Here is a 144,179-nt window from a genome sequence, read left to right on the forward strand (position 1 = left end):
TTCAACACATGTTTATAAGGCTAATAAGTTGAAAAGAATAAAAACGAAACTGTGAATATCAATTTCTGATTTCTTGTAATAAGACACTTATTGAATGGCTTGCCGGTCATTAGTCAATACTATAAGCCATCGGTCAGAGAATTTTTTTAAATTTAATTTAGTCTTAAGTCAACAATTAGCAGCAAAACAATAATGAAAATGTCAAAGAACAGTTTAGAAGCAACACATTTGTTTTTCTAAAGCCGTCATTCGAATTTGCTAAGAACAATTGACTCATTACAGTATTTTTGCATGTTCTTAGAAATCATTGTTTAATTACTTTACAGCAAATCGATTTGTGTATTTTTTGCTTTGGAGTTCTGACTTAGCCTGGGAATTAATTTTTTATATCTTTCCCAACAAGTATCCTTGTGTTAACCTAAAATGTGAGAAAATTACGCATGTTCTCAACGATATTCATTGTGGCAATCAGCATACCATATGCTGTCAAATTAGACAATCACTTATTTTTCAAGCAAGTGCTGAAATTTTGCCGACCCTTTAACGAAAAAGGTAAGTGATGTCGGTGTGATTATGTTAACAATTATATTCCATCAGTGTATCGATATTTTATAGAATATGTGTAAGCGAGTTATTATGTGTCTTGCACTTGTAATATATACGTTATGTTTTATGCATGTTGTAATTTACACTCTGGTCTAATTTGCTAACGTTCAATATGCAGGATGATTATTGTGTATAATATATTCATGGTTAGATGCTTGCATGTGGTAATTCAGGTGCGGACATTTTCAATTACAAAAGGAAAGAATGATTACAACGAATTATTTGCCAAAAACTCGATCGAAATAGTAACCTCTACAACGGAAATTATTCCTTATTTGAGAATAACAACGTGGTGAACAGATGACATACTGGAGCAACAAGATGCCTGGAAAGATCATCATGCAGTAATTAATTCACATATTTATAAACTGTTTTACAAGCATTAGGTAAGAATGTGACTTGGCGTTGCCTTGAAACAAGCCATACTGTGAACATGGCTTTCAAAACATGTCTGTTCTTTGTCTTATATAATGGTTAGCTTGTAGAGAATAAATAAAATTGTTTGAAGTTGTTGGAGCAGCAGAAATAGCCGTATGCAAAGAACTACGAACTAAATAACAATACAGCTGTAACATACACAAAATGTTTTCCATTCCGACCTCAGCAGGAAGTTGTGGTACAAACATTTAACACACATTTTTCTCCTGCTGATACGTTGTCTTGATTGGAGAAATTGTTAACTATGCTAGTGATCATGTATATTCAATTGAACTGAATTTAATGTTTTTTTCATATGCTTTTAATATATGAGTATAAAGCGCCTTAGGATTTCTGGCAAATCAATGAATCACCCTTGCAATTCTTGCATGATATGCATAAAGTTCAAATGTGGCTTATACCGGTATAAATGCACGCGAAATATCACCAAGTCCTTACATTTATATTAAAATAGCTAATTGAAAAAAATATGAGTGTTCCTTTCAATAAATATAAAATATTCACAGCGTAAATCTTTTTCTGTCGGTCTTTACAGTTTTAGCTATCAGAAATACTCTTACATTTTGATCTCCAATTTTTAAAGATTGCTTTTTTGAATGACACCATTTTGTGAACGATGTCAGATTGCACGTCCAATTTGCGGAAGGGCTGCTTTTGTTTGTTTTCAGAAAAAAAGTTATTTTCTTTATAGTGAATGTAAATATATCAGATTTAAACCCTAGTATGAACAATTGGTAACATCAAATTATCCACACGGAACATGTTATTCATAACTGGTGGCAGCCCGGATCTTCCACAACCATGAAAACCTGGAAAGTTTCCATATAACCTAAACTTGTGTTTCATAAAGGGTTTATTTTTGTTATGATTTCAAAATTGCAAACCAAATGCTTCCTTTAGTTTAGGTTATGTGTGTTATGTGTGTATAATATGGTCCATATCTGCTTACTAAAGAGCAACTTGAATGTGTGGTTCTGTTCATCACATTAAGCTCGTGTTATAATATTTTAGCGGTACAATAACAATAACGCAAAGGAAAATCTTCCTTTTTTTGCTATTTGCCGTGTCTCTAAATGCTTATCTAAAGGAAACATGATGACATTTTATCCCTTACACTGCTAAATTTCTTGAATGAACTTGTCCGTCTTTCAATTTGGACAATACCATTAACTGTTCAAAGTGGTGCATTCCAAAAAGATATTGACTGAATTGCGAACAGTGCAAAAAATATTCTCCAAGGCCATAAAAACATTTAGGGTCGGGCCAAAAATTTAGGGTAGGTCGGGATACCGGAAACAAACACATTTTTTACACCTTATATAATATTGCAACATATATGTCTTACTTATCATGTTATCGTATAAGTTAAAGTTATCGTAACAATTAATACCTAAGCTTTTGTTACTGATTGTTATAGTTCTGCAACCAGTAAAACTTCATTCTTGGTGATGATTGAACACCACTAAATCCGGCTGATTTATATTTCATGTAAAATCCATTTAAGGTATTGGACCCCTAATAGTAATGTTTAAAAAATGGCATTTGCTTGGTATATTCTTAAAGTTGACCATGTTTCGCACTGTGTTGCAAATTTTAAACAACTTTTACCGTGCCGCTTTTTGTAAATTTTGTATAATTTATGGCATTTCCTCAAGCTCAAGTAGAGACAAATTTCAATGTGATGGCCACTATCTAAAATGTTTGCAGAGAATTCATTACAGTATTAATTGTGATAAAAGAAACATCAAACTATTGTTAAACAATTATAAAACACAAAATAAAACTGTAAATATCATTTTATTCAAGGGTGCCTCAAGTAAACAGATTTAATGAGACAGAATTCTAACTCTAACATTGAAAAATTAAGGTCGAATCCTGTGGGTCTGTTATGAATTTTTCTCACTTGATTCAAAAATAACCTTGGGGCAGAAGTAAAACCTACCTGCATTTCTTCCACAATATGTAATCTAAAGCATGAAGGCAAAATAGAGAACTTTTACCGCATGTAACTTAGTATTTTAAAGATGTCTAACTCTACCCCTCCTGATTCAGAGGTAAATTCACTTTGAACAGCTAGGAAACGCTTATAAAATGAAAATTTTCCACTTTTGTACAATACGTCCATAATAAGTCATGAAATAAGTAAAAACTTACTAGTAAAAAAGGATAATATGGAAAAAAAATGTTTGGTCCCAGTGGGCCTTGAACCTACGCCCCCATGAAAATTGCAGTCAAAGTAGGTTTATGGTAGGAATTGAATACTCTTCAAAAAGGAGGTACTCTATTACGGGTCCAATACCTTAATTAACGTTATTTCGACATTTTTTAGAATACCAGAATTTCAGAGACAAAGAACTATTTCGCGTCGAGGGACATGTCGATTTCGACAGAATGCTACACATACATACTGATACGCAGTAGAGTAAAAGAAAATCCGATGGTATTAAGAAAGGGCACGAGGACAAGAAGAAAGATTATGACTATTTATATTTGGACTACATGACCTGCGTAGGCTTTCATTTGATATGGTAGTGAATAGCCTGATATCCATCTCAACGAGATAAAGAGATAAGAGAAGCAATTTCTCCTGCAAAGCAAGGGGGCTACTGGTCTTTCGTATGTCACAGACAGAGGACTGAGAGCGAACCAGCGACCCCCAGTGCCCTGTCATGAAGCTACCGAACCAACTGTAATATATATCGTCATTGTAGTATATATGTCTTGATCTACTGAGATGGCTTATTGACACACAAACAGAATAAGACCCGAAGGATGATTTAGATATTTAATATGTGTGTTGCATCCAAAGTATAAACTCACTCTCTCTGTAGAAATATGTATATCTTACATACTGCAACAATAATGAAATATGATATTATAGGCGGAGCTTAATCTATCTTGTAGACTTGCTTACTCAACGGCTTCCAGCGCTCTGTCACGAGGCTACCGAACCAACAACCTCACAATATTCGGAGTGGGTGCTTTACTACTAGGTTACTGATGCGTAAAACATTAAAGATTTCATTTTTTCGTTACTAAATTTGGACTAACATGTTCATAACCCTGTGCCGTAAACAACCCTGTGCATACGATAATGGAATTTCTGTAAGATAGAGTACTACGCGTCTTAACAGTTCGATCCTTTATTCAATTCTGCATAAACAACTCAACAACATGACGTCAATATCTGACGTCCGACGTATACATAAATTGGCGGCAACGTTAACGTTATCACGACATCCTGGGGGCCGCTAAATGATATATTTTGCAAAACACCATGACATAATGATATCTCTAGTGTCTTTTCATAAAATGAATGCTCAGATAAAGGAAATATCTAAAAATTTACAAAAAAAAGTCACATTTAATATCCTGCAGAATGCACCAGTCACGGTTTCGTATTAAGGAATAGTACAACTCTAAACATGCTTGAATTAAAATAAACTTCAAATTAGCGTGTCTTTTTAACTGTCACAGTATATTCGCGAATTTATGAAAATGAACCACTTCGCAATAATAACTAACTATGATTAATGAATCTGACATCTCTTCACATTACACTCGTAATGTTTAAGTGTTTCTATAGTTCACACATTCTAGTGGGTATATTTCACTATTGGTCTGGTTGTAGTTCCGTTCGCAGTTCTAATTGTAGCAGCTCGGGTACGATCGTCTCTTCCGGTAATTAACTGCTCAACAACGCCTAGTTTCCATTGGTTCCGTGGACATTCATCGTGGATTTGTACTACGTCACCCACGGCTATCATCTGTTCATTCGTTCCTGATTTACGGTGAGATTCACGTAATGCTGTTAAGTACTCCATTCTCCACCGTTTCCAGAAATGGTCAAGGAGCTTTGATTGTAATTTGCCTGTTTTGTAACCGCAGAATGTTCGTCAAATTTGGATGAATTTTCAAAGTCTAAGGTAGTTGTGTTATACGGAAGTGACGTCAGTCTCCGGCCGTAGAGAAGGTGTGACGGTGTTAGTGGGTCCATGTCATCGACACTTGATGACATCTGAGTTAACGGTCTGTCGTTCAGCATGGCTTCGATCTCCGTAACTACCGTTTGAAGTGTTTCCATGGTAACAAGGGAGCATCCTACAACTTTCTTCAGCGCTATTTTTGTGAGACCTATTAGTCGCTCCCACCATCCTCCATACCATGGTGCTCGTTTGGGAATGAATTTCCATTCTGTGCCTTTTCTGCTTAATGTTTCTCTGACTTGAGTTGACTGGAAAATATGTTTCAAGCTTTCTGAAGCACTTGTAAACGTTGTAGCATTGTCTGACATCATGACCCTCGGAACTGATCTCCGGCTTACGAAACGCCTAAAAGCTAGTAGGAATGACTCTTTGGACAGGTCTGGTACAACCTCTAAATGTAAGGCTCGAGAATTGGCACATGTGAATAAACATATATATACTTTTATTACGCTTCCGGAATGGTCTCTTACGTATAACGCACCTGTGTAATCAACTCCAGTCACAGTGAAAGGTGGAGACTCTTCTACTCTTACTTTTGGTAATGGTGGTGGATCTGGCGCTCTATACGGCTTTCCTTGTACTCGTCTGCATATTGTACATTTCCTGAGGATAGATTTTACGCACTGCCTGGTAGCTGGGATCCAGTACTTCTGCCTTAACTGGGTAGCAGTAGCGTTCGTTCCTGCATGTAACTGGTTCTCATGTGTGTCTAGTACAATCAGGCGTGTAAGTGGATGTCTCTTCGTAACAAATAGGGGAATTTGGTGACGTCGGATAATGGCGCGTTATGTATACGTCCTTCACAACGAATAATACCGCTTTTATCTACGAATAAACGCAATTGTTTGACAAGTGGTAATCTTTTGGTGGTATTGGACTTCAAACTGGACATCTCATCTGGGTAAGTACTTTCTTGGCAACATTTTAGCCACCTTATCTCTGCTCTTTCGATTTCTGCTGTCGTTAATTCATCGGTAAGTTTTGTCTGTGTATTTCGGCAATTGCTTATGAATCGTAATAAGTAGGCAGTTACACGTAACAGTTTGAAGTATTTTGCTGTATTTCTCTATGTTGATTACTTGATGGATGCCTTCATTTGTGCTACACTTTATACTGCATACTACGCTCATCTTTGTGGCATCGGAGGGCAACGAGATATCCGAAACTGTCGTCTGCGTTTTTGTTGTCGTCTGCATTTCATTCTCTGTTGGTTTCCAAACAGGCCAGTTGGACTGGTTTTGTATCCATGACGGCCCCACTGTTCCATAGGTCGTTCTGTAAGAGCTGGTCAGCAGAATACCACGAGTTAGAAGGTCTGAAGGATTATCATATGTTGGACAATAGTGCCATGGGTAATTTTTAGTAAGTGTTTGTATTTCTATCACTCTGTTCTGCACGAACCGTTTTCAGTGGTTTAGATGTTGATAACCAATGAAGCACAATCTGGCTATCGGACCAGCAGATGACGTCGGAAATGTTCAAGGATTCTTGTACGTGTTGAACTAATCTGGCGCCGACTACTGCGGCCATAAGTTCGAGCTGTGGTAATGTCATGGGTTTCACGGGAGCTACCCGATTTTTCGCGATCACCAATCTAGATCCATCTGCGTTCACTATGTATACTGCTGCTCCATATGATTTGAGACTGGAATCGACAAATACATGGAGAGTACTTTTTGTTCTTGAATTATTTATGGTCTGTTTATGCTTTGACTGCCGTATGTACTGTCTGGAAAACTCTGTATCTGTAACTGTGTTCAGATCTTCAGCCAGCTTGTTCCATTTATCTTGCACCTCTAGTGGTAACGGTACATCCCAATCAAACTTATCTTTCCATAATTGCTGAAGAAGTAATTTTGCCCTTACTGTTACCGGGCTTAACAGACCTAGTGGATCATAAATTCGTGATGAATATCTTAGAATGTCCCTCTTGGTTACAGAGTCTAACTTTGGTATCTTGTGATGTCTGTATGCCATGGAATCTGTTTCCGGTTTCCAGCACATACCTAGTACCTTGTTACTTCATCTCTATCTATGACTCCTTCTCGTGTGGCGATAGCTTTTAGTTCGGAGTTGTTAGAAGACCACGATCTTAAGTTCATACTGGCACATTTCATCAGATCACGTGCATCACGGAAATAGGTGAGTAGATCTCTTTTTTCTTCAAAACTAGAGAGTATATTGTCAACATATAAATCTCTCTTTATAATCTCGGCTGCTTTGTTTGTTTTGTTCAATTCCAGGTGTTTGAGAATAGTGGCGTTAAGAATGAACGGTGAGCACGTCGCGCCGAACAACACTGCTTTGAATCGGTATGTGCAAAGTTGAGATTTAGGATCACTAGGATCAGTGAGCCACAAAAACCGGGTAACATCCCTGTCTTTTTCTTGTAGTCCCACATGTAGGAAAGCTTTTTCTATGTCAGTGGTTACAGCGTACTTTTTCAATCGAAATCGCATCAATATAGACGTTAATTCATTCAGCACAGGTGCTGTAGACTCCAGGCAGTCGTTCAGGCTAGGTTGACTAGATGACTGTTTACAACTACAGTCATACACGATACGAATAGGAGTGGTAGATGATTCCTTTCGCACAGGGTGGTGGGGAATATAGTGGACTGCATTTGAAGTTTGTGCAACATCGTTAATCTTTTCTATAAATCCCCGTCTCTCTTGCTCTGATATAATTTCACCATATTTCTTTAGCATATCAGGTTCCTGGCTAAGTCTGCGAATCGTGCTCTCAGTTCTTTTCTTTGTGATGTTGTAATTTGTTGGAAGTGGGTCGTGGTCTAATTTCCATGGAAGGGCTGCAGTGTACTTATCGTCTGTAAATTCAATTGACGTCTGCTGATACTGCACCAAGTAATCCGTCTTCTCATGCTCGTCTTTGCACGGAGTGATACCTATGCTCTCGAGCGACCAGAAACGTTCTATAGCGTTTTCATCTCGTGCACGTGTGGTCATAACGTTAAATATGTGGTTCATCTTACTAGTAGTATTGTTGCAGTATGCATTCACAGGTCCCGACAAAAGATATCCGATCTTGGACTTCACTGCAGTTGGTCCACATCCGCGTATAATATGATCTTCAATGACGTCCCAGTAATGGTCAGCTCCTATCAGCAGAGAAATTGTAAATACCTCATCGCCGCTAACCGGATGTGCCAGGTTCAGTCCTCTCAGGTAAGGTAAATGGGACGCTGTGTTGTGTAGACTGGTACTAATAGGTACTGATATAGTAGGCACTATTAATACATTGATCGGTATTCTCTTTTTCTGGTTTGTAATGAGGTACACCGTTGCGGAATCAACATGTTTTAGTTGTTGTTCTTGGTTACCAAACGTTGCTAAGTGTAAGGTTTCTGTACCGGATGTGGATAGTTGCAATTCTTGTGCTAGCGTCTCGGTGATAAATGACTTCTGTGCTCCTTCGTCAAACAGGATATGAGTATCCCTTGTTATGTTACCGGAAGTCACCTTGCTAATGGCTGTTTTCAGTAAAACACCATGGGAAGTTTCTTGGGTAGATGAATGTAGAACTGCCGTTTCCGGTTTTTGATGGCTGTACATCCGGAACATTCCCGCCACTGTTGTGTTCTTTACTCTTGTTGTTACATATGCTAGTATGATGTTTCTTTTTACAGACCAGACATCTTCTTTGTGACGTGCAGTTTATGACCCGGTGTTTTCTTAAACAATTAAAGCACAATTGTTTTTCTTTCACTTTCTGCATTCTTAACAGCGTATCAGGAAACCTTGTACAGTCAATAGATTTATGTGATTCTTCACAGAATGCACAAATGATATCATTTGATTTATTTTTTTCTGTTTGTATTGAAATCTATCTCTGTTTTGTCTTTATTTTGCTTTCTTCTTTGCTTTGATAACGCTCCAGTGTAAAAAGACGATGTCGGTATGAAATCGTTTATTTCCGGTGTATAGCTTTGAATTCCGACTTCAAGTATCCGGACTTCTTTCCTCAGGGCACTCCTAAGTTCTTCTAACTTCCAGTCATTGTCGCCGTGTTCTCGTGCAAGATTTTTTCTGACCTCTTGTGGCATTTTGTCTAAAATTATTGGCACTAACAGGCTTCCGTACTTTCTTGATTCTGCCCCATTGATTCTAACCCTCGAATGTACGTTTCCATTTTGTCATGGAACGCTTGTAAACTGCTAAGCGTGTTCAATGGCGCCGGTAGTTGTATCAAGGCCTGCATGGTGGTATGTACAATCTTATGCTGTTGTCCGAACCTCTCTCTAAGTAAACTAATGGCTCTCAAATAATTGGAATTTGTTAAGGCAAAACCGTCTATAGTACGTGCTGCAACGCCCTCTAGCTGAGACTGTAAATATGTAAACTTCTGTACGTCTGTGAGATTGGTATTCAGGTGAATGGTTGATTCAAAGGAATCCCAGAAACCTTGCCATTTAAGAATATCACCGTTAAATTTTGGTAGAGACAACTTTGGCAGTCTATGAAATTGAAATGAATTGTTACTTACATTCTGACTGACGAAAGGATGTGCATTTACATTCAACTGTGCTTGTTGAAAACCGGAAGTGCTCTGTGACGATCTGTCAGTTGTGGACTGCGAAAATTCAGAGGAAAATGTCTGCTGCGACTCCACATGAAGAGTTGACTGACCATCAGTGGGGAAAAACTGCGGTTGTTGTACATCTGTACGAATCTGTTTATCTCTAAAGTCACTAAGGTGTCTCATTTTAAGGTCTAAGTCCAACATATACTTTTCGGTTTGTATAATTTCTTCGTTAATTTCTTCGCTGTCCGTAAGATTTGCAATCTTCTCGTTCATTTCTTCCATTTGTTTCACTTTTAACGCGAGTTTTTCAAATATTCCGTTGAAATCGATCAGTGAAATGTTCTCGGCGCTTTTGGCGTCTTCTATTCTCGCTAAATAATAGTCTATAACATTCTTCTGAGCATTTCTCTGTGCTATATGTTTCTGTAAATTCATCTTTGTTGTTTGGTCACGGCACCAGAAAAATGTGCATACGATAATGGAATTTCTGTAAGATAGAGTACTACGCGTCTTAACAGTTCGATCCTTTATTCAATTCTGCATAAACAACTCAACAACATGACGTCAATATCTGACGTCCGACGTATACATAAATTGGCGGCAACGTTAACGTTATCACGACAAACCCCTTATCATTATGCACTGTGATACGCACACGTAATGTACATGTATGTAAATACCTTGAATACATTTCAGCTGATAACTGCTGCGGAGTACATTTTGAACATATATCTATTTGAACACATGTCAACTGAATAATGTAGAGAAAGCATCACGAGAAACATAAATTTACATAAAATAATGGAGTACTGCAACAATGTTCGTACGGCAACGCCGGACGACAAGCAAGCTGTGTTACAAATGCTTGACGGGTTGGATTATCTATTTGAATATTATGATTATTTTCAAAACAGCGAGAATGTGACGCCATATGTCTATACGGAAAATGGAAAAATTGTAAGTACTGTTTTGTTAGAGAAATTTATGTAACATGTATAAAATAACAAATATATTTTAATTTGTGACACCGGCTTCAGCTTTGAACATTCATTAAAAAGCACACTTTCCATCAGAAACAATACATTTTATAGGCATTACGGTACAAATGTGGTATCTAGTCTTAATTGAGGAATCACATTCAAGCGCATCTTAAGCATAGCAAATGTATTTCATACAGAGAAAGACATAGTCTTAGCAGCAAATAACGTCTTACGAGGTGAGATTGATTTGAGAAGACAGCTATTAATAAATAATGTTATATTATCACCTGAAATAAAATACATTGTGTCCTCCACCTCTGATTCATGTGGGGAAGTTGGCAGTTACTTGCGGAGCACAGGTCTGTACTGGTACAGAATCCAGGAACACTGGTTAGGTTATCTGCCCGCCGTTACATAATTGAAATACTGTTGGAAAACGGCGTTAAGCTTAAAACAAACAAACATATACTTTCATCATGACAGGATAGGGTAAATAAAAATGATCTCCACAGTATGACTGTTGAAATAGAGGGTTTAAATGCTACCAGTTGACAAATGTTCACTACTGAAATACATGTTAATATACATAGGTATATTGGATCCAAATTTCAGATTTGAAAATATGAACAAGTACTTCATATTTTATGTGTAAAAACGAGTTTATGTATATTGACAGTTCTATGCATTAAATACTGTATACATGTATAGATATACATGTGTTGTATCTATATTGGCTGTTTTTCAACAATCAACCATTACTGCATGACATTTTATAATGACTGTAATTCCATATGTAAATTTAATTTATATATTCAGTAAAATAGAAAACATTTAATGAAGATTTTATGTATTTGAAGTAAATATGAAAAGATAAATATTTTCGTCGGAAAGCTGGTCATTGTGTATCTTTTAAATATCATATTTATTAGTCTGTTTTATGTCTTTGAACTATCAAAATAATTTATCATGGTTTACTACATTAGTTTTTATATTAAGATAAAGGCTAAACAAAAAAGTCTTGTAAAAACAGAAAAAAAAATGAAATTCATTTACTGTCTAAATTAGGATAGTGCAACATATTATAATTCTTTTAATCAAGTTCCACTATCTGATAGAACACATTATTAGCTGTACTTTCAACTAAAGTTTATTTACTACTTCTTTTGTTAATTTATATATTTTCAGGGGTTAATAAAACTAGGTATTTTCAATACTAAAAATACGTCAAAATTTAAAGAAAAATGACAGCATCTTTCATTTGTTCAATGTTCTAATATATTAACCCTGATCAAGCTGAACACGACTGATTCTGCCTTAGCGACAAGTCAAATCATGATGTGCACTGTTCGCCATTCAGTCAGTATCCTTTTGGTAAACACCTCTATTAAGAATTAATGGTACTGTCCAAATTTAAAGATGGACAAGTTTATTTAGAAATTTAGCAGAGTAAGGGCTAAGAAAGCATGATGCTTTCGACATCTATCATAAAATAGTGTTTGCCTCATGTATTGACTTTTGGACGGTTGTCGAAGACAAATCGGCCAGTGCAACCACACTCCCCCCTCTCTCACCCCCCACACCTTTCCACCCCTGCACAAAAATTTACATAGACGATATTTTCCCTTAATCCATTTTTTAATCACTTCAAGATCTAGTAAAACTCCGTTGAAATAAAATAGTTCCCTTCATGAGTCGCCTTGAAAAAATGCGAGTCTGCAAAATTAGATCTATTATCAAGAGTGATAGAGAGCTACCAAAATATTGTAACAAAAACAGTCGTATTAAAAGTTGTCCCTTTATTTATTGAACCCGTTGAAATAAACAAGTTCTATACTTTAACAGTATTATGTTTGTTTGAATCGGAGTCAATAGACGCTTGCAGTTTACGCCAATTACGGATGATTATAGCGACCCGCTTATTCTTTTGAACTGAGAATAACAATGTAAATGAGTGTCTGATAATTCAAAAAACAGTGCCCGATATACTTACACAAAGAGCTATAAAATAATTTATTTTATATTTCTTTGATTTATCTTTATTTTCAACGTATGCTGTCGGAACTGAAATCAGTTATGTATAGATATATACATATTTATTCACTGTCATAATCCTGCAGGGCTGTAGCTTGGTGGTAGCGCGCTCGCTTTACACACCAAAGGGTTGAAGATCGAACCCGATTGAAAACATATTATTATTTTTTTTAATTTCACCAGTTTTTTTTTCCTAATGAATTTAACATGAATTTTGCAAATATTGTCACAATAATTTTGTTTCGAAAACGGTTTTGTTTTGGTGTTTGATTTCAATGTGGATCAACTTCATACATACAGTAGTCTGAATAGAATCTTCATTAAACTATAAAAAGAGGGGTTCCAAATTATCAGGCGTGAACTGTTTGAAAAGCATTTGTTGCTACGCTGTCCATTCACATATATTGTATCCGCAATTTATTTGAAATCACTGACCAGTGTTTTAGATCTACATTTAGGAAAAAAAATGTTGCTGTACAAACGAGAACTTATATTCCACTCCTACTCTAAAGAATTGATAAGTATAAACCTTTAAAAAACCATAGATCTAGACTGTTAGCAGTTTGGAACACTAAACATAGGGTTTCGAGAATTTCTATGTGTAGTGTTTTTTTTCTGTGTAAATCTCTGCATGATTAATAACTTTTTAAAAAGTTCTTGTTTTGAATTTCTTTTCAGACAGAATTTTGATTTTCTTCACAGGAGTATCTAGCTCTAGTTAGCAAAGTTGGTCAGGCGTTATTTCTATTGTTTGATGGTCGCATTTGATAACTTTAGCGAGATCCGTATCCGAACATAAACTCTCTAAAGCTGAAATTGTATTGTTCTTGCACTGTATGTCTAAAAGGTGTTTGTTTGTCTTGGTTTTAACGCCGTTTTTCAGCCGTATTTCAGTTATGTGTCGACAGACAGTTAACCTAACCTAAGAATAAACCAGTTTTCATGGAATCTGTATTAGTACAAATTGTTCTCTGAATGTAACTGTCCACTTTCCCACATGAATAAGAGGCGGAGGACGAATGATTTCAGATGCAATGTCTTTCATCAAATCGTCACGGAGAACATACGTCCCGCCCGAGGATCGAACACTCCGTAGATCTCCGCTATCCCAGTGCAAGTACTAAACAAAAATGTGCGCATTATACAGGTTATATAACAGCAAACTTACACAAAAATACGTCATCTTGAATATTGTGCAAGTTTTTGGTCCAAGTTTCAGCTACAATTTATCTGTATTAAACTTAAAAGGCACTAAATACTATTACATTTGGAATTTTCACGTCTTTACACGAGATCGATGATGGATCTATCATGTTCACCAGATTAGTCAACGATAGCTTGCAACATATTTTCTAGTTTTATTATGTTCTTTTGGATTACTTTTAGATTTCAACAATATTTCGGCTATTTTCACAGAAAGACGGTTTACCGAAACATCATACATGGGAAAGACCAGTGCTCATCTCCAATCCTCCGTCTGTCAAAGATGTTATTGTATAGTTAAAAATCAGTGACCTTAAAAATGCAAAATGTAGGTTTTACTCGTTGTCCGGCCCTTTTACGAAAAAATATATGTTACGCTTTAGACATGCGCGGTTCCAATCTATTTTGTCAGAGGGGTCCTACTGCCACCTTACTATGAGCAGGAAGGTCTAATACGTATCTGTCGTTACAGCTAGTAAACTAAGAATAACGACCGAATTTCATAGTTCAATAGAATTAAGTTCATCGAACGTTAACCTGGGTTCAGGGGCATGAACTATAATGGTTTACGCCCTTTATCTTATCTTTTCGTTCGAAAATATAGGTTAGTATTCGAAAAACCTGGTTTTATGTTCGAAAAACCTAGTTTACCGATTGTTAATCCTAGTTGTTCGACCGTGAACCTGGTTCACGTTATTATTGGACAATTGGCGTGCCATATACGTATTTCTTGCACACCGGACTGGCGTTTCCGGTGATTTTACCGGCAAAACCCATCTGGCACCCCCATGCCAGATGACTCTCGTGCTGTTAATGACACCTAGTGGATCATGCACTGATAATATATTGTTTATGTAAAAATACGAAAAAAGCAGGTACCTTGATAGTTTCTCTCCATTCCTTATAATATATTTCTCGATTCAAAATACGTTAGTTTACCATAAGAACATAACGTTACGCTACAAACGATAAAACTTAAGTGAAACTTTGTTATTGTGCGTAACGCAAAACATCATGACGTCACTTCTGCTTACGGACGTTAATTTCCCGCGCTCTACTATAAGAAAGAGTGCTACAAAGAAAATATTTCTACCTGTTATTTGTAAAATACGGTATGCAAGAAAAATAATCTGCCAAAATAAAATGCTAACATGTAGACGATATGCAAGAAATAATATCAGTTATGTGTTTACGAATCGGATGGAAATATCCGTCCCTCGGCCACCTGCGCATGGGCGGTAATTCGGCAAGCCTCATTACCGCCCAATGCGCAGGTGCCCTCGGGACGAATATTTCTATCCGATTCGTAAACACATGACAGATATCATTAGCCTTGCGAGATTGCAAAAAAATGTGTTTGGTGTCCTAACGATATACAATTATTAGCTTTCCGTTTTGAGAAAAAAAAATCAAACAACACCCCCCCCCCCCCCCCCCCCAAAAAAAAATCATAGGAAGAAAGAGTTGTTTCAACTAAAAATTGAACAGCTTGTAAAACATGTATATTACTCTACTAAACAGGTGTCATGTGATTAAAGTTTCTCTCAATTGAAAGGAAACAAAGTTAGGAAAACAATTAATTAAAACACAAAGATGCTTTAAGAATGTTAGCCCAGATGTGTAGTGCATAAAACTATTTTTTGTAAATGATTTCATACTGAAAATCCTATTTTATTTTAGAGCACTTTAAACTAGTCTAACATTGTTTTATTACTAAATTAAAGTTTATAGAATGTACAATGTCCTTTCTTTTCTCTTATAACCACGTTTGAAACGAGTCTTTACCTTAACCTTCTTTGTGGCAATGGTGTCTAGTGATGAAGCCTGTATCTGTCACTTTTGCCCCACTAGGAACAATAGAAACCTAGGCCTCCTACTGTTATATATCTAATTGTTAAAGTGAACTCTAGTGTGACTTTTGAGCATTATCATGTATAACGACAATGTTCATTTTGGTTTGCCACTTTCCAGGACAACCGTCCTTCAGTGCTTTCAGCGCTTTGATTTCTAATTGTTGCAGCTGTAGTGTAAGCGTTAATAAACTGCTTTTGTGTTCAAGTTCATCTTCATCAAATTTAAGTTATTGTACTGAACAGGTATTCTAAACTAGGACTATAACTGACACCTTTACCCTGCTACATTTCTAAAATTTCTAAAATGGATGGTCCATCATACACTTTGGGCAGTACCTTATGTACATTAAAGGGGTGTTCACTGAAAATTTACTGACAGAATAGCGAACAGTGCAGACCGTGATCAGCTTGCTCGGATGTTTTCTAATACTTATAAATGTACAGTTTTATCATAATATGTGTATCTTTTGTTTTGTACCTTAAGCCATCGTGATGACCTGTTTTAGTAGTTGTTTTACACATCTTTGTACTCAAGTGAATTGTTTGTTTGTTTGTTTTTGGGTTTAACGCCGTTTTTTCAACAGTATTTCAGTTATGTAACGGCGAGCGGTTAACCTAACCAGTGTTCCTGGATTATGTACCAGAACAAACCTGTTCAAGTTACTGCCAACTTCCCCACATGAATCTGACGTCAAGTCTGTCCTCCGCAAGTAACTGTCAACTTCCCCACATGAATCTGATGTCAAGTCTGTTCTCCACAAGTAACTGCCAACTTCCCCACATGAATCTGACGTCAAGTCTGTTCTCCGCAAGTAACTGTCAACTTCCTCACATGAATCAGAGGTGGAAGACAAATGACTTCAGACACCATGTCTTCTATCAAATCGTCATGTAGAACATACGCTCTGCCCGGAGATAGAACTCACGACCCTGCGATCCGTAGATCTGCGCTCTCCCTATGGAGCTAAGAAGGGTGAGCGGTTTTTATAAAATATATGTATATGTTCTGTAAAACGTTTTTCAGTTTGCATATGTAGCTTGTTATCGTGTGGATAATGGAGAGACCGCTGTAATAATGGGAGGTCGAGTTTGTCCAGGTCATCAAGGCAAACATGTATTTAAACGTTTACTGAATGCGGTAGATGAAATTCAAAAAAGTGACAGTGTTACTCAACGTTATGCACAGTTTAGAGATCATGTGCAGGTGCCATCAGAGAATTTCTTGAGGACCTATAAGCAGATTACATCGAAGGTATGTATATGAGCCGTGCCATGGGAAAACCAACATAGTGGGTATGCGACCAGCAAGGATCCAGACCAGCCTGCGCATCTGCGCAGTCTGGTCAGGATCCATGCTGTTCGTTAACGGTTTCTCTAATTGTAATAGGCTTTGAAAGCGAACAGCATGGATCCTGACCAGACTGCGCGGATGCGCAGGCTGGTCTGGATCCTTGCTGGTCGCAAACCCACTATGTTGGTTTTCCCATGGCATGGCTCATATATTTTTCTTGTTTTTCTGTTTAAAGGTCCATTACTAAGGGAAAGTGAGTTGGCAATTTTTTTCATAGCCAGTGCATAGACTTCTGCAAGACACTAAATAATGAAGATTGGCAGGTCAAAATTTACAGAAGGTCTTTGGATCTCAAAGAAATGTATGTGTATTATGTTGAAATTTCAATGAATCGACAGAATGACCCCCCAGGTCTTTTTAACTTTATTCATACTTCATAGAAAAATAATTGTACATATACTGCTATATATTTTAAATTTCTACATACCAACTTTCATTTTCCAATAAAATGAAATAGTTTCTGTGCTTTTTAAAAGAAATTAAAATGTTCACTTTCCTTAGTATTGGACCTTTAATTACAATTGGATAACATTTTATTTACAACTATAGCACAGTCTATTTACGGAATATATGATTATCAAAGTATTGTTCATTTATGTGCAATAATCTGTATGTTTATCGTGCATGAAAAAAAACATGATAACATTTGATATAAGCTAGAAATAATTAGGTACTGTTTAATAATAGACTAGGTTCCGATGCGCCAAAACAGACTCAAACACCAGAGCTTAGATACTAAATATGACGTGATAATTTAATGATATGTAATGTGCAACTGCATTTTGACCTTGAATAAACGTAGTAATCCATTGCAAGATATATATAAGTTGAAATTTAATGTATATTCCTTCTTTCACGTTTTTGAATAAGAGTTGTCAAATACTGATAATGTGTCTTCATTATTACTGGAATGTAATCACATGGCTACGTAATATGCACACGGAGAAGTTAGCAATAAAACTTGAAAAATTGTTTTCACTATTTCAGCCATTACAGAAGTTCAGGTATAAGAGAAGCAACATTTCAAGTGAATTAACGTTGAAAACATCTGATTGTAAAGTAAAAGTAATAGACACTATTCCATCCGAATTCCTGTATTCTCCATACAGTAATTATTTATTTCCGGAAGGACGTGTTATTATGGACTGGGTACCATTTCGTTTTCAATAAACAAATATCCCATTATTCAATGGAAGGAACACAGTCTTCGTTTCAGATGTCATGCTTAATAAAACGGATACAAGACAGGAAACTGATAAAAAGGCAAAACATCAAGAAAATGATTCAAATCTTCCACAAAATGCATCTGAAGTACAAGGTCTTTTGTCTGGAAGTATCATTTATAAAGAACGAAATGAAATAGACCTGTCATGTGTGTTAGACATTTTCGGAAACGACATTCACTCTTTAAGAAATCATATCATCTGGCATTTGCAAAGGATTGAAACTACAGGCCTAGAAGATATCATTGTAACAGTAGTTACAACAAAGGGTGTGTTTGAACAGCCTTTACTAGAGAAAGCTCTGGACACGCTTGGAATAGATGTGAAGAATGGACCAATAAGAGGACAGTTTAAAGAGCCAACTGTTTATGAAACTGAGAGCATCCAACAATAAAGTGGTATTTACATATATGCAACAAAGCGATCTCTATCTGACATTAACTATCATGCAACAAAGTAAGAAAGATATTGCTTATCTAATTAGCGTACATGTTGGTATGGAGACAGTTTTACATATTAAGGTTTTTCAACGGGACTCTTACCTGTCCTTTTTGTATTTGTCAAGTATAATTTTGTCAAGTATGACAATTACAAAAAATATTTCTACGGATTTCTGCATAATATCTATTCTTTGTCGCTAATTAATGTCGTATATGATGTCATTTACCGTGTCATTATCGAATGTAAAGATATGAACAGTTCCAAGTAGTTCTCAAATCTCACAGTGATTGAGTTGTTAAGATATTTGGCTGCGTCATGGCTTTAATGGTATTTTTCTTGATATCCCGTCTTAGCAAAGGCATTGAGTACAAGCGTTTATAGTTTTTCTTTCAATTTGCAGGACCATTTTACATTTGATGCCGTCTGCTGCCAAGGAATTCACTTACTGACCTTCCAGTGACTTTGGTACATTTGTGGGATTACCTTACCATAACAGGTGGTGATCTTGCTACTGACCGTTGCAAGACTGCGCATCACCGTGTTCCATTTCATAGTTGTGTGTATGTTTTGCTCTGACTGCGTTTTTGTGTGTGCGTGTTTTGGTTGTGTTGCGTTTCTATGCGTGCATTGCTGTGGGTTGCAGTTGGAGAGGCTTGATTTTGGACCATAGCATTTCTAGTTGGATATTTATTTTTGTTTTAGATAAATTGTAATGTGACGTATGATAATTACTTGTTAGCTTTCTGCATTGGTCTTTCTTTCTTCTCTACTTTTATTTTCAAACTAGGCCTTTGTATTATTCATTGATATCTCAAATGAATGTAACCAACCCAATGGGAACTTTGTCGTATGTTTTGTTTAAGCTTATTGTTATTGTCCAACATAATTATCCCATTAAAACATTATTTTTAATATTTGTGTATTTTATTTAATGTTTTGCAGATTGCATATTTGTCTATTGTAGTGGGACTGTTTTAAAAAGGACAAGTAGTGTTTTCTACGGAAGCGCTGGCGGGACATTATGAATTAACATTTAGTAGTTACTATTTAGTACTTATTACTTAACACTTAAAACTTATCACTTAGAACTACAGTACTTATTTCGCAGTATTGCACCAGAAGAAAATATCAACCAAGATGGATGGCAACAGAAAATGAAAGACAGAATTTATCATTTTATTTGTATCAGACATAGAGTACATGTATATTTATTCATTTTGCTAGTCCTTCCCTCCCTCATCCTTCCTTCTTCTTGTGACTTTGCAGTTCCATTTCAAACACTCTAAACATGCCCGTCTAGAAATAGGCCTAAGTATTATATGTTTCAAGTCCCGCTGTGGTTGCGAGCAACGCCATTATCGTTAGGACACCAGTTACATTTTTGTACCATGAAGTGGTCTGGAAAGTGAATCAATAAGCATCATATCTTGTCGGAATTAAACTAACTGAACTCTATTTTGTAATGTTCAGACACAAGGAGAAAACGACAAAAGTAATACATCAGTTGTCTATGGAAGCCCTGGAGGGACAATTGATTTCTGTACTTCCCACTTCTGACTTCTAACTTTTGCACTTCTCACTTCCAACTTCTTGACTTCCTACTTCCTACTTCTAACTTCTGCACTTCTGGCTTCTAACTTCCACACTTCTGACTTCCAACTTCCTGATTTTCGACTTCTGATTTCCAACTTCCACACTTCTTACTTCCGACTTCTTGACTTCTTACTTCCTTCTTCTTACTTCTGCACTTCTGACTTCTAACTTCCGCACTTCTGACTTCCAACTTCCTGACTTCTTACTTCCGACTTCCAACTTCCACACTTCTTACTTCCGACTTCCAAAGAGGGAAAGTTGGTAAAGTCGGAAGTGCGAAGTTCGGAAGTCGGAAGTCAGGAAGTTAGAAGTCAGAAGTGTGGAAGTTAGAAGTCAGAAGTGCGGAAGTTAGAAGAGGGAAGTAAGAAGTCAAGAAGTCGGAAGTAAGAAGTGTGGAAGTTGGAAATCAGAAGTCGAAAGTCAGGAAGTTAGAAGTCAGAAGTGCGGAAGTTATAAGAGGGAAGTAAGAAGTCAGGAAGTCGGAAGTAAGAAGTGTGGAAGTTGGAAATCAGAAGTCGGAAGTCAGAAAGTTGGAAGTTAGAAGTGCGGAAGTTAGAAGTCAGAAGTGCGGAAGTTAGAAGTAAGAAGTCAAGAAGTCGGAAGTAAGAAGTGTGGAAGTTGGAAATCAGAAGTCGAAAGTCAGGAAGTTGGAAGTCAGAAGTGTGGAAGTTAGAAGTCAGAAGTGCGGAAGTTAGAAGTAGGAAGTAGGAAGTCAAGAAGTTGGAAGTGAGAAGTGTGGAAGTTAGAAGACAGAAGTGCGGAAGTTAGAAGAGGGAAGTAAGAAGTCAAGAAGTCGGAAGTATGAAGTGTGGAAGTTGGAAATCAGAAGTCGAAAGTCAGGATGTTAGAAGTCAGAAGTGCGGAAGTTAGAAGAGGGAAGTAAGAAGTCAAGAAGTCGGAGGTAAGAAGTGTGGAAGTTGGAAATCAGAGGTCGAAAGTCAGAAAGTTGGAAGTTAGAAGTGCGGAAGTTAGAAGTCAAAAGTGCGGAAGTTAGAAGAAGGAAGTAAGAAGTCAAGAAGTCGGAAGTAAGAAGTGTGGAAGTCGGAAATCAGAAGTCGAAAGTCAGGAAGTTGGAAGTCATATGTGTGGAAGTTAGAAGTCAGAAGTGCAGAAGTTAGAAGTAGGAAGTAGGAAGTCAAGAAGTTGGAAGTGAGAAGTGCAAAAGTTAGAAGTCAGAAGTGGGAAGTACGGAAATCAATTGTCCCTCCAGGGCTTCCATAGTTGTCTATTATGCGGACCTTTTTTGACTATAGGGAATGTGCATTTCTCTGTTACAAATGGGGTGGTTCCTACAGATATGCCTGTATCTGAAACAAGACTTGAGAGACTAAAACTAGACTGGCTCCCGTCCCTATGTTTGTTCTTATTTACACATGTATAAGTTTATTCATTAAGAGGGAAGTAACTCCAGCAGGTTGTTTCTACATTGACATGTTTTATTGCCCCTGACTCCGAACATATGGTTCAGCCATCAGATAAAATGTGCTATTTAAGAGGCTTAAGATTTTCTTATTTTGCTTGCAGTATTTATATAAAAAATAACCATGCAGCCAGGGAGCCAGGCTAGACTAAACAAATGCTGGTGTATTTCGAGCACGGGAAGAATTTTTTTTGCATGCTGCTTGTGCGACATAAAATTCTTCAATGTGTAAGACAACTGAAAAGAATACTGAAGAATAACGGTTTACATCGACGACATGTTGACGAGGTTATTGCCTTTGTGAACAGTTAATTTGTAGACAGTGAAGTGCAAACAAGTGGCCGGTTATTTGGATACAGAGCAGTTTGGCGTTGCCTGGTCAAAGACTATGAATTGCATGTGAAGCAAATGCAAATACTATGCAGTCTTGCCCATATGCTATGTTAAATAAAGCTTTTCTCTTTACTTTATTATACTAAAGTTTGATTAGAACCCTTTAATATGACCACTCATTGCTCAGTGAGAAAGAAATGGTGGATGTTTATTGGGCAATATAACAACGAAACATGTATACATCTTTTATTCAGAACATTTTGACATGCGTTGACAAAATCATGAAAATAATTATATAGAACATAGAATACACTGTACTTAAGTCTTTTATATACTACTTGTATACATCAAAAATTAGGTTATTAAAAATGCATAAAAAAAAGCTAACTGTGTAAAACCTGAAACAAAAAACTAAAACTGAAAAATCTAACTTACTCATTTTAGAAGATTTATCAGTTAATTGAAAGGACTTTTCAGTTTATTTTAACTGCAAGGTGCAAACAAATTCTTTGTCTTTATCTTCACCCGTTAATTCCTTCAGAAGGTTTACACGTCTTGATCGCGTTAGTTTAATTATGAAAAGAAACTGGGAAAAATGTGATCCTTCTTACTATTAAATATTCGATTTTTTATAACGCGTAGAAGACAGAGGTACAAGTCAATCTAAATCCTCCTGTAGGATGTATAACTGTTTTTTTTTCTTGTCATGAGGTAAAATGCTTTCTTTTTTGGCATGTGGATTTTACTTTGATCAGAAGATGACACTTCGCATGCCCGTCATTCATTCGTGTAAACAATAACATAATAGACCTATGTCATATGAATCATAATTCATATATCTGGTTGCGTTCTAAGTATAAAGTTTCATCTAGGGACTCAGTTATATATAGAGGATGAATTCGAAAAAAGTCTAAGTGCTACTATATTTATTCATATGCACTTAGACCTCTTTCGCATTCACTCCTCTATACCTGGTCTAAAAGTCCGTCTTACTATAAAGGCATCTTATTTGCTCACCTTTGTAATTATGTGGATGGATTTTACTAATGCCTTTGATGAAAATTAGATATAAGACTGTTACAGTAAATTTACAATAGTGCAACATAGCTTTTGTTAATTATTTACAGTCGACTGAACTATTTTTCAAGAAATAAAGTAAATTTTGAAAACAGAATTTAGATTTAATTCATTTTATCACACGTTTGTCGTCGTACGAGTGTAATAGCCATTACCTAAATTTGAAAAAAAAACTCTAGTGCAATAAAGCTTTGACGTTGACGTCGTTTATTTAAGAAATAATTTATAGTAAAAGAGCGCTTTAACACTATTTATGCACGATGGGTGGTAATACGTCGGGCGTAATAATTTCACGAGGGCGCATTACCGCCCGAGTGTATAAATAGTGATAAAACACGGTTTTGCAATAAATTATTTCAGTTCTAATATGCCTTTAATCCAAAACAGTAGCGCTCTTTCTTGGTCGCGACAAAAACTTCGACGTCACCGCACGTTAACGTGACGTCATTCTAGCGTAAGCGTGTTTTTACAGAGACAAGCATATTAGAATTATATTTATGCTCTATGAAACAATTGATTAAATTCTCGGCAACTCATTTAATGAACTCAGTATGAAAGGACACTCGTGTAATATCCTCTATAACAATGAACATATGTGCAGATAAACGTATTTGTTAATGATTTTAGAAAACAATTTACTTGTGTAACGCTAAGATGCAATGTAAAATAACAATGTTATTTCCAGAAAAATCATTTAATATTCATGACACAATACATCTTATAATGGCAATATTTTTGACTTAGAGCGCTCAGTATATTTTCCCCTTTGTTACCTTTTCTAGTAAAAGTGATAAAAACGAAACTTTGGCTGTACGATTATTTGCGTTTATGTGTAATATGTCTATGAACGAATAAAAGAAGTTTGTTGACATTTGGCAACAATATTGTCTCAGACGAACTGTCCTCTAGACATGTTGTCTGTTGATGATTCTGCAAGTTGTTGTCAATAGAAATGCAACGTTAGGGTCATGTTCGAGAAATTTACGAAGTGTTAACCTTCGCTAAATTGTGTAATAAAACTCTTGGCCGACACATAGTTCAACAGTACATGTTACATAACATGTAGTTGATAGACGTCTGCATATACATCATCACATATATACAGCAAAAGCAGCTGTACGAACTGCGTTATCTCAACGGACAACTGATTACTTTACCTCTTTAAAAGTTAATCCTTATAATGCTGGACATGACTTATTCTGCCTTTGCGACAAGTGCCAGATCATGATCAGCCTGCACAGAAGTGCAGTCTGATCATGATATGCACTGTTCGCCATTCAGTCAATATCTTTTTGGTATATGCACCCCTTTTAACAAGATCATAATAGAAAGCTATTAGCAAGATAATGACAGATGATATATTTCCAAGAAGTGTTCGTTTCACACTGTGGGTGTGGGACTGATTCTCGACAGAGGCGCTATTTTTTTAAGTACTTTATTCTATAGCGTTGCGTAAATCTATATATTCTCATGGGAGATTTAGATAAAATGAAAAACTATGGATGTATGTTGTGTATTGAAATAACGCTTTCTTTAAATAAGTATGCAATATTATGTAGAATACACAATCAATATCTCCTATACGTGTTTAAATGAAATAAGCTATATAACTGCATTAAATCTTGGATAAAAAATATTAATATGGACTCTGGCTCTAGAAATCCACTGACACACCGGACATAACTTACCTCTGATGAAGCATTATGAATGATATTTAGCATTTAAATGAAATTTACATGTACATTAAAATAATAATGAAACAAGAGGCCAAAATAGGCCTATGTCGCTCAACTGAAAAGGACCTTGACCATCTGACCTTGCTTCTAACCAGGTTTCGCAAAAAGCAGTTCATTCAAAATTATTTAAACTTTTTTTTCTATATTTTACTATAATGCCCAAAAAGTTCTTGCGTCCTGTAAAAGGGACCAGGGCAGAACAACGACATTGATACTACAGACCAAGTTTGATGAAGATCCATCAAGCGCTTCATGAAAGGGTCATTTAAAGTTTCTTTTTTTTTTTTTTTAGCTACAGCCGTCTATCATAGAGGCCAAGTGCCCCCATTTTAACAAACTTGGGAAAAGACCTTAGAATGATGCTACAGGCCAAGTCTGATTAAGATCAAGCCAGCAGTTCATCAGAAGAAGTAATTTAAAGGCTATTTTCTATTTTAACTCTAGCGACCTCTAAAGTGCCAAACAGCAATTGAATTTGGAGAGTACAATACAAGAATGCTACAAACCAAGTTTGATGAAGATCCAATGAAAATTACCTCTAGCGGCCCATAAAAGGAGCCAAGAGCCCCCTTTTGAACAAAATTGAGAGAAAACCTAATAACTATGCTACACACTAAGTTGATGCAGATCCATCAAGCGATTCATGAGCAGTTGTTGCTTAACGTTTTGTTTTTAAAAAAACTCGGCCCATAAAAGGGGTGAAACTATTTGAATCGATAGAGGTCCATGCCAGGATGCGACTGGCATCTGACCAGCAGATTCAGAGGAGAAGATGTTTAAGTAAAAATATTGACGCAGGACGACGGACGATGGAAACTAGACCATCCACTTATACTTATAGCTCATCCCGAACAAAGTTCGGGTGAGCTAAAATACAAAATTAAAAAATAATAACATTAAAATTACGATATTATACGATTATAACTAGACTTTAAAATTCATACTGGAAAGATTTTCACGTCAGGGTATTGAACCCTAGTCGCCTATGTGGCAATTCGCATTTGTTGCTGTTTTGGTGTATGTCTGCTTTCAGATCTCAACTACACTTCCCAAAGTTGCAATCTGGTTTGCAAACAGTTCTACCTTAATCTAACAAATAACAATTGTCCCTCTTGCATAGATAAAGTTGACATAAAAATATAACATGACATATAAATCGCCGGTCCGCAGTTTGTGCTATATGAGCGATCGATATTCAATAAAATCTGGAAAGTAGATCCCTGGGAAGCACCGAGAACAAGGCAAACAGTGAAAATTGCAGACTCGGTTTGATTGAGTCTGTTCATGAGCAGTAATGGAAAATGCAACGCTGCCCACGCCACCTAGCACCGGCTTAAGCAGTATTCAATCTTCAAATCTATCAGGCTAATAAGTAAAACAGAATGAAAATAAAACTGTGAAGATCAATTTCTGATTTCCTGTCATAAGACACTTATTGAATGGCTTGCCGGTCATTAGTCAATACTATAAGCCATCGGTCAGAGATAAAATTTAAATTTAACTTTGTCTAAGACAAAAATAAGCAAAACAATATTTAATCAAAATGTCAAAGGGCAGCTTAGATACAACATTTTTTTTTCTAAAGCCGTCATTCGAATTTGCTAAGAACAATTGACTCATTACAGTGTTTTTGTATGTTCTTAAAATAATTGTTTAATTACTTTACAGCAAATCTATTTGGATATTTTTTGCAAACTGACTAAGCCTAGGAATTTACTTTTTATATCTTTCCCAACAAATGTCCTTGCGTTAAAATGTGAGAAAATTGCGCATGTTCTCGACGATATTCATTGTGGCAATCAAAATACCATATGCAATCACTTATTTTTCAAGCAAGAGCTTTTATTTTTCCGTACCTCTAACAAACAAGAGGGTCATATGACCCTGGATCGCTCACCAGAGTAATATGAGCTACATGTTTCAAATGTCAAACTGATGATTTTTAAAATTTTTTTGGAAGATTTTCCGATGTACAATCAAGTAACCCCTGGGGCGGGGCCAAATTTACCCCGGGGGTCATGATTTGAACAAATTTTGTAGAAGTCTACTAGGCAATGCTACATGTCAAATATCTAAGATCTAGGCCTTCTGGTTTAGTTTTAGAAACATTTTGAAGATTTTCCTATGTAAAATCAAGTGACCCCTGGGGCTGGGTCAATTTTGACCCCGGGGGTCATGATTTGAACAAAGTTCCACTAGGTAATGCAATATGTGAAATATCTAAGCTCTAGGCCTTCTGGTTTATTTTTAGATTTTTTTGAAGATTTTCCTATGTAAAATCAAGTGACCCCTGGGGCGGGGTCAATTTTGACCCCGGGGGTCATGATTTGAACAAAGGTCCACTAGGCAATGCTATAGGTCAAATATCTAAGCTCTAGGCCTTCTGGTTTATTTTTAGAAATTTTTTGAAGATTTTCCTATGTAAAATCAAGTGACCCCTGGGGCGGGGTCAATTTTGACCCCGGGGGTCATGATTCGAACAAATTTTGTAGAGGTTCATTAGGCAATGCTACATGTGAAATATCTAAGCTCTAGGCCTTCTGGTTTATTTTTAGAAAATTTTTGAAGATTTTCCGATGTACAATCAAGTAACCCCATGGGGCGGGGTCAATTTGACCCCAGGGGTCATGATTTGAACAAATTTTGTAGAAGTCTACTAGGCAATGCTACATGTGAAATATCTAAGATATAGGCCTTCTGGTTTATTTTCAGAAAATTTTTGAAGATTTTCCTATGTAAAATCAAGTGACCCCTGGGGCGGGGTCAATTTTGACCCCGGGGGTCATGATTTGAATAAATTTTGTAGAGGTCCATTAGGCAATGCTACATGTGAAATATCTAAGCTGTAGGCCTTCTGGTTTATTTTTTAGAAAATTTTTGAAGATTTTCCTATGTAAAATCAAGTGACCCCTGGGGCAGAGTCAATTTTGACCCAGGGGTCATGATTTGAACAACTTTAGTAGAGGTCCATTAGGCAATGCTACATGTGAAATATCTAAGTTTTAGGGCTTCTGGTTTTTGAGAAGAAGATTTTTTAAGATTTTCATATGTAAAATCAAGTGACCCCTGGGGCGGGGTCAATTTTGACCCCGGGGTCATGATTTGAACAAACTTGGTAGAGGTCCACTAGGCAATGCTTCACACCAAATATCTAAGCTCTAGGGCTTCTGGTTTTTGAGAAGAAGATTTTTAAAGTTTTTCCTTTCGGTTGCCATGGCAACCAGAGTTCTGCATGGAATTCAATTCTTTGAACAATTTTTGTAGAGCTTTACCCAAGGAACATTCCTGTGAAGTTTGGATGAAATTGGCTTAGTGGTTTATGAGGAGATGTTGTTTAAAGGAAAGTGTGGACGGACGGACGGACGCCGGACGGTGAGCGATCACAATAGCTCACCCCGAGCACTTTGTGCTCAGGTGAGCTAAAAAGGTAAGTGGCGTAGGTGTGATTATGTTAACAATTATATCCCATCATTGTATTGATTTTCTAATAGACTAATGAGTATGCAAATAAGTTATTATATGTGTCTTACACTTATGATATGTATATTATGTTTAGTACATATTGTAATTTACATTGTGATCTAAAATGCTTATGTTTAATATGCCGGGTGTTTTAATTGTGTATGATATATTAATGGAGATGGAGAGGACTTCAATAAGCCTACTGGCTTCCAGTCCAATCCAGAATTTATGTATGTAAATAATTATTTGAAAGGTACATATTGGGAAATAAAATATGTTTAAACCAATATATTAATGGTTAGAATATTACATGTGTCATTGATGTGAACATTTTCAGTAAATCAACTGTCTTTATCAATTAATATTTGCGATATGAATATTTGGTCAATGTTAATCCATTCAGGTTACGGTCCAACTGCGTAGGATGATGTATCAGTGATCTCCTACAAACAGAACCGTTCTAATAAAATATGTAAAAAGATCCTTTGGAAGCATAGAATGCAACTAAGCAGAATAATAGCAGACTCGGTTTGATTGAGTCTGTTCATGATAGGTAATGAAATGTGCAACACCCCTCACGCCCCCTAGCACCGGCTTAAGCGGGACTCTATTATACATCTTTTGAATGGACTCCACGATCCCAAAGGACCAGAAAATATAGCAACACTGAATCCAAGTATGGGGAGACAGTTTACTGCCGCTAAACGGCACTTAAATATTGATGTTGTGATAGTTAATAAAATGTGTAAAAAAGAGATCTTTTAGGAGCATAGAATGCAACCAAGCAGAATAATAGCAGACCCGGTTCACGCCCCCTAGCACCGGTTTAAGGGAACTCTTTTTTTAAAAATCTATTAAATGGACTCTATGTTACTAAATGACCAGATATTATAACAGCACTGAATTCAAGCACGGGTCTAAATCATCTTTCTCCACAAAATGAACAGAAATTCAAAGTAACGATGTTTTGATCAAATAAAGTCTTAAAGAATTATTTTTCAGTTAACGGACATTTCTTTGTGATATTCTGGCTTAAATTATCAAATTACGGCTTTTGCTTTGTTCTGAAGTTTTAAATTTAAAAGTGATATTCTGGCTTTGATATTCAAACAAATACAAGATAAATGTGCTTTGGGGGTTATGATATCAATCAGTGAAAGAGGACATGCAAACCAACTTATTTCGCACGTAAAATCCACGGCTCAGTAACTTTCTATCTAATCATTATTTGTGTGTAAAACATTTATTTTTGGCAGATGGTTGATAGTAAAATGATATGATTGGATATACTGCTCATAAGAAATTCGATATATTAAAATGTCTTGTCGGAAAAAAGTCAACAAATATATGTGTAGATTAAACTTATTATCAAAAGAAAATGTTCATCTCATCCTGATGATTGATAGCATTGACAGAAATTGGAAAAGTTATACGCGGGTTATTTGTGCTGTTCTTTACTAATGCCCAACTTCAAAATGGATTCAGTACCACAGTGACTAAAGTCTTTGGTGTTCAGGTCTCACATTACATCTTTGCATCGTTTGTTTTGATATAAGTTTTAAAAAGAGATTTCGTTGAAAATTTCATGAACAGTGATATTAAAGAGAAAAAAACTGAATAAAACGTCATTTTTCTTAAAATTTCGTCGCCAACCTAAATGTCATCCTTACGATAGTTAAGACAGAGCTCTCTCATAAACTTCTAGTTTAACATAATCTTCTAGACGCTGCCCCTCCGTAAGTTTCTTAATTCCAAACTGGCCAAGTGTGTAATCAACTACTGAACTGTCGCAGCCTTTGGAAGAAAATATTATAAAATTCACCTGTTGCGGAGTTGACTCGCTCAGGCGCTTTAGATGACATGCTACATGGCTGTTGAAGTTGCTTAGGTCTCTTCCGAACACATCCAATATCAAAACCATTTCTGTAAAGTCTCTCGTACAATATGCAGAGCTTGCCGTTAAGATACCTTTAACTTGAGGGTTATCCAAAAGTGTCAGTTTGTTGCATTCACTCGGGTTAATATGAACATCAGATACAAAGACAGTGCTTCCTCTTGATAAAAGTTTGAGATTACTTTCGATGAGGCGCATTGGTACTAAATCGACTATGATCCGACCTTCAGGAAATAAATAATTTGAATATGGCTCCGACAAATACGCCGCTGGAATACCTTCTAATTTCTGCAAGATTTCATCGATTCCTGTTATATCGCTTATGTATGTTTCCAGATGTTGTTTTTCTGCAATCTCGAAAACCTCCGCTTCCTAAAAAGCATAGGTTAAAAATAATGTAACATAGTTATGATTCATATCTGACCAGTCAGGTACAAATATCAAAATATAGAGACCAAGAGATTGTTTCGTGCGAGTCGTATGTTAAAAATATGGCTTACGACCATGGACTTGGTCGGTTTCATCAGAAGAACAAGTTCTTATATCTACCTAATGATGTCATTTTCTTTATTAAACGTCTTTGAAAAAGAGATTTGAAAAAACCTGCTTTATTAGGATATAAGTTCGTACCTAAAACGTCTCGTTCTCCGTAACGTTTTACTAAGGTAGCTAATGATACTGAACACTTTTAAACATTTAAATGGCACTAGTGAAATTAGTATGATAATTATAAGAACTTTGTTACAATTTAATTTATTACCTTTCTAGCAACAGACATGTATTTTTGTAAATGCGTAATTGCAGGTGGCCTAGTCTTCACTAAAGCATATCGCCGGGAGGTCCTTTTTTCTTTCTGAACCGCCTCGATTTCCATCAACATCTGTCTATACACACCTTTTCCCTGAAAATCCGATCTTATACGTGATGCAAGAGTAAGAATAGTTTCCCCATTATCAACACGGTGGCAGACAACAAAACCAACCTAGATAAATGGCATAATGGCTGTAGAGTATAAATATAATCCTTTTATTCTACTTGAATTCTTTATTGAGATAGAACTACATTTTTTGTATTATTAAAAATGAATAAAAATAAAATGCATGACAAACTGCATGTAAAAAGCAAGATAGGGGTGAGCAGTATACATAGACAGCTAACTAAAACACACAAGGTACACGTGTAATATATTTATTTCACTTAAATTCTTCATTGCATCTTATTGAGAGATAGAAATGTCATCAAAAATGAATTAGTATAAAAACAATTAAACTCTGCATGTAACACGCGAGATAATGGTAGGAAGTATCCGTAGACAGTTTGCTAAAACATTTAAAAGTACAACTGCAGGGCAGTTCGACTAATTTTTGATGCGATCCTAGGAAATATTGAGTTATTTTTCTTATTTCATATATGTCTTATATCTCTACTCGCGTGAAACACTCGAAAGACCAAAATAGTGGTAGAAATTTCCGATGAAATTGTCATCGCTGCCGATTTGGGTTTAAATTTTGATTTTGTTGTGAATATGAGATAAATTCAAATAAAACTTACATGTATAAAAAAGGATTCAATTCCATATTGATTTATCATGTAAAATTACGAATTTTCTTGTGATTTAAACCTATACCTGTACTGTACACGATTAACGTTTACCGCGTCTACACGGCAATATGCGCAAGCGATAAAAATCAATAACTACGTGATTGTGTACTGTTATTTTTGTACGGTTAGATTGCCCGTCACAAATATAAAAATCTGACCGTTAAATTGTATGGTACAGCTCTGTTCAGAATGTCTGTCTGGTATGATCCCAATAATCGTTTGGAAGTTATGGAGGACTATGTATTTAGCAAACCAAATAGAGTATTAAGGTAAATATCACCAAAATGTCACAACACTTCGAAACTCTGTACACATCGTGGGCTGATCATGAGACTTGTGTAACTATATAAATCAAGAGCAAGAGAGACTTGTTGTTTCGCGCTCAGCCCTCGACATGGCCAAGTTCTTTCATCTTTCGTATTAGTAATAATATGTGTTAAAGTTCATTTACTCATGATATCGTGTTGGTTTAATACTTAATTTGTGATGACCTTCTTATTGTTCCACAGGTATTGAAAGTACTTAATAGCAGTTACAATATTACTATATGTCATACGACGACCGACTTTTTTTAAAACGAAATTTTCTTAAATTGCTTGTTAAAAATACATGAGGAATTAAAGATATTTCCAAGACGGTTTCGATTTAAATCATCCTTATTTTTCTTTTGAAGGAAAACATTGTTCACTTTAGATAATGGAATTTTATTTTATGCTAACTGATGAAATACTGTATTCTATCAGTGAGATATAACCCATATCACTCACTGCATATCATTCACTGCATATCACTCACTGTAATTGATATAGCTTTGCCGATCTACTTGTACATTGTGTATAAATTTTAAATCATTTACTTAAAAAAGGCTGAAAATTGTAGTCGCACTTTGTTCTTTATAGTATATTTCTCGATTCAAATTATTTCATTTAATGAAAATTTCATAACGTTATGCAGCAAGAAATAAAATAAAATGGAACTTTATGTCGTGTGCGTCTTTCTAACGTCACAACACGTCTGACGTCATGTTCGTTTACGCGCGTCTGTTTCCCGCGTTGAGATTAAAATTTGTTGCAAAATGCATATCTCAACGTAATTAAGCATTAGATAAAAAGAAAATTTGTCTGTTTTTCGTGAATATAAAATATCTCACCTCAAAGAGAGAAAATTTTCACATTTTCACTCGCGCTACGCGCTCATGAAAATATTTGAAATGTTCTCACTTCTCAGTGAGATATATTTCATATTCACTCAACACAAACAAATATCAATGTATTTCATTATTCTGAAAATAATTACTTTAAACTTTATCGTCCTTTGTTGGACGTTACACTAACTACATACACAGAAAATGATTTTCTTCCATTTGCAATCATCATATAGAAAGACACACTTTTTATAAAACAGAATGCTACATATTCTAGCAATACTTTCAATTTCGATACCTAAATTTGATAAATGTTATTCGAAAGCATCAAGGATCCACAATTGATTAAATAAACAACAACTGATTTACAAAGCTGTTTGTTATCAAACTGTCCTAAACGGCGCTGCCGGGGACCAAACTCGCGATCCCTTGATTCATGGCATTTCGAGGATTATTTGATAAATACGTAGACTTTCTCTACAACTTTTCCCCTATTATGCGTGCAATTTAGTAATATGAATTTGATCCACTTATTGCCATATCATGATCAACTGAAATTAACTATCAAACTCATTTTATACAGACGCAGCATCAATTTTACATATAAATTTGATCGAACTACATAACATGAATAAACGGATACCGAGTGGAATTTTGAGTGGCTAAATTGACAATGATTTTCCCCCAAAAAAAGTTCCGTTTAGGTCAGAGAAACTACTCGGTATTGCGGGTTGCGTAAACTTGCATTCGAGTCTCATGCATTATTACTCCCGAATCCGCGATTACTCGTGCTTTCTCGTATACTGAATAAATATATAGATATTTTAACACTATGAAAACATAAATGTATATTTCATCCACATTAACGGTAAAGTTAATCATGAGTTTCGACAAACAACTCTGAAGTCTACAGTATACGATAGTATACAATAGCGAACTCCCACCCAGCTGGCTTACGGATGGTCGGCGGTTCTACCCAGGTGCCTGTTCGTAATGAAATAATGCACGGAGGGGCACCTGGGGTCTTCCTCTACCATCAAAGCTGGGAAGTCGCCATATGTCCTATATTTGTACCGGTGCGACGTCCTCCCCACAAGAAAAATAGTGAACCTATCCTAATTTAGCCAATTTGTTAAACGCAGTTTTTCCTGTCATACGATAAAGATGATAAAATTGCAAGTTTGTACTCACTATTTGGTTTCTTGTCTCACACACATACGAACAGATGTTCGGACAATTCTGGAAAAATTCGAAGTATTCATGTAAATAATCCAGTCCATCAATAAATTCAAAAAGGTTAAAAATATCATCTTTGTCATCAAATGTTGCCTCACGTACGTTTAATTCCGACATATTTACACTTGTATACACCAAGTATGTATATTAATGAACATTCTAACACGATCCGCAGCAGTTGCTATATAACATATAGTGAAATCGCCTATACATGAATCTACGATAAAATATAGCTCTTCCATTCCACCCTACGATTGCAAAATGACTGTAAGATTCCACTCTGCTTTCGTTATATGCCGACTAAATACTCGACTTTTTCAGTGCTATGTAGTAGTAATAAAAAGTACATCAAATTTTCTGAAACAAACAATTTCTAACTGATGAATTTATTTGTTTATATATTTACCGTAAGAAAATGTTTCAGCCCAGTAAGTTTCAACTTCAACATCTGGTCGTGTGTGGTTTTTACAATTTCTGCGTTGTAGGCACCACAAATGTCAAATAGATTCTACTTTGACAGTAAATAAATTATAATTCATGTTCCAATCTTCCAGACTTGTTTATATGCCGCCGCAATGTTCTGACGTGTATGTTTCAGTGCCATCATGTAGGTGACGTGTACTATTTTTAGAGACTGCATATATAAACTTTGAATGAAGTATTGACTTCTGATTTCTATATCCGACCTTAGATGTTATTGAAAATAACATTTTCACAGCAGTAACTACTTCATACTTTAATTAAAATTTACTGAATATCGGAAAATTCCATTTTATGCAACGCTTTCCATTCGTGGGGAGGTTTTTATAATAGCATATGGCCAGCTGAATGACATATCGAGCTAAAATGTAGTGCTGTAAAATGCGAAGAATTTGCGTTGTTAGAATCGAAATAATAAATAAGTTCGAATAATTTTATCAGTTAATAAAAATGGGCAGTCGTTCGGACGCGAATATTAAATCACTTGTGCTACACACTCGTGATTTAATTATTACGCATCCGAACTCACTGATAAAATATAGGCACATATTTATTATTTCTTAACTAAAATGTATGTAGTTAAAAGTAAAATGTTACGCTACAGTCAATGTACTAAATAATCATATCTTTTTTAAATGTGACATAAAATCTATCGTCTAAAGCTTTTTACTCAAAAAGGAAAATGACACACTTGATATGAATGAATATATAAAACCTTGGGAAGATTTATAGTTATACGATACACGTATAACATTGATTCATAACCCGTTTCATCAAACTATGTAAAAGCGGTTTCAATTAAGCTTAAAGACTTGGTTTATTGACCACAATAATGTAAAGTCATACTGTTAAGATTTTCAAAAACATACAAACTATCGTAACGTGTTGTGGAATTATAAATAAATAATGTTATCATATTATCAGGTTAACCAGCCTGTCAGTTGGTAAAATTCTTTACACCATATTGTGTTCAGACCTTTTACAGTTTGATGCTTCAATATACTTCAATACCTCAAAAATAGACAACTTGGGCTAACTGTGATATTTCTCTTTTGCCTGTTTAGTCGAGCCCTTTGAGGTGTTGATATTATGGTCATGCTGTTTGTAAAGACATTGGTGGTAATGCTGTTTGTAAAGACATTGATGGTAATGTTGTTTGTAAAGACATTGATGGTCATGTTGTTTGTAAAGACCTTGATGGGCATGCTGTTTGTAAAGACATTGGTGGTAATGCTGTTTGTAAAGACATTGATGGTAATGTTGTTTGTAAAGACATTGATGGTCATGCTGTTTGTAAAGGCATTGATTGTAATACTGTTTGTAAAGACATTGATGGTCATGCTGTTTGTAAAGACATGATAGTCATGCTGTTTGTAAAGACATTGATGGTCATGCTGTTTGTAAAGACATTGATTGCAGGAATATATTATGGTTTGTGATTTACATATAATGCCTTTTGTTTCATTTACATGTGGTACAGTTCAACAGGCGGGGAAAACTTTTATTGATAATTTTTATTGGTGTGTTAGTGAATTCGTGGAGCTAGAGCTCACAGCACAAATAATTCTAGCCAAATATGAAATGCAATTATAATATATTTTATTTAAACATGTATAAATGACATTTATTGTGTATTCTACATAATATTGTATACTTATTTAAAGAAAACGATATATTGCAGTACGCAACAAACTTCCATATTATTTCATTTTATCTTTATCTACCATGAGAATACATTTATATAGATTCACACATCTCTATAGAATAAAATACTAAAACAAATTTAGCGACTCTGTCGTGTATCGAACTCACAACGACAATGATACTTCAGACCAAGTTTGATGAAGTTCCATGAAGCGCTTCATGATATGGTCATTTAAAGGTTTTCTATTTTTAGCCCCAGCCAAGTGCCCCCATTTTAACAAACTTGCGAGAGGATCATACAAATATGCTACAGGGCAAGTCTGATGAAGATCAAGCCAGCAGTTAATCAGAAGAAGTAATTTAAAAGCTATTTTCTAAGTTTAACTCTAGCGACCTCTAAAAGTGCAAAACACCTCCACTGAATTTATGAAAGTACCATACATTGATGGTACAAACATTTCAAGGTATTTATAATTTTACCTCTAGCGGCCGAGTGATCCCATTTGAATAAAATTGAGAGAAAACCTAATAACAATGCTACAGACCATGTTGATGAAGATCCATCAAGCTGTTCATTAGCAGTTGTTGTTAAACGTTTCTTTTTACTCTGGCGTGAAACTATTTGAATGGATAGAGGTCATGATGATAGATAGCATTGACAGAAATTGAATAGTTATAAGCGGGTTATTTGTGCTGTTCTTTAATAATGCCCAATTCAATATGGGTTCAGTACACTTAAGTCTTTGGTGTTCAGGTTTCACATTACATATATGAATATTTTGTCAATATGGTAAAATTTAAAATGAGACTATGTTGATAAACAGGGAATTAAAATACTACATAACTAGACATTTGGCTTTTTCTTCGCCATTCTGAATACCATCCTTAAGGTAGTTATGGCAGATCTCTCTCATAAACCTCTAGTTTAACACAATCCTCTAGACGCCGACCCTCCGTAAGTTTCTTAATTCCAAACTGAGCAAGTGTGTAATCAATTACTGAACAGTCGCAGCCTTTGGAAGTATAGATCTTAAAATGCACCTGTTGCGGAGTTGACTCTCTCAGACGCTTTAAATGAAATGCTACATGGTTGTTGAAGGTGCTTAGGTCACTACCAAATACATCCAATATTAAGACCATTTCTGCAAAGTCTCTCGTGCAATATACAGAGCTTGCCGTTAAGATACCTTTAACTTGAGGGGTGTCAAAAGTGTTCAGTTTCTTGTATTCATTGGAGCTAATTTGAACATCAGATACAAAGACAGTGTTTCCTCCTTGTGCTAACTTGAGATTACTTTCGATGAGGCGCATTGGTACTAAATCGACTATAATACGACCCTCGGGAAATAAATAGTTTGAATATGGCTCCGACAAATACAATGCTGGAATACCTTCTAATTTTTGCAAGCTTCCGTCGATTCTCTTTATGTCGCTAATGGATGTTTCCACATGTTGTTTTTCTGCAATCTCGAAAACGTGTGCTTCCTAAAACAATCGTAATGAAATAATGTAACATATCTATGATTCATATCTGACCAATCAGGTACAAATATCAAAATATAGAGAACAAGAAATTGGTCCGCCATGTGAGTCAAATGTTAACAAATATGGCTTACGACCATATCTAAGTTTATACAATCGGTCTGTTTCATTAGGAGAACAAGTTCTTTTATTTAACTAATGATGTCGTTTTTTTCTTAAACGTCTATGAAGATAGTGATGGGAAGTAGTTATAGAATTATGATCAAAGAGACATGCTGGTGAGAGTACTTTCATTTGTAAATGACACGTTTTTCGTCACTTTAAGATACTACCTCTCAATGTTGTTATTTCAGTATAGACCATTTACTGATGATGAACTGAATACACTGGAGAACAAATTGTTCATTTCAGAACTTTTGCGCACCAAATTATAGTGATGTGTTTTCAGCTTTGTGAAAACCGTCTAAGTGATGATGAAGCCAGTTTATTTGTAAGCTAGTGAATTACTTTGTAGTCGTTATTTATATTTCATGGTAACTAACCTACAGGCCTTATCCAAAGCATAGTTAAGTTTTAAGTTAAGAAAGTGTTAGTTTTATTTAATGGTTTGGAATATACATTAATTTTTAAGTGTTATATGATCCTAAAGTTCAAACATTTCAATAATAAATAAAAAGATATTCACAAAAGTACATTACTGGCTCATTAAAACTGCAATTACATCAGTTATCTGTTTTTACTGTTTTGCATAATTATTAACAATTCAATCTTTGTACAAGAAACCTTTGATTCAGGCCATATTATGGCAGACAAGATTGTTGAGAAAATTGGCATGTTTATTTGATAGGTCTAATGCCAATTTTCTCAACAATTTTGTCTGCCATAATATGGCCTGAATCAAAAGTTTCTTGTACAAAGATTGAACTGTTAATAATTATACTTGGCCAATACAAGTAAAAACAAAAATAAACTGTCAAAATGTACACTGAAAATATCCTATTTCATTTAATGCAATTAACATTTCACAACAGGTAAAATATTAGAGGTTTAAAGAATTTGTTGTTAAATCATGTAGATGTTAATTCAGTATTCCAGTTAGCCTCTCAAAAAACGTTTATACTACTCGTATTTAGCTGAACATGTTTGAAATGTGGCATTAAAGCATTCATCTAAAGTGTAAGCCGTTTATGTTTATGTGTAGCAAGCAACACGACATTTTTCAGCAAAGTACAAAGGCTTCTACACATAGGTTCATACGTTCGCATCCTAAGCGTCCAGTCCTCTAACGTTTTACAAAGGTGGCTAATGTCACAGAACACTTTTCAAAAATTAATTGACACTAGTTAAATACGTTTAATAAATATAAGAACTTTTTTACAATTGTATTCATTACCTTTCTAGCAACAGACGTGTATGTTTGAAACTGTGTCATTGCAGGTGGCCTAGTCTTTACTACAGCATATCGCCGGGCGGTTCCTTTTTCTTTCTGTACTTCCTCGATTTCCATCAACATCTGTCTATACACACCTTTCCCCTGAAATTCCGGTCTTACACGTGATGCACGAGTAAGAATAGTTTCTCCATTATCAACACGGTGGCAGACAACAAAACCAACCTATATAAATGACACAATTGCTATAGGATAGACGTGTGACCTATAAAATCCACTCAAATTCTTTATTGCATATACTATGGAGAGAAATATCAACAACAATGAATAAATGCATGTAACATGCGAGATAATGGTAGGCATTATCCATAGACGAAGCGTACAGTTATATTCAGGATGTCCGTTTGGTATGGTCCCAACAAACGGGTGCAAGTTATGGAGGCCTAAGTATTTAGAAAGCCAAATAGGAGATTAAGTTAAATATCACCAAAAAATGACACAACAGTAATTATACTTCGAAACTCTGTACACATGGCCAAATTCTTAGTAGTAAAATGTCTTTTTACTCATGATATCGAGTTGGTTTCAATACTAAATGTTTGACGTTGTTAAAGTTCTAAAGGTATTGAGCTACTGTTCTATAATATGTCATACCACGACCAAAATTTTAAAACGAAATTTTCTTAATAATCAATTACTTGTTAAAATGCATGTGGAATTAAAGATATTTCCAAGACGGCTTCCATTTAAATCATCCTAATATTTCTTTTGAAGGAAAACATTGTTCACTTTTAAAGAATAGAATTGTATTTCATTATCCTGAAACAAAGTATTTCTGTCGACCTTTTCTGAACGATTACACTACGTAAATACACAGAAATATTTTTTTCTTTGGTTGAAATCTTACCTAGGAACATCAGTTCCTTTCATTTGCTATCATCATATAGGATGACACACCTTTTGTAAAACAAAATGCTACATATTCTAGCAATACTCAAGGTCAATTTAGATACTACAATTAATGAAATGTTATTCCACAGCATCATGAATCCACAGTCGATTAAAGAACCAACAGCTGATTTACAAAGCTGCTTTTTTTATCAGACTGTCACATACGCCTCTCCCGGGGACCACACTCGCGATCCCTTGATTCTTAATAGGATTGTTTAATAAATACGGAGACTGGTTCTACAACTTTGTCCCCACTATGTGCGCAATTTAACATAACTATAACTGGTACCCTTATGTCCAGTTACATGTCCGCTTGCAATGAAATTATTAAAATATGATGGCATCACACAGTGCGTAACTAGTGGTTATTTAATAACCATTGCAACGGAGTTTTGACGTTTTACAAGTAAACTGCAAATTAAATAACAACTTTTTGAAAAAAAATCACATCAACATCGTGAACATATTTTATGATATTTAAGTGAAATCTCCGCTAAATCTAACATCAATCAGTCATTCCAGTTTAAAATAGGACACTCATAAGTGGTTTTACATAAATTGACGTCAAACAACATCAAGAACTCTGAGCAAAATATCAAATAGTACAAGAGCTTGGGAAAACACCGAAAGAAACGTTTGAATTACTGTAGAAAACAAGAGTTTCAGCTTTAAAGCTAGCTCAAATATCCATTTGCATTAATTTTAATAACTTGATAAGTCATAATACACCTAAAAATGGATTGTTTTATGATTTCCAGTGAAATGATTGTCAAAAGATGCTTCAGTATGATTTACATCAACCAGGGGTGATATTTTGTTGAAAATGAATATTTTGTCTCTTCATATCATACACTGAGTTTTAATCTCACAATGTCATGATATTCAGTATACAACAGATTTAAAAACAATTAAATTCATTACGAATTTTTTTTAACAAGGTTGAAGTTATGAAGACGCCCCTGACGTGCGCCGCACAGCATATCCCTTACTTAAAGAAATGATCATAGAACAAAACATCCTGCATGGTAACAAATTCAAATCTGGTATATACGTATAATAGACTGTTTCAAAATGATACAAACTTAAGAAGTCTTTATTGGATACTGTTGAAGTTATAGCATCAGTCTACGTATTTATTGAACGGCCCCCGTATGCTTGATCTATTCACTTATTGCCATATCACATGATAAACAGAATTAACTATCGAGAGTCATATTATACAAATGTAGAATCAATTTTACACGTGACTGAACTACATGACACGAATCAACGGATAAAGAGTGGAATTTCGAATGGTTAAATTGACAATGATTTTTTTCCAAAATTATAGAAATGGTTTAAATCTACTGATATTGGCAAAATGCAAGCAGAAAGTAATTTTTCTGTATAATTTCAAAAGCGTTGCAACGGTTTACTACCTTCTGCACAAGTACTCACTTGTTATTTATTTATGAGAGAAATTATTTTTCGCATAAAATGTGTGGGTTAGTCCCTTTAAATCAGAGAAACTATTCGGTATGGATTCGAGAAAAATGCATTCGTGTTTCACTCATTATTACTGACGAATCCACGGTTTCTCTTTTATTAAATTAATACATAGATATTTTTAAATACTATGAAAAACATAAATGTATATTCCATCCATATTAACTGTGAAAATAATCAATAATTCAGCTAAGCTTTTATCTTGACTTCGTATTCACATAATGCCTTGCAAAATAGAAATAACTTGGCTAAAACCATCGAAAAAGAAACGTAATAGAAGGAGCATTTTCCTTTTCTTTAAATGTCAGGTGAAAATGTCTATAACTTGTCAACACAACATTTCACCCATTCACTCGTGGCTATGTCACTCGTGAAAATATTGCATTTATTGTTATTCATGCGTTTCGACAAACAACTCTGGTCTAAGTATACAGTAGTGATTTTATGATAATGTTGCCGATTTGTTATACTTAGTGTTTGCTGCCATTCGATAAAGCTGATAAAATTTCAAGTTTATACTCACTATTTGGTTTCTTGTCTCACATACATACGAACTGACGTTCGAACAATACTGGAAAAAATCGAAGTATTCATGTAAGTAATCCAGTCCTTCATTAAAATCAGAAAGGTTCAGAATAACATCTAAATCATCAAATGTTGCCTCTCGAACTATGAATTCCGACATATTTACAGGTGCATATACTAAAAACGTATGATACAGATTAAATAAAATTGATCGACGATACGCACCACTCATTTTAGGTTCAATTTGTAATTATATCTCGAGAGACAAAAATAAGGCATGCGGAACAAGATATAGCTGATACGAATAAAACACTTGAGAAGATTTATAAAGTTCCTTAAATATTCATTTACAATAAAAAAAGTTTATTCATTACCTTTTCCATAATAATAATTATGTAACAACGTTATGAATTTTATTTAAAGACTTGCTTAATTGTCCGTTTAATAATTCAAAGACTTGCTGTGACGAGACGAAGTCAAGAAAATTTCAAAGGCATAAAATCTATTCTTACATATAGTGGCATTAAAAAAGTTTGGGCGAAAAATAATTTCTCTCAAAAATCCATAAAAGGGAGTACTCTGAGAGTGGTACAAACTTATTGACATAAAGTTTTTGCAAGATATTCTTATAATAACCAAAAATATTGTGCAGAAGGTAGTAAACCGTTGGAACGGTTTTGAAATAATGCAGAAAATTTACACTTTTCGTGCATTTTTACCAATATCTAACTTTTATTTTCACCAACTTTACCATTTTTCAGTGTCATATATACATTCTGTGTCAAACATGTTGAAACATTTCTCCCAAACTGTGGGCGAGTAGCACCGAAAGTGCAAATATATTTATCAGAACACGTCATTTAGTTTAGTTTTAGGTAAACCAACCCTTCAAGTGATAAAATTGGTTCAGACCCGCTGTCCTTTTTATTACGAGGCTAACTCTTTTATTTATCTTCTAGTCGTTAAAATTACGCGTGGAAAGGTTCACCAAGCGTACGAGGATTGTTCAAATATGAATGCATCTAAGCACATAAAAATGTATCCTTGATAGATTTCAATGAAAATTTTATTTGGTCCCCTCGAAGTATTCACCTCCAACAGATATGCAAAGTTTCAGTCTTCTAATCCAATCCTTGAAGGCATTTTCATAGTCTTTTCTAGGTATACTATGAAGATATTGGAATATTGCAGAACCGAGGTGTTTGCGCTGCACAAACTTTCGACCAGAAAGGTATTTTTTGAGCCTTGGGAACGAAAAGAAGTCACACGGAGCAAGGTCAGGCGAATAAGGAGGGTGAGGGAGCACAACAACCTTTTCCTGCTTCAGAAAGTCTTGTACAATAGACGCCTTGTGCGATGACGCATTGTCATGTAGCAATCTGACATTGGCCAAACCAGTTGCGGGTCTTCGATTTTTGAAATATTTCTTCAGTTTTCGAAGAACTTTAGTCTTGTTAAACTTCGCATTTACGGATTTACCTTTAGGTTCAGCAACCTGAATGGCAGGTCCCTGAGTTGTGAAGAATATGGCATACATTACCTTCTTGACACTCATGGTCCGCTTTGCAATGCATGGTCTTTTGCCAGACTTTGTTGCCCATATTATGTTCTGAATCTTTCGTTTGGGCTCAAAAAAGTGAACCCGTGTCTCGTCACCAGTGACGACATTTGCGAAAGACCGTGCATTGTAATTTGGAAACTGTTTAAGCAACAATTTTGCGTATTGCACGCGTTCCTTTTTCTGCTCATCTGTCAACAGATGGGGAATCCATCTAGCACATATCTTTCTCATTTTCAAATTACGTTTAAGAATTGTATGAGCTGCTCCTAATGAGATGCCAACCATACTAGCTATTTGCCTAGCGGTGTATCTTGCATCAGTAGCAACTATTTCTTTCACTCTATCAACCATCTTGGCAGACGTTGCTGTTTTCGGCCGACGGCCATGTGGTGCATCTTCTGTTGAAACTAACCCACATTTGAATTTCTTAAACCAACGAATAACTGTCGAAAAAGACATTTCATTATGCCCATAAACAGAACATATTTCATCAAAAATGTCTTTACACCCTATGCCAAGAATACAACGATTCTTAGTATAGGACCGTATTTAAACGGCGTACGCTGACCTTCTTCCAACCATTTTTGTATTAGTATACACGAGTAGGCAATGTTTAGCGAGCGATAGACACAGCTAACGTGAACGGATTTTAATGGGTGTGGTATCAATGTAAACCTAACATGTTTATCTACCCAATAATCTTAATTTCCTCGTGATTTTCGCATTATTGAGCGAGATAACGTTCTAGATGCATTCATATTTGAACAATCCTCGTAGAAACTTTTATTTACTCGATTTGTGGACGCACGGTGCACGTGTGCATATGGTAAGACATTCCTTTCCTTCCCGAGAGGGAATTCGGACCCCTTCTCCTGATCTGCGCATGTATGCGTATAGGGAGAGGCTTCGGCTTCATCAATTTGCCTTACATCGTATCGGGTAATATTCGCCGCAACCTCCATTAAAGTAGTGCTCATTACGCGACTTATTTATAAGTGCATACAATATACACAGATTGGTTTGTTCATACTTTAACTTACTCCCCGGCCTCAGATTCATAATCACCATTTGCAATACACCAATTCACAACATGACGATAGACGCCAAAACAGGTAAGATGATATTTTAATAAAGATTAAGTATCAGACGAGCTGTAATAACTTTGAAATAATATACAAATAGTTACCTACAACAAGCATCGGGTGGATTCAGGATTTTTATCAATGGGACAAGCAAAATTGCAAAAAGTATATAGTTTCACCAAAATTTTTCGTCGTTTTCACTTTATTCATTTCCCACCATTTGAGGTCAGATTTTCAACATTTTGAGAATTAGCAAATTTCTTGAGGCTTTAATTTATCCGACAAACCTGCAAACCTACTAGAGGGGGTTACAATGAAACATTGTTGTTACTGTCAGTCTCAATTTCAATTTCTGCAGGGCCTACGGTCCTGGGTCTCTTCGGTTCATAGGGGCGTAGAAACGGGGCCGGGGGCAAGGGAGCACGTGCCCCCTAATCCTGGCCAAAATTCGAGTAGCAGACATTAACAAAATGGTAGAAAATTTGAAGAAATTATGCGAGAAGAAATTTTCTTCGGATAGGCTGCTTAAAGTAGCTGAAGGGTATAGAAGATCTAAGATTTATCTTTATTTCCTAATTCGCTACGCTCAAACGAAAATACATTATTTATCCCATAATCAAAGTAAATCGAGGGAAGAAAGGAGAAAAAAATACATAAATGCATTTTAGGATTTGTTGTCTGCATTGTCATGTATCCACACTGTTAACACATTTCAAGCTTTAAAACAATACATCATGCATGAACTTTAATACTATTTTGTTTTTAACAGAGCGAAAACTGCACATATTTATATACATAATATATACAAAAAACTGCATAAACCTTCATGATTATATCCTGTTCAACTGAACTTCAATCATATAAAATATCTATTTTCTTTAATTCCTACACGGAAAACTTACATATATGAATATACTTTCCCAGTCAGTGTGCTGCGAGGCGGCTACTCAGATCAACCCTAACTCCGTCGTGGGGGGGGGAAGTAGAAAGATATCAAGTCTCAAGACCAGCTACCATCTTCTGGGGGCCTGACAACCCCCACAATTTATTGCCGAAAAATATTATCCTCAGTGAAGATAATGTAGTCCATAGAAGTTCAATTGCTAGTCAAAAGCATGTACATTCATTAAATGTATGTCTTCCGAACATATCATTTCATTAAACTTATAATATACGAGTACATATAAATTCATTTGAATTCTTACAATGTATTTATATCTTAAAGAGACTATGTTAAAATCGATTTTGCACTTTTGGTAAAATACTGTCTCTATCTTTCTATCTTACAAGAAAAAGTAACTTTCTATTTTTTTAGGATCTTTAAACGAGGCAAATGTATCATTCGTGATACGTCAGTCCATTGTAGAACAGTTCTCTATATGCATCAATATAAAACACATATCCATCCCGAGAACTCTAGGCGACAATGTATCCAGAAGAACTCCTCAACTCTTGGAATAATCTGTAAAATATAAACTAAACTGTATTATTATCAACATCATGTTGAAACCTGTACCGATTTTTCTTAAATCAGCTCTTACAATTAAGCCGAGCAAGTTAACCAAACACATCATAAAATACATGAGGGAAACTTCCATGCAGTGCTATGTACTGTTGATATTCGAAATAACGTTAAAACTCGTATTACATTTGTTTATGACGTGGCTGTCACACTTTTATGAACATAAACAAATAATTTATTTTTAGTTCCTAATTTCTTTCTTTTGATAATTGTTTTCTCCAATATTTGAAAATTTGTCAGGAGTTTGATGATTAATTGATATACAAAAAATTCAATTTAAACTATATTTGAATTTTCTAGTTCTGATTGCCTCCCTATATGCATGGCTATCGTATAATTTCGTTTTAAATAATGAAATAAATGACACTCCAACCATGTACAAAATGCACAATATGTATATCGACCAATTTATTATTATCATTATTATCATTATTATTTGTTTTAACTTCTATATCTTTTCAAAACTTCAATATTTCATTGAAATTCAAAAAAAGCTACCAATGGGTGGGCGGGATGGGATCCAGTTTGTATACATGTAAGTAGTGTGTATTGTGTTAAGCAATGCAGACAACCTCGAATGACTTAACTGACTATTCAACATAGCTATATACCAACTGAAATTTGCACGAAATATTCGTGCAACCAACACTTCAATAACTTTTCAATACAGTAAAATCTCGATTACTTTAAACCTAGAATAAATACATTTATTTCCTAATTCGCTACGCTCAAACGTAAATAAATTATTTATCCCATTATCAAAGTATATCGAGGGAAGAAAAGAGAACAGATACATAAATGCATTTTAGGATTTGTTGTCTGCATTGTCATGTATCGAACAACAAAGAAGGAACGGGATTATAAATAATTTTAACGTAATGTAAGATGCAACTACTGTTACACTTTTGATAACTTTTAATCGTTTCTAAACCTAAATCGACCTCTTCACTATCACTGAACAACTGACATTATATACAGTAAATATCGACTTCATAGCCGTCATTATATTCATAAAATGTATCAGAATGTCCTAAAAGCACAAAACACATATATATTTCCTGATGTTAGTAAAACTGAGATGTTCAAGAAAAACGTAAGTTGTTGAAATGCATTATTGATACACATGCAAATGATGTTAAGAAAAGTCAATGTCAGAAATTGTATACAGATATAACATTTTGAATGACTTTTGCTCTTTGCATGCCTGACTGCCTTTGAACACTGAACAAAGATTTAACAATTAGCCAATTTACTGACTGCATGAAGTGCAGAACAAATATTCTTATGCATCTTCATGAAATGATACAAGTGTTATTTTGTGTTCAATTATCTTAATAGATAGTACATGCGAGGCCTTTTAGAATATATCGTGATTATAAGAAGCCATTGTGCTATTCAAGTATATTCAATATTCAAAAGATGCCCAGATAAATGATATAATGTTGGAAATATTGATACAACTGAAAATCTAAATAATACGTGTGTGAAAATATCTGAACATGGGAGATAACCCCACTATCAAACAGACTATGTCATTGTCTGATACGTTGAAAATAATATGATTTAGAAACAAATGTGTTTGCATAAAAGCTTATTTCTTTGCTATATCATAATCTTATAAATACAGATAGTGTAATTGCGATAAACATTGACAAAATAACTATAGAACCCATAAATATCGCCCTTGCCCATCGACTTGCCGTAATACAACCATAAATCCCGGGCTTTGGTGCTTGCTCTTGCCAATCGTCTTGGCGAAATACAACTTTATATTTGCTAAATCATAATCTTATAAATATGGACCGTGCAATTCAGATAAAAATTGACAGAATAACTATAGGACCATAAATCTTGCCCTTGCCCATCGGCTTGGCGTAATACAACAATAAATCTCGCCCATTGGCGCTTGCCCTTGCCCCCAGCTTGGCATAATACAGCTATATATTTGCTAAATCATAATCTTATAAATATGGGTAGTGCACTTGCGATAAAAATTGACAAAATTACTATAGAACCATAAATCTCGTCTTTGTCCATCGGCTTGGCGTAATACAACAATACATCTCGCCCATTGGAGTTCGCCCTTGCCCTCGGCTTGGCGTAATACAACTGAATATTTGCTAAATCATAATCTATATAAATATGGATAGTGCAGTTGCGATAAGAATTGACAAAATAACTAAGGAACCATGAATCTCACCCTTGCCCACCGGCTTGGCGTAATACAACCATAAATCTCGTCCATCGGCGCTCGCCCTTGCCCTCGGCTTGGCATAATACATATATATTTGCTCAGTCATAATCTTATAAATATAGATAGTGTAACTGCGATAAAAATTCACAAAATAACTATAGAACCATGAATCTCACCCTTGCCAATCGGCTTGGCGTAATACAACAATAAATCTCGCCCATTGGCACTCGCCCTTGCCCTCAGCTTGGCGTAATACAACAATAAATCTCGCCCATTGGCACTCGCCCTTGCCCTCGGCTTGGCGTCATACAATCATATATTTGCTAAATCATATAGTACAATTGCGATAAAAATTGACAAAATAACTATAGAACCATGAATCTCACCCTTGCCAATCGGCTTGACGTAATACAATTATAAATCTCATCCATTAGCGCATGCCCTTGTCCTTGGTTTGCCGTCATACAACTATATATTTGCTAAATCATAATATTATAAATACGGATAGTGCAATTGCAATAAAAATTGACGAAATAACTATAGAACAAAATATCTCGCCCTTGCCCATCAGCTTGATGTAATACAACAATAAATCTCGCCCATTGGAGGATTCCCTTGCCCTCGACATTGCGTTATACAACTAAATATTTGCTAAATCATAATCTATAAATATTGGTAGTGCAGTTGCGATAAAAATTGACAAATAACTATAAAACCATAAATCTCGCCCTTGTCCATCGGCTTGCGTAATACAACGATAAATCTCGCCCATTGGAGGATTCCCTTGCCCTCGACTTTGCGTCATACAGCTATATATTTGCTAAATCCTTATCTTATTAATATTGATAGTGGAATTGCGATAAAAGTTGACAAATAACTATAGAACCATATATCTCGTCCTTGTCCATCGGATTGATGTTAAACAACAATAAATTTCGCCCATTGGAGATTTCCCTCGCCTTCGACTTGGCGTCATACAACTATATATTTGCTAAATCATAATCTTATTAATTTTGATAGTGGAATTGCGATAAAAGTTGACAAATAACTATAGAACCATAAATCTCGTCCTTGTCCATCGGATTGATGTAAAACAACAATAAATCTCGCCCATTGGAGATTTCCCTCGCCCTCGACTTGGCGTCATACAACTATATATTTGCTAAATCATAATCTTATAAATATGAGTAATGCAACTACGATAAAATTGACAAAAGAAGTATAGAACCATAAATCTCGCCCTTTCCCATCGGCTTGACGTAATAAAACTTTAAAACTCGGCCATTGGCGTTTGCCCTTGTCCTCGGCTTGGCATCATACAACTATATACTTGCTAAATCATAATCCTATAAATATGGATAGTGCAACTGCGATAACATTTAACAAAATAACTATATCACCATACATCTCACTCTTTCCCATCGGTTTGGCATATTACAACTATAAATCTCAACCATAAGCATACGCCGCTCTCCATTGACGTCGGGCTGCTTAGTCTAATCGCATCTTAAACTTAAATTACATAAATTGTAAATTTTAAAACAATATTCACTTTTTACATAACGTTAAGCCTCTCTCTTGACCATATGGATGAATTTGTTGTCGGTCAGCCTATGTCTCCTCACTCTCTGTTTAGACGGTGTCCGACACTTGACTCGCCGTAAATTATTTCTCATCTTCTCATCCTTGACTTTATCATACTGATGTACTGAGTTCTTGTCTACTGATTTCAGATCAAACTCTAAAAAAATGCAAACATCTAGCTAAAATGTAAATGTTGCTGTCATTCAATTTCTTGAGAATGTTCACTGAAGCTTATTTTTTTCATAGTTATTCATATCATATGAGATAAAATAGTTAAGGTATAATCTGAAACATTCAATACTAAATCTTTTCAAATCTTCAGTAAAATATGGAATAAATACATGTACATGTTTTAGGTGTGAATATCCAGTACACCTACATGTATATAAATCACACGAGGACGGTATCATTCACACGAGTAGGTAGCCGAATACCCAGTGTGAATATATTTATATAGACATTAAAACCAGACTATCAAGTACATTGTTACAGATGTAAGTAAAATGTTTCTACAACAGACCATATTACAGCAAGTCGTTGGCGTTGAAGCTGAATGTGTTGAATATATCCACCCATTTTGAATCGAAAGTCTTCAACCTTTGCCTGCAATTCTATATAAAAGTTCTACAAAGTTCTGAGTCAGTTCTTTGCATATTTTTCACCAGACTGCTACCTGTAGGTCATTGGTGATGGTGAATAGACACATTCCTTAAGCTACCGTCTCCACGCGAACATATTTTTACCACTTGAGGCCAACTAAAGAGTTGTGCATGCAGTACCATCTTATTGAACTGAATTAAATATCATTCATATGATTGCACATAAGGTACAGCTGGGGGAAGAATTCCTAAGTATCTCGAAATATATGTCAGGTATCACCGTTACACCACTTTATAGAAATAGAGAGACATATCAAGCCAGTCCTTGTTCAACCTTTATCTTTTTGTTTGTCAGGAAAAATGTCACATTCCATTATATGTTAACAGTTCTATAAATCTAATTTATTGTGCATGGCTTTCTGCTTTGACAGCACAAATTAATCAACATTAATCGATTGCACTAGTCAATATATTTTATTGATAGGCCTTAAATTGTTCATTCGAGTATATATTAGATGTTTATAAGCGTTGATATACTTTGATAAATCCTGCTCATTTGCGAAACAAAAACTAAACAATTCAGTTAGGTTTTAATAGAATGAGTATACCTTATTTTCGTCATTTACTGAAAATGTTTTTCAGACCTTCCTGTTTTGAATGTGCAGCAAAAACATGTTATGTTTTCGATTTTTTGCTGAAATATAATTTGTGGTGCTAAGATTTTAATCTAACGCGTTCATGCGCGTTATGAGGGCGATTACTGCAATCATTACGAAAATATTTGTTATAAATTAAACCTATTTATTCTATAGACAACATTAATTATTAGTTCATTTAGCTTTTCTAAAAAACATAATGAAATGTTAAAGTGAATCTTAAATGTAATTGATATCCTAACTTACTTCAGTTTTCACTTCTTTCAGATATTATTAAATGTCGCGTGCGGATTTACTCTTTGCATTTTAAATCGCTATTTTAATATTTATTACTTCCCTGATTATTTTTCTACATTTTAAAATTGTTATTTTTGTTTCATTTTTTCTTCATTATGTTTACTATGAAGGTACTGTGTTGTATTTAAAACAGTTGCATATATAATGCAACCAACTTTACAATAGTATGTCACGGTTTTTTTTTTCTGAAGCGTATCTTTAAGACATACTGAAGCAAAGTATGTATCAAAGCTGAACAATATGAAATAAATGAAATACACAGGAAACATTTTTGAGAAATATATCTGTAAAAATACGCCACATGTCCAGTTCGTACCTAAAACCTTGTTGAAGTTTCCTCTTGTATTAGATAACCTCGCTACCGACTACGCCAATGGCTTGATCCAGTAATTTAAAAATGAATTGAGTATGAGACTTTAAATTAAACAGATGTAAAATAGAAAAAGTGGAACACCACAGGTCGCTCAGCACGACATAAATAAAAATGTTGCAGGCTAAGTTTGATTAAGCTTGTTCATGTAGTGATATGCAAGCTACCGTCCATGACCTCAAGCTCCGGGGTAATACAACTCGATCTTTACACATTAAAAGACAACTGCAGATGTATTCATACGGAAATGTACATGGAAACTTCCATGATACACAGAGTTACATTTCATGAAAAGCGGTGTATGGTCTCCACATAAAATAATGGGTTCGTCTTAGACGAGAAAACAATTGGCAGAATTAAACAAATGTAGAGTTTAGAGAGAAGAGCTGAAGATATGGAGCTTGCATGTCACGGAAACTGCCACAAGGCAAGAACAATAAGCAGCCACCACATTACTTTTACGCGTAAAACCCTATTATATCATGACATATCTATATGTTATAAATTCAACCAATATCGAGTGGATTTTCCATTCTTCAGTTGTGATACATTGTGTTTCTGAAGCAACTGGGTTTGTATAGTTTGTCATTAAAAGAGTGCGTTTGTTACTTTTTTAAAGTTAATTTTGTTTATGAAAACTAAACAAAAGTATATGGATGGTTCATTTCGGAGAAAAATAATGCACTTGACGCTTCGGGTCTCCTGTATTATTTTCAAAGGGCGATTTCTTCTATACTGAAACTTGTCTAGTTGTAAAATGCATTATATCTTCTGATCAGATGATTCTTCTTTGGCACGCCTCTGATTCATTTTTTTTATAAATACTGCTATAATACAACATTAGAGCCGTATATATCGCCTTTAGTTTTCAAACACCATTGTCTCAATTATTTACACACAGTTGTCTTACTACGGAGATGCCACTGATTTTGCACTCCTCATCAACACTTCAAGAAGGATACAAACTACACGTGCATATATTTGGAACGTAAAGGACAAGTAGCATTTGCCTTGAAAGGTAAGTAATTTTCAACATAACTACATAGGTAAGACCATTCTGTGATTCTTGTTTGGTAAATTATGAGATAAATGTCTAGACTGAAACACGTACCTTTAGTATATATTAGATAATATGCAGTTGCTTGACATCTGAATGTACTCCATCACAAACAAACAAATCATAGCAGCTGCACACACATAAATTCAACCGTTATATAAGCCAGATAATCAGTCTAAGTCATATTTCATTTCAGCATGTTTAACTTTTGAAATAAATTTAAAATACATGAGCCTCCTTTCTGACTACAAACAAATTACAAATGACGCTATGATTGTTGCTTTGATAAAAAAAGAGAAGTGTATGGGGGAAATACTACATTTCTGAATTAATGTAAATTCAGCTAAGCTGACCTTTTAAAGATGATGTCCTATTGTACTTCTTTCTGCTTTGTTTCACCTTTGATATTTATTTCCTTAATTTGTATATGTAAAAAAGCTATTGCATACAGTATTGTAGGTTTTACTTCGGTGGACTGAGTTCTGGAACCTTTATCCTTTTTACCATCTTGACTAACAAAGATAATTTATTTGCAACTTTTTTTACGAATTAGTTAAAACAAACTCATTTAAGATGTACTTTTTATCATCATCATAAAATGATAATTATTCTTCAAAACAAAAGTAAAATGTAAAGACCGAAAAGTTACTCCGGAATAAAAGCTTACGCATGTTTGGCAGTTGACTTAATAGTACCTTTTCAAAAATGAAGACTTTCAGACAATTTTCAAAATGAAATATTTATATGCATGTGGGAAATATATACTCGAACTTTTTTCATATAAACCATACTGAATTTCTTACTTTTCCGTTTGAAATTCAGGTACCGTTTTGAGCGTTCCTAAAAGCAATTAAAGGCTGGAATTATGCACAAATATCCATGTTTTCCGTTAATATAGCCTCCAGTTTATACTTTAAGATAAAATTGTATTGATATGCGTTAATATTTCGTCTTTTATGTCTAAGGACTAAAGTTACCTTAATTATAGAATGAAACTTTGTTCCGTTACATATAAGACTAATGTCTAATGTTTCCAATGCACTTAAATATATTAAGGATGTAGTTTACATTGTCACAAAGGTAGATTCAAATTAACTGAACCGTAGTAATTTATTGCATTTCATGTAATTTAATGTTTTAGCTGCTACAATTTGAATTTCGTTTATCTTGTCGCTTAAAGTGCAATTTTATCCAGGTTTAACGGACTTGACCCTCAAAAGGTATTTTGTACTGACAGAAGAAGGAAAATACGGATATTTAACACTTTCGGTTTCACTGTTATCCGTAGGTGTCTTCGTAGTTGATGATTTTATTCGTTTGCGCGTTAGCTTTATCAGCTTCATATGTATATGTCACGGGGCTCGTGTTTCCATGGTACCGCATTTTTCTCTCATTTTTGGGCAAATATGTATGATAACGGGTTTTTCGACGGCTTTAGTGTCATTCTCTTTATGACTAAAATGGAAAATAAGATTATGGTAATTTTATTAGCAGAATATCAAAAGCATTACATGGTACCCTATTTATCTTAACGTTTAAAGTAAACATGGTAACAGAGATGTTTAAAGTATTATATCTTGTTTTACTTGTTTTGTACTTTGTTAGAAAAATTTTAGAAAATACTTTTCTCGTTTAATATAGCTTCAAAACATTATTTTTGAAATAAGCAATATATTCCTTTTATTTGCATTATTTAAACAAATATGAAAGCTTAAAACTTACTTAAAACTTAAATTTACAGCATACTCCTCATCTGACTTTTTTTTATGGAAAACTCATTGTGCTTGCAATAATTAATGTATTCTTATGGATAGTGTTGAAAAACATGCAAAAAGCTGAAACTGTGTTCCTTAATTAGACTCGCGCCAAAGTCTTTGAATTTTACATTTAGATATATAGATCAGGGGTTCGTTTCTGTGGTAACATTAATTTAAATCAATATATCACTATTTTCTACTGGAATATGAACAATTTTAGAACAAAGATTTAGCATATAAGTACCAAATTAATAATGGAAACGGAAAAATAGGTGTTAGAAATCAAACCACCCAAGTTTATTCGGAAATGGCCGTAATAAGTAACCTTGCACCCTTATTCCAAATAACATCAGTTACCATAATCCATTTTCTTACATTTCGCATGACATTTCAATATAAGTACAGAAAAGCCTCAAAATATCGATCATTATTCAAAGCGAAAGACTCGTAAAAATATGTCTACAATTAATGAGTGTTTAAAAATAGCTCAAATAAAACACTACTTTCAAGATAAAAGCTATTAATTTTGCGCGGTAACTGACACGTAATGTCATAACGCATATAGAACAAGGGTGTCAGACTGTCACAAAATACGCCCGTCTTAATATTTAGTTACGCATCATAAATGTTGTATATCTTGTTAACAACACAAAAGTAAGAACGAATCAAGATACTTATGAGGTTCAAAGTGGGATGAAATTGACAATCGGATCAAAACTGTTTGAATGGACAAGGCTAATTTCGCAGATTTCGAGTAATTCAAGGGCCATAATCCAAGAATACCTGGGCTGATTTTGGTGGTTATCGAACTTGGCCGAGGTATTATGCCCACAAACATTGTAAACAAGTTTGGTGAAGATCGCATGAAAACTGTTTGACTTAGAGAGCGGACAAGACTAAATTCGCAGTTTTTCGAGTAATTCAAGGGCCATAGTCCAAGAATGCCTTGGGTGATTTGGCTGGTTATCGAACTGGGTTGAGGTATTAAGCCCACAAACATTGTCAGGAAGTTTGTTGAAGATCGGATGAAAACTGTTTGACTTAGAGAGCGGACATGCTTTTGGAGGCCGACCACCCGCCCGCCACGGGTGTTCACATAATACGCCCCACTCTTTCAGAGACGGGCGTATAAAAAGAAGCACTTAAACTTCTTTCACATTCAACCCTCTACATATATAATTGACTCTCACACAAGCCGTCTTTAGATGCCGTGCGGCGGTCGCAAAACTTCCCCCTGTATTGGTCTTTTTGGTCTATATAATTCATTCAGTATTGAAATTTGACAAGAACTTCGATTCATCGTGATCATGGTGATATAAGATTTCGTTTCATTTTACTCGTTTTGTTTATTTACATGCGCATATGTTTTATTCATAATATTAATCAAGGCATTTTGATGTTGCCAATTTTGTCGACAATATTCGTATTTAAAATTCGTGTTGAAACTCCTAACCCTAATAAACCAGGTAACATGTCATTTAGTTTTAACTTTCAGTCGCCTATATGTCCATACCTTATGGCATACGTTTCTCATAAGCTTCGAGCTTATTATAACTGCTAAAGCGCGGTCCCTCAACAATTCTGTTAATTCCAAACTGACTGAGTGTTTTGTCAATTATTGAACTGTCACAGCCGTTAGATGTAAAGACTTTGAGAGTCACGTGTTCAGCTTTCGATTCTCCAAGACGCGTAAGATGAAATGCTACATGATTGCTTAAGCTGTCTAGGTTGCTTCCAAATACATCAAGTAGCAAGACAAACTCTACAAAGTCTTTCGTACTATATACAGAACTTGCTGTTAAAAGACCTTTGACTGGAGGATTTTGAACATTTTCTTGATTCTCGCATTTATTGATATAAACATTAGATGCAAATCTATTATTTCTTCCGGTTATCTCTTTAAGATTACTCCTGATGATGCGCAGTGGTACTGAGCCGACTATCATTCGTTCCTCGGGAAATAGATACCTGGAATATGGTTTGGACAAGTACGCTTCCGGAATACATTCTAAGCTTTGGACGGTTTCGCCAAATCCTTTGATCAAGCGAACTGATGTATTCATAAATTGTCTTCTTTTAAATTCAAAAACATGTGCCTCCTGAAATATATTTATAATATCATATCTGAAGTAAGTGTAAACTTGACCCGCCCATTCATATGTATATATAATACTGAGGCTAAAACTCCAGAAACGCATTATCAATGCTTTTTCAACTGCCAAATTATTTTTTAAAACTCTACAAAGGTGGTGGTTGCAAATATTTCTTAAAGTACCTTATATAGTGTTACTAAAAACTATGAAAACTCAGTTCATGCAGCTGCATAAATTAAGAATGTGCAGTAAAGCATTGTTATAAAATAACTGTTTTCGATATTGCATAAAGAAAGTTAATTATAATAGAATTAATTCAACTATTGCTCTCTACTTTGATAATCAGATATTCAAACCAATGTCAAATCTTTCATTGAGATATCAGTTGCCGCAAATATAAATTGAAAGTAATGCATTGTATTGACATAATAACAATGTAACAACCGCATTGGTACAAATTGAATTTTGACTTTAAAGTAGCTTAGAAATTTGTTATAAAACACACCGATGATGATATATTGCTTCATAATTCTCAGACTTTGTAGAGGACTTATCTTGTGGTGTTTATTTTGTCTATTATTTTGTTTCATCTTCATCAAACAGATTTTTCAACAATGACTTTGTTCACCTTTCAATAAAAAAGACATACAGTATCTTTTTTAATAAAAGGGTTTTAGCGCCTAAAACGTATCTCTTCTTTATCTTTCCCCTTGCAAACCAGTAACGTATTAATACTTGAAGGAGGATGGGGAACACATAATTACCTTTGTAGCAACAGGAAAATATGTTTGTAAATTCAACCGTGCTGGCGGTTTAAGCGCTGTAACGACAGAACGCTGGAAGATTCTCTTTCTTCTCTGCATTGCCTCTATTTCCACCAGCGTATGTCGGTATATACCTCTGCCCTGATAGTCTTGTCTTACCCGTGCTGCACGCGTTAAGATTGTATCCCCATCATCAATACGGTGACAGGCAACATAACAAATCTGAATAAATGGCAAAATGTCTGTCTCAGATAATACTCTTACTTTAAGTGAATTATACTGAATTGCCCCAAATATCAAGGTATATGGTAAAACATCATCATCATCATCATCATCATCACCAACAACAGTAACAACAACAATGATTGACATACATGCATCAACATCAGCAATAACAATTGAGATACATGTATCAACAACAACAAAAACAATAACGATTGAGAAACACGTACACGCACCAACATAAGCAATAATGTTTAAAACACATGTAACAACAACATCAAAAATGACCGAGATACATACATCAACAACAGCAACAGTGATTGAGATACATGTATCAACATCATCTGTAATGATTGAGATATACGTATCAACAACAGCAACAGTAATTGGAATACATGTATCAACAACAGCAACAACGGTTGAAACACATGTGTCAACAACAGCAGCAATCATTAAGCTGTAAGGCATGATTCAGATCTAATATAACTGATACAATCTCATTTATCCTAGGGCTTCAATTCCCTATAAAAATGACTTTTAAGATATACATGTATGCATTTTGAAAATTCAATATACAGTTAAATATATTTTCCTCTTGTACAAATATTGGATAATGGATATAATAGATGTTCGAGTCTTGAGGACGTACCTTAAAGCGTTAAATGACGTCGTCAAATTCAATAGCATAACATAAATGATAAATAGAATATTTTTGACCAATTTTGATAGTGATTTGAGTGCTCACCCATTACAATATTTTGTAAGGTTAGTACACAATGTAAAAGTAGATTGGAAGATTGGAAAAACAAGATATCAAATGATTTGCGTTATTTTGCCACAAGTTTATTGAATGTTTTAAACGTATATGACTGACATGGATTATATCTCACTGATAATTTCAAGATTTCGTCGAATGCACAAAAGTAATAATGACCTTGTTCAGAGGCCATAATACAGAAGACAAACACGATAGCATTAAGTTCAATGTTACGGAGCTAAGAACACCGAAGTATATCAACTATAAATGACGTCATTATTTTGTAATTACCGTGATTCTTTATCACGAATCAACAGCTGATGTATAAAGCTCTTTGAAATTTTCATATTCATATCAGAAATATATTTCAGCAAAGACATATATATTTATAATTATCATTGATTGAAAACATGTTACATAAGTTCATATTCGACCCATATGATATGTAAAATGTTAATCTTTTTTTTTTGGAACTACCGAATTTTTCGTTTTGACTTCGTAGTCACATTGTGCGACCTTGCAAAATGGGCATAACTTGGTTAAAAGTACCGTCTAATGAGAAATGAAATAGAATAGATCATTTTCTTGTTTTAAATTATAAGGTGAAAATGTTTTAAAATCATGAAGAGTTCCGACAAATACCATGGTATACAATAGTGAACCTATTCTAATGTAGCCGTTTCGTTAAGGTTCTGTTTTTTGAGATGATAAAATTGCAAGTTTATACTCACTATTTGGTTTCTTGCCTCACATACATACGAACAGATGTTCGGACAATTCTGGAAAAAATCGAAGCATTCATGTAAGTAATCCAGTCCATCAATGAATTCAACAAGGTTAAGAATATCATCTTTGTCATCAAATGTTGCCTCACGTACATTTAATTCCGACATATTTACACGTATGTCTATTAATGGACAGTTATATGTAAGTAGGTAAAAGCAAAATGTTACACTACAGTCTAGTTACCAAGCAATTATATAATATATAAATATTGACATAAAATCTATCGTATAAAGTATTTTACTCAAAAGGAAAATAACACCTGATATTAACGAATAAATAAAACGTTGGACAGATTTAAAAAGTTTCCTAATTATCGATTTACAATACACGTATAACGTTTATTCTTAACCCTTTTCACCGAACTAGGAGAAAATTGGTGTAAATTAAGTTTAAAGACTTGGTTTATCGACCATAATAATTTAAAGACATACTGTGACAAAACGAGGTCAAGAGTTTCAAAAACATACAAACTATCGTAACGTGTGGTGAAATTATAAATAAAAAAATGTTATCAAACATAACACAAGTGTTGATACATCGGGTATTTATTATCTAATCCAAAGAAGAACCATGCATAAGATATAAAAAATGAAAATGTAGGAACGAGGTTGCGTATGTTTTTATGGATAAGACCGAAATTTTTTAAGAGCAAGTCATTCAATTATGCTTAGGTTAACCAGCCTGTCAGTTGGTAAAATTCTTGACAGCATATTGTGTTCAGACCTTTTACAGCTGGATGCTTCATTATACTTCAATACCTCAGTATTAGACAAATGGGGCTAAATGTGGTATTTCTCTTGTTGCCTATTTAATAGCGTCCTTTATAGTGTTGATGTTATGGGCATGCTGTTTGTAAAGACATGACTGCTCCTGTCGCCATGTTGTTTAAAATTGCTATGGACACACAATTGCCGCCATTTGATCAAATATTGAAGTGCTAATATCTTTCTTATTTTAACGCAAATTTTGATTGTTTTTCACTTCCTTAAATAATATAAGAAATTCTACAGATGCAGTTAACATATGAAAAACGCACCCTTTCCCTTAAAAACTTTGGACAAAACAAAATGCGTTCTTGACGATTAAAAACGATATAGTGTTCATTGGCACTGGTTAACAAACAAACTATTTTTATAGCATTAGAATGCATCACTTGATGCCATCCGTAAGAATGCATCATAGTCATGATATGCCGTATTTTACACCGGAGAAATTCGGTTCATGATAAACACCACATATAAATATGTTATATTAATCCATATAAATACTAGATATATAACACTATTTACAACTGTTGTCTTAAAACTGTTAAAATCATGAAATGATTACAAAAATATGTGTACATTCTAACATGTATGCAGGTGTTGTCCACTGATCTGCCTTGAATAATATCTAGATGAACATATTTTCTATAGCTATTTCTAGAGATATAACAGCCGCTGTGTCATAGCACTACCGGTCCCTGTAATGAATATATTGACACTTTTCACAAAAGCGATGCATGTAGGATGTAAAACCCGAAAACTATTTCATGATATGTTTTTGTTTTCTCGCAAAAAAAAAGATGTTTTCAAATTATGACACCGATATGTATCATTTTTTACACATTTCTCGAATGTAGGCCTATCATCCTTGAATCATCCAAATTTTCAATTGTTTTTGTGATGACTTCCAACGAATATCACCTCGCTCAGATTTGTCAGTATTGTTGTTGCCTTTTCTTGTACATTTTTCTTTCAGCCAATAACACATTTTAATGATCAAACATTGATTAGCCATATCATGATGATAACAATTTCGTTGCATATTTTCTAGGATACATGTTCCGACGACGGACCATATTACAGCAAGTCGTTAAAACAAATATCAAATATTTTAATATGTAAGTCTACAGTCTTTGCCTGCAATTCTATGTAACTTTTCATAAGTTTCTGAGTTAGTTCCTTGTACTTCTCTCCTGATTGCTAACTGCAGCTAATACATGATTGAGTGTGATGGTGTATAGACACTTTCCTTCAACTACCATACCCTACAGTTATTCTCCGCTTGAAAACCACTCAAAGGTATGACATGTAGCACCATCGTATTGAAATTGATATGAGCCGTGCCATGAGAAAACCAACATAGTGGGTGTGCGACCAGTAAGGATCCAGACCAGCCTGCGCATCCGCGCAGTCTGGTCAGGATCCATGCTGTTCGCTAATGGTTTTTCTAATTGTAATAGGCTTTGAAAGCGAACAGCATGGATCCTGACCAGACTGCGCGGATGCGCAGGCTGGTCTGGATCCTTGCTGGTCGCATACCCACTATGTTGGTTTTCTCATGGCACGGCTCATATACTTATCTTATGATTACCCTTTATGTATAGTTGTGAAAATAATTTCTTAGTACATGCATTTACAAAAATATGCTAAAAAATAGAAACTTTCGTATCTTATTGATCCGAAAGCCTGATATTACAAATACACCTTTTGTTGTATTTTTGTTAAATGCATTCTGCCGCTTATGTATGTAACGTTGTTAAGCGCACTGGCGCTACTTTTCAGGTTGACGTTACGTCATTTATGTATTACCCTGATGAAGCCGCCCTTCGACAAAACGTCGGTATTTTAAAATTGTAATAGTTATTTCGTGTTTTGTGGTATTTTGCTACAGTAACTATATATTAGAAAAATATGCTAGACATCGTTATATCATATTCCACAATATTATCAAGCCAGTCTTTGACCAACTATTATTCCCTTTCGTATGTCAAAAGAAAAGTTCATACACTTTTACTTTTTAACAGTTTTATAAGATTGATTTTTGTGCATGTTTTTTTCTACTGTCAATTTTTCTTTTTAACTTTTTATTCACTGGAATATAAGTTGAAACCATTTATAACGTCATCTAAGACATCACACATGGCTTATAAATTTATCATAAACGACAATCGATCATCAGTCATTTGTGTTATTCACTATATTTTATTGACCACATTTGAATTATACATTCGAGTAATTATCAGAAGTTTATAAAGATGTATGTGTTTTGATACAACCTGCGACAAAAAAAAAAATAAAAAAAAAAAGACAACACGATTCAGTTATGTTTCATAAAAATAATTATTCGTTATTTGCATCATCAATTTAAATATTTCTAGACATTCTTTTTCTTGAATGTCGTGTGTGCAGCAACAAATATATTCTGTTATCGATTTCTTGCTGAAAAAAGATTTCAAGATTATTAAGGCGGTAATGCGATTTGTTTATAGCTTTGTTGTATGGTGGAATGCTAGTTTATGAAAAGACGAAGTCCATATTGTTGTTTTCCATTGCTCAGATGTTGGATAACACATCTATATGCGTTCATATAACTATAAATTTTCAAAGATTAAATAGTTGTTGATGTAACTCATCGTTCCCCTTGACAGTGCCCGTTTTACTTGAACCGTTTTATAGACATCACTCAGTAACCGCAAATCTACAGATGACTTGCTGATTTGCAATCAAATTGTTGTATTCACCGCATTTAATCTACCGCGTTAACACGGCGGAAATCATCACCGAAATATTAATTCTGAATTTAAACTTTGGAAAACCACAGGTTGTCCAGCACGACATAAATGAAAATGCTGCACGCTTGGCTTGGTTGAACTTGTTCTTGGGTGGTAGGGAAATGCAAGCAATATTGCCTTATAAGACCTTTAGCCCGGTTTGCCCAGAACACAATATTTATACGAGCCGTGCCATGAGAAAACCAACATAGTGGGTTTGCGACCAGCATGGATCCAGACCAGCCTGCGCATCCGCGCAGTCTGGTCAGGCTCCATGCTGTTCGCTTTTAAAGCCTATTGGAATTGGAGAAACTGTTAGCGAACAGCATGGATCCTGACCAGACTGCGCGGATGCGCAGGCTGGTCTGGATCCATGCTGGTCGCAAACCCACTATGTTGGTTTCTCATGGCACGGCTCATACATGGTACACGTGCAAAAAGTACAGAGACATCCTCAGATAATTTCATACAGTACTGTAAATGAAACTTTCAATAATATACAGTTTCGTGAAAAGTGGAGTATAATGAGTTTTTCCTAAACGGAAAAACAGTTGACATAACGAAAGAATCTGGGATTTTGAGAGAAGATCTGAGGTAATGAAGCATGCATATTACACACAGTGCCAAAAAGACAAAATTGAAAAAGCAAGCAACATGTCGCATCTTATACTCCTGAAATCCGATTATTTCAGCTATATGTGATGAGTTCAGACCTTCAAATGGTCAAGTTTGATAGATTGCGCTTTTTAAATGAATGGGTTTGTATTATTATGTCTTTAAACAGCATACGTTTTGTTGTTATATTTAAGTTACTGTTGTCAATGAAACTAATCCAAAATACATGAAATGTTAAAGTAAGAAATAAAATGCATTTGACCCTTCTGATCCCTTCATATTGCGAATAGTGTTGAAAATATGGTCTCTATTATTTACCCGCAAACATTTAATTAGCACTCTTCATAAACTTTCAAAGAATAATGCAAAAATAAAATAGAATCACGATTAAATATGTGTGTGTTTATATATAAGGAACGTCTAAGAGAAGCAGCATTTACCTTGCAATGAACGTTATTATCGACATATAAATTACATGGGTAGGACCATGTCTGTAAATTGCGTGAAAAAATATCTGGACTGAGACACATATGTTCCATGAATATTAGATGACATGCAGTCGTTCGACAAGTACTCCATCACAAATAAACAGAACGAAGCAGCTGCACAAAGTGCGTTATGATAACTAGATCATTGGAATGCACTTTTAAACTTCTAATTAATTTTGATCACAAATTGACAAACGAATATAGATGAAACAGAAGGTTGAACAGTTTCTAGTAAAAAGCTAGTCAATGCTGGCCTGCTACCCTGACGTTAGGTTTCGTGCCATCGCTTGAATAAAAAACACGAATTTTTGTATCTTTCACATTAGGTCACTTCAGATCTAATGAACGTTAAATTTTCTAACTCTTACGTCTTTTACAAAAGTTCTTATACATATTTACAAAACAATAGAAAGAAAATAAGAAATTAATTAGTTCTTTGTAAAATGGTGGCAGGTGAGATTATTTTATTTGCATGTATGTAATTAAATACATTTCAAAATGATCATGGAATTAATACCTATGAACATGTGTTTCCATCTGTCGTGGGGCCTCCGTGGCCGATTGGTTTAGGTCACTGACTTCAAATCACTTGCCCCTCATCGACCCTCACCCGGGGCGATGAATTCTTCATCTGAAGAAATCTTCCAGCTGACTTACGGAAGGACGGTGTTTCTACCCAGTTGCCCGCTGGTGAGGAAATAATGCACGAAGGGGCATATTGAATTTTCCTCCACCATCAAAGCTGGAAAGTTGCCATATGACCTATAATTGTGTCGACGTTAAACCCAACAAAATAGAGAAATAAATCCATCTGTCGTGTTTTGATATTGATGCATCTGATCGATTATAAATATAGCTTACTAGCAATTCCCTTGAACACAATTAACAAATTTAAACAGTTTTATCTATTTTACAAATCATGTATATTAATTTTCCGACTGAAAATAGATTAGGTATTTCTGTTGTTACTTCGGAATTTATTGTTTTTTATTGTTTCTCATCAAACAAGCGTTAAGACGTGTTTTTTGGGTTTAATGTGAGAAAGACACCGATTTTCATTGCACGTTATAAAAATTGCAATGGAAATATGTACATTCCATTTCTTCAAACAAACAGCGTAATCAAAATGAACTTGTTCCTTCAAATATGAGTGATAATTATGGCACTTAATAACAGGTACATATTCATTATCCAGAGCATGGGAACTAACTTTTTAGATGTACAAAAACATCAAGAACAAACAATTCTAATTGGTAATATGCTTTATTGATAATGTATATAATTCAAATTCTAGTCGGGCATCAAAAAACATTAAATAGTCGCATTGTAAACGCAGACATGTCGAAAACTCGAGGTTTATCCACTTACAGCTATTAATGTCAATATCGCAAAAATAAAGCGACTCCGTATCGGCACAGTTAAATAATTTCAAACTTGACTTTCGTCGTCTGGAAGTCTCACTTAAACTAGCCAAATTTAATTTAGGGTGATGAATTTGCAGTCATTCCATGGTGTAATTTAATGGTCAGTCTGACATTAAAACTAACGGCACAGGAAGTCAGGTTGACTGACTGCTTTAGATTTAAGTAGAACGATCCTTTTGTCATCGCGAAAGATAGAGAACGGAAACATTTGCGGTCGTAAATTGGTGGGAGCACGACACGCAATAATTACCGAAAGCAAGAAAAGAGAAGAATCATTCAGATTGTTAAATAAACGACACTTCGTGATTTAGAAATATGTCAATGTGTTCTTTCATCTCAAAGTAAGGTATTTGATTTTACATAATCTATATATGAGCCGTGTCATGGGAAAACCAACATAGTGGCTTTGCGACCAGCATGGATCCAGACCAGCCTGCACATCCGCGCAATCTGGTCAGGATCCATGCTGTTCTCTAATGGTTTCTGTAATTGCTATAGGCTTTGAAAGCGAATAGCATGGATCCTGACCAGACTGCGCGGATTTTTTGCGTAGGTTTTCTCATGGCGCGGCTCATATCTATGTATTTATATTCTCTACTTTTAGAATACGAATGTCGCTAATCAACGAAAACCTTTTTTTTTTTAGATGAAACACAAGTAAAATGAACATTTTGATAAAACAGTTAAGAAAGATGTTAAGGCGATTAGTCCTACAGATAACATCAGGACCCTACAGATAACATCAGGACTTTAAAATGTATGTCTGTGTTCAAATCATATTGTATCTGTAACGTTTTTAAAGTATGGGAATAAATGAAGATCAGGCTTTTTTATTTGTGAAGACATTTAACAACTGAGTAAAAGCGATGAGGTTTAATATGCCTTTTCAGGTTTACTGATGGGCGTCAGTTAAAATATGCTCTCGACGCACAAGTTTCGTCTTATATTTGGAAGTTTTCATCATCTACAAATGATAACCAGAATAACTTTCCATCTGTGTACTGAATATCTGTAAACATCATATTGAATCTCGTTTTATAAATATAAACCAATTTACCATCATTCAATAAATAACGAATATTTTTAGCTCTGTTTAAAGCACGTGTGTCATGAAAATGCTGCTTTTCTGCCATGCAATTTCACTTCAACAACTTATTTTTATATTAACATCATTTGTTATCATTATACCATGTGGACCTGTGTCGAACTTATAAAATCCTTTCTATATTATCGAACAACACTGCTGGCAGGTATTGGAAGACAGGTTTTTATTAAGAAACTTGTATTCCAATAGGAACTCATTGTGCGCCCCTTGTAACAGATTTGTTTTTGTATTTTTATATATCAATTTGAACGTTATGGGACATAGGAGTGAGATAAATAAAACGAGTATTATAAGTTTCCACTATTCAAGTTGGGATGAATGCCTTAAAACTTCGTATGGGGTTTGTATTTCTCGATTAATTAGATTTTCATTACTGTGCGTAGAGTGAGGATTTGTTGCACAATTTACGGGTTTTGTCACTGACCACTCAAAAGTGATGCTCTATAGTTTTTCTTATTCTTGGTTTCTGTATCGAATTTATATCTTTTTATATTGCATACAATACCGTAGTTTTTATTGTGGTAGGCTGAGTTCCGAAATCTTTGTCTTTGTTACAAGCTTGACTAACAAAGCTAGAGTTTGTTTTCAATATTCTAACGAATTATAAAAACAAACTCAATTAAGATGTACTTTTATATATTATTAGTAAAAGGTAACCTTTTTGACTTAATGACCCTGTATAATGAGCCTGAAATTATTCAAAATATATTTGTTCTCATTTTAATTCAAGTCACTGCCAAACTTAAGGTTAAGGAGTATATCAAGAAACCGTAGAAATATTTAATATAAACGAACAACATGTTTACCAACAATCTACCCGTCTAATACATGTTTTACCGTAATGTCCCGTATGACTGGATTGTTTAAATAATGGGCCCTCCGTCGCCTTCAAATCACTTGGCCCTCATCAATGTGGGTTCGATGCTCACTTGGGGCGTATAATTCTTAATGTGAGGAAGTCAGTCAGCTGGCTTATGGAGGATATGTGGTTTTACCTAGGGGCCCGCCTATGATGAAATAATGCACGAAGGGACACCTTGGGTCTTCCACAACCATCAAACGATTGAAAGACGTCATACGACCTCTAATTGTGCCGCTGCAGCGTTAAACCAAGCAAAACTAAATAAATTTAAAATATTCGTAAAAAAGTTGTTTCCCTTTAAAAACGAATGCCATTTGTAAAGACAAAGTTAAACAATAAGGAAAACTAAGTTAACCATAGTAATGAGAACATTGAGCACCGGTGCATCAGAACTAAAATATGTAACAATTCTTTGAAAATGGGTAGTTTAAAAGGCGTTGATGTGTCCGAAAGTGTGGCCCCTTTAGGCAGTTCTTTTCCGGAATTCAATGGATAAATGAGCAAATTGACAATGTTTTTGTGACGTAATATACATGTTTAATTTGCTGTACAAATTCCATATAAAAACAAAACTTTCTTTCTATGATTTGGTGTTTTTGTTTGTTTTTGTTTTGTATTAAGGGATCCAGTCGGTAAGAAAAAACAGCAAAATTGAATATCGATAACAAAGTTATGTGAAATATAAGGTGACTTATGTCCTAAGACAGAAATGAGAAAAAATAACGCATATCAATGAAATTTTGTCTGAATGTAGATTGAAGACTACATTTTCGTAAAATACAGATTATTTGGTCACCTCTAAAATGTACAATCATCTGAATGAATGAATCTATGTTCAAGAATAATTAATACTGAAGACTCCTGCCTATAAAATACATTCAGTTAAATTAAAACTATTAATCACTTTCATAACTTAGACATATCATTCTAGTATCTAACCAACAATAATGTAATTCAATGAATATTTATTTGTCAGAAAAAAAGTTCTAAAAAGAAATTGCTTGGTATGTTTTAGGTACTAAGTATAAAAGTATCAACTTCTGCTCGACCAACACGAATCTCACCTGTCCAAAAATGTGTAAACTGTCTTTATTTCTATCCATAAAAAACAAACAATTAGTTATTTTTAATTTCCTTCAAAATTCTGGATCATTAGAGATGCCTTAATCTATTTATCTTGAACATCATCACCGATTATTGTATCTCGTATTCGTGAAAAGATGCCAATAATGTCCGCAGCATCCAACTGCTCCTCTCTAACTGACAAGAAGAGAGAGAGAACGAGGAGGTGATTGAACGCAAATGTCTGCAGGAAACTCTGCAACGATATTATACATTCTAATATTACTAGCCATGCTTAAAGTATCAAAACGATATTATGTTGACGGCACATCGACGTGATATTTAGCGCCATGTATGCATCTGCGCTTTCAAATTTGATCAAATATTTTACTTAATAGCTTGTTTGAAACGAACTTTCTCTTTGCACAATTGTCACACATACTGAGTTTATTACTCGCCTTGCAGAATAATTCGCCATTATTTCCGCACAAAGTGAGCTATATGATATATAACTATAAAATAATATTTACAGTAACTGTGAGCTATTCCTGTAAGGAAAATAAAAACTATTCAAAACTTGAATATAAATAAAGCCCCCTAAAAACTTTAACGATTGGATTCTTCCCTCTATGTTACAAACGTATGACTAATCAATATGTACTCCTTCCCTTCTTCTTTTTCTCCTTCTTCTTCTTCCTCCTCCTCCTTCTTCTCCCTCTGCTCTTTTTCGCCCATCTTTGGTCTTGTTCCGGCTGAAGCAACCTCACTCGATCGCATATATCATCCAAGTATTACTTAATCATGAGCATTGACATAGCTACCTATCGAGTGAGAGTGGGTTTATTTGGCCTCTATCAACTTCGCTCCTCTGGATGTAAACCGCTTACATCTTTTGATCTCGTTGTATGGTTGTCTATGCTTCTGACACTAGCTGGGGATATACATGAAAATCCAGGCCCAACTCCTGACAATAACCAACAATCTGATATATTTTCTTCATTCCAGTCCCATCTTTCAGTAGTTCATTATAACGTTCAAAGCATCTCAAACAAATCTGATATCCTCTATACAGAATTAAATCCATTTGATATCCTTGCTTTCACTGAAACATGGCTTGATGCTTCGACTTCCTCTAATGATCTATTCTTTGAGAACTTCCAAACGCCGTTCAGAAAAGATCGACCAACAGATAGACATGGTGGAATCTTAGTGTACGTGAAAGACAGCCTTACCGCTATACGTCGAAATGACTTAGAACCCCTAGGTATTGAGTGTATCTGGTTAGAGATTCGAATTAAACACAAGCCTCTTCTATTCGGTGTTTTCTATCGCCCACCTAACTCTAGCTTGACTGTTCTTTCAAAAATTCACAATTCTGTCGGCCTGGCCTTTGATACTGGAATCAAGGACATTGTAACCACTGGTGACTTCAATCTAGATTCAACAAACAACAGACAAAGCAAAAAATTGACAACATTGCAATTCAATATGGTCTCACACAAGTCATCAGGGACCCCACAAACTTCACCGAACACTCTCAAACTCTCATTGATCTTGTTCTTCTATCGTCTTCAGGCTTTGTGTCCGCAAGTGGCGTTGGTGAACCTTTTCTCGATCAAAACATTCGTTATCACTGTCTTATTTACTGTTGTCTTCGATATGATAAAGGAGTTTCTCATTCTTACACCCAGAGGGTTTGGAAATATTCTGCTGGTGATTTTGACACACTTCGTAGAAAAGTTTCTGACTTCAACTGGGACAACTGCTTCGACAGAAACATTGACACCTACATTATTAACTTTACCAAATCACTCCTCTCCCTCTGTGAATCTTGCATTCCTAATAAAATTGTCACAATAAGAACATCGGAACCAGCATGGATTCACAATGACATTCGCAAAGCAATACGGCATCGAAAAACAGCATACGACAGAGCAAAATGAAACAAACTCACAAGAACACTGGGCACTGTACAAGCAAGCACGAAACAAAACAACAACCCTTATACGGCATGCAAAGCAGACACATATAAACAAGCTAGCCCAAAAACTAAAGGATCCAAACACAACATCGTCCGACTTTTGGACAATTATCAAGCAATTCATCAAACCTAATAACTCATCAAAAGGAATTCCAACTCTCAGACATAACAACCAAGAATATGATTCAAACAGTGACAAAGCAAATCATCAAACGCACGCTATTCTGCACATTTATGTAACGTCATTTAAACAACGTGTTGACGCTAAAATATGATTTTGAACGTCACAAGATCATATAAAATATCCATAATCCGCCCCTCTCCCAAAAAGAAAGAAAGCTGGTTCGAACATACTATTTAAGCTAGTTTGCCTTTCAATGCATCATTTGTACGTCCATTACATTGTATTTCAAGTCGAAAAAAATAATAATGAAAAAACAGTAAAATATTATCAGTATAGCAGCTTTGACTTATGTCAATTCGATTTATTGACGAGACTTCGGCATAATTTACTTTACCTTATTTGTCCAGCTATGTTGAACAGGACCGGGAACCAAGTGCATCTAATTTTAGGCCCGCGCATGCGTAAACACCGACACGTGCAGATCTGACAGATCGCGGGAATTAGAGGGAGGTAACTACTGATGCAAAATAAAATGCAGACTGATGCATTTAATTTATTTTAAGCCAATCGAAAATCCAAATAAACTTGCCCCAGGAGAAAAGGATTAATATTGTCTAAGCTTCTTCCCCAGTTATCGGTTGCCGAAATCTCCGTTTTTCTCTTCCTTTATTTATAAATGGTCTCATGTGTTCGGGATGAAAAATTTATCTAACAACTTACACGTAAAAATGAATGTACCATCATACGTAAAACAAAGAAAAAAGATGGAAAATACAAGTTGATTTTTACTTTTACATGTTCAAAGTCTGTATACAGGTCATATTTACCGACAACGAAAATGATACAGTATAATGCATCATCGGATACATACAAAATACATTCATATTACAAAATTGTTTTGTTTATAAAATGTGCAACTCTATAATCAAATATCAAAACATGTTTATATTCCCTAAGTACTGACATTAGCATAATTATGTTGCATATCATAGTGAAAATGATTAACAAAACAAGCTATTTTCACAACAAATGAAATTTCTACATGAAGTAGAACTGGGTTAGAGGCTTACATGCCACCCACCACAAAGTTTAGGTTTAACAAAAATATGTTTAACAAATCAACAGGAAAAAGAAACAACAAACGGGTTAGCGGCTTCCATGCCACACACCACAATATACCAAAATTAAACAGGTCTGTATTTCCGACTCCAAAACTCTTAATTTACTCATCACTTATCAGCAGAAAGAAAACCCGGAGGGTGAGCGGCTTCCACGCCACACACCATAATACAACAGGAGTATGCTTGTGTATATTTATGTTTTTAAAAAACTTAGTTCTTACAACTATTTTTGTGTTATAAAAACAGAGATTTAGAACGTCATAAACCATCAAGCATTTATAATAGGTGTAAAAGTGACCAGTGCTATATAAATTTCGATCAAGTGTTTAAATATAATAGGCCTGTCAAACTGTAATTTCTTACGCTTACAATTGTTAAAGACCTTACGAATGAAATGACATGGTATTGAAAAAGAAAACTACAAAGAGACTACATTTACACTGTGTGATCTAACTACGAATAATAGCTTAATCAAATATTCAGGACAACAAACGCGCATTATATTGGGCATTGTTTGATTAAAAAGTTTCAAATTATAGATTTTGTATATCAGAGTGTCTGTATATAACTAGATGTAAGTCTCATTTGATAAGCTCGCCTGGTTCACGAATCTAGGAAACATAGTCACAGATCTTTAATAATGAAAACTATACACATATATTAGTAGACTTGAAAACTTAATTCAAGTGTCGTTTCTCCCAGGGGTCAATTATACCCTTGTATACACAGTTCTCATAATATTGGTCAGTACACGAAGGACAGTAGCAGGATATTTTCCTTACATATAGGATACCTGGATTACCGGACATTGAGCGTATGCAGTGTAATTTTCTGTTTTCTTTTACGGCTTTAACCTTTAACGTATACCTTTGTCTGTCTATTTCGCTGTCCTCAACATAGAAAAACAAACGTCCTTTTAGTTTTGTATCCCCATTCCTAGGCTTGTATGAAGAAGTTGATGGATTACGGAAGTATTTATCTAAATACAAATACAAATCTTTTGCGTTATGAATTTCGCATTCTCTACGAATTACAGACACATGTGCTTTGTTTTTAACATGGCTACCCGCGGCGTCCTGCTCACCTTTACCATGGGACGTTTCAAAGTAGTTTCTTTGTGTTGGACAGTTGAAATCTGACTCTGAGAAGCTGACATCACGCATACAAAATTTAAATTTATATTGCTGACTACAGCCATCGGTAAATTCATGTACATATTTTAAATCGTACTTCAACTGATCTTTCAGGTAAGATTCGATCAAAAGTTTGCGAACATGGTGAATTGTATCTCTGTCATGAGTGTTACTTTCAAAAATTACAAAAGCATATTCTGTTACAATGTTTAGTACATGCGTCGAGCTTGATTCAGTATTTTCTGTTTCATGACGGTATAAAACAATTACATGTATAGATACCTTATTTCGTGAAAAATAATCGGATTGAATCTCGTCCTGAAGTTCACACTTGAAGTCCTCCGAGTAATCATGTACCATGACAACATGCCCTTCCGGTAAATTATCTACGATACTATGTAGCTGTTGTCTCTGCCAATGACAAAAAAAATTGTGTAGGGGAAAATTTGAAAGCGAGTTTTTGATGTAATCCCACATTTCTTTCATTGTGGAAGTAACTTTTACAAACTATCGCTTTTTTATATCTTTACCATTTCTGTCTTTCTTACCTGTAAATACGTACTCATACCTGTTCCAGGTTACAAAACTAGTACTATCGTCGAATTCTTGTGCCATCAACTTTATGTTACTTACACCACATTTTGTACGATCACGTTTTAAACAGGACATTCTAAACATTTTTTCATCATTGATTGATACAGGCGGGCATAGACTTTCTTCAGTAATATCAGACAAACTTTCCCATACAACATAATCATCTTTTAAATTTGGCGTTTTGTCCAAAATCGACTTTCTGCACTCTTTTGCTTTTTTAAATCAGCTGGAAACTTCAACGTGCTGTTTACATAAACAGGTAATTCTATGTTTTCTTTTTGCAGATTTGATGTAGTATGGTTTGAGAGATTCAAAGAGCCGTTGGCCTATTTTGATATCGGGATTTTCCTTAATAAAATTTAAATATATACTTGATTGTGTTGATGTTAAGATATGTTTTGGATGTTCTATGTATGTTTTCGGACCAATGCTTTCTCTAATAACCTTCCTTTTATCATTGAGAGGTTGACTGTTTTTGACCCAGTATTCCGCTATTTTATTACGGGCACCTTCGCTCAATTTGTCTTTTCTTGTCTTGCGCGTGCGTGGTAGATTAACAGCTTCGCCACTGATTATCTTTTTATTAAGTTTCAAACCTTTGTTCACCAGTCGCCTATTTAAACTAGATTGATTACTTAGGGCAGTTTGTAGTTTATTTGTTTCAATATTGTTGCCTACTATACATGAGACGACTTCCTGAGTTTTTGGTCTGCATTCCGTTGATAAACCTTTGATAATACCTAAAGAAGTTTGTACGTCAGACAGAACAGCATCTGCGACCTTTTCACGAATTTTTTCACCTTCACCTTTTATCACCTTTTCAAATTCAAGGCGCCGTCTTGTTTTTAAGGAGTTAGGACTGTTTGCCGATATTAAAGCAGATATAATTTCAGATCTTTTCTCAGGTGTATAATCTCTAATAGTATATTTTATACATTTCACGGCCCTGCTCCTTTGCATTGTGTTTTTAAATGGCTTAGTGACAGTTATGCTGCTTTCTGTTTCAGTAGGTTGTTTTGTCCGAAAATTACGTACTCTTTCTTTTGTTAATTGTCTGATGTGTTCTTTCTTTTGCTGATTTTTATTTAGTTTTTTTCTTATTTGTTGGTGTCTTCCTTTCAGACTTGGGAAAAGAGCTTCTATGTTTACTGACAGCTTGTTTGTTTTTTTCTTTCTTTTTATTTTTATACCACTGTAACCTTTCTGCTGGAGAAAGACCTATAGGAGGTTTATCCTTCATCTGAAAATTAATTACAAATGTATTTATGCTTTTTTATTACGTATATCCACCCCAAAATTACGTACAGCATATAGGTCAGAACTTGGAGCAAAAACTTACGTCAAGAAACTGACACTTCCTTGTATACTCGTATTTGAACGTCAGGCAGAAATAATGTAATTTTTTTAGCATAACACTATATACGCTGTTTTATCTAAAAGTGTATTATGTTATATACCAATAGAAAGATATGATTTTGTACATTTATTTAGAGGTAAACTGGTTTCAGGCTTCAGAGCATAAAAAGACATTACTGTTGATTCAGGTAGTATACCCGTTGAACAAATACGACAAAAAATGCGACGTCAGAAAATTTTTAATTATTTTAAATCTCAAATTGACCAATAACACAGTGGCATTTTATACTTTCGTTTACAAAATCCATCTGTTTGTAATATGTACTTTTACATGATATAATTTTCTTTTAAAAAAATAAACAGAATAATACAAGATAAACATTTTTACATACCGTGTTCTAGTTGTATCGAATGCGTAACGCTACGACGCACTACCGTTGTTTACATTTGAAATGACGCAATCAAAGTATCTGACGTCATAATTATAACGTCGTATTTACACGACAAATTCAGAACACGTTGGTGCAAAAATGATCAAAATCGGATAAGAATTGATACTCCTACAACATTTTAAAAACAGATTAAATATGTTCTTTGTTACGCGTTACACATAAAAATGACGGAACACCTTATATTTATTTTGATATTCTATTTTCAATTAACAAAAAAAAAATTATACATCGTTTTACATTTCATGCTACATATGTAAACTCTATCACGATGTATGATTTTACAGGTTTCTGACGCCTTAATTTATTATTTTAGTCAGTTTCAAACGACTTAACGGATAAAACTAAATGTGCAGAATAGCGTGCATTTGATGAAATGCGCTAAATCAATTCTTTCAGACACAGACTCAGCTTAATGACACTAACAATCAACTTTGTGACTCATGCATCAATCCACAAGCTCCAAAACTACATACAATTACAATCACTCCAAATGCAGTCACCGACGCTCTTCGCCTTCTGAAACCGGGGGAAGCAACAGGACCTGATCAGATTAACAACATTGTCTTAAAGACACTTTCGGCTGAACTATCTTCTCCGCTTTGTGATCTCTTCAACTTCTCTCTGCGCTCTGGAAAGGTACCTTCACAGTGGAAAATTGCTCAAGTCTGTGCCATTCACAAGAAAAACGATCCTCAAGAAATTAGCAATTACCGACCCATTTCTCTACTCAGTGCCATTAACAAAGTTCTCGAACGAATTATGCACAAACACATCTTTAATTTCTATTGTGACCATCAATTTTTCTCACCTCTCCAGTCTGGTTTCATGCCCAAGGATTCAATTGTTAACCAACTTACTTCAATGTACCACTCTTTCTGTCAGGCTCTAGACGAAGGGAAAGAGGTCCGTGCAGTCTTTTGCGACATCTCCAAGGCTTTCGACCGGGTGTGGCATCGGGCCTGTTGTACAAACTTCGCCAAAGTGGCATTTCCGGTTATGTTCTCTCGTGGCTTGAAAACTACCTCTCTGATAGAAAACAATTTGTTGTCTTGTCTGGTACCCATTCTGATACAGTTACTATTTCTGCTGGAGTTTCCCAGTGTTCAATCATTGGACCTCTTCTTTTTCTTGTGTACATAAACGACATTGTTACTACCATCTCCTCTCCAAGACGTCTTTTTTTGCTGACGATACAACTCTATACATTATTGTTGACAGTCCTGCAACTGCTGCAAACCAACTAAACTCTGATCTTCTCCTAATTAACCCTTGGGCTACCAAATGGCTCGTGTCTTTCAATCCTTCCAAAACTGAGTCATTAATAATCACACGCAAAAGAAACAAACCAGTACATCCACCAATCATTCAACAATACACACATATCAAACGTTACTGTTCACAAACACCTAGGTGTTACTTTCTCAACGGTACCTGGACAAACCACATTCACGAACTCAAAAACAAAGCCTGGCAACGTATATACATACTAAGATCTCTTAAATTCACCCTAGATAGAAAATCCCTTGAAACTTTATACATTTCTTTCATCCGACCTGTTCTTGAGTACGCTGACATGTATGTAACTTCCCTTGCGGAAAAAATACTTGATCGATAATGATATCGAGAACTGGACTCGAACCTTTAAAGGATCGTAGAAGAAAACACAAGCTTAATCTTTTCTAAAAATGGTACATTCACTTACGCCCTCATATTTCGCAGACATGATTCCAACTACTGTAGGACACATCACCCCGTATGGTCTACGTAACTCTGAAGATATAAGAAACATCCCCTGTAACAGTCAACTCTTCGCAAACTCCTTCTTACCAACTACAATTACCTCTTGGAATTCTCTATCTGACAATATAAAAAACTCACCATCAATATTCAGCCTTCAAACCATACTCTTAATAAACACAATCCAAATGTTCCAAACTTCTACTATTCTTGAAATAGAGACGCCTCAATACAACATGCAAGATTACGCATGCACTGTAGCTCTCTTAAACAACACCTCTTCTCTAAAAACATCATTGGTAGCCCTTTATGTGATTGTGGAGTCATCGAGGATACAAAGCACTTTCTTCTGTCCTGTCCTCTATATACAGATCAAAGAACTGCCCTCTTAAACAAACTAGGAAACATAACACCAATCACTACAAATATTCTTCTTTCTGGAAATGACACTCTTGACAACACCACAAACACGATTATATTTCAACATGAACATGACTACATCACTCAAACGCAACGATTCAAGCACTGAACCCACACTTGCTTCTACCTGGAACTTGACCCTTCTTTCCCTTTCTCTACATCTTTCGTCTTTCACTCTTTCCTATTTAACTAACATTATGTATGCGATACCTGATATCATTGCAACTATTATCATTGTACGTATGCTGCTCATGCTTGCTTAGCTATTCATTCCAAGTTTTCATTTATTTCTTATTATCAACCTTTACTTTACATATTTATTTATTTGTTTTACGTAGGTTTAAACCCATATAACTGAAATGTTTGAACACCGTAAGTGCAGCATTATACGATCTTCAGAAGCGAGGCGTTAGTATAAGTTTCAAGCTTTCACCTCAATTCTGTGAGCAATCATTAACACCTTTTGTAATTTGTTTTGTTACATTGTACAGCTATAACTTTGTAGTGTGTATATTGTATGAATTGCATGTAATTCATTTGAAAAATAAATATTGTTTAAACCAACTGACAAGAAGGGAGAGAGAACGAGGAGGTGATTGAAAGCAAAAGTCTGCAGGAAACTCTGCAACGATATTATACATTCTAATATGACTAGCAATGCTTAAATCATCAAAACGATATTATGTTGGCGGCACATCGACGTGATATTTAGCGCCATGTATGCATCTGCGCTTTCAAATTTGATCAAATATTTTACTTAATAGCCTGTTTGAAACGAACTGTCTCTTTTCACAATTGTCACACATACTGAGTTTATTATTCGCCTTGCAGAATAATTATTTCCACACAAAGTGCACTTTTCCTCAAGACGTATTACCATTTCCGGTCCTGGTGTGTATAAACAAATACCATTTGGCACCAAGCATGCGCGAAGAAACAGTTCTATCATATTTGATCTAAATTTTACAGTAAAAGACATATTAATATCGAAATAATTTATAGCAAAGCCGTTTTTGAACACAATTTATATACTCGGCAGTTGCACGATTCTCTCGGGCGCTTAAGTAAGTAAAGATATTTGTCAGCGAAAGTACTTTGACCGGGAGATAACAAATTATCATTCAAACAGTATCTTGTCTTAATCTTGTGTCAGATACTTAAATCTGAACTTAAGGAACTAAGCTCACCTAACCTGCTGTCAATGATTTTCATTCTTTTCCCCATGATTTTGCTTGCATTACTTTTCCTACATAGCGCAAAGCAAAGCCACAAAAAATGTGTTGATGTAATGATCCCTTTTGTGTTTTTGATCAGCCTTGCTCGGGTATATTCTGTAATTAAACCCAACATATAGATAAACCACATGATGTTCATTGCAGTAAAACACTTTTGCAGTTAAAACACATCTGACTGCATGAATACGTTTTAGAAATAATATGTTTTCTTCGCAAGACTGATCTATGTATACAAATGTCGAAAAGCTGATGTCGAAGTTATTCAAGAGTTACAAATGCGTATATGATTATGGTCACACTTCAAGTAGAGATATAATAATAGTAATATTAATAAAAATGATGGTGATGATAATAATAAATGTTAATAATGATAATGATAACACATGAATATGTAAATGTATGCATTCAATTTTCTATAATGAAATATTTGCCAAACAATGGATATTGTATTTATTTTCTTGAACGTATTTATATTTTACCTTTTTATTTTCTTTTATATATATTTTATCAAGAAGTAACAAAACAATGTATTACATGTACATGTACCAGAAATATTACTTTTAGCAACAGAGATATTTATTTCATTGGTATTCACGAAATTTTAATATCGAAGATATTATCTAAAAACGACACTCATAAAATACATCAGCGAATACAATATTGCTTCAAGTTGACGCTACTCTTTAGCTCAGATCAGTTTAGGATGCTTTTTTCATCGCATGACATTTAAAATGGTTTTATTACCGGCATCATATATTTTACCTAATAGATCATTACCCTATTACATAGCTCTGCTTAAAATAAATTCAAAACATTAAGATCCTTCCAGCTGGTGCGAGCATAATTTTTATTATTATTACTATTATTATTATTATTATACCAGATTTACGTAAGGCCATTTCCATGACAAACACTTTCAAAGGTGCAATACATACAAAGGCAGTCACTTGGGACGACAAATTTATCAGGTACCAGCACAGACACAACGATCTGAACAAAAGGTCAAAGCTAGAGAAAGCCCCGAGACTAGCATACTGACTCTTTGTTAATAGACAGTCTGGTTCTTTAACTAGCTCAATGTAAAGGACCGATAAACGCAAAAAAAACAAAACAAAAAAAACCCCAAAAAACAACACACACACAAAAATGTTACTGTACTGACTTCTCAGATATGTGGGAGACACGAAATAGTATCTTAGAAATGTCCTGTGCCTGAGCCAGGATTTGAACACCTGACCACCTCCGGATCGACAGGCAAGCGTGTTAAAACTAGAACACCGAGCCACCTGCAGTGTATCTTGTAATTATTACTTTTAATGAATATTTACCAGAAAAAGATGTGCATATACTAAATTCAAATATAGACATGATGTACAAAATTGTTAAAATATATTCTTAGATATTGAAAAGTATTTCCTGTACTTCATCAGGGCAAATTACAAATATAGTGTTTACTTTCAAAAATAATTATTGTGTGAACAACTGTTTTTCCAGGACCAGTTGTTTGCTGAGACCCTTGGGCATGTATGCATGACACTTGATGTTGTTTAGGGCCTCCGCGGCCGAGTTGTTACGGTCGCTGACTTCAAATCTCTTGCCCCTCATCAATGTGGGTTCAAGCCTCACTTGGGGCGTTGAATTCTTCATTTGAGGAAGCCATCCAGCTGGCTTTCGAAAGGTCGGTGGTTCTACCCAGGTGCCCGCTCGCGATGAAATAATGCAAGAGGGACACCTTGGGTCTTCCTTCACCATCAAAGCTGGAAAGTCGCCACATGGCCTATGATTGTGTCGATGCAATGTTTAACCCAACAAAATAAATAAATAAGATGTTGTTTGTCTTGCAGGCATTTATGTTAAAAGAATTTATTTTAAAGGATCTTTTTCCAGCAGAAACAAAGTTATGAGTACATAAATTCCAAATTTTCGATTAAAACTGCAAAAATGAGGTTACAGATCAAGCTGCCAACAGTTTATTTGAAAGTTACGGTGATAATTTAACGTGCACCAGCCTTATTTTCCATCACGAACAATTATCAAAATCCATTTTCCTACATTGCCCTTTACATTTCAATACCAATAAACGGATGCCACAAAACATTTATCATTATTCAAGATGAAAGTCTCATGAAACATCTTTTGACAAAGAAGCTCTTCAAAGGTAACTTAATTAAAATGCCCGAAAGTCACGCATTATCAAGGTAAAGAGCTAAACCTCAATGACGTCGATGGCGCTATCTTAAAGCAACAATGTTTTGTAGCTTTTCTGTGATTATTTATTCATTATTTCGGCATTGTTAAAATATTTAGCATTAATTCAGAGACAGGTTTATGTAAGTGTCCATAAAATGTTGGTTGTCATTAATGCTGTCGTGAATGGCATATGCACATTCAAATTTTAAGTTAACTCCTTCCTTATATCTAATTTTCGGACGGTCCTGCAATTTACTGATTGGTCGAATGCTCCTCCTAGATTCTGTACCTGTAATAAATTGTTCTCTGTAAGCAGAAAAAGCATTCTCCAAATGAATCAGAGGTGGAGGGCAAAACAGCTTTAGACAAAACATTCGTTTAAAAAATCGTTCGCAACCCAGCAACCCGTAGATCTTTTCAGATATTATTTGAACCAGTTATTATATTTGAGAATAAATCTGGAAAAAAACACGTATTAACAATTTGTAAATCGTAACATTCTGACAGAGTGAAACAATTGCTGAACAAATGTAAAATGCTAACATGTTGATATATTGCTGGCACAGAAATTTGAATAAGTTTACATTGTCTTATTTGAGAAAAGTAATCTTTCCGATTCACAAAACTCAGAACAGGTGAACGTTTTGAAAATAAACTCTAAAACTTGCATTTTTTAATAGACATGTTTGTAATAGGAATTCCAGTATCCTGTAAATCAAGACAAGTAAATTTTGAATATATTGCAATGCATTTGTTTTGTTAAATCTGTATGTGGCCCTTTAGTGAATGCATATATTGTCATTTGCTACATTTTTGTATAATCAAGTGCCGTATGCGCCCCTCTTATGGCCTGTCCCTTTTTTTAGTCCAAATGTAACTATAACCTTGCCCTTTATCTACTGAACCCAAGACAGAATAAGCGCCAGAATTATCATCCTGATAAAATTTGTAGACAGAAGATCAAATGTTCGTTTACTCAACTGAAAAAAAAACTGTTTTCAAAGTTAGTGTGACTCACCTTTGATGAATTGACCTAAAACAATAAAGGCAGGTAATTATCACATGAAGCTTGAATGAATTAAGCCAAAAAAGTTCTTAAAATCCATAGCGGAAACCATTTGTAGTCTCTATGTCTCAGTCCGTGAAATAATGATCTTTGTCCTACTGAACCCTAAAAACAATTCTTATCATCTGCTCACCAGATGCATTCATCCTATGACAGTTGACGTCTGTAAGCCAAAGCGTTCTTTAGTTATTGAGCAATTTCACCGTGACCTTCAACTTTGGCAAACTGTCTTCCCCCCGTCCCCTCACCCACCCCCGAAAATAAAGGACATCTACTGATTACAGGCAGTCATGTTATGACGACTGTAGTCCAAACCGTTCGGAAATCGTTTTCGGTCTTAAGGTCAGTGTGACCTCGAGCTTTCATCTACTGTCCCCCAAAGCCATAAGCATAATTTCCTGATCATAGACAATTATCCTATGATGGTTAACGAAAAATCGTTTAAGTAGTAAATTTTTTTGAAAATTTCATTTTCTGTAAGGAAAAGCTTTTGTCACTGGACAATTTCCTGAGATGTCGTACATCATAGGCGTGGTTTTCTTTCACAACAATGCATTGTATTGTTATAATTTCTAATTGCACCAAATAATGCACAAACATTATCGTACTGTCACAAACTGACATACGGGCCTCATTGTATCTGTAGTTTAAATGCAGGTATTGCATCATCTTTTTGTAAAATATTGAGTTATTGAGGTAAATGTCTGATTTTTCGCATAAAATACCTCTCATGTTTTCTGTATTTCATAACTTAAATTTCCATGAAAATTTTATTAAATTCGGTTCAGTAATAAGAAAGTTGATACTTTATAAACTTCAGTAATTCATGTTTTCAATTTCAATCCGCGTTAAAGTAGTCAGATTTCCCGGCTATATCGTTAATCCCGTGAAAATAAAAATAGTCAGAGTACACGCATTAGTCGTGAATCCCATGAAATTTAGTATTTGGCGGGACATTACCCTACAAATAGACTGGACTAGATATGCCTAGCGCACACCACATTTCGACATTAGACGAATCTATGTCAAATTGATTTTTCTTGGTAGAAATTTATGCTCGATCGAGGTAAGAAGTTTATTTGTTAGATTTTTGTATAATTTTTGAATTACGATTTTTATTTAGTAAATTTTTGTTCATTCTACAGAATTTTGTAACGTTTACTTTTCGGCATGTGATTTTTGGCTGGTTTCGGTATGTCAGGATTATTTATTAAATTTTTCAGACTTTTGTAAATTATTTCGAAAGAGGAGTCTAAAATGTTTCGTTTCTATAAGCTGTAAGATTGTACTGAAATTTGTGTAACATGATAATTGTGAAGTACTCTTTTTCAAAAACATATGTCAAACATTTCCTTGTTATGGAACGCCAATACTGCATTGCATTGTAATGTTAAATCTATGTGGCAAGTATAGTACCATGTATGTAATATGTTGTTGTAATTTGAAATTATTGTGTGCTATAGCACATCTAAACAGTGTCCGTATTGTTGAATGGAAATTGGTTTTATAGTCATGCTAGCTTTAGTATAACGTTACTTCGCATTGAATTGTGTTAATTTGTAGTTGTAAATAATAGCTGCAGTTTATCATTTCCGTATCTGTAATTTTTCGTCATAAACTTTTCATATCTTTTCCATACTTTAACTTTAGATTTTTAAATTATTAATTTTAGAAATTTATTTATTTTGTTGGGTTTAACGTCGCACCGACACAATTTTAGGTCATATGGCGACTTTCCAGCTTTAATGGTGGAGGAAGACCCCAGGTGCCTCTCCGTGCACTATTTCATCACGAGCGGGCACCTGGGTAGAACCACCGACCTTCCGTAAGCCAGCTGGATGGCTTCCTCACGTGAAGAATTCTACGCCCCAAATGAGGTTTCGAACCCACATCGATGAGGGGCAAATGGTTTGAAGTCAACGACTCTAACCACTCGGCCACGGAGGCCCCTAATTTTAGAAATAATGGAAGTAATAAGTGACGTAGTTTAATCACGTGACGTATGAACTTAGTAGCACATATATTTTGTATAAGTAGCACGTATTATTTTTGGGAGCCTACGGAGGTATGGTTTACCCAAAGGAGTAGTTTTATACCCTGACTTATTTGTTTTGCTATGGTGCTTACCATATGTTATATATTTTAGCTTCTTCCACCAGACGACTTTTACCTGGTGATGCTGTCACGACCCGGAAGTACAATACCCGAGGTTCATTTGTCTTCACTCGCCTGGATGTGATTTTCCCAGCGCAGAGCTTTCGTCCCATGGTTATGCCGTAAACCGCAAAGACGATGATTTTTGTTATCCTCTGAAGTCAGCTCAGGGATGCAATCACCTACCATCATAGGGAGCCAAAACGGAGTCAACGTATTCACGGTTTAAAGGGACTTTACTTGAAGATATGTTGTATTTTTGTGCTACTTAAAGTTCGAAATTAACGGAAACATCTGTGCCACGTCACGTTAAAACGGAACTGTCAGTGTTAGAACTTTATATCTAGAGATACTCAGCTCAGATTTTTCTGTCTTTCGTATAATCAGATTTTTTTTCATTTATCATTTATTCATTGTCCATCCTGTCACACGTACACCAATGAACATACACAAGAAACACGATGGCTGCATAAAAACCAGCTAAAATTTCTGATTAGATGTTTATGGTTTTCGCTATATTCGTTGATAGTTCAATGTATTTTTCAGGACTGGGACATGAAAGTGTGTTCCGTATATTCGCTATAAGCGTGTTAATTGTTCAAAACCATTTTATTTCATACAAGAAAGAAATGTTCCTTATAACAGGAATTTCGCTTATGTATTTCTGCAAAATACGTTAATATACAATATATAAATAGGATGGTAAATGGCATTTGTTACACTTACATATCAGAGACACAAACATATGCTGAAGAATTTGATTTATACAAAATTCAAATAGAAATCCAAATGTATAATTCTTGCTGAAATGTCAAATCAAATTTTTGTATCTACAAAACAATATCCTTGACTTTCGTGACTGCAATTACAATGTTTTGACACGTTCGGAGAATGTGTAAATGTAAAATACCAAAAACATTACATTGACATTTAAACATAATTACATGAGATAGTTCCTTTTTCTCCTTAGGTGTCATATGTTGACATTATGACACACGTGAGTGTTATTTTGCCAGCGTGTAACTCAAGTTCAATTTTGTAAATAATTAAATAATTACACGTTATCTCAGTTTTCAACTAGGATGGTACAATGTAATGACAATCCCAAAAGTAAATGCCATTTTCAGGTATGAAAGCATTTCATTTTTAAATCCGTTCTTACCGTTATCATATTTATGAAATTAACATGCCACTTTACTGAAGGATTTGTGATGTGCCAAAACTTTAGTTGTTCCGTTACAGTTAAGGACTTAGACATAAACGAGCAAACCTAGATAGCTTGTTGAATGTACGAATGCCCTACATTGTGCCAAATGAATTACTGTTTTCAGCTGTATTAGAATGTATTTAAAATGAAAAATCACAGGCATGTCTCGAATAGTTTTGAAATAAATGTATGTCAGCAATTGACAGTGTACACTCGACCTACTCAATATTCATCTACTCTATCATATTTCGCAAATGTTATGACATATTTCATTTATCTCTAGAAATATTATCTGGTAATAAGATTCATATCGAGATTACTAATTATATTTAATAGAACAGAAACAATTAGGATCACGTCTGTGATATTTATAAGTTTTAAACCTTTGTTAGATTATGAAGTAAAAATGTAGGTCGGCAGATTTACATAACAGTTGAACTGTGGTAGGCATAAATAGCATAGCATGTAAAAGATGGCTGCAATGTGTTCTATACAGTTTTAAAAAATATCAAAGGTCAATGTGAGATTACTCATCACTAAGTCTTTTGTACCCTAAAACTACGATAGTTGTACTCACAAATTTACAACAAAATGCAAAATGGAGCACCTTTTATCACACATACCTTCACTTTATTTTACGTTCCGTACGAATGTTTTGTTTTCTGAAGAGCAAAATTGTGTATTTATGAACAACGATATTGACACGTTATTAAGTATTAGGACAGTATCAATCAGAAGAAAACCTAATTATATTAATAATTCTGCTACTTTATATTTGTTTTTGATACACGAATTCTAGAAACCCGCTCAGCTCAATAGGGAGCACAGATTTACGGATCTCGTCGCCGTGGGTTCGATCACCCTGCTTATATTCTCCTTGACGACTGTTAAAAGAATTATGTCTGAAATCATTTGTACTTCACCTCTGATTCATATAGGGAAGTTGACAGTTACTTGCGTAGAACAGGATTGTACTGGTGCAGATTCCATGAACACTGGTAAGGTAAACTTTCCGCCGTTACATAACTGTAATACTGTTGAAAAACGGCTTGGGTTTAATCCAAAACAAACACACAAGCAAGAATTCTAGATATTATATTTATGAAATTAAATACTGATAATTTAAAATGATTTAACTCGTCTAAAAACTGTTAGCAAAAGCATTGTTCATTTGTAAAGATAAAATTATGCTCTTAAACGTGATAATTATTTTAATCCAAAAGGGTGTCTGTGAAAAGACTCCACATTCAGCATTTCGTTGCTTTTTTCCCCAAACAGGATTCCAATAATTGGTTACTTATTAGTTTCTGGTAGAAATTTAAAGAGAAAAAAACAAGTAATGTGCAGAAGAAAGGAAGAAATTTAATGAATATATTAGCAAGATTTTGTTTTTCTTGTCGAAGATCAGCTGTGACACTACTGATTGTTTGCTTTTTTTATTTATCACATTTAACCTGTTTTTTTTTTCTTTCCCAAAATACAACATTGGATTTGCATTTGTGTCTCCATCCCGACAAGCATCAGGTTATATATTTTGAAGTTCTTTGTATTTAAATGTGAGAAGAACCACTAGACTGTATATCGAATAATGATTAAAATTATTCTAACCAGGATGGAATTTTTGATGATAGACCATCTAGTCTCATTAAACAACAATAAAGTGTTTTCTTTTTCCAACACCACCACGAAATAGGGTAACCTCAGTTATTTTCCCCGACAAGTGGCAATTTGGAGCTAACACAACTACATTATAATTTACAATATACAAGCAATTGTGAGTAATTCAAAAATCATATTATCAAATGTTACATGTTATAATAACTAAGCCATATATTCATATGCAAAGTTTTCTTTTCGATATCGTTACAGAGCTTAAGCTTTACATAAAGTTTTATATATCTTATTTGTCCGTAAACACGCAAATGTCGTACATTTTACCACTTGAATTTTAAAGAGCCAATTTTGATTACGTAATTCTGAGTTAACATTCCTGGAAATAGAGGGTCTATCTTTCTAGCAGTCAACTAATGAAAAATGTCTGTGTAAGGCTCTTGTGAATAGTATAAAATATATCTGAAAACATACAATATTTTGTATCGTCAACGTTCTTGCTAGTCATATACTTTACATACAATTTAAAACATTCACATAGCGCGCGCAGACGCGCATGTGTGTGTGTACGTGCGTGCGAGCGTGCGTATGGGTGTGATCTAATTAAGCTACATATATGTATTGACTGTTATGTTTCACGGTGTTTAACATATTGCAATGTATTGTTTTTCCTTTTCCTTAAGGATTCATATACGTCATTGAAATCTCACCTTTAAATAGTTTTTAATTGATCCTGAATATCTTCTTTCAGTTTTGAAGGGCTTGAGTTCGAACCTTACCTGTATCAATATATCTTATACTTTCTTTGTCCTTTTTGCCCTTTAAAACATTTTCTATTGTGTGTTGCACCAGTTCATAAAACTCATTATTATTTTTTAATTGTAAAGGATATAAAATATATAACAAAGATCAGGGGTGAACAGTTTAGTAATTGCAAATTTGAAATATGATTCTTAGAAAACAAGGCCATTGATCTTTTTTACATTTTACCTACATCTAATAAGAAGAATTGTTATAAATTTTTAGATCACATAGTAAGTAAGGTGACTCTTAAACATTTATTGTGCCTACGCATGATTAATGAGAAAAAAAACCCAATCATTAAACATACATTGCGATTTGTTCTAAGGTCGGGATGATTAATGGACTGGATTTTGGCTAGATGACATCTACTCATATTCAATAGGTAGCGTCAAAAATCGAATCTTATATTCCATTTACATCATTAGCAAAATGGCACTGCAGACCTAGAAAAATCCCGTTTTCAAATAGGGTTGCCTAAAAACCATAGCGTTACCATGGAAATACGAATCCCGCTACATATAGATTTTAAGCTTCTTATAGAAAGCTACTGCATATAAAAATATCAAATACACAGTCTTCTACGTTTACGAGTAAAACAGAAATTAGGCAAAAAGTGTTAAAAATCAGTATTTTCCGTCTTCTTTCAATATAAAATACCTTTAGACGGTCATGTACTTCGAACCTGGATAGAATTTTTTCTTGAAGAGACACAGACAAACAAGCACGATATTGTAGCAGCTAAAACATTTAATTACACAAAGTACAATCAATTGCTACGATTCAATAAATTTAAATCTACCCTGCTGACCATTAATTAAGGATGCAATATACCTTGTCACCAGGGTAGATTTAAATAAATTTAACCGTAGAAATTTATTGTATTTCGTGTAAGTTAATGTTTTAGCTGCTACAATCTTAATTTCGTTTTTTTCTGTCACTTAAAGTGCATTTTTGCTCAGGTTTGAAGGACAGAACCACCCAAATGTATTTTTTATTGAAAGAAGAAAGGAAATACGGATATTTAACACTTTTCAGTGTATCAAGGTTTCATTGTTATCCGTAGAAGTAGATATACTCCTATTTCGTATATGGAAAAACCATCTGTAGTTACAATCATTATTCCTTTGGGCCTGATTTATATACAGTTAAAACAGGTCAGAGTCAAAGCATTTGAAATTTAAACTTAGATATATATGTAGCAGGCTTCGTTTCAAAAGTAACATTAACCTAGATCACACCATCATTATTTCCATATGTATTAGTGCATAAATGCGAAATGATCAATGTAAACGGAAAAATAGCTATAACAAATATATAAAGATAATATATGAAAATAACCCTGAAAATTAAACTTGCACTCGCCTTTTCCCTAAATAAATCAAAGACGTCAACATTTTCCATTTTCTTACACTCTGAATAATATTTCAATACAATTCGGTCGTGAAATTTTTATCAAAATTCAAAACGGGAGACACATGAAAAATAGGTCGATAAATAAAATGGTTGTTTAAAATTAGCTTGAATTAAGGAAATGCTCAAAATTACGCGCTTTCAAGATAAAAGCTATTAATACTCGTGGTTATAGTCAAGAAACGTCATGAGGTCTATGACGTCATTTTAACGCAAATAAAAATTACGGCAATTTATTCATTATTTGTGCATTACTAAACCATAACCTTTTACATTATAGGGGATACTTCAAAACCAAAAACTACAAAAACATAACACTCGATATGAATTGATATTTAAGATATATATTATAATGAAAAATAGTGCTGACTGATTGACCTACTTATATTTAAAATTTGATTCATGTTTTTATAAAGATATGCATAGTTAAAGATTTGGTTTTCCATTCACAAACGAACCGTGTAAAGTGTTGATCTTGCGGACTGCCCTTTACTTGCACATTTACTGAATTTTGACATTTTTGATGTTGGTTTGAAAAAATCCATATCTTGCCACCTCTTGCCACCTAGCTCTGTATAGTTTAAATGAATTGTACACCACAAGAAAAAGGTAATAATGGAAATAGTTCCATATTCTTCAAACATCTTCCATAGGGAAGTAGATATAATAATTCATGTTAATAATCACTCTTTATTGAATTTTCGGCCGCCTGGCCTTTATCAAAGTATGAACAGATTGCAGTAAAATTAAAAGTGCACTTTATGAAACGATAATCAACTTGAAATAAAACTTGAATATCCTATAGCAATTAAATGATAGATTAGTTCAAAAATAAAATACCGCCTTCAGCGTTCATACCTCAACTACATTAATAATATCAGTTGTCCTAACTTCGAAAACAGCAAAAGACCTAAAGCTAAGTCAAGAAACTTCATGCAAATCTGAAGTAATTCGTGGTTTAATAACTTTGTTCATAGATGCTATCTACCTGTCTGCCTGTCCGTCTACCTCTTATAAAGGGACAAATTGGTCATGAAAACAAATGGCTTCATAACGACTATATCTTTTGCTGTATGTCTTGTATTATGGAATATTTATATCATGATGGGCTTTTAAGCCGAAATGATTTGCAATGAAATTGTCTATAAATTTTCATTTGTCTATGGCACATAAAACAACGGTCTAGCCAAAACAATAATGCACTGGGCTTCCACAAAAAAGGCTAGCCATTAACAACCAATCATACATGACTAGGAAAAAATACTATTTACAATAGTGTTTGGATCACATGCAATGTCTCTCACAAATATAAGTATCATCATTTATGTATTTATTTCGCTGACGTTAGCACAACTGTGTATATACCCAGTTGTTAATACTGACTGAGGACAGTTAGGTACAAGTGATGGATAATGGACCATAAACATTAGCCGTGACAGGTGCACAAAGTACACAGAGACCAATAAGACAACAAAAGCGTTCATCATAAATATATGCACAAATTATATAGACAATATTATCCAATAACACAACAAGAGCGTTCATCATAAATGTATGCACAAAGTTTATAGACAATATAATCCAATAAGGCAACAAGAACGTTCATCATAAATGTATGCACAAAATATAAAGACAATATAAACCAATTCGATAGCAAGAACGTTCATCATAAATGTATGCACAAAGTATATAGACTACTAGTATATAATCTAATAAGGCAACAAGAACGTTCATCATAAATGTATGCACAGAGTATAAAGACAATATAAACCAATAAGTCAGCAAGAACGTTCATCATAAATGTATGCACAAAGTATATAGACAATATAATCCAATAAGGCAACAAGAGCGTTCATCATAAATGTATGCACAAAGTTTATAGAAAATATAAACCAATAAGACAACAAGGACGTTCATCATAAATGTATGCACAAAGTATAAAGACAATATAATCCAATAAGACAATAAGGTAGAATATTGAGAAGGTTGGCAATTCTGTCAACAACACTGCATTTAGCTGCCATATAATATTCATCATAAAGCAATAACACTCCCGCTGTTAGCCCTTACCAACGATGCATTTCATAGCCATAAAACACATTCATATAAAACATGATAAGCGAATGAGCCCGATCCTGGACAACAGCTATGTAAATACTCATAGCATGGGATGATGATGGTACATGTACCAATCTGCAATTGATCTCCTTTCATCCTTCATTTATTCAAACAAAAGAATGTCACATATAGCGACTTTGATCATTTTGTAACTAAGAAGTATTTCTTAAAAAATTGTGTCTCGAAACTTTTGAACTATAACGTTTTTAATATTTATTTTGACATTTAGATATATTTCAATAAGAGGTGTTAAAACTTCGTGTAATAATTTGACATTTTGCAGAGCAATTTGAAATTCGCTATTTACCTTAACTTGTTACATTCTTTTTCTTAATATGACGTTCACCCTCTCTTACATGTCTTGTGTGCTACAAATCATTTCTTAAAAGTGTTCTTGTTCTTAATCTGTTTTAAGAACAAATTGATCGTTGTGTTCGAACATTAATGCTGTTAATGGACTAATTTCCTGTGTCGTGATTTTTGATAAACAGAAAGTTTTACACGTTTGTAAATCGGACGTCTTGGTCTGATGCCATTTATCCGAATTACTTAGAACAAAAGCTAGAGACATAAACATGCCATAAAATAAAAAATAAAAAGATAACTCAAAATTTCAAAGACATTTTAATTTAGATCTTGTCTTATTTATACATTTATATATTGAGAAAAAGGGCGGAATCCAGTCAGATAATTATAACATATTACTGAGAGTGAATTTAGCGTCATTGCTGTCTTTGTCCAATAATATTAAATTCGAAAATAGTCATGTGAGAAGAAGAATGAGAAGTAGAAGAACAGCAGCTCTGTATGGGCCACTACGCTCATATCATGTTGAATCCGTGTTTTAAGCTGAATCATCATCCAGCAAAAGATTTAACATTTCCTTTACTAAGCAGTCTGTCGAAGAATAGTTTAATCTACATGAGAAATAGAGGATTTTACAGGAAATCTGATGAAAAGGACAGTTTCAAGGTATTTCTGACATCTTGAAATCTGATGGGATTTTTGAAAAAAAAACTTGAGAGAAGGATTAGACAAAGTTTTAGGTGTTTTTGAATAGGACCAGTTCATAACATGGTAAATGGGGTTTTATGTTTTGTGATTTAATCGTTATGTATTTCTGGTGTTAATTAACAATATAAACGAGACATGATGTCATATAGAACAAAATAAGATCCAGTCTGCACAGTAAGTAGCTGTGTTAATTTACGAAATGTCTCGACGTCTGCATGTATTTATTCTGTATCATTTTGATTGTCAAGCCACGATTTATTCGGCAAATACTGAAAGCCATCGATACGTGATGTCATTGAGACAAAACAAGTGTTATAAAATGGATGTTACATAGCTGTATCGATGACTTTTCATGTTTTGACAAAGACCAGGTTTAAATAAAAAAATTAAATAAAGAATGATTTTTAACATGAATTATTAGTTCCATATTCTTTTGCAATTTTCCCTGAACTTGTATTTTGTTAATTTAAACAGCAATTAGTTGAAAGCACGTCACAGTTAAGCTGAAATTGAAACAGAGATTAACTGACCACAAAATGTTTATTGTGTTATCAACTTTGGTTGGTAAGCGCCCAATACTTAGTAGAACCGAGGGTAAATAGTTTTGATGATTGAATGGCAATCTATTAAATGAGTATTTTATGACGCAATATTAGAAAATCAATTGTCACACATTTAGTTAAAATTCTTTAACTATATGCCGAGCGGACTGTGTTGAATATAGACCGGCCACATTCATGTAATAAAATCATCATAATTTTGTAATTAGGTTTGGACGATAGGTGAACTTTATGCACTATGTCATTAATATAGTATATTTAAATGAAATTTGTTTACATCAGATATAAAATATTTAAAACGCAACTGCCTTACCGATCGGTCACTTTCGGTTTCGAATAATTTTATAGGAAATATGTTCTTGATAATGCCTTTCATGCTACCATTCAAAGGGAAGTTTTGTACGAGTAGCTGACGATTCAAATTGTTTTGTCCGTGTGTGTTTGCTTTGTTTGAGTGTGTGTGTGTGTTGGTCATGTGCGTGTCCACATGCTTGGTTTACGTTTGGGGAAGCTGCGTTTTTAGAACGTGGCTTTCTCCGTTGGATATTCATTCTTGTTTCGAAAATATTTACAAATTATTACAAATCTTGAGCACTGATTTTGTTCTTACAACATGGTCAATAAAAATCATATGAAACAGTTCACTATTCTTACCTCAGTAATATTATAAAACCACTGAATGTTTTCATTGTAGATCTTTTGATAGCTTTCGATATTTTATATTTGCCAGAAGGAAATGCGACGAGGCAAAATTGTCATTCATATTTAGCCGTGGAAAGATAGCTGAAACGCAGACATGCTGATTAAGATTTCGTAATTGAGCCGCACCATGAGAAAACCAACATAGTGGGTTTGCGATCAGCATGGATCCAGGCTGGATCAGGATCCATGCTGTTCACTTTCAAAGCCTATTGCAATTAGAGAAACTGTTAGCGAACATCATGGATCCTGACCAGATTGCGCGGATGCGCAGGCTGGTCTGGATCCATGCTGGTCGCAAAGTCACTATGTTGGTTTTCTCATGACGCGGCTCAATTATTTTCACGCGATCTTTGTAGAATGAAATAAAGACTTACGGCATGAGAAAAGCAAGTAATCGAAATTTTTTGACTTGAACGCCCGCATTTGCATAATTGCTTTCCTTCAAAGTCACATTTTTGTGAGATGTAATTAGACGATGTCTGGAATAAATTTAGACTATCGTCCTTACTCAATTCTGAAAATCATTTTCGCCAGTTTGTTTGGTTATTTTATCACTAGAACGAGCTTAAATAATACAGATGATATTTGTTTGAATACGAGATTGGAATATCGCCCACTGAGCGAGCACAATATGTAATATGTTTACATATGGTGTAGTAACGAGTGTCAATATAAGATGTGAACGATATTTCATCTTACATTCAAAATAAAGAAATTCTCTTTTAATACATTTCATGCATGTTTGGCAGCGGTTTGAACCAATTTCTACACATTTTGTTGATTCATGCTGGTGACAAAAATCAAAAACATTTTGTACCATGCACAACAATATGTGTCGTTCCATTATTTCAACAAAGCCACTTGAATATGTTTATTCGAAACAAAGTAAAAGTCAAAATGCACCCAAAAGCCAGTTATCAGAAGAAAACAATAGATAATATGTTTTGCTAAACAGTACACACTTCTGTAGTAAGCTTACGAGTTTGCTAAAAGACGCACACACGCACGCACGCAGGCACCTTTTAAAGTACAGGAGGTCGGTTAAACACATACACACTATTACTACTAATAACTAATAAAACAAATGTATTCCTTAACTGGCATTAGACACGAAAAGAGGAAGAATTATTTATCAATTACCTTCAGAGGAAGAACGAACGAATCATTGAACAAAGCGTAAGCGTGGGAACACAATTGACACATCTAAATATGTACTGTTGCAGGGGAATTTACTTTCAAGAAATAATACGTCTTTGTTTTTAATGCGCACAACTGTGTTGTTTGTGCCGTGTGGCGGCCGTAAAAAGTCTCCCCGTACATTCAATCAATGTTGTTATATTTTCATCCTTCAGGAATTGTTATTCGTTCTGAACTCTTTGCCTCTGTCAAGATGAGAAGTATCTTGTTTCGTTTTGGGGAGGCTGCGTTTTTTGGTACGTGGCTTTCCCTGTTTGATATTTGTCTTTGTTTTTTTGTGTATTTCGTAATGAAGTTTTAATGAACATTGAATAAAACTATTTATTTCTATTTTTCATTGAAGTACGATTCTTTCGCTGACGTGAATTGCTAACGCTGTAAGAATGAAACTGACACATTTTGATAAAAGTGAAACACTACAATCGTCAGATAGGTGGGAAAGAAACAAAACCTTACCAGGTTCCATTAGTACTTCATTATGAAAACTACACAAATCTTATTTTTTCTTATTAATGTAATTTCCCCTGAAACGGTATTACAGTTTCAAAAATTAAGTTCTGTAGATTATCTTCCTACGCTCTGTTTACATGTAGATTATTCGAAAAAAAAATCTACCGGAAAAGTCAGGCTTTTACACGGCTCTGTAAAATCATTCCCACAAGGTCATGTTTATATAAGGATACACCATAGAGTAATTGGCATTCTTTTAAACATTTTGTTTAGTTTTATAAAAACTTATCCTACTGCCAAAAACATATTTCAAATGTAAAACCTTTATTTGATGAATTTGCAGGATAAACAGTTAACTTTTGACATGTTTTTAATAACACATCTCTGAAAAGAACAGTCAGGCTAAAAACGTATTTCAAATGTAAAACCTTTATTTGATGAATTTGCAGGATAAACAGTTAACTTTTGACATGTTTTCAATAACACATCTCTGAAAAGAACAGTCCGGCTAAAAGGTGAATCACGGTATTTCTTGAGCATCAGCTTTAACATTTGATTTCCTGAATCAGTATAATTATAATGTGGTCTTCAAATTATTTGTAAATAAATGTTAATAATGTTCAAACTGTCGACCCATTAATACATTGAAGTAAGAAAGAAGTCGTTATATAAGAAAAATAAAGGAAGATTCGAAGTTCGATAATAAAATTCGAACGAGTTTGCTATGACATCTGTTTATGATTGGGATAGTTATATTTTGTGAATCAAAGTAATATTTTACGTGGTTAAAACAGTACATTGTGACTGCCTTTTAAGCTGGTGATTCTTTCTTGTTTTTTTTATTTATTTATGAAATAAACATTAAATGTTTTAATGAATTTCCAACTAAAAGCTGATCAAGCATTTGTACTGAGCCTATCGTTTGCTTTGTTTTTGATTTTGGGTTAGTAACAGTTAGACAGTATTTTAGTGACATTTTATAACTTTTCAAACGTCCATGAATCTGTATCACAACTAACCTGTTCTCCTCAAGTAACTGCCAACTTCCCCACATGAATCAGTGGTGGGGGACAGATGATTGCAGATACAATGTCTTTGATCAATTGTCATCGAGCCTGCCCGGGGATCGAGCTCAAGACTCAGCGATCCGTATGCGGGCGGACCCTATCGTCTGCGGATTTACTTCTTTCGATTTTTGTGTTGTATGAAAAATTCGGATATATATTGTTTTATATACTTCACATACATACAAAGGCGTTTAACATATAAAAATCACAAAGAGCAATTTAAATTTTCATGCATATATTTATTTCGTGTTCACATGACGAAATATTTACTCTCCGTGTAAAATTACAACCCGCACAATATTTGAATATGCGCGAATACATGTACATATCGAGTTTTGGTTCACACGTAGTAAAGGACTCGATTTAATATTTTTTATCAATATACCACAATATTGCTATTTCTGTTTTAAATAATGTTCCACTTAGTTATGAGAGGCTATACTAGCCAAGTATCATCATATGCTTTTCAATAAAGAAAACTAAAGCAAATATAATTATAATGATGTAACAATATTGCTATTTCTGTTTTAAATAATGTTCCACTTAGTTATGAGAGGCTATACTAGCCAAGTATCATCATATGCTTTTCAATAAAGAAAACTAAAGTAAACATAATTGTAATGATATATTTGGTTGTAGAATTTTCAGCTTCCAGATTTTCTGCGGTAATTTCCTTTTCTTCATTAAAATCAACAAAATTGCGAATCAAAATAGGCGAAAAAATACATGCTACGGAATTTTTGCCGAATGTTCTTTATTTGTTAACATGAAGAAAAAAGTTCTTCGGCGTTGGCACGAATTTTACGAAGTGTGCAAAACTTGCGCATGTGCGTAACTACTGATTAAAAGTCGTGGATTACATTGGAAATGCTTTAACAGAGAAACAGTGCTCCTTGTATTTTGATAGACTTCCTTGACCTTTAGCCTACTAAGTTTCTAAAATTAAATAGTCCATCGTTCAATTTGAGCAGTACCATTTATTAATCAAAGGGATGCACACTGAAAATATACTGACTGAATAGAGAACAGTGCAGTCAATGATCAGCCAGCAGACTAAAGGTTAATTATTCAGTGTCGAAATAATGCAAGCCACTATTATCTGTTCAGAATTATTTGAATGTTTTCAGTCATAATTGTAATCATGCAACTGCTGTTCCATTAGGTAAAATTACATGTAATGGATATAAAATGTGGATTAAAATTCGTGAACTAATTTCAATTTTGCGATTCAAACTCACAAAACCGGAATCCACTTTATCAGCAAATTTTGTCTACTAATCTTTGTTAGTGATTGATGATCAATTATAGTCAACGGCAGGCATAAAATTATTGTTCATCACTTGCTGTAGATGTGAAAGCCACAAAAATTAACTAGTTATTGCAAACAAGATTGAACATACTTCTTCAACAAATTACTCAGTCATCCTATCACCCTACTTATTCAAATAAATTACATGTCAAGAAGTGACGCTAATAAATGTCTGGAAGGAATGCGATGTGCACAATTGCTTAATTTGCCGTTGTTAAACTTGTTTCAATTTGTTCGGTTCATAACACCACACGCAGGATGTTTGATTTTGTATGTGAGGTTACTGGTCCTATATCAGACTGTATTGCCTAGACGTTAAACCAGACAAATTATGATACACATTGTTTCAGCGTAAGGTAAATTGGTTTGATTATGTGTAAAAACACAGAGGTCCTGACCCACATATTTCTTGTATTTATTGCATGTGGGTGGTGTTACTTTCTTTCAAACCCCCTTTATATTACCAAATGTAACGTTTTCTTTCCCCATTCCGCTTCCATCACATCTCGATTTTTTATGTCTTTCATATGATTAAAATACATTTGGTGACGGGCATCTAAAACCATCTCGTTGCTGTATGTTTCCACTGCAGTCTCTGATTGTTGTTGCCTACGAAAGAGTATCGCACAAGGATATGAAATTACTTCGTTCTTTTATTTGAATTTAATATATATTTTAAAATTAAAATCCACCACAAACAATGATGTCAAAAATAACGATACTCTACGACAATACAATCAAATGATTCAAATAATTCTCTGTTAGCTGAAGAATTCAAGTGCAAATTTGATCATTTAAAGGTAAGAGTATAAATGGTAAAAGGTAGAATCCAGTTTTAAAGACAACCACAGGCTAGTGAAGACCCTATTCCTCTCTCATGAATTTCGTAAAACTATGCTGATGATACTGGACAGGTATAATATAGCTATTCTACATAATGATAGACGGACAATTTGTTTGTTTAGGGTTTGGCGCTATTTTTCAACAATATTTCATTTATAAAATGGCGGGCATTGAACCTGACCAGTGTTCATGGGCTCTGTACCAGAACAAGCATATTTATCTCAAGTTACTACCAACATCCCCATATGAATCAGAGTTGGTGGATGAATGAATGATTTCAGACACAGTGTCTTTTATAAAAGCGACTCGGAGAACATACGCCTCGCCCATATTAACCATATTCAACGCAATCAGTTGTACGCAACGTTATAGTGCTTGATATAAAAGATACATCTACGTAATACAGATGAGAAATGACAATCGGCCTCGATAGCCTGGTGAAAAAGCGGACGCTTCGAGTGCGGGAGGTCGTGGATTCGATCCACGGTCGAGTCATACCAAATACGTTAAAAATGGTACCAGTAGCTTCCTTGCTTTGCGTTCAACACTAAAAGGAGAACTGGCTTCTTTTCGGCGATAGATTCCATCAGGAATGAGAAGTCGAGATTAATTTATTTTAATTGTAGAACTAGCCTCACAATCGACCTAAATTAATTAGTAAAAAATAATTTGAACTATAATGTCAGTAACTCAATGCTTTTACACAATTTTGATAACATTTCCTCACTTGTTGTAGTTGATTCATTCAGTCGTACAGACGTAATAATAATGGAATTAAATTCAAAAGGTATTTTGGCATTTTAGGTTTTACAATACTGTAAAGAACAAAAACAATGAGAAATCTCTGTCGTAATTACAAATTTAGGTGTTATACTATTGAATTCACCCGTACTGCATAATAAAAATGTCTAGTATATGAAATCATAAGGTAAAGTAATTACATATGAATGAACTTTAAGAACTGTCCTTCCAAACAAAATTTAATCATTTTGGAATAAAATTCTCCTTTCATTGAAAAGTAATCCGTTACCTTCAGGTCTAAACATTGTGATATGAGTTACTTATTTGATATTATTCTAGATTAGCAAACATCAGTTGGCCAAATTCAGTCATTGATCGCTGAGGCCGCGATCATATTGAATAAGACAAGTATATGTGCGCTGGGGAAAATATTTCATGATGGACCTGTGAATTCTTTACTTGTGAGTGAAACAGGTCTCATAAGCGTAAATACGACTAGCTTCTACTGATTATAAAACATACCGTGCGATTCGTTGTGAATTAACTGTTGTTGTACTTTTAGTAGTTCAACCGCCACCCTTGTTTAAGAGCAACATTTAAAAAACACGTTTTTTTTTCATCCTCAAGTAATAAGTAAGTAGACTCGCCCAGTTTAATCAATCTAGACGCATAATCTAACTATACATAGAGCGCTTACTTCACCTGATTTACATTCGGAACATTTTCACGCGTTTCGGGATTTATCGTATGTTTAACATGGGATTTTTGAATCGTCCAAAGATGTTGGAAATGTTTGTCTCATTGTTTATTGTTTTTAATAAAAATGTTACTGCTTTCATTGTCTACCACATTTTTTCCACCCTTGCCTGAAAAAACAGTTATGAGTTTGTACACTGTTCAGACAATTGTGCTCTTTTGAAATTTAAACAAACACAAGTTTACCTGCATAAACAAAGCATGATGTGTCACCATGCGTGGATCCAGACGGGGAAGGGGGACCGGGGGTCCGGACCCCTGTGGAAAATCTTTAAAAAAGGAAAGAAGACAAGAAGGAAAGAAAATGTTTTTCGAAAAAGGCAACATTAGGACTGCATGTAAAGTATATACGGTTGCTGCTACATATGACCCCGACATAATTCATATCATTTATCTAAAAGAAAGTAAGAATTTTACCTTCAAGAAAGCTTGATTTTATCATTTTCCCAAATTTAACAGGTTAGTCCATAAAACTGTCCCAGAATGCAAAAAATGAAGTGCTAAATTTCAAAATTTCCAGGGTGTATGTATGTATCTATGTATACTGCTTGACGCCCCTTTCGGGTATAACTAGCAGGTGCGCGTCTGTGCCAGAATAAAAGTTAAAAGAATGACAGTAAGATGGGTGAGGGAGGGGGGGGGCAGGGAATCGGACCCCCTCTGAGAAAATTGGCTGTGCCCGTGCATGGTCACTATACCTGTCCAGTACTGGACATTATGGTAAACGCTTCTTTCCTGCACAAATGACAATTTCGCAACTTCAGTCCGGTTTGTACAAATTTCTGGCCGCGATAAACCATTTGACTTGTAATATGATATTAAATGAGAAAATATCAATTTGTTTGGAAGGCTCAAACCTTTGACCTTGAGTTGTGACCTTGACCTTGAGCCAACATGGCTGACTCATGGCTTCTGCACATCGTCTTGATGAGAAGATCATTTGATCCAAGTTTCATAATCATCCTTCAAGGGGATTAGGAGATACAGAACGGACACGAAATGAAAGGCTCAAACCTTTAACCTTGAGTTGTGACCTTGACCTTGAACCAACATGGCTGACTCATGGGTTTTGCACATCGCCTTGATGAGGTGATCATTTGACCAAGTTTCATAAAAATCCTTCAAGGGTTTAGGAGATACAGAGCGGAAAGGAAGGCTCAAACATTTGACCTTGAGTTGTGACCTTGACCTTGAACCAACATGGCTGACTCATAGGTTCGGCACGTCATCTTGATGAGGTGATCATTTGATCCAAGTTTCATGAAAATCCTTCAAGGGGTTTAGGAGATACAGAGTGGACGCAAAATGTTACGGAAGAACGGAAAGATGGAAGAACGGAAGACGGAAGGACGGACGGAGACCATTCCTATAACCCCCACCACTCGTGGCGGGGGATTAATAACTATTCAGGTATATCCTTAAAATCCTATGGCATATTACCAAATGAATGCATTATAATGAAACTATAGTTACTCTGCTGTTACAGAGGTCAATAATGACTGGTGTTCTAAATCAAATAGGCGTACGAAATTTATCTGAATACCAGAATAAAACCTGGACCCGGCACACGGAACCGAAAATATTGTCAATTCAAGTGAACGACGATCTAACTATCATTCTAAGGCAAAAATAAAATGATAACAATGTGTATACGTGAAATAATTCTAAATAATATTTCATAATCTGCCTGTAATATCTTGGTTTCATTCAGCATGGGCAAGTTCTATGAATCCGCCTGCTCACTGCCTTTCTCTACCTGTCTACCTACATGTCTACCTACATGTATATCTACCTACCTGCCTACCTACCTACCTACCTACCTACCTTCCTACCTCCTACCTACCTACCTACCTACCTACCTACCTAAATTACCACTTTCCTGCCTGCCTAACTACCTAAATTCCTTCGGCAATTTGATACATGTTTATACTTGAATCCAGATTTCATTTTATGTTACATGAAGATTAAAGTGTTAAAGTTGCCATAAAACATTCCTCATGTGGATTAAAAAGGATTCTTTTTTACATTATTGGGATATGAGTGACATCTATTTCAGCCACACATAAACCTTTTTTTAGGAATCTCAAATGCATAAATTGTGTTAATGTGATAGCTTCGGAAAGACAAAAGTGGTTTTCATAACAACGGAAAAGTGAATTCTAAAAACGGTAATGATTTAAGGAGAAAAAAATGGTTGGTTTTGAATGCTTTAATTGACTTTATATTCATGGCATTATCCTTAAGTGTTCATGTCAATTACTTTTTTTCCTCATATCACCCGCCTGTATTAAGTTAAAAAGTGATAAGTGCTTTTTGATTCACACGAGTACTTCGACTGTTTCAGAAAAAGTTGTTTATGAACAATCGTTCAGTTATGTACGGCGGTCATTTATCCTGAATTCCATACCAGTATACAGCTCCTCTGGGTAAACTAGCGACAAGTTCCCACAAAACATTAGAAATTGCTATGGAAAGCCAGATTTAATATAAGCGGAAAATCGGGAAATCCTGAGCTTCGCAACCCCGAACATAACCCCCTCATTTTTAATTATATAGTAAGTGCGGAACTTCGGAAAACCCGCTGGTATCAATACAGTTATATTGTATGTGTGAAAAGTTTAAAACCCCAAGTTTCCGCAAGTCAGAATTTTAATATATAAATATACAGTAAACTGTGGACAGTCAGAAAACCATGCCGATTTAACAGTTATATAGTACGTAGGGAAAGTCGAAATAACTTATATAATTATGCTGTCGTCAGTAGCACACATGTATCTTTACCGGATTGCAGTCAAACTTAATTGATAAAGCAAACGTGAAAACGTACAAAATTGTGAAGAAATAGCGAAATAAATGTATGGCTTCAGTTGAAAAATATTACTATGTGAAAATAAGTTGTTGTTTTTTTATATAAATTCTGGCTTTCTCTTTTCCCTGTAGACAAAACATCTTAGTTATTGTGATTACTAGTATTCTATACGTGCACTATCAATACAATTAGAGATCGTAAATGTCCGTTCGATTACATTTACCCCGTGTACGATTTCGGCATTCTCCGCCATCCGCGCAGTCTGCTCAGGATCCATACTGTTCGCTAACAGTTTCTCTAATTGTAATAGGTTTTGAAAGCAAACAGCATGGATCCTGACCAGACTGCGCGGATGCCACTATGTTGGTTTTCTCATAGCGCGGCTCATATATATAAATGTCTTCAATAAATCTGCTTTTACAGAATAAGTATAAGTTAGGAATATATAACTCCATGTTGTTTTTATTCACATAATTTTACTTTATACTGAGCCGTACACATATTTCCAGTAGTTAGGCGAGCTCCGCGTATATTTTATTGGCCACGAATAACATGACCTCCACTAGGAAACAAAATAAAACATTTGCGGTTGTTATTGTATTATAACAAAAACAACGATAGCAGGACCTTAATATGACAGAATGATGTATGACTAGCATAGCTCGTTCTTGGTATTATTGTTCCAGATTATGGGCTTGAATTTCACTATGATCTTTACGTTATAATGACGTGATTTCTCGTTTATTTATTTATTTATCATGTTAAAATACCGGTTTTGTATCGTGTCTAATTCTACTTACTATAAACTCCGCATAATAACAGCATGATTGTAGATTAAGTAATTCGTTCGCACTATCACATGGTTATAAGTTAAGTAATTCGTTCGCAATTTCACATGGTTTCAGGTTAAGTAATTCGTTCGTACGATTACATGGTTTTATGTTAAGTACTTTCATGCAAGATTACAAGGTTGTAGGTCTCTTGCAATGCGTTCGCAAGATTACAGTGTAGAAGGTTAAGTATTTCGTTCGCACGAATTATTGGGTGTAGGTTAAGTAATTCGTTCAGACAATTACTTGGTTTTTAGGTCAAGTAATTCGACCGCCTGATTACATGGTTGTAGGTTAAGTTATTTGTTCGCACGATTACTTGGTTGTAGGATAAATAATTATTTGCTTAAGCTGAAGACGGCTGTAAATATAAAGCCTTCATCATAATATTTCTATTCAATTAGGCAGTGAATACTAAATATATGCATAAATGAAGGTTTTTCTTATTGTTTCAAAATTGCAACTCTTTCACTTAATTAATCTTCCGAAGCACATGTATCAGAGTTTGACTTGCGTATTGTGTTCTTTCGTAAAAAGAATTTTATTCTGAATCTGTTGTCAAGTTAAATAGATCATTGTGCTTTGATTTTACTGCAGTCACAGGACTTGGTTTCCTGTGCCGTTGTATTCAATAGCGTAATGATTAATTTAGGTAGTTCCACACGTTTGGTTAATCCGTTTTCGTCATTGATCAACATGATAGCTAAGAGCAAAACCCAAAGTCGGCATACGGAAGGTAAAACATTTTACTAATTTGATAAAATGGAAACCAGTCTGTTAACTTATGTGCGGGAGGTCGTGGGTTCGATCCCCGGCCGCGTCATACCAAAGAATGTAAAAAATGGTACTAGCAGCTTCCTCACTTGGCGCTCAGCATTAAGGGGATAGTGCTAGGACTGGTCAGCCCGGTGTCAGTATAATGTGACTGGGTGGGGTATCATGCCACGTGTCTACGGCGTGATATTCCAGTGAGGCAGCACAATAAAGTTGGGCATTGTGCTCACTGCTACAAGTAGACACCGTCGTTTATATGACTGAAAAATTGTTGAAAAAGACGTTAAACCCGAACACACACACACTCTGTTAACTTATTAACTGCCAACATTTTAGGGATTAAATATGTAAAATGTCGACACTTTAAAGAAATTTAAATTGTTCTCGTAAAAAATCAGCTTGACATTTTGAGATCTATTTAATCTCAATGATTATTCAGAAGGACCTAAACATTATATCTGGTCATACTGTAGAAGAGGTCTAATTTGACTAATTGGAAACAGAATCTTATTTGTTGATTTTTGCATAGACTTCCATTATGAATACATTATAAAATGCATTACGCACAGTTTCTGAAATATTTATATATTTAAATAAAATGTTCAATGAATATTGTCACAGATACAGTTCGAAATAATCCTGACTTTACATACCTTTGTATATGAAGCGCAAATATATTGGAAAACACGCGAAACTGACAGAAATGGACATATCAATTCGCCGTCATTAAATTTCGCATAAATTGTAAGTGTTTTGTCGTATTACTGCGGCTGATAAATGACAATTATTCCATAAATCTCAACAAGTATAAAACAGTCAAATACTCGTTTGACATATAACATGTCTAAAAGTCTAATCTACTATATACTTCAATTAAATAAGCACATCGTATTTTCATGCGCACTACTCAACTTACATATAGCATTCTCCTTAGATCCCTAAAGCTGTCGGTGAATATCCTGTTCCATTTAGTTTACGATTTAATATTGGAACGTTATCGGATGTTGATTTGAGGTTTATTGGGAACACCCGGCATTACAACTCCAAAACCTCAAGCACTGAAGGTTAATTTACATCATCTGACAAGGAATCAAAATGTGTAAATCTGTCTTTTTTAAAGAGTTAGACTATCGCAAATAACTCTTGTGTTTTTTTTAAAATTTTGTTGAAGCTGTGTCTCTTTTGTATTTGTATGAACACACACGAATGTCGCATTTAAATTGTTTCTGTCTGAATTTCTATGAAAATATATATTCAATAATACTGGCTTGATTAATACTCCACCCACCTAAATTACGGTGTTTGTATCACACCGCCGCTACCTCCTAGTATTCATTATGTTTGGCTACTCTGATTATAGGTTCAAATATTTTTTTTTCTAAAACGACATTATACCATGGTAATATTAACTGAATAACATTGATCCCGTAACTCTTTTTATTTCAATCAAACTATGCCACATTTTTTTTTCACTTTGAGCGATGACATCTTTACAAGCTAGTCCAATGTACATCACGGATCCCCATTCATACTGACAGTGGATCCGGAATGGAAAACTCGTTGATAGAAATAGGGACGAAGATGTCTTAGCGGAACATAAACAATCAATGCTTACAGATATGGAGATAACGCTAGAAAAAAATTAGTGGACATTTTTATTTTGAGTAAATGACTATAATTTCAAGCATGTTGGCTGGTAACGGAACGGAGAGCAGTTTAAATTCCAGTCCAAGGTTACCATCATTTAGATTAGGCGGATCATTTGATACAATCAAACAAATTACAGGAGATCGATGAAGATATAATATTTTATTAGATTTTCCATTTAGATGTACGGTGATACAATAACAAAATCATACAAAACACAAGACTTACTTGACTGCGCATTTTATAGCTCACTTATATTATATTATAATTTAAAAAAATGTCATCGTAAGACAACTTTATATTACACTGTTATACAGGAACATAGCCCCACCTGTATCTAACAATAATATCGGCAGGTAATGTACAAGGTTCAGTGCCTTCGCAATAATCGCCTCTTAGACCGGGCTTGTGCTTCGTTTTTCGGAAGACAGGCCACTGGAAAGTATTGATGAAATATTCAGTGAACAGTTCAATAATAAGAAAAAAGTCTCCTGAATAATATTATTCAAATTAAAAAGTTAAAAATATTTCGGAATTAAGTTCCAGATACTCAATGTTCACAAAGAGATCAAGAGTTTCACGCAAGTGGAGCCATTTCCCGGGAAACGTAGTTTAGCGGAAAGTGGAAACGCAATCTGACCCATTCACATTGGTCTTCTATATATTTTGGATTTCCAATATTGCTATTTTTATTTTCGCAAATCTATTTTTAATTGAACCAATCATACGACTTGTTTGCATGTCAAGGAGTAAGAAAAATGTGCAGTCAGTCCAGGGCTGGAACCCGGGACCCCTCGCTTACAGAGCAAGTGCCCTACCGACTGAGCTAACCGGCTATCTGACATCTTACGACATAAGAATTGTAGATATGAAAAACCAAGGCTTTTTTAAGCTTGCAGAATGTTGTAAGTTAGCTTTTGATTGGCTAGCGGAAGAGTCGTCAGAACGAGGCTATCAATAGCTCATTCAGATCCTAAGCGTAGCGTAATAGGAGATGTACTTTAGTCAGATTGGTGGGAACGTCTCCGGTAGGTAGACTTTAGCAGAATATATAAAAATGAAGAGAAACTGTAGGTAGTAAATAAATATATTTAAGACGAAGTTAAAAATTGCTACAAGTTGCCATTCAAAACTGTTCCAGTGTTGTTAATAAGAATAAGACCGCAAGATATTATTCACATTTTATAAAAGAAATTGAAAGACGGATATAATATCTAAATATAGTCAATTATATAAGCGTAGCCTACAGCGGAGGTTAAGTCTTATCCTGTAGGCATATTAATTTATTTTTTGCACTAGTTTAAAGTTCATTTAAAATGTCTTCAAATAACTGTCGTAGATGTTTGTTCTGTTTGCTCACTTTTCAGCAATTTACGCTGTTCGAATATAGTCATTTTAGAACAATTTGTCATAAATTCAATAGCAATGTCAGATACTAAATTAACTAATACAATTAAAACGATGGATGCACAAAGTAGTTGATGAAAATACTTGGCGGATAAAATACTAAGGTATGAGATACCTACAAGGCAAGGCAAATTGAAGATTAAGAGAAACGACAGACAAAAGGAATAAGATGTCTTTGTTGTGTTTTTATGATCAATTTTACAGTGAATCAGAATAACGAAGACTTTTTCTTCAGTTATAACATGATAAATTAAGAAAATTAATGAATAGGTATTGTATAATATCAATCAAGAAGCATGCGAAACGCACTTATATTTTCAAAGAAATCAAACTTAAATAAAAGTGAAAATACTAAAAAGCATAATATAAAAATTTAGCAGCGTTTGTAATCCATATTATGATTTAGATTATAAGACTGTAGGTATAGTAAATATGTTGTTAATTACATGAAGCGACGTTGTTCTTTTCTTAGATGCTCCACATTTCTATCACCTCCGGAAAATGACCGTTTTATTGAAAGCTATTTCAATGTCTGCTGATTTAAGAAGGCATTTTAGAATTCAGCTGAACAGAAATGCCAATTCAACATTCTTTGAAAAAAACTCTTCTTGTTTTCATTATATATCCTTGACTACACACCCATTGACAAAACAAACTGATACTCTATATTTTGGAAATATTACTTTTCATCCAACAAGAGAACACTAATTTAAACAACGAAGTGACTTTCCTCTAGCTATACTTTGGTAACTTAATACAGTTCAAGTGTTAAAAATGTATAAACTTGAAGAACGTAGGTAAACAAAATTAATCACAAATTAAAATGAACAGTCCAAACAGCCCACGAGACTTTTACGCAGTTCCTGAAAATTGGAAATTCCTCGATGAGATTGACGTTTTTGTTGCAGATTTACTATAATTACTGATTTTGCCAATCCTTAGGCCGTGAATGGCTCATCAGTGTGTCTAAATATATAACAATAAAATAAAGGGAAATAATTCAGAAGTGCTGATGTTGACGTCAAAGTAACAAGGGGGGCGTAAATATGACGTCAAACAGGGGAGTTAATGACGTGACGGCGTTATTTATCTATCAATATCATGTGAATTGTTCCTCATGTTTAATTTTGGTTTAAAACTTTTCTTTTGTTAATCTAGCTGATAAACTGTTCGTTTTCATTTTATCAAATGGGAATATAGTAAATTGTGTTTCCTTTGTACGGCAAATATAAGGCATTAAAAACTAGATTTCAGACACATATCGTCGCCTGATTCTGATAGTGCTCTATCTCCATTTTTTGAAAAAAAAATGAGATTTTTACATCATTTTGTTTGTCTCGCCGAGCTCTATCGTTCCGGAGCAAGAAAACGTAACTTTTGACGTCATAGAGGAAGATCCTGGGCATTACTTTGCTCTATGTCCTCTGTTCGAATGTAACAGTTACGATTAAAGTACTCTATCTCCAGGACTTAAAACACTGTAATGTTTAAAATTATTCTGACCAATCATACACATAAACTAACATCATGTGATCATCATTAGACTTTGTAAAGGAGTGTTCTATCTCCATTTTAACCAATAGAATGCACAGTTACATAGTGATCACAACAAAATATGGCGGATAGGCATAGTTGTAGCATGATTGAAATATACTTAGAATGCCTATCTACACGACATGCATAGGCGAGATTGCTTACATAGATTAATTATTTTATCATTTTAATACTTATACAAACACATAGCTTTGTCAAGCTATAGGCAAGAAAATACATGCAAGATTTTTCAACAAACCTGTAGTGATGTGGATTTCGGATAGAAGCTATTTTCATCATTCTGAAGCCGTATCTTGAGAAATACCATTGAATATTATAGATACGCATCTTCGTAGTGAAAACCTGGCAACCATACACAATTAAATTGGCTAATCTCTTTCGTTGCAATAAGAAGTCTATATCATGCAACGGAAGTTGCTTCATACGCAATCATTGCTTACTTCATATTCTGTTTAACAATTTAGGTACAGTTTTGCAATTTATTTCGTTATCTAGAGTGCTCTATCCTACTATTTGATTACTTATTTTGTAATAATCCTGAACATGTGAAATATTACAATCGTACGCCGTCTATGCTAACGGCTTAAAAAGGCAAACTTCTATAATAGAACTATAACACAATAACAAATTTGAAAAGAAATTGGTGGCTTTCAAGCCTAAAAGAAATTTTGAATAGGATATATGTATAATACTGCAGACGTAATTTTCATGCATAATGGTTATTAAGTTATTTTCAGACGCCATAAATATCTGATATAGGCCCCCATCTTATACTTGTACTTAAGTGTATACAATTATCAATTATTCCATGGTCACATTATTGAAGAAAATAAAATCAAATAGAAATCAAATAATTATACCCAATTATTGCCCGGGTATGACACCGGTACAAGTCATCCGAGGTTAGAGACTAATTCAGATAGTTCGTGACATCCAGTTCACAGTGAGATAAATATCTTCTTTCTTTATTATTGGTAATTACATAATTTTCAATGGCCTAATAGGTAACTAAATTATATGTATTATATTTCAGAAGACCTTAAACAAGATTCTTAAAATTTATCAGATCAAGATTTCAGTGTAATACAATGTACTTGGTTTTAGATGTCGTTGAGATATATCAGCCATCACGCTATGTTTTTAACATTTAATTTATGAATCAGTATGTTAGTACAATGTCTGCCCAGTGCTAATGTTCAACCCTTGTATAAAACTTCTTAAAAGGACTATTAGGCTATAGCCTATTATATGTTATTTCAATGTGTATTTCAACACTGGGACGTGGAAATATGTTCCTTACACCCGATAGTTTCTATAATCATGTTTGCTATAACCACTTTGTTTTACATTGAAGGGTCATTTTAAATTGTTCCTTATAACCAAAAATTTATCGAAAATTCATTATAACTGTGCTCGTTATATTTGAAGTTAACTGTATACATTAATTTTGCTAGCGTGAAATCACAATGGCGAGGTACGAGATCACAAACATAATTTTGCGTTTTGTGCTTCTCCATCAGGTGATTAGCGAACTGTTTGATCACGACAGTGAAACACGAAATCATGACGGCAAAGCACGAGAAATCTCGAAATTTTCTTAATTTCGCACTTCGCCATCGTGATCTTTCGCTTCGCCACCGTTATTTCGCTCTTCACGCTTCGCTAACATGTGCAGGTGATACGCGAATGGCGAAGCACGAATTGTTCAAATCTCCTATTTCGCCGTCGTGGCCTCGCGCTTCTCATATTCATAGAGAAAGCAGAGCGTGAAATCACGAATTTTTCTTAATTTCGCACTTCGCCATCGTGATCTTGCGCTTCGCCGTCGTCATTTCGCGTGTCACGCTTCTCCATCATGGACAGGCGATACGTGAAGCGTGGAATCACGATGGCAAAGCTTGCGATATGGCAAAGTTCCTGTTAACAATTTTCGCATATATATATACTTATAGACATATCCCTTGAATGATATATCGGGTCATAATAATATTTTGAAAATGTGTTACCACGAACCATCTGTTTTGAATAAATATTTGCACACATGTAGGCCTACATGAACCTCAGTTTACATGTGCAATATTACACGAACATCTAGTAAAACAATACATTTTATATAAAAGAAATGAGAAAGGATAAATTATTCTTGCAATATTTATGCTTCAAATATACGCTAAAATTTGCACCATTTGCCGTTCTCACATTAAAAAAATAATCAAGGGGAGGATTCCCCGACCCCCACATCACCTGTGCGTACTATGTAAAATGTCCCAGCTACGCGCCCGATATAACAGCGATATTTGCAAACATGTTTCCGTGAAGCAAATTTGTGTTATTGTCTATTAAAAGCAGTAGAAATAAAACCAAAACAGAACATATTTTACTTTACAAAGTTACAATAAGGCACCAACTAATTTTGTTGTTGATCACTTTTTTTAGTATAGGACAACAAGAACTGGTAGTACAATATCCCTACTACCAGATGCAAAAATCCTATCGTTAAACTTGCAACCCTTGTGACCAGAGAAAATTAAATGTACTTAAAAAACAAAGACAAATATCAAACAGGGAATGCAATGGTGAAATTCAAACGGATGCTAAATGAAAGTACATACATGAAGAAACTGTGAGGAATATAAATAACGATTGTGTTTGTGAGAGAGAATAGATGTTTCTTAGAATTTCAAGTAATCAATACTTATTACAAATGGTTGGTGTGAATCAAAATCAATGCCACAAAACTATTAAAGTATCACATGGTGTAACTGTACCGAATATGAAACACATGTGCTGTGACTGCAAATAGTTAATTGTAAAATTAATGCTATGAATTCTTGTTATGATACTCAGTATTAAGTTGAAAAGTATGCCACCAGTTTTGAGTACGACATGCAGAAACTAAAATGAATATATACAATAAGATTAGTATGAAAGGTATGACCGGGACATATTATTTGCGATGTAATATCTTTGAGCCTTGATTTAATTGTCAGAATTATGTGAAAAGTTAACAAGAGGCCTAAATGGGCCTAAATCCTTCAACTGAAAAAAACCTTAGCAATCTGACTTTGCTTTTAACTAGGGTTGGTGAAAATCTTTTAAGCTGGTCATTATTTTTTATCATGATCATTTTGCTGTCACGCACCAAAACACATAACCATAGGAAGAAATCATTTAAAGTTATTTCTTTTTCAACTCTAGTGGTCCCTAAAAGGGCCAAAGTGTCCCTATTTGACTATAAGACATAACATGGTAAAGGACCTTATAATGATGCTCCAGACAAGGTTTTATGAAGACCCATTCAGGAGTTAGAGAGGAATTTAGTAAAAGATATCTCTTTTTTAACTCTTGTTAAAGGACCTAATAAATGTTTGATAAAGATCATCAAGCGGTTGAGAAGTAGTCATTTAAGGGCATTTGTAGCTTTAGGTTTAATGGCCCTTTAGAAGGCCAAGCGCCCCCATCCCTACCCACAATTAAAAAGAAATGTAGGGACCTTATAATGATGCTACGGACAGAGAATGATGACAATACATTGAGTGATTCATTAGAATAAGTCATTAAAGGTAGTTTTAATTTTAGCCCTAGAAAGAGCAAACAGCCTCCGCTTGAATAAAATTAGAAGAGAGCCCTCCAATGATGCCACTGGCCATCTCTGATGAAGATCCTTCAAGCGGTTTCATGACAAGAAAGTATTTCTATTTGTAGCTCTAGTTGCCCCTAAAAGGGACAAAGTGCCCTTAATCAAACAAATTTGAGAAAGGACCTTATACTGATCTCTAGACCAAGTTTGGCGAATATCCATTAGGTGGTTCATGAGAAGTCGTTTAAAGGTATTTTTATTTTTTTTCCCTGAAAGGGACCAAATGCCCCCAACAGAACAGAACAATTTTGGTGAAGATTCTTATAATGATGCTACAAAGCAAGTTTGAAGAAGATCCATCGAGTGGTTCATGAGAAGAAATCATTTAAAGACATTTCTGATTTTAGCTCTGGTAACCCCTCAAAGGGGCCAATCGTCCCCATTTGAACAAATTTGGGAGGGGATATTAAAATGATGCTACAGACTATGTTTGATGAAGATCCACAAAGAGGTTCATGAGAAGTTCTTTAAATGTTTTTTCCTATTTTTTTCTGCTCTGGCGACCCTTAAAGGGGCCAAGATTAACCATTTGATCAAACTTGATAGAGATCTATCTGAAAATTCTACTGACCAAGTTTTGGTATAAATGTAACCAGTAGTTTCAGAGGAGAAGAATTTTAAGTACATTGTTGACGCAGGAAGACGGACGATGGACGCCGTACAATCCACCTATACTAATAGCTAAAAAGAGACATGAATAACACATTGTGTTACATGCAGAAATTGAACATAATATAAAAACTGTTGTTTTGTGAAAGAATACAGTTATTACTGAGAATATTTAATTGCAAAGACAATGTTATTAGGTATTGTTATAATGCTTAGTATTATGTCAAACTTAATGCCAACCGATAACAAAACATGGACAATCTTACTCAGCGTAATGAAAAGCTAGTTGTATTTGGCAAATACATGTAGAATAGTTACGACTAAAAACGATTTTAGATCTGTTTTTCACTGTTGATAATAATTATTGCGGTCACTGAGTAATTAAACTTCAATTTTTTTTGTTGTTGTTTAACACAATACTACGATAGGGTTTTACGAATATCCATCTGCAAATAATTTCGACCAATATGCCTAGTTTAATAGTCAATTATGTCTGTAGCGTAGTAGTTTAGTTAACTCTGAACAATTTGGACAGCAATGGTAAAAAACTGGCAAATCAGTCCAAATCTTCTGATTTTTGAACACCTGCCCCTCACCACTGTTTGAAACCTCGCTTTTTCATGTGAGGAAGCCATCTAGCTGACACGAAGGCAGTCATATACCCAGGTATCCGCCCGTGCCAAAAATAATGCACCTAGAGTCCTCCTCTACAATGACAATCTTAAAAGTTGCAATATGGCCTATAATATTGTGTCAGTTTGACGATACTAAAACCAAAACCAATCCTCCATTAAATAATTTCAAAATAAGTACAACGACTGTAATTACTGTTAAAGAGCTCTTGCATAATTTTCCATATACAATTGTAATAAATATTATCTTGCTCTATGTCCAATTTTGTAAATTTACAGTGTTCTATGTCCCGATAGAACAATACACCTTTAACATTTTTTATTTTTTTTTTTCAAATTTGCTCTGTCTCCAAAGTGAAAAATGTTTAATTGCAGAAAAGTAAAAACGAAAGGTATTTGAAAGCATTTACAATCTGAAAGAACTAAACGCAAGGAACAAGCAGATATATTTATCATCTTTTTCGCCCAGACATAAAGAAACTAGACGAGAGTTAAACTTTGGAAGCGATTTTCGCCACGTTTAAAAAATGGTAGATAGAGCATCGTTCCACTCACTCGACGATATTTTAGTAAGTTATAAATACTATCAAAATTAGGTTAATGTTCTGTTACTGTCCCGATTTTGTGACACAGTATAAAAAACAACAACTGAACAAATGAAACTCATAATGTTATATTTGTCAATAAATGTTTCTTTTAAGGATTTAATTGCCTCAGAATAGTATTCCTATGAATTTTTATGACTATGCCCCATATTTAATTTATGAAAAATTCTGAACGATATGGCATTCTGAGTGAGGAACTATAAACAACAGACTTAATTTGTTTGACCAGTCTGGTTTTAAACTTTGGTCAAAAGCTATGCAAACAGATCGGTTTAATGTTTTTTTCTGACTTCTTATCATCGGTACACGTAAATGAATTTCAGTCAACTACGAATGTTGTAACACTGGTGACCATGCTTTGTAACCATAATTTCTTGTTTTCTTGTTTAAGCATTTAGATTGCTGTTGTGATACAAAACACACAGTATGGAGTAAATTATTTGAAGTAGAGTATAAATACAAAACAACTTTAGGCATTTCTAGATACACTGCCGTTTATTATAATAGGTGATCGTTTCTAAAAGTCCTTTTCAAAGGAGAATTCATTGCCTTGCGCAAGACTGCTAATTCACTACTTACGTTCACTATTCTCAGTGGAGTTCAATGTTTTTAAAAATCTAAATAAAAGCGTATCAAATACTTTAATGTCTTATTCAGTTAAGTATCTTACAACCACATATAAACACGCCCTCTAGCATGTAATGATCACCGTCTTAATATTCTCGCTGACGTGAATTGCTAACGCTTTTAGTGTTAAAATGATACATTTTGGTACAAGTGAAACAATATAATAAAAATAATCATCAGATTGGTGGGAAAGAAAACAAAAACTTACCATTTTTCATTAGTACTTCATTATGAAAACTACACAAACCGTATTTTTTTCTTAAAAGTGACTTCCCCAGGAACGGTATTACAGTTTCCAACATATTAAGATCTGTAAATTGTCTTTCCACGCTCTATTTACATGTAGATTTATCGTTAGAAAGTCCACCGCCTTCCCACAATTTCATGTTTGTTTTAGGACACATCAAGGAGTGAATTGGCATTCTTTCAAACATTTTTAGTTTTGTTTTTATAAAAAGAATCACCCATCTGCCAAAAACGTTCAAATTTAAAAACTTTATTTGATGAAGTTGCAGTTACCTTTTGACTATTTCAATAACACATCTCTGAAAAGAACAGTCAGGCTAAAAACTTAATCACGGTATTTCTCGTGGTCTTCTATTTATTTGTAAAAAATGTTAATAATGTTCAAACTGTCGACCCATTAATACACTGGAGTAAGAATGTAGTATGATTCGTTATAGAAAAAAAATAAAGGAAGACTCGAAGTTCTATCAAAAAATTTAAGAAGCAGTATACGAGTTTGCTATGACATCTGGTTATGATTGGGATATAATATTTATATTTTGTAAATCAAGTAATATTTTACGTGGTAAAAACAGTATATTGCGCTTGGCTTTTAAGCTGATGGTTCTTTCTCGTTTCATTTATTTATCTATAATATAAACATTAATGAATTTCCAACTAAGAGCTGATCTAACATGTGTACTGAGCCTATCGTTTTCGTTTTCGGGTTAGTAACAGTTAATCAGTATTTTAGTTATAAAACCTTTCCGGCGTCCATGAATCTGTATCACAACTAAGTAACTACCAACTTCCCCACATGAATCAGTCGTGGAGGAAAGATGATTGCAGACATAATGTATTTGATCAATTGCCATGAAGAACATAAGCCTTACCCGGGGATCGAGTTCACGACTCAGCGATCCGTATGCGGGCGGACCTTATCGTCAGAGGATTTACTTCTTTCGAGTTTTGTGTTGTATGAAAAATTCGGAAATATCTTGTTTTATATACTTCACATATATACAAAGGCGTTTAACATATAAAAATCACGAAGAGCAATTAAAAATTTCGGTGTAAAATTAAAACTCGCACAGTCATTGAATATGCGCAAATACGTGTATATATCGAGTTTTGGTTCACATGTAGTAAAGGACTCGATTCAATACTTTTTATCAATATACCACAATATTGCTATTTCTGTTTTAAGTAATGTTTCTAATAGTTACGAGAGGCTAGACTGTCAAGTATCATCATATGCTTTTCAATAAAAGAAAACTAAATTTTTGCCGGATGTTCTATATTTGTTTACATGTTGGCACGAATTTTACGAAGTGTGCAAAACTTGCGCATGTTGCAACTACTGATGAAAAGACGTGGATTACACTGGAAATGCTTTAACAGAGAAGCAGTACTCCTTGTATTTTGATAAAATTCCTTAACCTTTAGCCTACTAAGTTTCTAAAATTAAATAGTCCATCGTTCAATTTGAGCAGTACCATTTATTAATCAAAGGTGTGCTCACTGAAAATATACTGACTGAATAGCGAACAGTGCAGTCAATGATCAGCCTTGCAGAATCACTTGCCGCCAGCAGGCTAAAGGTTAATTATTCAGTGTCGAAATAATGCAAGCCACGTTTTGAGTCATAATTGTAATCATGTAACTGCAGTTCCAATAGGGTAAATTACATGTAATGGATATAAAATATGGATTAGAATTCGTGAACAAATTTCAATTTTGTGATGCAAACTCCCAAAACCGGAATCCAATTTATCAGCAAATTTTGTCTACTAATCTTTGTTAGTGATCGATGACCAATTATAGTCAATGCCAGGCATAAAATTATTGTTCATCACTTGCTTTACATGTGAAAGCCACAAAAAATAACTAGTTATTGCAAACAAGATTGAACATACTTCTTTAACAAATTACTCAGTCATCCTATCACCCTACTTATTCAAATAAATTACATGTCAAGATGTGGCGCTAAAATATGGATTAGAATTCGTGAACAAATTTCAATTTTGTGATGCAAACTCCCAAAACCAGCATCCAATTTATAAGCAAATTTTGTCTACTTATCTTTGTTAGTGATTGATGATCAATTATAGGCAATGGCAGGCATAAAATTATTGTTCATCACTTGCTTTGAAAGCCACAAAAAATAACAAGTTATTGCCAACAAGATTGAACATACTTTTTCAACAAATTACTCAGTCATCCTATCACCCTACTTATTCAAATAAATTACATGTCAAGATGTGGCGCTAATAAATGTCTGAAAGGAATACCATGTGTACAATTGCTTAATTTGCCGTTGTTAAACTTGTTTCAGTTTCTTTGGTTCATAACACCACATGCTGGATGTTTGATTTTGTATGTGAGGTTAGTGAGGTTACTGGTCCTATATCTGATTATATTGCCGGGACGTTGAATCAGACAAATATGTTACACATTATTTCAGCATAAGATAAATTGGTTCGATTACGTGTAAAATCATACAGGCCCTGACCCACATATTTCATAGTCTCTTTTGAAATTCCTATAAGCATTAACGTTTCGTTTATAAAAGTATGAAAGACTACACCTGTATAAAATGTATCCATTTGTCCTAAGGGTTAATAGAATATGTGTTTTATAAAGGATACTGTTTGATACTGACTGGAGATGTCTCTCTTTTCAATTAGCTTTTTGTTCGTTTCGTTTAATATGTTCTTAATGTATTATTTATTGCATGTGGGTGATGTTGCTTTCTTTTAAACCTCCTTTTTGTAACCAGGTTTGACGTTTTGTTTCCCCTTCACCGTTCCGCTTCCGCCTCATCTCAGTTTTTGCATATCTTTCATATGATTAAAATACATCTGTTGACAGGCGTCTGAAACCATGTCTCTGCTGTATATGTCGACTGCAGCATCTACTTCTTGTTGCCTACTATCCAGGATGTTGCCAGGTATCGCACAAATGTATACAATTACTTTGTTATTCTATAGGTTCTTAATATTTATCTATCATTTTGCAAATTCATTTGTATTAGTGGAGGACTGATGTTTCTTTGCTTTCATGTTTGTGTCATTTCAGAAAATTACATCACAACGTACTACGTAGGATATTCAACTTCTTTGATCTTTAAAGATATCCAATGGACATCTTTCACTAAATATTTTATCTTTAGATATCTACTTAAAATGTATAATACCATCATCAGATTTAAATGTATTTAAATACACTTATTTACTAAGTTTGCATATAGAGCGACATTAATAATTAAAGGTCATGCAGTAACTGCCGATTGTTAAGATAATTGTAGTACACAACTTTTTCGGAATATTTTAAGTACAAATGGCATTTATTTTCAAAGGGAGACAAGTTTATCCGATTATTTTAAGTAATCGTCGAGAAAACGTTGTCTCTCTTTGAAAATGAATGCCATTTGTAAAGAAATAAAGATAAACAATTGCTGAAAACTGTGTTCCACCTTGTTATGTGAAACACCACTCGCGCGCTAGCTATTGCAAATGCATCAAAACGAACATATGTAACAGTTCTTTGAAAATGGTGAGTTTTTAAAGGCGTTTGACTGTCCGGAAGTGGGGCCCATATAGGCAGTCATTTTCTGGAATTCGATGTTTATATCAGTATACTGACACTTAATTGTTTCGTAAAGTAATGTACATGTTTTACATGCTGTTCAATTTTCATGTCAAACAACTCTTTCTTTCTATGATTTGGTGTTGTTTGATTTATGTTTCTCAAGGCCTACTTCTTAACCTTAAACTATATTGTAAGTAATTCACAATGATTTTACACAGTCGTATATAGACGTAATAATTATAGAATTAAATTCAAAGTGTATTTTGGTATCTCAAATTTTTACAAAGAACTGTAAAACCTGTCATAAATACAAATTTAGATGTTTGAAATATACTATTGAATTCGCCCGTACAATGTAATAAAAAGAGTTTATATGATGTCATAATGCAAAGAAATTGCATATAAATGAATTTCAAGAACAGTCTTTCCAAACAAAATTTAATCATTTTGTAATAAAGTTCCCTTTTTACTGAAAAGTAATCCGTTATCTTCAGGTCTAAACATTGTGCCTTCAAGATTACCTAGAGTGTCAAATATCAGTTGGCTAAATTCAGTCATAATCTGATATTTAATGAGAAAATATCAAATTGTTTGGCCTGAAACTAACAGTTTTATATCTACCAACGGTATACAATTTCAGAATATTTTGATTGGTTTTCTTTAACTGTCGAATTTCTCTTTGTACAAAGTTAGAAAGGAAGAAGGTAAAAGAAAATGTAAAACAAATCATATTTTGACTTAGAAAGAAAGTTCAGTATATGTTGAACGCCCTACAGAGTATTCCGTAAAAAACTATACAGGTACAAGTATAACGGCATATTCTTAAAACCCTATGGCATATTTCCAAATGAATGCATAAAATGGCACTAGTTGCTCTCAGTAATGACTGGTGTTCTTATTCAAATAATTCTAGACGTAATGGCGTAAAGCATTTATCCGAATATCAGAGTAAAACCTGGACCCGGTACACGGATTCGAAGACAGACCTGCCAAATATTGTCAATTCAAGTGTGTATTAATTTATAGAAAACGACTATCTGACTATCATTCTAAGGCAAAAATAAAATGATAACAATGTGTATACGTGAAGTAATTCTTAACAATATTTCATAATCACCTTGTGATATCATGGTTTCATTCACCATGGGCAAGGTCTATGAATCCGCCTGCTCATTGCCTTTCTCTACTTACCTACCTGTCTACCTACCTACCTACCTGCCTCCCTACCGACCTATCGAAATACCAACTTTCCTACCTATCTACCTTAATGAACACTTTCCAGCTTACCTAACTACCTAATTATCTAATATCCATCGGCAATTTAAATGTGAAATAAGTATAAATGTTTATACTTGAATTCTGATCTCATTTTATGTTACATGTAGATTAAAGTGTTTAAAGTCGCAATAAAACATTTATTATGTGGATGTGAAAAGAACTTCAAAAATAAGACGATATCTTTTTCAGCCTCTGTAAAACCTTATCTAAGAATCCCTAAGGCATAGATTGTGTTAATGTGATAGCTTTAAAAAGACAAAAGTGGTTCTCATAACATCGGAAAGTGAATTCTAAAAAAGATAATGATTTAAGGAGGGAAAGGCGTTTGGTTTTGAATGCTTTAATTGACTTTATATTCATAACATTATCCTTAAGTGTTCATGTTAATGACTTTTTCTCATATTACCCGTCTGTAGTAAGTTAAAAAGTGATAAGAGCTTTTTTATTAACACGATTACTTCGATTGTTTCAGTTAAATATGTTTATAAACAATCGTTCAGTTATGTACGGCGGCCATTTATCCTGACTTTCATACCAGTATACATCTCCTCTGGGTAAACTAATGACAAATTCCAACTAAAATCAGAGATTGCAAGCAAGATTACAGTGTAGAATGTTAAGCTTTTCGTTTGCACGATTTATTGGGTGTAGGTTTAGTAATTCGTAAATACAATTACTTGGTTGTAGGTTACGTAATTCTCCCGCATGATAACATGGTTGAATCAAACTAAGATATCGACTGGCAATGTATAAGGTTCGGTTCCTTCGCAATAAGCGCCTTAGACCGGGCTTGTGTTTCGACGTTCGCAAAACAGGCAGCGGAATGTTCTGTGAACAGTTAGATAATAAGACAAGAAGTCTCCTGAGTAATTTTATTCAAAATAAAAAAGTAAAATAATATTTCGGACTCAAGTTCCGGATACTTTATTTTCACGAACAGATCAAGAACTGCACGCGAGTGAAGCCATTTCCAGAAAACGTAGTCCAGTGGAATGTTGAAACGACTCCGGTAGGTAGACTTTAGCAGAATCTATAAAAATAAAGAGAGACTTCTGGTAGTAAGTATATATAAGACGAAGTTATAAATGGCTACAAGTTGCCATTCAAAAGTAAGTACAACTAAAAGAATTCATCATATAAGCATTAGTCTACAGCAGAAATGTAAAACCGACTCACCGTCGAGGTAAATCTTATCATCTAGGCATATTAATTCCATTTTGCATTAGTTCAAGGTTTACTTGAAGACAAATGTCTTTAAATACTGTAGCAAAAGAAGTATTTGACACAATTTTTTTCTTGTTTACTTTCGGTATTAAAGAAGACTTGCATCAAATAAACATGTTTTTTATATTCCAGAACCGGTCGAATTATGTTTTATATTATAATGTTATTAATCCAGCAATTTCATATTGGCCTTGTTATTTGTCCAAGGGTTGTCGTATTGGTCCGAGTAATCTTGCATGCAGTTATAACATGATAACATGATAAATGTAACAAAATTAATAGATATTTTATAATTATTATATTAAGAAAGCATTAATAAGCATGAAAAAACGCACTTATGCTTTCTAAGAAATCAAACTCCTCCTCGTAATAAAAAGAAAATAAAAGTGAAAATACCAAAAAGCATAATAAAAATTTAGCAGCGTTTATCTTCCATACTACGATTTAGGTCATGAGATTGCAGGCATAGTAAATGTATTGTTAATGAATGAAGCGATGTTGTTTCTTCTTAGATGTTCCACATTTACATCACTTCCAGAAAATGGCCGGTTATTGAAAACTATATCAATATCTACTCATTTTAGAAAGGCATTTTAGAATTCAGCAGAACAGAAATGCCTATTCAACATTCTTTTTAAAATAGTTGCTTTGTTTCATTATGTCTCTATGACTAAAACATAGTGAAATTCTATATTTACGAAATATATTTTTTATCTAACAGGAGAACACTAATTTAATAAACAACGTGACTTTCCTCTAGCTATACTTCGGTAGTTTAATATGGTTCAAGTGTTACAAATTTAAAAACTTACAGAACGTAGGTAAACAAATTTAATTACAAAAACTTTTGACTATTTCAATAGACATCTCTGAAAAGAACAGTCAGGCTAAAAACTTAATCACGGTATTTCTCGCGTATCAGCTTTAGCATCTGATTTCCTGAATCAGTATAATTATAATGTGGTCTTCTATTTATTTGTAAATAAATGTTAATAATGTTCAAACTGTCGACCCATTAATACACTGAAGTAAGAATGAAGTAGTATGATTCGTTATAAGAAAAACAAGAGTCATGTTAGACATGGCCAATCCCCTCGCCGGGCATATTATAATTGAAGGCTAAAGTTCCTGGCAAGTTAGTGTCTGAAAAGCTTTGAAGAACCATTTAGTTGTGGTCCGCATCAGGGGTTTTAAAGATGTGGAAGAAAGAATAAGTCAGTGCTGAGGTCGTTTACTGCTAAATTTTATTAATTTTCATGAACAGTAAAGTTATGACGTTTTTCTACATGGCTACTGTAAAAAGAAGGAATGGAAAGCAAACAGGGAACAGTAGTGCCAGAATGTCACAATATATGCCCGTCACAGCAAATTTGTTTACTCTAGCAGCTGTATTTGTAAATGGAATTTTAATTTTGTGGTTGTTTATTAATCATTGTAAGTCTTATGTTTTCCTAAGTCCACAAAAAATCTCCTTACTTGGTAGAGATATCTTAAAATACACCTAAAACTGGAAAGTAACATCCATGTTGTACCACAGAAAAGTGGTCTTGTCTTTTGCCTACGGTCAATTATAAAAATGATACAATATAAGTTATTTATAGTAACAACTAAGGGAAGTTAATCTTTAAAAAAAAAAATATGTAAGTCCACACAAAAATCTTTACCAGGTAGAGATTGGTCAAAACACACCTCAAAATTGGATGTAGCATGCATGTTGTACTACAGAAAAGTGGTCTCGATTTTTCCCTACGACTAGTAATGAAAAAGTTACAATAAAAGCTTTTTAAAGTATCAACAAAGGGAGGTAATTCTAAAGAAGGGAACTACGCATGACACTTCGTCTCATGATGGTGTATAATTGTGCCAAGTTACATCAAAATCCTTCCATGCATAAAGAAGAAATGCTTCGGACAAAATCATTCTTGTATCTGAACTTTGGCCTCTAAGTGTGACCTTGACCTTAGACCTAGGGACCTGGATCTTGCGCATGACACTCTGTCTCGTGGTGGTGAACATTTGTGCCAATTATATCAAAATCCCTCTATGCATGAAGAAGAAATGCTCCGGACAAGGTTTTCATTCTTGTATCCTTTGACCTCTAAGTGTGACCTTGACCTTAGACCTAGGGACCCGGTTCTTGCGCATGACACTCCGCCTCGTGGTGGTAAACATTTTTGCCAACATATATCAAAATCCCTCCATGCATGAAAAAGATATGCTCCGGACAAATTTTTTTAAAGAAAATATGATAAAGGGGAATAACTCAAAAAATTTGCAAGGTAGAGTTATTATTCTTGCACAATGCACTTTCTCCCAATGTGTTCTATCAGTGTATGAAGTTTGAAGAAAATCCCTCCAGTACTTTTGGAGTTATGCTCCGGACAAAATGTTTTAAGAAAATAAGATAAAGGGGAATAACTAAAAACAAAGGCAAGGTAGAGTTATACTTCTTGCACACTGCACTTTCTCCCAATGTGTTCTATTAGTGTATAAAATTTGAAGAAAATCCCTCCAGTACTTTTGGATTTATGCTCCGGACAAATTTTTTTAAGAAAATAAGATAAAGGGGAATAACTCAAAAAATAGGCAAGGTAGAGTTATTGTTCTTGCACACTGCACTTTCTCCCAATGTGTTCTATCAGTGTATGAAGTTTGAAGAAAATCCCTCTAGTACTTTTGGAGTTATGCTCCGGACAAAGATCGTTGCGGACAGACGGACGCACGCACGCACGCACGGACGGACGGAGAGCATTTCTAATATCCCCTTCGCCTTTGGCGGGGGATAAATAAAGTAGGACTCGAAGTTAAAATAAAATTTAAGAAGCAGTACACGAGTTTGCTATGACATCTGTTTATGATTGGGATAGTTATATTTTGTGAATCAAGTAATATTTTACGTAGTAAAAACAGTCTATTGCGCTTGGCTTTCAAGCTGACGGTTCTTACTTGTTTTATTTATTTATTTATAATATTAACATTAATGAATTTCCAACTAAGAGCTGATCTAACATTTGTACTGAGCCTATCATTTTTGTTTTCGGTTTAGTAACAGTTAATCAGTATTTTAGTTATATAACCTTACCGGCGTCCATGAATCTGTATCACAACTAACCTGTTCTCCGCAAGTAACTGCCAACTTCCTCGCATGAATCAGTGGTGGAGGAAAGATGATTGCAGACACAATGTATTTGATCAATTGCCATGGAGAACATAAGCATTACCCGGGGATCGAGCTCACGACTCAGCGGTCAGTATGCGGGCGTACCTTATTGTCTGCGATTTACTTCTTTCGATTTTTGTGTTGTATGAAAAATTCGGAAATATCTTGTTTGATATACTTCACATACATACAAAGGCGTTTAACATATAAAAATCACGAAGAGCAATTTAAAATTTCCGTGTAAAATTAAAACTCGCACAGTATTTGAATATGCGCAAATACGTGCATATATCGAGTTTTTGGTTCACATGTAGTAAAGGACTCGATTCAATACTTTTTATCAATATACTACAATATTGCTATTTCTGTTTTAAGTAATGTTTCTAATAGTTACAAGAGGCTAGACTGCCAAGTATCATCATATACTTTTCAATAAAGAAAACTAAAGCAAATATAATTATAATAACATTATTTGTGTTGCAGAATTTTCAGCTTTCAGATTTTTTGCGGTAATTTCCTTTTCTTCATTAAAATCAGCCCTTAACAAAATTGCGAAGGGCGTACTAGGCGAAAAAAAATTATTCTACGGAATTTTTGCCGAATGTTCTATATTTGTTTACATGAAGAAAAAATTTCTTCGGCGTTGGCACGAATTTTACGAAGTGTGCAAAACTTGCGCATGTTGCAATTACTGATGAAAATTCGTGGATTATACTGGAAATGCTTTAACAGAGAAACAGTACTCCTTGTATTTTGATAGAATTCCTTAACCTTTAGCCTACTAAGTTTCTAAAATTAAATAGTCCATCGTTCAATTTGAGCAGTACCATTTATTAATCAAAGGTGTGCTCACTGAAAATATACAGACTGAATAGCGGACAGCGCAGTCAATGATCAGCCTTGTAGAATCACTTGCCGCCAGCAAGCTAAAGGTTAATTATTCAGTGTCGAAATAATGCAAGCCACGTTTTGAGTCATAATTGTAATCATGTAACTGCAGTTCCAGTAGGGTAAATTACATGTAATGGATATAAACTATGAATTAGAATTCGTGAACTAATTTCAATTTTGTGACGCAAACTCCCAAAACCGGAATCCAATTTATCAGCAAATTTTGTCTACTAATCCTTGTTAGTGATTGATGATCAATTATAGGCAATAGCAGCATAAAATTATTGTTCATCACTTGCTTTAGATGTGAAAGCTACAAAAAAGTAACAAGTTATGGCAAACAAGATTGAACATATTTCTTCAACAAATTACTCAGTCATCCTATCACCCTACTTATTCAAATAAATTACATGTCAAGAAGTGACGCTAATAAATGTCTGGAAGGAAAACGATGTGCACAATTGCTTAATTTGCCGTTGTTAAACTTGTTTCAGTTTGTCCGATTCATAACACCACACGCAGGATGTTTGATTTTGTATGTGAGGTTACTGGTCCTATATCTGATTGTATTGCCGAGACGTTAAATCAGACAAATTATGATACACATTGTTTCAGCATAAGGTAAATTGGTTTGATTATGTGTAAAAACACAGAGTTCATGACCCATATATTTTTTTATGTATTTATTGCATTGCTTTCCCCATTCCGCTTCCATCACATCTCGATTTTTTATATCTTTCATATGATTAAAATACATTTGTTGACAGGCATCTAAAACCATCTCGTGACTGTATGTTTCCACTGCAGTCTCTGATTGTTGTTGCCTACTAAACAATATCGCACAATGATATGAAATTACTTTGTTCTTTTATTTGAATTCGATATATATTTTAAAATTAAAATCCACCACAAACAATGATGTCGAAAATAACGATATTCTACGACAATACAATCAAATGATTCAAATGATTCTCTGTTAGCTGAAGAATTCAAGTGAAAATTTGATCATCCGAAGCAAAGAGTATAAATGGTAAAAGGTAGAATCCAGTTTTAAAGGCAACCACAGGTTAGTGGAGACCCTATTCCTCTCTCATAAAGTTCGTAAAAATATTCTGATAATACTGGACAGGTAAAATATAGTTATTCCACATAATGATAGACGGACAATTTGTTTGTTTAGGGTCTGACGTTGTTTTTCAACAATATTTCAATTATAAAATGGCGGGCAGTGAACCTAACCAGTGTTCATGGACTCTGTACCAGAACAAGCCTATTCATCGCAAGTAACTACCAACATCCTCAAATGAATCAGAGTTAGTGGATGAATGATTTCAGACACAGTGTCTTTTATAAAATCGACTCGGAGAACATACGCCTCGCCCATATTAACCATATTTAACGCAATCAGTTGTACGCAACGTTAACGTTGCTTGATATAAAACATACATCTACGTAATACAGATGAGAAATGACATTCTAGCATAAAACTGCAGTTATTGTCACTTTTCGGGGGTGTTTTAACAGGACAGAAAACGTGTGTTAACAAGGAGATTCTCGCGCTCGCGTGCTGTTATAACACCTTTTTATATATGTGCGTTCCGTGGCAAAACGTAAAAGCCATTCGGCTCCAAAACGGATAATTCAAAACGAAATGACGTCAACGTAAATAAAAAACTCAGACATTCCCGCGCATTTCGTGGAAATTTAATGACGTTGAGTGACAATGTATTCATTTATCAGTTTTTACGCGTTTTATGCTAGAATAGCGTTAGCGCATGTTCATTTCGTGTTATAACATCTGCAGAATCCCTAGGGATTAAAAACATGCGTTATCCCTACAACAGGCCTCGATAGCCTTGTGGAGGAGCGTGCGCTTAGAGTGCGAGAGGTCGTGGATTCGATCCTCGGTCGCGTCATACCAAAGACGTTAAAAAATGGTACCAGTAGCGTCCTTGCTTTGCCCTCAACACTAAAAGGAGAACTGGCTATGAACAGGCTCAATCAAACGAGCCTGCAACATTTTCGTTTTTGTTGTGTTGAGCGACCTGTGGAGTTTCCACTTTTTCTATTCTCTTTGGCGATCGATTCCATCAGGAATAAGAAGTCGAGATTAGTGTATTTTAATTGTAGAACTAGCTTCACAATCGACCTAAAATAAATTAGTAAAAACTAATTGAACTATAATGTCAGTAACTCAATGTTTTTACACAATTTTGATAATTGTTGTAGTTCATTCATTCAGTCGTACAGGCGTAATAATAATGGAATTAAATTCAAAGGGTATTTTGGCATTTTAGGTCCTACAATACTGTAAAAACAAGAACATTGAAATTTCTGTCGTAATAACAAATTTAGGTGTTTGAAATATATTATTGAATTCACCCATACCGTATAATAAAAAAGTCTAGTATATGAAATCATAAGGTAAAGTAATTCCATATGAATGAACTTTAAGAACTGTCTTTCCAAACAAAATTTAATCATTTTGTAACAAAATTCTCCTTTCATTGAAAAGTAATCCGTTACCTTCAGGTCTAAACATTGTGATATGAGTTACTTATTTCATATTATCCTAGATTAGCAAACATCAGTTGGCCAAATTCAGTCATAATATGATATTAAATGAGAAAATGTCAATTTGTTTGGTCTGACACTAACCGTTTTTATATACAACAACGGTAAACAATTTCAGAATATTTCGATTGTTTTTCTTTAAATGGTGGTGTTCGTAGCGGTTGGTGGTCATAGCATGTAGCTTATTGTCAGGTTATTAAGAAGCACCATTTTAGTTATTACCCAGTGATTACTGGAAGCAAACATGACCATCCAAATCCAGCTTGACCATCTGGCCTGCTGTAATTAACAATCAGTCAGGAATATGTACTATACATGTATACTATATATCTGCAATTAACAACACAAGTGCGTTGATATACTGACTGATAATTGTCAAAGTAGCCAGTATGTATCCAGCCAGAACGCATGTGATCATGGACCAAACTGTTCACTAATATGCGAGATATTTCCATTTTATTTTATGCGTTTCAAGAACAATTTCTACAGAGATGAATAGTTAGGTTTTTATCAGAAATAGTTTTCTCATGGTTGTTTACTTGATTGTTTATTTTTTTTTATTTACCCTGTTTTGAAAATATCATTCAAAATTGACCGACATATCAGGTACATGTAATCCTGTAATTAATACAGCTAAAAGAATAAAATTTGAAATTTCCTCTTTTGAGGTACATAATGACACTATTTTGAGAGCAAAAATATATGTGGATGTTACATTGGTCTTTTACATTTTCAAGTATAGTTCATAACATTGTAATTATATTGTAAAACATGGTTGTATATATCATGTTTTGACTAAGAAAGAAAATTCAACACGTGTTAAACGTATCCAGTGTATCTCAGTGAAAAATAACTATTCAGGTAATCCTTAAAACTCTATGGCATATTAACAAATAAATGCACAATAATGACACTATAGTTACTCTGCTGTTACAGAAGTCAATTATAACCGGTTTTCTAAATCAAATAATTCGAAAAGTAAAAGCGTACGACATTGATCCGAATACCAGAATAAAACCTGGACCCGGTACATGGAATCGAAAATATTGTCAACTCAAGTGAACGACGATCTAACTATTATCCTAAGGCAAAAATAAAATGATAACAATGTGTATACGTGAAATAATTCTAGATGATATTTCATAATCATCTTGTGATATCTTGGTTTCATTCACCATGGGCAAGTTCTATGAATCCACCTGCTCACTGCCCATCTCTACCTTCTACCTACCTGTCTACCTACCTACCTACCTGCCTACCTGCCTACCAGCCTACCTGTCTACCTATCTACCTACCTGCCTTCCTACCTGCCTGCCTTCCTACCTACATATATCTAAATACCTACCTACCTATCTAAATGAGTACTTTCCTACCTACCTACCTACCTACCTACCTATATACCTACTTTCCTACCTAAATTACCACTTTCCTGCCTACCTCGCTACCTAACTACCTAAATTCCTTCGGCAATTTAATACATGTTTATACTTGAATCCAGATCTCATTTCATGTTACTTGAAGGTTGAAGTGTTAAAGTTGCCATAAAACATTCCTCATGTGGATTTAAAAGAACTAAATAAATGAGAATCTTTTTTACATTGACATCTATTTCAGCCTCACATAAACCCAAATGCATTAATTGTGTTAATGTGATAGCTTCGGAAAGACAAAAAAGTGGTTCTCATAACAACGGAAAAGTGAATTCTAAAAAAGGTAATGATTTTAGGAGGAAAAGGTAGTTGGTTTTGAATGCTTTAATTGACTTTTATATTCACGGTATTATCCTTAAGTGTTCATGTTAATGACTTTTTCTAATATTACCCGCCTGTATTAAGTTAAAAAGTGATAATTGCTTTTTGATTCACATGAGTACTTCGATTGTTTCAGAAAAAGTTGTTTATAAACAATCGTTCAGTTATGTACGGCGGTCATTTATCCTGAATTCCATACCAGTATACAGCTCCTCTGGGTAAACTAGTGACAAGTTCCCACAAAACATTAGAAATTGCTATAATAAAGCCCGATTAAATATAAGCGGAAAATCGGGAAATCCTGAGCTTCGCAACCCCGAACATAACCCCCACATTTTTAATTATACAATAAGTGCGGAACTTCGGAAAACCCGCTGGTATCAAAACAGTTATATAGTATGTGCGAAAAGTTTAAAATTCCGAGTTTCCGCAAGTCCGAATTTTAATATATAAATATACAGTTAACTGGGGACAATCAGAAAACCATGCCGATTCAACAGTTATATACTACGTAGGGAAAGTCGAGATAACTTATATATGCTGTCGTCAGTAGCACACATCTATCTTTACCGGATTGCAGTCAAACGTAGTTGATAAAGCAAACGTGACAACGTACAAATTGCCTACACAAATATATTTTTTTTGAAGAAATAGCGGAATAAATATATGACTTCAGCTCAAATATATTACTATGTGAATTAAGATTTTTTTTTTATAAATTCTGACTTTCTCTTTTCCCTGTAGACAAAACATTTTAGTTATTGTTATTACTAGTATTCTATACGTGCACTATCAATACAATTAGAGATCGTAAATGTCCGTTCGATTACATTTACCCCGTGTACGATTTTGGCATCCTCCGCCATGAACGGAAATCCATATGCTCGTATGAGTTACATATAGTGCGAAGAATACCGAAACAAAAATACGTAACCTCACGGAAATTACCGATTGTCGTTACGGGTATATATATCACTTATTTCAATATTGTTATGTACATGCATTATATATGAGCAGTGCCATGAGAAAACCAACATAGTGCCTTTGCGACGAGCATAGATCCAGACCAGCCTGCGCATCTGGTCAGGATCCATACTGTTCGCTAACAGTTTCTCTAATTGCAATAGCCTTTGAAACGAACAGCATGGATCCTGACCAGACAGCGCGGATGCACAGGCTGGTCTGGATCCATGCTGGTCGCAAAGCCACTATGTTGGTTTTCTCATAGCGCGGCTCATATATATAAATGTCTTCAATAAATTTGCTTTTACAGAATAAGTAGGAATATATAACTCCATGTTGTTTTTATTCACATATTTTTTGTTTGTTTGGAAAACAAGAGTATTTATAACTGAGCCGTACACATATTTCCAGTAGTTAGGCGTGCTCCGCGTATATTTTATTGGCCACGAATAACATGACCTCCACTAGGAAACAAAATAAAACATCTGCGGTTGTTATTGTATTGTAACAAAAACAACGATAGCAGGTCCTTAATATGACAGAATGATGTATGACTAGCATAACTCGTTCTTGGTATTATTGTTCCAGATTATGGACTTGATTTTCACTATGATCTTTACGTTATCATGACGTGATTTCTCGTTTATTTATTTATTTATCATGTTAAAATACCGGTTTGGTATTGTGTCTAATTCTACTAACTACAAACTCCGCATAATAACAGAGTGATTTTGTAGATTAAGCAATTCATTCGCACTACAACATGGTTATAAGTTAAGTAATACGTTCGCAATTTCACATGGTTTCAGGTTAAGTAATTCGTGCGCACGATTACATGGTTGTATGTTAAGTAATTTCATGCAAGATTACCAGGTTGTAGGTCTCTAGCAATGCGTTCGCAAGATTACAGTGTAGAAGGTTAAGTATTTTGTTCGCACGAATTATTGGGTGTAGGTTAAGTTATTCGTTCACGTTCACACGATTACTTGGTCGTAGGATAAATAATTATTTGCTTGAAGTTGAAGACGGCTTTGAATATAAAGCCTTCATCATAATATTTCTATTCAATTGGCAGTGAATAACGCATAAATGAAGGTTTTTCTTATTGTTTCAAAATTGCAACTCTTTCACTTAATTAATCTTCCGAAGCATATGTATCAGAGTTTAACTGGCGTATTGTGTTTTTTCGTAAAAGAATTTTGTTCTGAATCTGTTGTCAAGTTAAATAGATCATTGTGCTTTGATTTTAATGCAGTCACAGGACTTGGTTTCCTGTGCCGTTGTATTCAATAGCGTAATGATTAAATTAGGTAGTTCCACACGTTTGGTTAATCGGGTTTCGTCATTGCTCAACATGATAGCTAAGAGCCAAACCTAAAGTCGACATATGGAAGGTTAAACATTTTACTAATTTTATAAAATGGAAACCAGTCTGTTAACTTATTAACTGCCAACATTTTAGAGATTAAATATGTAAAGTGTTGACACTTTAAATGAATTTAAATTGTTCTCGTAAAAAATCAGCTTGACATTTTGAGATCTGTTTAATCTCAATGATAATTCAGAAGGACCTAAACATTATGTCTGGTCATATTATAGAAGAGGTCTAATTTGACGACTTTGAAACAGAATCTTATTTGTTGATTTTTACATAGACGTCCATTATGAATACATTATAAAATGTATTACGCACATTTTCTGAAATATTTATGTATAATATTAATGTTATATATAATGTTGTTACACATATATTTTGAAATAATCCTGGCTTTACATACCTTTGTATATGATGCGGAAATACATTAGAAAATACGCAAAACTGACAGAAATGGACATAACAACTCGCCGTCATTAAATTTCACATATTAAACTGTAAGTGTTTTGTCATATTACTGCGGCTGATAAATGAATATTATTCCATAAATCTCAACAAGTATAAAACATTCAAATACCCGTTTGACATATTACATGTCTAAAAGCCTAATCCACTATATACTTCAATTTAATATGCTCACCGTACTTTCAGGCGCACCTACTAAACTTATATATACCATTTTCCTTAGATTCCTAAATATGTCGGTGAATACATGTTCCATTTAGTTTACGCCGTTTTTAAAGATTTAATATTGGAACCTTATCGGATGTTGATTTGAGGTTTATTGGGAACACCCGGCATTCAGTTACAACTCCAAAACCCTCAAGCATTGAAAGTTGATTTACAACGTCTGACAAGGATTTGAGATCAAAATTCAAAATGTGTAAATCAGCCTTTTTTTAAAGAGCTAGAGTATCGCAAATAACTCTTGTTTTTTGTTTTAGTTGTTAAAGTTGTGTCTCTTTTGTATTTGTATGAACACACGAATATCGCATTTAAAATGTTTCTGTCTGAATTTCTATAAAAATATATATTCAACTATACTGGTTTGATTAATGCTCCACCCACCTAAATTACGGTGTTTGTTTCACACCGTCGCTACCTCCTAGCTATAGTTTTCATTATGTTCGGCTACTATGATTGGCTTCAAATTAAAAACAAATCTAAATAGAAACGACATATACCACGGTAATATTAACTGAATAACATGGATCCCGTAACCTTTTTTTTTTTTATTTTAATCAAACTATGCCCCGTTTTTCATTTTGGGCGATAGCATCTTTACAAGCTAGTCCAATGTACACCAGGGATTCCATCCATATTGACAGTCGATCCTGAATGGAAAACTCAACGATAGAAGTAGGGACAAATCAATGCTTACAAATACGGAGATAACGCAAGAAAAAATAATTTGACATTTTAATTTCGAACGAATGAATAAAATTCCAAGCATGTTGGCTGGCATATAAAATTGTAAACGGAAGTCAAACGCAGAGTATTTTAAATACTCCAATGTTAGCATCGCTTTATATTAGGCGGATCATTTGATACAATTAAATAAATTACAGGAGATCGATGAAGGTGTTTTCTATTTAGATGCACGGGTGATACAATAACACAGTCACACAAAACACAAGACTTACTTGACTTTGCATTTTATAGTTCACTTGAAACATCTAAAAATCTCAGCGTAAGATTACTTTATATTACATATAGTTAGATCTTTTCCAGCCAATGGTAGAATTTATTTTTAGCAAAAGTAATGATAGCAAAGTCAAAATCTTATAAGCAGATCCGTCAAACCTAATAAATGATTATCTATCCTACATATTAGCCAGCAGTACTAATGACGAAAGTAGGTTTTACGAAGCCAAGACTAGGGCAAACAAAAAGTTCAAGGCAGGGAAAGCTCATGATTCATAGCCATACCTGAATCCAACTAAAATGTTGGCAGGATGTACAATGTTCGGTTCCTTCGCAATAGGCGCCTCTTAGACCGGGCTTGTGCTTCCTCTTTCGGAAGACAGGCCGCTGGAAGTATCGGTGAAATGTTCTGCGAACAGTTCAATAATAAGACAAGAAGTCTCCTGAATAATGTTATTCAAAATAAAAAGTAAAAACAAATATTTCGGATTCAAGTTTCGTGTAATCTATTTTTACGAAGAGATAAAGAGTTTCACGCAAGTGAAGCCATTTCTCGGGAAACGTCTCCGGTAGGTAGACTTTAGCAGAATATATAAAAACGAAGAGAGGCTGTAGGTAGTAAATATATTTAAAACGATGTTAAAAATGACTATAAGTTGCCATTCAAAACTGTTCCAGTGTTGTTATGAAGAATAATAAGACCACACAAAATTATTCACATTAAAAGAAAGAAATTGAAAGGTTAAGTAAGTGAAACTGATAGTACAACAATATATACTTGATACTTGGTAAGTTGTTTGTTTTAAGCACTTAACCTTAAGTTTAATATCCTGTTCCCTGTCCATTCTTCGGACCTTATTATTCTGTGTACTGTTTTTGTCATATAATCAATCAAATGTCAAGTCTTTTCTACAACTCGTGGTCAGGAATGCGCAGTACAGTAGCCTTATTTCGCAGTTGCATCGTCTTGTCGTGCACCAGGGTATCATTGTAATACCTCTGAATGAGTCAACAGTCCGAGAATATATTGGCCCTACCGGAACACCGTAGATTTCCGTTTTCCGCAATTTATGCTGGTCTAATGTGGTTCCTTTTTGAACGATATGTTTTAGATTCAATAGTGTTGTCAAATAGATTAACAAATACAACTAAAAGATAGATGCACAATTCAGTTGTTGAAAATATAGAATACTAAGTAGGAAATATCTACAAGGCAAGGCAAATTAAAGGTTAAGAGAAACGAAAGACAAAAGCAATAAGAGGTTTTCGTTATGTTTTTATGATCACTTTTAACGTGAAGTAGATTAATAAAGACTTTTTGCAGTTATAATATGAAGCAGGTAACATAATTAGGAAGTATTTTATATTATCCGTAAACAAGCAATAATGAGCATGAAGAACTCGCTTATTTTTTCAAAGAAAGTAACTACTCCTTGTAATTAAATCAAACTAAAAGTGAAAATACCATAAAACATATTAATATAAATTTGGCAGCGATTGTCTTCCAGACTATGATTAAGGTTAGGAGCCTGCAGATATAGTAAATGTGATGTAAATGAAATGAAGCAAGTTTGTTTATTTAGATGTTTCACATTTCCCTCACTTCTAGAAAATGGCCGTGATATTGAAAGCTGTATCAATATCTACTCATTTAAGAAGGCATTTTAGAACAGCTGAACAGAAATGCCAATTAAACATTATTTTAAATTAATAGTTGCTTTGTTTTCATTATATCTCCATGACTAAAAAGTTTGGAAATAATACCTTTTATCCAGCAGGAGAACACTAATTTAAAAAAAAAACGACGTTACTGTCCTCTAGCTATAATTTGGTAATTTAAGATGGTTCAAGTGTTAAAAAATTATAAACTTGATAGATAAACAAATTTAATCACAAATTAAAATGAACAGCCCAAACAGCCCACGAAACTGTTACGCAGCTCTTAAAATCGGAGATTATTCGATGGGATTGATGTTTTTCTTGCAGGTTTACTAAAATTACTGATTTTGTCAATCCTTAGTCTGTAAAATCAATCTTAAGTTCAAATTAAAATACAATCAAATGTTGCTATATTTAATCGGAAGTATTAAATGATTGAAATGTTAAATAAGTTTGTAAACACACTGCGAAAAAAGAGTTAATATACGGGAATGTACGGGATCCCGTATATTACCCGTATACGGGAAGAAATACGGGAAAACTAAAATACGGGCGTGTACGGGGCTTGTATATTTAAAAGTCCGTATACTAATAAAATACGGATTTTCGTATACTATGAAATACGGAATTCTTAGTATACGATATCCCGTATATTATTGAAATACGGGAAATTCTAAAAAGGGTTATTCTGATCGTATACAACACCGCATATTCCCGTATATGTCTGGTGTACGGGAATACATAAATCCGTATATTACGAAAATACGGGACGTATATTTTCCGTATATGTTTCATATACAACCCCGTATATTTCCCGTATATTCTGGATATACGGGAAATGTATAGTTTGTATATTTCGAAAATACAGGGATTAAATTTCCCGTATATTCTTCATATACAACTCCATATATTTCCCGTATATGCGGGATTTAAATAATTTGTATATTTCGAAAATACGGGACGTATATGTCCCGTATATGCTTGGTGTATAACTCCGTATATATCCCGTATATGCCAGAAATACGGGATTTAAATAATTTGTATATTTTGAAAATACGGGACTTATATTTCCCGTATATTCTTTGTATACAACTCCGTTTATTTCCCGTATATTCTGGATATACGGGGTATGTATAGTTTGTATATTTCGAAAATACAGGGATTAAATTTCCCGTATATTCTTCGTACACAACTCCGTATATTTCCCGTATATGCCGGAAATACGGGATTTAAATAATTTGTATATTTCGAAAATACGGGACGTATATGTCCGTATATGTTTGGTATACAACTCCGTATATTTCCCGTATATGCCGGAAATACGGGGTTTCAATAATATATATATTTCAAAAATACAGGATGCAATTAATGTAGTGAAAATTATATTCTCCGGCCATTTCAAAGGTCAAACGTTTTGCATGTTTTCGATCTTGTACGTGTATGTATAATGAATGCCAATATTGAAAGAAAGAAATGTTTAATACTAATATGACATGAACTGAAAAAAAGACCAAAACAGGTATAAATTGAAAATCAAACATGGATGAATCCATCATTTCATCTAGCGCGTTCCCGATTTATTTTAACATTTAATCTAAATAGCCGATTGAGAGCAGAAAAAGATTAATCAATTCATCCCTATTTATTTGTAGTGATAAATACATCCGTGGATCATCGCCATTGTAAAAATCTAATGCAAGCATAAATTGCTCTTTTTCTGCACATTTCCAACGCTTGTGCATACAATGCAAATATTTATAGAAAAAAAGAGGAACTAATCCATTTATATTTTGTAATGAAAAAGTACATAAGACATGTATTGATACTTTACTTATGAAATCAATTCTAATATTTTTACAGACGCATAATAATCGATATAATGTGTCTGCGTCCAAAGATTCGAACAAACGCCTTTCGTTCGATTTAATACAGTATCGTCTGCTACCGACGGAGTAGGTCGTTTTTTTGTGTGTTTTTGTTGGGATTAACGTTACGCTGACACACTTATAGGTCCTTTAGCGACTTTCCTGTTTTCTTGGTGGAGGAATACCCCAGGTGCCCTAACGTGCATTATTTCATCGTGACGAGTGAGCACCTGCTTAATGTCTTCCTCACATGGAGAATTTTAACAACTGTTAGTTATACGATGAAATACAGAAAAAACTCAAGAGAAAACATTACACACATACACACATATATATGTAAGGCATCATTAAAAACTAGATTTCAGACACATATTTTAGTAAGTTATAAATATTATCAAAATTAGGTTAATGTTTTGTTTCTGTCCCGATTTTGTGACACTGTTTATAAAAAAGACAATTGAACAAATAAAACTCATAGTATTATATTTGTCAATAAATGTTTAATTGCCTCAGAATTGTATTCCTATTTATGATTATGCCATATTTATTGTATTAACAATTCTGAACGGTATGGCATTCCGAGTAAGGAAATATAAACAACAGACTTAATTTGTTTGACCAGTCTGATCATTTAAACTTTGGTCAAAAGCTATGCAAACAGAGTAATTTAATGTTTCCACATTTTATCACTTCTAATCATCGGTACACGTAATTGAATTTCAATCAACTACGAAAGTTGTAACACTGGTGACCATGCTTTGTAACCATAATTTCTTGTTTACTTGTTTAAGCATTTAGATTGATGTTGTGATAAGACAAAAATCCACAGTTAGGAGTAAACTATTTGAAGTAGAGTATAAATTCAAAACAACTTTAGGCATTTCTAGATACACTGCCGTTTATCATATTAATAGTTAATCGTTTCTATAAGTCCTAATCTTGCGCAAGACTGCTAATTCACTATTTACGTTTACTATTCTCAGTGGAGTTCAGTGTTTTTAAAAAATCTAAATAAAAGCGTATTAAATACTTTAATGTCTGATTCAGTTAAGTATCTTACAACCACATATAAACACGCCCTCTAGCATGTAAAGAAAAGATCTGATAAAGTATCAAACACAATACCGGTGTATCCTTTATAGCACCGAGAGAATGATGCTGAGGATTTTTAGTTTTATCTCAAAAATATATGTATATTGCTTTAGCTGTCAGTCAAAAGAGATACAATCCATAATCACGTGCTTGGGAAAGCACTTAAATATTGTGCATACACTTCAACAGTTCGAGCCGAAAAGGGAGGGATTCAGAAGAACTTTATACTATGTTAATCAACAATCAAACCTTTTTGGATTTGACAAGAAATTAGTAGTTTTATTTCATAACTAGAAATATGGCAGGCACATTGTAAAAAGACAGTATGACGTTTATGTAAATCCACAACAGCAATTTTGTCTAAATATCTTCTTAAAATGATAAAATACGTTATGTCCCCCCCACCAATCAGGCATGTGATAATGCTCTTTGTGTCATTTTTTTTCTGAAATGTGTGGTTCAAAAGAATATACGTGCTTCGAAATTATCAATCTGACCAAAATTTTATATGTCACCATTAATATTGTTCTCTTCAACGAAATGAAAAAAAAAAAAAAAAAAAAAAAAAAAAATAACGGGAAGTTTTTAATTCAGTCAATTTATCATCATATTGTTGTAATTAATTTAGAACCACAGTAGATACTTTAAGTTAGCTTTATCATTTCCAATGATCACCGTCTGTATTTTTTTTTTAATTACGTGTTAGGCAATTTAAAGTATGTAGTAAATGAAACATCCTGATGCGAAATAGGTAAATCAAAGACCAATAATCTTTAACAATGTATTTGGAATTTAGGAATAACCACAATTAATTCATAACCATACAGCTTTATCGTTGTTGTTGTTTTTTGTCTATTTTTCATTATTTATTTAATATTTAGTGACTGCATGTTTAATTAGACATATAGTGCGGTATAACTTACTTGCCACGAAAGGTTCAAGCCATACACAAGAGCAATTCCAAAGCAAAACAGCATTTACCTAAAGATTTTTATTGTAAAATGTCTCTTTGGTTACGTTAATATTAGACCAACATTATCACAGCACCTGAGATTTTCACGTGACACCGATCCTCGCAAGAAGTTTCTAGTAATTCCATCTGTTTGTTTTGTTGTATAGTTTTTCAATTGTGAACACCTGCATTTCTAGATTTGTTTACATTCTATAAATCTGAATATGTGCTTTCAACTTCGATTATACCGAAAGAACATTGACATAGCTAAGGTAGTGTAAAATACAAATGGTATGAACGTTGTTGGGGTAAAATTATTCTTATTTTTTTATTGATGGGGTCGTCTAATGATGTTAGTATAACTCATTTATTGTTCGAACGCCTTAAATAAAATACAATACATTTTATTAAAACGTCAATAGTTTCCATTTTCTAACAAAGAATGAATGAATAATAATAATAATAAAAAAAATAAATAAATAAAACAAACAAAAAAACGCACAACATAACAAAAACAACCAATAAAAGGGGTTTTCTCCTAAACGGGGAATAGTTTGCAAGATGTGTTAAAATGGAATTTAAGTTATATAGTTATGTTTTGGTCCTAAAATGATTATCATAATTGCTTCTAGTTGTTTACTTTTGAAACTAGAAATATACAATTTCACAAAATTGATCTTTACCTACTTTGTCACAATTTATCAAATGTATGATTGGTATGATATTGACCTTTAACCAATAAAAAGGCGTAATTAAAGAATTTGCTAATCAGCATTCTTTAAGTGCGTTTGAATTTGTTATTGATCAAAGAGTAACCGGTGTGACATTTACTTTTGACATAATGGTCCCCTCAATCAATTATAATCACATGTCGCTCACCTGTAAAATAGCTCAAACGCTAACATGGCTCTTCAACCCATTTTCAGATGCTGTGAAAGAAATGCTAAACAGACTAAGAAAAGTTCACCACACGTTAAATGTGACCTTTTACTAAGAGCAGTCAAACATTTGGTATTACAAAAAATAAGAGAAATCAGCAAATAATTTCTTTTGTTTAGGATTGGCATCGTTCCCAGTAAGATATGCCCAAGGAAAAAGAAAACAAAACCACAGTGTTCCCTTCATAGTTTTTGTCCATATGAGCGAAATGTTAGCTGAAAAAAGCTCATCTGATAGAATTATTAATAAAGAGGAAGGAACCAAGAGTAACATGTGGGCTGTAGAAATACTAAAAGAGAAATATCAAACTAGTCAGATTCATCCCACTTTACCATCTTTTATCATCTATATATGTTTTGTTTTTGTTTGTTTTGGGTTTAACGTCGTTTTCAACAGTACTTCAGTTATGTAACGGCGAGCAGTTACCTGGATTCTGTACCAGTACAGGCCTGTTCTCTGCAAGTAACTGCCAACTTCCCCACATGAATCTGAGGTGGAGGACGAATGATTTCAGACATATGTATTTTATATAATCGTCACGGAGACATACGGCCTGCCCCGAGGATCGAATTCACGACCCCGCGATCCGTAAATCGGCGCTCTCCCTATTGAGCTAAGCGGGCGGGTATATATATATGTAGCGCTATATACATACAAATGGGGGTGGGGACCATTTATCAATGTTGAGTTCTGCTCAACCCGGGGGCGTGAGAGCATGGACGGTAGCTTGCATTTCCACTACCGTCCATGAAAGGCTTAATCAAACAGAGCCTGCAATATATTCGTTTACGTCTATTTGGGCGGCGTGTGGTTTTCCACAAACAAGAAAGTCGTTACATGAAAGAAAACAAATGAAAGATATACTATGTAGAAAGTATACTGACATACTGGTTTATGACTTCCATATGGAATAAGAAATATCTAGAGACATAAAGTTTTAGAAAATTAATGAAAAAAGAAAATAATCACATGTTTCCTGTCTAAAAACTACATTGAAAATGTCTTTCTTAAGCGCATTAATTTCCATTAATGCTTCTTTCTTTCTCGCAGCATAAAAGAAAGTTTTTTTTTTATAGATTTAGACAGTAGCTTAATAATGTCATTATGTCTCGTTGAGTTGAAGAGATCTTTTGAGCTCACACCCACACAAAGAAAAGATCAGAGTATAGAAAGGATTATAGGTGGATACCTTACAAAGACAATTTGAAAGAAAATTCTATCTCCTTTTAATATACCAATAAGAACCAATGGAAGTCAATAAACCTGTTGCTCTATTGATAGCGCATAAAGATAACTGGCACATTATTTTGCCATTTATACAATTATTGAAAAGTCTACGTATGTATATTCATTCTCAAAATACACATATCAGTCAAAGCCTTTCATTTATCTCGTCTGTTTCCGGTGGGGTCCGATACTGGTATAAATGGTTGTCATGTATGAAAAAGGTACACTTCCTGGACAGGTTATATAAACATGCATGTAACGTTACTGACAAACAGCCAGCGGTCTTTAAAGAACTGTCCAAGTTAGACTATACCTGTTTTCACTAGTAAAGCTATAGTCTTACTGTGTTAAGCGTTTTACTTCGAGATAACCGAAATTCGACATAAAATATTTTTACCTTGAGATAACCGAAATTCGACATAAAATATTTTTACATTGAGATAACAGAAATTCGACATAAAATAGTTTTACTTCGAGATAACCGAAATTCGACATAAAATATGACAGTTTGAGCGCGTGTTTTTAGAAGGGACTTGAAAATAGACATGAACTACATATCCCATGTAAATGAAATATTTTAATATGTTGAACATAACCATTGCTTTTATGTTTAAGTAACAAGGCAAGACAAAACTAATGAAACAAAAAGTGAATACATACAAATGTAATGTTTGGATTGTGTTTTGTCGTAGAGTACTTGAGAATATTTCGGTTATATATTAGCATTAGTTTCGAGAACTGTAACCATGATGAAACTAGAAAATGCACTAAGTATTCTTGATTAGCGTGTAATGTATAAACGTCCTTTATTCAAATATTTTCTCTTAAACATGTTAAACGAAAAGTAAAATTCATTATTTTAACAGAGTTTATTCGTCAAATGTGCTTACAATTTCCACATATGTCATTACAATAGAAACTAGAAGTTCCGTCATGCCTTTCACTGTATGTCAAAGTAGAAGGAGAAGTTTTTCAAAGAAAGAACTATACATAATTACATGGTCAGAAAAGTACTGTTTTCAATAGCGCGCACTAACTTGCACAGTTTAAGTCTTGATTGGGGGCAATCGAAACCAATGGATTCAATAATATTTTCTACTTTGTTAACCAAGGAACAATTGTTTGACAAAAATATGAGAAAACAATAATCGCAATTAAAATTAAACAACATATTGCACATTTTATGTTCATAACAAAAACTGAGCCTTAATAATTTGTGTAGCTGGTGCAAACTATATAAACAAATGCTACTTTAAAAATTTATACATTTTATCATGTATTAGAAGTTGTCACACGGTGAAGGTCGCGTGCTCTGTTTAACTTTCAACAAAGATTATTAGAGTATTTGTAATATTGGAAAGTAAAAGTGAGTGAATCTCTCATAGGTCATAAATAATATGTTTAGACTGTATGTAGTGTAAGCATTATTTCAGTGAAAATAATTCTTTTGGGCATTAATTTTTAATATAGGTCAAATCTACATTTTGCATCAAATTACATTGTATAAATAGTAAAAAAAAAATCATTTTAACGAAATCATACTCAAGGTTAAAACACCTTGCTTAACACCAAATATAAATAACAGATTGCATTTTCTTTATAATGACTGCTTTGCATATCTAATATATTTGAAGAAACTGGTATAAATAGGGAGACAAAAAAGAGAATTGATTTTTATCCTCGTATAAAACTTATGACACGACAATGGGATTTTGTCTGACACGTAACTTTATTGTAACTGTCAGAATTGACACCAAAGGTAATATGCAGAGATTAATATATCAAAATACATGCCCAGATATTGACACGTAACGCATATAAAGAAACAGTTATACTTAACCAAAAGCAGGGTCATACAGGGTTCATTTTCACATTCTCTTGTAGGAAACTGTGACTGAAATTGTCATATATCAAATTGTTTTCAGTGTAAATTTTGACACTTTAAGAATTACATTATTTGCTCATGGATTTTTACAAAATGTATTGTATCGATGTTAAATCGTTATATTTTTATTCAACTATTAACTCAGTTTTGTAACGATAGGATGACCGAAATGCTACCAATTGTGACTCCCATATTAGAACCTTCGTTGAAATGCGACCATCGTCTTTGAATTATCTCATTTTAAGATCGGTGCGCCAAGAATATTTGTTTCGTCAATTTCTGTCTTTATAAACAGACACGAAAAGAACCCCAAAAAACTTATAAAGTGTAGGGAGGAACTATCCAAAAATAACAATTTTAAAACGTTTTAAAGTTGCATCCGTAAACGTACAAACGGTATAAAATAGAGAGAAATGCAAATCATTTTGGATTTGTCCTCCAGTTATGTTCATGAAAACGTACTCTAAAATGTCGTACGAAACAAGAGCATGCAAAATATGTATCTTGATAGTTCAGGTACTCAAAATAAGTGCATCATGTATTTTTACATTTCAACCTGACGTTAAATCATTCGTGAACTGATTCACTGACGACTAGATCTTTATATTGCTAAGGCAAATCAAAGGCAGATATAAAAAAAAAAAACGCTGTTCTAGGTAGATAATTCAATGACAGGTTATTTACGTCGTTCTACTTTCCTTTGGGATTTAAGACACCACTGACGACTAGATTTTTATGTTGCAAAGGCGTATCAAAGGCAGATATAAATACTGATGGTCAACAAAACGCTGTATTCACATCGTTCTACTTTCCTTTGGGAATTAAAACACCAAGAGGACGTCTCCCTTATAAGTGAGGGTACAAATTGGCCACTAATCATATCAATGTCGACACATAA

General features: G+C 34.3%; 5 protein-coding genes across 5 annotated transcripts; 1 reads left to right on the forward strand and 4 right to left on the reverse strand.

Moving 5' to 3' along the window:
- Positions 1-7,036: 7,036 nt before the first annotated feature.
- On the reverse strand, positions 7,037-8,611 carry LOC123562060 (uncharacterized). The gene has a single exon (XM_045354714.2). It carries the CDS (start codon positions 8,609-8,611, stop codon positions 7,037-7,039), a length of 1,575 nt encoding a protein of 524 aa, XP_045210649.2.
- Positions 8,612-9,113: 502 nt separating this feature from the next.
- Positions 9,114-10,007, reverse strand: LOC128558227 (uncharacterized). Its single transcript, XM_053547103.1, has one exon. The coding sequence runs from the start codon at positions 10,005-10,007 to the stop codon at positions 9,114-9,116; it is 894 nt and encodes a 297-aa protein (XP_053403078.1).
- Positions 10,008-10,340: 333 nt separating this feature from the next.
- Positions 10,341-18,778, forward strand: LOC123555942 (histidine N-acetyltransferase-like). The gene is made up of 3 exons (XM_045346530.2): positions 10,341-10,529; positions 16,664-16,891; positions 17,978-18,778. The coding sequence occupies exons 1-3, from the start codon at positions 10,374-10,376 to the stop codon at positions 18,158-18,160; spliced, it is 567 nt and encodes a 188-aa protein (XP_045202465.2). The 5' UTR covers positions 10,341-10,373; the 3' UTR covers positions 18,161-18,778.
- A 9,863-nt stretch (positions 18,779-28,641) lies between these two features.
- Positions 28,642-59,628, reverse strand: LOC123555941 (uncharacterized). The gene is made up of 12 exons (XM_053547104.1): positions 59,355-59,628; positions 57,645-57,866; positions 56,307-56,886; positions 50,093-50,208; positions 48,644-48,764; positions 48,281-48,405; positions 46,148-46,213; positions 39,151-39,372; positions 37,561-37,760; positions 34,107-34,275; positions 30,930-31,151; positions 28,642-30,541 (listed from the first exon to the last, which is right to left on the reverse strand). Exons 1-12 carry the CDS (start codon positions 59,514-59,516, stop codon positions 29,951-29,953), a joined length of 2,796 nt encoding a protein of 931 aa, XP_053403079.1. The 5' UTR covers positions 59,517-59,628; the 3' UTR covers positions 28,642-29,950.
- LOC128558522 (histidine N-acetyltransferase-like) lies at positions 35,534-42,287 on the reverse strand. The gene is made up of 3 exons (XM_053548099.1): positions 42,107-42,287; positions 39,151-39,372; positions 35,534-37,760 (listed from the first exon to the last, which is right to left on the reverse strand). Exons 1-3 carry the CDS (start codon positions 42,266-42,268, stop codon positions 37,170-37,172), a joined length of 975 nt encoding a protein of 324 aa, XP_053404074.1. The 5' UTR covers positions 42,269-42,287; the 3' UTR covers positions 35,534-37,169.
- Positions 59,629-144,179: the final 84,551 nt, after the last annotated feature.

The sequence above is a fragment of the Mercenaria mercenaria genome, chromosome 7 (genome assembly GCF_021730395.1).
Source record: "Mercenaria mercenaria strain notata chromosome 7, MADL_Memer_1, whole genome shotgun sequence".
Taxonomy (NCBI): domain Eukaryota; kingdom Metazoa; phylum Mollusca; class Bivalvia; order Venerida; family Veneridae; genus Mercenaria; species Mercenaria mercenaria.

Coding starts and splice junctions, on each gene's coding strand:
- LOC128558227 (XM_053547103.1), bottom strand. CDS start 10,007: ATGAATTTACAGAAACATATAGCACAGAGAAATGCTCAGAAGAATGTT.
- LOC123562060 (XM_045354714.2), bottom strand. CDS start 8,611: ATGTTCCGGATGTACAGCCATCAAAAACCGGAAACGGCAGTTCTACAT.
- LOC128558522 (XM_053548099.1), bottom strand. CDS start 42,268: ATGTCGGAATTCATAGTTCGAGAGGCAACATTTGATGATTTAGATGTT. Junction 39,373..42,106: donor GTGAGACAAGAAACCAAATA/GTGAGTATAAAC, acceptor TCATTTATATAG/GTTGGTTTTGTTGTCTGCCA. Junction 37,761..39,150: donor ACACGTCTGTTGCTAGAAAG/GTAATGAATACA, acceptor CGATTGTTTTAG/GAAGCACACGTTTTCGAGAT.
- LOC123555942 (XM_045346530.2), top strand. CDS start 10,374: ATGGAGTACTGCAACAATGTTCGTACGGCAACGCCGGACGACAAGCAA. Junction 10,530..16,663: donor ATACGGAAAATGGAAAAATT/GTAAGTACTGTT, acceptor AACGTTTTTCAG/TTTGCATATGTAGCTTGTTA. Junction 16,892..17,977: donor ATAAGCAGATTACATCGAAG/GTATGTATATGA, acceptor TCACTATTTCAG/CCATTACAGAAGTTCAGGTA.
- LOC123555941 (XM_053547104.1), bottom strand. CDS start 59,516: ATGTCGGAATTAAATGTACGTGAGGCAACATTTGATGACAAAGATGAT. Junction 39,373..46,147: donor AGTTCTCGGGATGGATATGT/GTTTTATATTGA, acceptor TCATTTATATAG/GTTGGTTTTGTTGTCTGCCA. Junction 34,276..37,560: donor CTCATCGAAAGTAATCTCAA/GTTAGCACAAGG, acceptor GGTGTATACAAG/TGTAAATATGTCGGAATTAA.